Source organism: Oryzias latipes, chromosome 21 (genome assembly GCF_053564925.1).
Source record: "Oryzias latipes strain Hd-rR chromosome 21, Olatipes_Hd-rR_3.1".
Lineage (NCBI taxonomy): Eukaryota > Metazoa > Chordata > Actinopteri > Beloniformes > Adrianichthyidae > Oryzias > Oryzias latipes.
The window spans coordinates 4453399-4576620 of record NC_136257.1 but is presented as its reverse complement, the minus strand read 5'-3'; the positions used below and the strand labels follow the sequence as shown (position 1 = coordinate 4576620).

At 42.5% G+C, this 123222-nt stretch overlaps 1 protein-coding gene across 1 annotated transcript; it reads right to left on the bottom strand.

Moving 5' to 3' along the window:
• Positions 1-49265: 49265 nt before the first annotated feature.
• LOC111947469 (E3 SUMO-protein ligase KIAA1586-like) lies at positions 49266-116104 on the bottom strand. Its single transcript, XM_078939844.1, has 2 exons — positions 112366-116104; positions 49266-49524 (listed from the first exon to the last, which is right to left on the bottom strand). Exons 1-2 carry the CDS (start codon positions 114231-114233, stop codon positions 49266-49268), a joined length of 2127 nt encoding a protein of 708 aa, XP_078795970.1. The 5' UTR covers positions 114234-116104.
• Between the last annotated feature and the right edge of the window lie 7118 nt (positions 116105-123222).

Here is a 123222-nt window from a genome sequence, read left to right as displayed (position 1 = left end):
AAAAGGGAATAGATTATTGGGTTATTTCAATTTCAAACAAAGTAAATAACAAATAAACACAATTATAAAAATAATTAGCAACTTTAAAGTTAATATTTTAAAATAAATAGGTTGATCATGCTGGTTTATTGAAAAAGTTGCCAAGTAGGTGAATCTGATCAATTTGTTGTTGCCACTTCAATAAAACTTGAGTATAAAATAAAATGAAGACACAGTGAAAAGCTTATTTCATCACTGGATATGGTTTCCAGAGGCTTGAAGTGATGTTTGTCTGTTTGAAATCGAACAATGCTTTAACAGTATGGGGCCACACAGCTATCGTTCCGAGACTGTTTTGGGGAGTAAAAAGTGCAAATGAACAGTTCCAAACATCGTGCTGTTTGAAAACAGTAAGAGAGAGTCATTATCATCATCGTCACGCCGTTCTCTGCGGTGAAACGAGTTTTAAGCTGACATGAGCTGAAAGGTCACAAAGTCAAAAGAGTTGCAGCTCTTCAGCCTGACTGTGGTTTGCAGCAGAGCAGTTCATCCAAAAATAAGTGCTGAATCACAATAATGCTCTTTGGAGTAGAAATTGGACCATGAACACCATCCTAATGGGAAAGTATGGGGGTAGTGCCATCATAATGTGGACGTGCTTCACCAGAGCAGGACTCGAGTCCAACAAAGCAGACGGTCACGCAGAAAAGGAGAGATGGGTAAGGAAATCCTCCAGAAAACACACCAAACATTCAACATGTGTGTGGCAGCCATGGGGACATGAGGCACCACTGAAAGTCCTGGTCACATGTGCATGTGCAGAGGTTGATCGGGGGGGGGTTCCTGGTCCTATGGAGGGTCAGCATTTTAAGGGAGCACACAGCCACATGAAGGAACGCCAGGAAAATGGTACGTTCCAGTGTCGTGTGTGGTAAGTGTCTCCTGAAGGCTTTATTTATGACCAATGGGTGGGGCTGTTGTGAGGTACCTGCCCCTTACGAGTCGCATGTTAGTGCTGCACGCACGGGGTGTGCAAGTGATACGTAAGTACCCGTATGACGCATGCCAACACAAGTCACACCCTGATTGTCTAATTTCCTCATTTTCAACAGTCAACCTGCAAGAAAGGAGTGCTCACTTGTCACATGAACAGCACTAACAAGCCTCTTGTGCAGTGTGCTGGATTTAGGGGGGGTAATGTGCCTCAACTTACCTACTTCACCCTTGCGTGTTGTTAGAGAGCTCGCTACAGCCTGTTGCACGCAGGATGCCCGTAAAAATGACGTGCATGCACAGTTTGGCTCCGCGGGCTCATCGAGCGACCTACGACCTGAATGTTTCCTGAGGGCAACCTGCGTGCCTGTAAGGGCAGTTATGACTGAGGCTCAAATTGGGGTTTGGGGCTTGTGAACAATGTTCATTTGGTTACTCTTGTTGTTTAACTCCAGGAAGTCACTTTCAAGTCTAAAAGTAAAATCTTCATTTATTCTTTTGCATTAAGACTGCCGAAACATCACCTATTTAATTTTATGACTCTGAAAGTTAGTTAAGAGCAGTTCGTTGACAATTTGTGACGATGAAATGTTAATTTCAACAATTGGCTTTATGACTTGAGTCTTGACTTGAATTGCAGAGTCTTCAGACTTCAGGTGGATGGAGTTTTACAACTTTTAAGTTTTACCTCCACATTGGATGCAAAGTCAAGTGAGGCCAACCTGGACCCAAACTTTTTACCTTTTTCTCAAATTGTGCGTTAACATTTTTGGTCACTCATTAATTCCTTGTAAAAGTATAACTTTAATTTCTCCTAATATGAAGGATGTTTAGAAAAATAAAGGAGATATGTGCAATTTAACTCTAAAGATCTCTAATGATAGATTTTTCAGCAGTAATTCCCTCTCAATGCTCGGCTCCACAGAGCGCCGGTGGAAGAGACGTCGCTCCGGTCGGACACGGCTCACAGCGGGTGCAGCTTTTAGAAAAAGAGCAAATCTGTCGCAAAGAAGAAAGCAGACATGACAGAGAAAGAGAATGTTGCGCCATCATTCTCAAAGAGTTTCCAAAGGGTAATTGGCATCCTCAGTAGACCTGAAATGAGACACATCAATTTCATGCAGTGTCCTCCAGAAAGCCCAGCCTGACTGCACCATCAAATAGAAATTATGGATTTTGTCTGGAAGGGGTACGGGGTATAGAGCTACAAAGAAAATGAGGTCACAAGGGTGCAGGGAGCCAGCACACAGAGATGTGCATACGTAGTGTCTGCTCTACTCTCAGCTCTGTGTGCTATAATTTATAGCCTTGTGCTGATTTTACACTGGAATTGGTGCTAACCCACATTCAGGTGATGATAAAACACATTTCTTTGGTTCCATTTTACCTGGGCACACAGATGTTTGTGAAAGTGAGACAAAGGTAAAGTATTATTAGATGTTTATTAAGGGACAACGCAGGCATTTTGATATACGGATGCTCATTAAAGGAAAAACACAAAGGAGGTCATGGAACTTGCTCAGGCTCAGAGGAGTGGCTGCTATGACTTATTTGGGCCTAAATACAGTCTTTAGTTGTTGCTGGAGCTACGAAACTTTGTTCCCATGTGTCCAAGAAGCCCAGTTGCAGAACTCTTGTTTATTTTTCATTTTTCAAAGCTTATTTTGTTTTTAGGCAGAAGTTTCCATGGTGATCCAGACAGTTCAAGGTGTGGACACTATTAGAACCAATGTAAGTAAAAAAAAAACACCTTGTAACTTCATAATCATTGATGCGACTGAGTTTTAGGACCACTGTAGGTATCAAAAGTATTCGGCCTGCAATAACCGTTCGTGCTCCTGCGACTAATGATGACGTCACACTACGGTAACACCGCTTGGACAAACTACTACGTAGCGCCGACATCTGCTAGGGCTCTATGTTTTCATTTCATTTTGCAACCTAAAGTTGTTTTCCTCATAACTAAGAATGCCATTTTGAATTTGAAGGAGTGTCTGACACAATTGTTTGTTCCACCACATGTATAGACACATTGGCAATATAAACTTATTTTTCCAACGTCAGTAAAACTGTATGAGAAACAATATTAACTTATGGTGTGCAGTCTGGTTTAACCGGCCCAAATGTCAGTCACAAGTCATCCATGTTTCTCACGAAGAACAGTGAGAAAGTGAACGCCACGCAGCAGCAGACCAACTAAACTTAGTAGAACAGGTGAGCTAAATGTTTATTGATAAAGTTCCAAATGTTTGGAAGCTCATTTGTTTGATTTATGATTTAATTATGTTTTATTTATTGATGGGTTGCAGGATCTCTGCAGCCATTGATGAAGACGTCGGTGTCCCTGCAGATGTCCACTTAAATCCTGTCTTCCTTCATGAAACCAAGATCTCCAAGCCTGTGTGACGCTTCCGTCTGAGAAGGAGCTCTTTATGGCATTTTCAGCATTCAAGCTAATATAACAAACTATTTTCATTCATCTTTGTTATTTTATGTTGAAATGAGACGTTTCACCATTGTCCAATATTACAAAAACGTGGTTTACTGCATTGGGACAACATGGTCAAATATTCAAATCTCTGTCTCATAAACAAAATCCTTCGTGGCTTATCATCCCCTCCTCTTCACCAGTTTATTAACATCCGGACAGCAGTTCACAGCAGAACTGGGAGTGCAGTCAGAGGAGACTGTAACATTCCCTTCAGAAAAAGCGTTTTTGGTCAGACTGCTTTTTCTGTTAGAGCTGCTACTGAGTGGAACTTCTCACCTGTTATTGTCAGAAATCAAAACACATATCATTTATTCAAGACACAATTAAAGAAATGGCTCATTGACAATTCAATTCAATTCAATTCAATTCAATTTTATTTGTATAGCCCAAAATCACAACAACAGTCGTCTCGATGGGCTTCGAAGTAAAACATGAAATCAAAAGGATCACGAATACAAAGAGTTCAATAGGAAAATACTAAAATGAACTAACAAACTGACTAAGCTATACTGGCATCCCTGCCCTTAGACCCCCCTTCGCGGTAAGGAAAAACTCCCAAAAAAACCGGATTCCGGAAAAAACGAAGAAACCTCAGGGGTGCCCACATGAAGGAGGGATCCTCCCCCAGGACGGACAGGCGATTTACCAGAAATCTTAGAGAAGAATTAAACTTATCTAAATCTACAACTACATATATAAAAGTCCAGCAGACGAGCTTCATCCAGCCGTGGTTATCGGGACAGTCAAAGGCGCGAGTCGAGCCGGAGACAGGAACCACAGCCAGGTGTAGGAGCAGGAGCAGAGACGAGGTACTCGGTCAGGTACAGAGCAGAGACGAGCCAGAGATGAGCCAGAGGCAGGATCCACAGCCAGGTGTAGGAGCAGGAGCAAAGGCGAGGTAAACGGTCAGGAACTGGAGCACGGATGAGCCAACTGGAGTCTGGAAGCACTCCCACTCCCCAGGAGGGGAGAGGAAAAGAGGGACAATACATGAATCGCACTGCACCAAACAGAGGCATGGAGAATTAAATGATAAATTATGATCAAGAATAGAGGAGAGGAAGGGTAGAAGTAAAAAAAGGAAAGAGGACAGAACCCCAGTGTACCATAGTTACCCCAGCTTCAACTTCTAGCAGCCTTTTAAAAGAAATAGTTATTATTAAGTTTAATTTAAACAAACTAACATTAAGTTAAATAATCTCTGAATACTAACTAGTCTGACAATAAGCCTGTCCAAAGAGGAATGTTTTCAGTCTAGCTTTGAATGTAGAAACTGAGTCGGCCTCTCTTACATGAGCTGGGAGTTTATTCCATAAGACAGGGGCTTGGTGGCTAAACGCTCTACCTCCAACCGTACTTTTACCAATTCTAGGAACCACAAGCAGTCCTGCATTTTGCGAGCGAAGTGTTCTGATTGGTTGGTAAGGGACTATGAGGTCCTTAATATAGGACGGGGCCATTCCATGTAAGGCCTTATAGGTTAACAGGAGGATCTTGAACTTAATTCTAGAATCAACTGGGAGCCAATGGAGCGAAACTAACACAGGAGTGATGTGATCTCTTCTGCTGGTTCCAGCTAACAATCTAGCAGCTGCGTTCTGAACAAGCTGGAGACTTCTTAAGGAACTCTTAGGACACGCTGCTAACAAGGAGTTACAGTAATCCAGCCTCGACGTAACAAATGCATGGATGAGTTTTTCAGCATCACTCTTAGAAAGTATATTTCTGATCTTAGCAATATTCCGCAGGTGAAAAAAGGCAGTTCTACATGCCTGAGATATATGAGCCTTAAATGATAAATCCTGGTCAAGTAAAACCCCAAGGTTTCTAACTGTGGAATTGGGGGCTATACTTATACCATCCAGGGAGACTATCTGAGCAGACAGAGCATCTCTGAGGTTTTTAGGACCAAGTATAATGACCTCAGTTTTTTCTGGGTTCAAGAGGAGGTAATTAATTGTCATCCAGGTCTTGATGTCACTGATGCAGGCGTTCAGTTTCTCTATCTGGTCATTCTGGTCAGGCTTCATGGATAAATACAACTGCGTATCGTCGGCATAACAATGAAAATTAATGCTGTGTTTCCTGATTATGTTTCCTAGGGGTAACATATAAAGCGTAAACAGGATCGGTCCCAAGACTGAGCCCTGTGGGACTCCATAGTTGACTCGAGTGCACTGAGAGGAATGGCCATTTACATTAACGAACTGATACCTATCAGACAGATAGGATTTAAACCACTGGAGAGCAGATCCTCTGATCCCTATGTCCTGCTCTAGTCTATGGAGTAAAATACCGTGGTCGATAGTGTCAAAGGCAGCACTGAGGTCCAACAGGACCAGAATAGAAAGTAGTCCCTTTTCTGAGGCCAATAACAAGTCATTAGAGACTCTAACTAGTGCAGTTTCCGTACTGTGGTGAGGTCTAAACCCCGACTGAAAGTCTTCAAAGTGGCTGTTGTCCTGTAGGTGGCAGTAAAGCTGCTTAACTACAACTCTTTCTAGGATTTTAGAAATAAAGGGCAGGTTTGATATCGGTCTATAGTTGGCCAAGATGCTAGGATCCAAACTGGGCTTTTTCAGAAGAGGTTTAACAACTGCATATTTAAAAGACTGTGGCACGTAACCCGTTTCCAGAGAGGCATTTATCATTGTTAATATGGGATCATTAATTAGGGGAAAAGTTTCTTTAAAAAGTTTAGTGGGAATTGGGTCTAACAGACACGTTGAGGATTTGGAGGACGTAATAATTGATGTTATTTCCGCTTGATCCACAGCAGTGAAGCAGTCTAATGTTACAGAGGTTTCTATGGATGCCTCCATTTCTACCGCTTCAGCCTGTTCTGGGCTGATAGTAGGAATAACTTGATTTAACTTATGTCTAATATTTGAGATTTTACTATCGAAAAATGTAAGAAAATCATCAGAGCTGAGAGAAACAGGAACATGTGGTTCTACTGAGCTCTGACTGCGAGTTAATTTAGCTATAGTGCTAAAAAGAAATCTTGGATTGTTTCCATTCTCTGATATTAAGGTTGAATAGTACTGGCTTCTAGCTCTACGCAAAGCTTTTTTATAATTTAATAGGCTATGTTTCCAGATATCCAGAGACTGCTCTGAACCGGAGCGGCGCCATTCTCTTTCCAACTTACGGGTTTCTCGTTTAAGAGAACGAGTTTCAGCGTTAAACCACGGTGCTACTCGGTTTTGTCTGACGAACTTAGGTTTCAAGGGGGCAACAACATCGAGTGTACTCCTGAGGGCTTGTAAGGCATCATTAACAAAGTGGTCATTTATACTAAGACTGATACTATGGGAGCTGGTCTCAGAGTATTTTCTCAGAATATCACTAAGTACTGGCTGAACTGTGTGTTTAAACTCAGACACAGAACGGTCAGTTAAGATTCTTCAGTCAATCAGAACTGAGTAAATTTCCTCTCGCTGATCCTCGCTACTGTAATGTCTTTTATGTGCACGTATGTTCTTACATTTGTCTGATCTTGGATTGTTTTATCACTAATTTGTTTTTAAGTTTTTATCGCCTGTTATTTTTATTTTTTATCTATTTTATTTATTTTTAATTTTATTGAATGCATTGTTTAATATATGTATGTAATATTATGTAAATATGTAATTTTACTTTGATCTTTTAGGGTGATTTTAACATCTACCCAGGGACTGCAGATGAAAAATAGCCCTTTGGCTAACTATAGCATATTGACAGAAATGTTTATTAATATGCGCTGTCCCCTATATTAAAATAAATGAAAATAAAAAAATTCATCTGGAGGAGGGGACGTAACACTGTTCTCCTTCCACATTGGTGTTTATGACAGTTATATGGCGTAATGAGACAAATGGAGTTCTGGGTATGTGAATGATGACGGCAGAATAAAAGCAGTGGTCCTCTTCACCCAAACGTGTCTCTGAGCTCCTTATTTTACATCTGAAACTCAGCTTTACGGACACCGAACCCCTTGTATTTATTTCCAATGATTCCAAATTCCCACTCGAGTTGAGCACAAAGAATCCCCAGCATTGAAGTGCGCCGCCTCACCGCACTATGTCCATGACATTGATCAGCAGTGCATGAAATTGCAGTGCTTGTGTGCGCACACACACGTCACTTTGAGCAGCAAAGCCTGGCCACCGTGCCACTCTCACACACCGCATCAGGGTTTGTTTAGCTTTCAACTGGGCTGTTGTCATTCCATCAGCCACTGGGAGCTGCTCAAGATTCATCGATCCTCCCTGCATCCTCCACTTCCTCCTACACTTGGTTAAATAAAAAAATAAAAGAACAATTCACTGCCTGTGTAAATCTGTCACCTCCCTCCTTTTGCATGCACAGCTGTAGATAAAACAGGGCAAAACCCGTAGAAAAGATACATCTTAAACAGTTTCTTATTAACCGTGCTGCGCATCACACCCTTGATGTTTTTGATGAGCAGAAACGCGGAGAATCACTTTTGTGCTCAGAGAGAAAATGAGTGGCATGAAGCAGCATATTGATGTATTTACCCAACATTAACACACTAATATCCAGCCAAAGAGCATATTTACACTTTAGCCTTTGGTGAGCAAGATGTTGACTGAATATGCGAGATGGTTTTTGTCCAGGATTCATTTATTCCAGCACGTATGTCAGAGAAAAATCCCATTTTTTACCTTCTGGTTTTTTTTCTCTGTGCAGATTGCAGACCTGTCTTTCACCAAAGCCATCTGTTTGGTGCATAAAAACGACATTATCACTGATAATACCCAGCTATCCATTCAGTGAGCTCATGAATAGCTTCCAACCGGCGCACAGAATATAAAATTAGACCTATTATTACATTGTTAGCCGAAAGAATGAGCTAAAGTCATGAGTATGATGAAATTTATGAAAAGATTTAATCAGGCTTCATCCATCAGACACACTTAGCAGCAATATTGTTCCATGTTTGAAATTGAGTCAAACCGGAATTTTGCTTTTGCAATGTCCTGGTTAACGAGTTGAATCACCTGTGTTACTTTTAAACATACGTTATTACGTGTAAAAGCTTTGAATAGATTGTTCTCTGAATAGAAATACAGCTTAATTTTATTATTTTTTAATAACCTTTTGTGTCAAATTCACCCCTGAAAGTTAACCAGTAATAAAAAAATAAAAAAATCCATTAATGAATAACCGGCCTGAAAACATTGCTGTTGACAAGATGAAAAACTAAAATAAATGTACAAAACTGTGACATCCAAAGTGAAAAAAAACAAACAAAAAACTGATGATGAGTGTGTAGCACAAATAGAAATCGGGTCAAAGCGATTGACCGTATGAAAGAACTGGACTGAGAAAGACTTGTCACCGGTTCCAACCAAATTAAGTCAATTAACTCACCATTTTTTGGAGCCAGGCGCCGTCAATTAGCAGTGATTCGTCCGAATCTGTCTGAGTCAATGTTTCTATGGCAACCACTCTCTCCAGTCAGGACTGAGCTTGTTGGAAGTCCATAAGCCTACCACTGAAAGCGGGCTCAGGAGAATCCGTCAACCAAACCTTTCAAACCGTCGACATGAGACCACAGACTTCTATTGAGGCATCTGATTGGCCAGTTCACTTCTTAAAATAACTTGCATTAAAGAAAAAAAAGATGAAAAAAATGAGGATTATCACAAACATGTTAAAGACATATTAGAGCAAAAATGGTTATCCTGAAAAATATGATGACGGCGGGATAGATGTTTGACAACAATAGAATTCGATTGGATGTTGCCTTCTTTGAGGCACTTCCTGTTTGGAACACAAATGAGGAGTGGTCAGTCTGTCCAGTTCTCTCATACGGTCAACATTCACAGCAGTTAACTGCTTGAGTGCTGAGATATGCTTGGTCTAAATGAGCCATGGTAACCAAATCAGCTGCCCTGAGTTTGGGAGTGAGGTTTCTGCTGTACGGGAAAGTAAGGTTGTGATCAGACTGGAAAAGTTTGTTGGTCCGGATCAGGTCCTGAACCTTGCCCTTGGTCTGTATTCACACTGCCTTTGAGCAGACCATTCTGTTACAAACGAAAGCTTGGGGGAAAAAGAAATTGCCACATGACTAAATATCTCTACAGTCATTAGCCAGGAACTATGAGAGTGGGGCAAAGGAATGATGAATTATTAAATGAATTATTGATGACCTGCATTTTGCAATCCTCGTCAGGATAAACTGTATATTTCGCGGACTAATTTTGAACGTCAGGTACAACACTTTTTACTTGCTGCTTTGGTACGACGGAGGGGTGCTCCTCAACGGTTGCTGAGGAGACGACAGCTAAGAAGGTTTGCTGATACGTGTTTATGACATATAGATTGTCAGGAAAAGCAACGTGTATCACGTTAAAAGTTGTTTAAATGAGCCTGTATTCACCCGACCACACCCTACTGTGTCTCATTGTTGCTCCATTACTCTGTTTGCATCCCATAACGCCTGCCTACGATGGCGGTTTTGGTTAAGCTGTTCCGCTCCAAGCACAGAGTTTATTCAAACTGAGAAAAAACTCAGAACTCAGTTTGATTGGAAGTGAATGGAGACAACCTTGACGGACGGGTTCCAGAGGGGTTCCTGGTCCCAAACCAGGTTCAGCTTGGGTGTTTTCAGAATGAAAGTTTGTTCTGGATTATCGCGGGAAAGAAGAAGTCTTGTTCAGTTTAAGCGAACCAAATAGTCTGAATGCGGCCCCAGTAACCAGGTTCTCAAAAAGGCAGATCATAGGGGCAGTCAGTGATCCACGAATCATCATCGGTGCGAGCTCAGACAGGACAGGGGCTGGCTGTGGTGCAGATCGGAAGATCCTGCCCAAGTGCTGAAGTGTCTTTTGGCTAGACACTGAACCTCACATTGTGGTTGTATGTTGGTGCCGGTGTTTGGCAGCCGAATTAACGGAGTGTTAATATGTGTGTCTGTGTGTGTGCCTGGGTGAATGGGACAGTGACTACAAAGCCCGATATAAGGATACACTACTTTACCATTGAACGTGTGTTTAAATGAGTGCGAAAGTAAAATAGATGCTGTACGTCAAGCATCGTACCTGCAAAAAAAAGGACTTTGTGTAAAGAAAACAATGGATTTGAACCTAATCTGTCAACCTCCATCTAGTATATAACTGTCAGATTTAAAAAAAAACAAGGATTTTCCCCTCTGTAATTTGATAAATACAATTGTGACAGAATGCTCAAACACCCAGACATTTGATAAGAGATTTAAAAAAAGAAAACATAAAACAAATGTCTGCGTTTCTTTATCACTACGTCCAAAAGTTATGTCACTATTTTAACAGTTTTTGTGTCATCTTACAAATGAGATTATGAGCAGATTCCGTGAGGACTAACTTACAGGCCTGCTTATTCTCCGTTTCATGGCGTGGCGCACGCTTTGAAGTTCCATTTTGTTAGGCTGCAGGCCGTAACCACAGCAACGCTCAGCCAGTGAAACAGTCTTATGACGGGATTCAGAAGTTTCCCATGCAAGACCCATCGGGCCTTTTTAAAGAGCCGAATGTTTAAACACATGAGCCTTCTGTTGGCAGCCCAGGTTTAATATAGGCCTCCATCACACGCGCCAGCTTGTTTCTGTGTTGTTACAATAGACAAGTGGAAGCCAAGAATAGATTTTCAAGGTTTTATGGAGGAATTTTGACTCTTGGCCACTGTTGGGACCAAGGAGCAGTCTAACTGTGGCAACGCTGAAGCAGCTATTTCTGGAAACAAACTCCTGACCCTAAATTCACCAATGAGCTCTTGAATGAACGGTGCCTCGGACTTGATAAAGACATGGATGCTGGAATTTCTCTGTCAGGCCTCCTGTCAAACACAGTGACCTGTTCATTACAAGCACCATCAGGGGAAATTGGCGTTCCAGTTCTGGACACGCATGTCAAGCATGTTTAAATGAAGTGACCGGGTGTGCTGAATAGTTTTGGCAGGTTGGGAGATGTCGCCTGTTCATGAGTTCAGTCATTAGCTCTCTATAATAACACGCTGTTACTCTCAGACGATAATCTACGGCTTCAGCTTTACACCAACCGATCTGATTACTGGAAAACCTGATATTACCGTAAATCTGTGGCGGATAAAATACTAGGAGAGCTGTTGTTTGACCGTAGGTTCTGAGACCAGAACCATTTGCTGATCGACTCACATCTGACTGAAAATGTATTAAATTTTGATTTTTTTTAAACCCTTTTAAATGCAAAATCTAAATTTTGAACTTTTACGTGGATTATTTCTCACAAAATGAAACCCCAAAGCAGTATTTTGATCTCATCTCCCAATCCACAAAAAGACAAGCGGGACCGCCCCCAGGCTAACAGACACGCCCACTTTCTCTGTGGAGCCAGCAGGGTTTGGCAAAAATGTTTTCCTTTTCCATGCACAATACGCCAGCCCATCTTTGCAAAAGTTAGGATGCTGTTTGTTTTCGTGGGCGAGACGCAGACATGCATGCCGGCTCTAGACTGACATCATGAAAATGGGCGGCACCCGCAAGGAGAGAAAGGCGGAGCCTCATAGATCAGGTCATCTTACTTTCAGGTTGGAAAAGAACTCAGGAAAATAATATATAAAATTATATACCGGGGTATATAAGTAACATTTTTAAATAATATACTAATAGATAAATACTCAACTACTGCTGGTGAAAGTGATACAATTGTCATTTTTTATGTGAACAAATTATTCTGACCATTGAGTTTCTTCAATTGGAAGACATCAAAGCAATAAAACACTGGAGGCTGTTTCTGTTGATATAATGTGCTGCAGGCAGAATCAACATGAATCAAGTTTAACCCAGATAGTCATATTTTAAACATCTTCCACCTTTCACCCCCAAAATGCTGAATAATAATAATGATGCTATAATTGTGTTGCTGTGAGGATTCTGCAGTTTTTCCGTGTTTTTGGTCGTTCATCAGTCACTCCTGGTTCATGTCAATCATCCACAGCTGTCTATATTTCTGTTATTTCTCTTCAGTGAGTAGAAGTCTCTGGTTTCCAGTTCTACACTGTCAGGTCATCTGCTTTTTCTGTTTTTATTTTGTTTCTTCGCGGTTTTTGTCCTGTTTAAGTTTATTTATCAAATGTTTGTGTTTCTACCATCAAGCCCAGTTTCCTGCATTTTGGCTCCTGAGCCTTCAGTTCCTGACAGCTGGATCCAATGTGACTCTTTGGGATTCACAGATAAATTCTCTTCTTCATCTTATCCTCCAAACACAGAATTTCTTATACAAACAATGGTGAAAATGAATGAGCACTGGGGCACTTTCCACCCTTTTAAGACCAGAGATGTGACCGGTGACACTTGAACAGAACACACTGACATCCCGTGACTGTTTACTCGATCAACGTGAATCATCTGATTCTGACAGAGAACAGCGACTTTTCACAGCATCCGCTGATTTCATTTACGTTGATTGTGTAAGCACTTCGATACTGCACAGGGTTGCACATCAGCGCAGATTTTTTCTACTTCACAAAATTGTCACCAGTTGAAGAGTTAGGGTATTCAGAGAAATGTAAAGAGTTGAGCTAAAACTAAAAAGTTACACTTTTACTCCAAATAAAATCCAGGATGAGCACTAATTGGTAAGGAAGCACATTTGACAGCGCAGTGACATTTATTTTCAAAACGAACGTTAAATACTTTAAACTGCAGCTTTCTTTATTTTTTGGAGATGCTCTGGGAGCTAAATTGAAAATGTTAATGTTGCACTACTCCACTATTATATCAAGTTGATGCACAAACATTCAAGATGTCAAAACACAAAGGATAGTTTGAAATGAGGCCTTGCGATGAAGCCACTCCGATTAGTGGTGAAACATTTCAAGAACAAAGAGTTTAAGGAAAATGCCATGACTCAGCTTCACAATAATGTCACCTGAACGAATGACAACCTTCATCGACACATTCCCCTGTACCGATCATGTCTTTTTTATTGAGTCTGCTGCACGTTTTCTTTGTTAACTGTGTAAACTAGTTCCATTTGCACGCTCTCTTTGCTGTGATCTGCACCAAGTAATAAGAAAAACTGTTAACATGTTCGGTTTTATTGGAAGGTCTGATCCAATCATGTTTGAATAATCCTCAGTTCATCGGCACAAACTTTGTGCTTCTTTTGAGTGTCGTATTTTCTACGCCGATCATAGCTGTGAATTGTGGTCTAAACAATGTCATTTGAAGGACAGTTGGAAAAAAATCATGGCTCATCAGCAAACTAACAAGATGCCGGGCCTCCAAAATAAAAAGGAAAAAAGGGTCTGTCAAAGAGTCAGGAGAACGTCTTCTAAAGCAGCAGGGCACTAGGCCTTAACAGATGGTACGGCAGGAAATGGAGGGGCACAGAGGTGAATCCCGTGAGCATGAGGTGGATGTCAGAGCAGGACACTACTGAGGGGCTGTCAGTGCGGGAGGGGCACAATCAACATCCAAATCCAGGTCAAACCAAAGAGGCAACGATCTAAAGTGATGGTAGAAACTGATCAGGGGTTAAACAAACAAACAGACTTTAACTGCAAGGAAACTGAGACGGTCAAACAAACTAAATTGGTGCAGGATGTAAAAAACTCACAGGTGTGGCAGCAATGACCTAAACTAGAAGCAGCTGATGAGGAGCAGCAGTGAGTGAACCACAGAGCATGAAGGTGATTGTGTGAACTCAGCAAGGCAGTTTTGTGTTTGAGCGCCCCCAAGTTGTGTTTTACTGTAACTTCAGAAGCTCCAGACACGTGTGCAAAAGCGCCATTCTCATTGGTCGAATAGATTTCGACGCGATGCGTCGAAAAAAAAAAACGAACCCGAGGCGTTTGTTTTTTTTGACGCTTTGGCGCTTGGCGTTTTTTCGCCTCGGTGTGCACACTCACATTGGTGCCCTTTGCTTAGTCACGAGGCGTTAAACGTCGGCGAAAATCACCGGCGAAATTCGTCCCGGTGTGAATGGGCCTTTAAAGTAGCAAAAACGTATGTGACAGAACGAATGAAAAAACAGAAAAAGTGAAGCAAAAAAGCACCAGAGTGCGAGATTTCCCATCTGACACCTTTCTCAGCTTCCATGCAGAAAAATAAAGCCTCAGAGTGAAAGTTTTCAAAATTCAGACAGTTAGACTAACAAAAATACAAACTATTTCTCATTTCTAAATGCACATTTGTTTTTATCCATGTTAATATTAAGTTGTTGCAAAAATACTTTTTTTGGAACCCCGTGAAGCCTACTAAATCAAATAATTGGTGGAATTTGATTTTTTCTTTTAATTTTGATGTTTTTTTTAAACTTATTTTTTTATGAAATCCAGAAAACATTTTCATTTTTTGAAAGAGATATATAGTATTAGTTATGATACTTTGGGTGTTTTGGTAAGTTTTTTCTCACAACATGTTAGTTTAGGACGTAAAAATATTGACATAAATGTTCAGAAAAAAATCCACTGTCTCCAATTTGATACACATATTTTTATCATTATGTAACTGTATTATAAAAAATCTATTATCAACAGGTTTTTCAATACTCATAATAGCAATCCTGAATAACAATAGATAAGTTATTGGCAACATAAAGTTTTGAAAATTATCAAAACGTGTTTGAGATTTTATGGAAGCAACCGTTAAAAATGAGCAGGAAAAGCTCTTCTACTGCCCCTAGTGGAATGATGATGAACTACAGGAGAAAGAAAACAGAAAACATGGACCAAGTTACAAGGGGCTTTCAAGAAAAGTTTTGATAATTTTAATGAAATAGGTGTCTCAGAAATGCATCTATCAAATATGATATTAATGGTATTTTAAGGTTAAAAATACATTTTAAAGTCTTTCTCCACTTTTTGTGTCATGAAAAACTTTATTTTCTGCATGCTAATGTTTAATACTTTCATAATGGGCTATTAACCTGTACCAACACAAAAATAAATGTCTCAGACTTTTTAACTATCACATTTTTATTGCACTGTTCAATAAACTCCAATCATAAGAAGCAATGCTGGTTTCCTTTTTTCGAAACAAATAATTGGGAAGGATTTCTTTTTTCTTCTTTAGCGCTTTTACATAAGCGGGGCTGTGGTTCCACGGTGCTCCTCAGAAATGGCGACCTCTTGTAGCTTAAAGGTCTGGTTGCTGCAGATGACTGACTCCTCTGCTGGAGCCCTTGTTATTCCTCACATTAAAGCAGTCAGAGCAGCTTGTCAAAGGCAGGTGAGATTCATCGCTGCTCCCCCCGTTTCTGCAAGTGATGCGTGGCGATGAGCAATCATGAGCGGTGCTCATGAGCAGCGCTCGTAACACAACGCTTTAATTAACTTGTGCTGCTGCTGGTTAAGGTGCCCTCTACTTATCCACAAAAGCTGAGGTTTAGCAGCAGCTGCAACACTACGATCAGTTCTGTGCCATCCTAACCGGGCTAACTGGAAGTTCCAGTAAAGTCCAGTGCTCCTGTTTCACAGAAGGAATGGATTTTCTAGTTCTGCTTCTCAAATTTTCTTCATGAAGTAAAATATGTAGAGCTATAAAAACTAAAGAATACTGAGGGGTACGCAAGTGCTTTATGATAAAAAGAGCGATAAAAGAACACTTAAAATTGAGCAGACTAAGAAGAAAATAAAAAAATAAAACACAACGGTATGAATTTTTTTTTCTTTTTTATTTATCACTTAAAAAAAGTAAAGAAAAACAGAATATACAACAGGGCTGGGTGTGATGGATGGTTACCAAAAACCCACAAGGGGATTAACATGTGGCAACCCCCTTAGTAAGACTATAAGCTCCTGTTAAACAATACCGTAAAATCAATAAATATTGAATTCATGCAATTACATACTTACTAAAAGAGACATGCCATATGGAGAAATACAATTATTAAGAAGAAACCTTTCTAGAGTTATTTTAAACCAAGTTTGTGGAAGGATTTTGTAAGACAAAGGAAGACTGTTTTAAATTTAACATCCTCTCTATAAGACACTAAACTGTGACTGAGTTGTGCAAGAGAGAGGCAGCCCCCCCGAGTCGCGTGTTCATGAAATTCATTATTAAAATTGAATATGTTGGTGAAATGTTGAGGAAGAAGTTTTCCAATAGAATTGAAAACAAACTCACCAGTTTGAAGTTGGTTAATTTGATAAACACTCAGGACACTGGCATTATAAAAAGCAATAAAAAACAGCGAGGAATTCCATCAAATTAGTAAAAGAAAATAAGATGTTACCAACTATTGAGTACTAAACGCCCCAAACAGTTGGGGGTCCGACTCTCACTTGGAAACAAAACATAGAACAAAACTTGTGTCCAAAGTGAGAAGTGTTGAATCCTTATGGGCTCAGATGGATTTGACTTTATGGCTCCATACACACTCCAAGGATCAAATCTATTCAACCACGCACCGGTTATACCATAGTCTGGGTGAACTCTCAATTCTGATTGGCTGCTGGGTGTGCATTAAGAAGTGATAATGCACAGTCTAAAAAAGCCTAAAAAAGTAATTCTGTTACACGTTGACAATGACATGACAACGCGCCGCACCGGTTGAATATTTATTTCTTTTGTATGTGACCATGAGCGGGTTAATGGTCGACGAAGTGTGCATTATCAGAAATTAACTTCTGATAATGCACACTTTGTCAGCCATTAACACTAAAATAATATCTTTGGCCTGCATGTATATTCTACCACAAGGTGTTGGCTTTTCTGAGAAAAGCTGAAGAACTGCATCACTTGTGTTGTGCAGCTTGTGAAGCTATTTTGTGACCATCACTGACCTCCTAAATCGCTACTGACCAACCTCCCAGAATTTCTTCCGTCTCACTGAAACAAAACTGCTCCCATGTGAAAGTGAAACTTTGAACTTTTGTATTTGAGTTTTAAAGTTCTTCTTTCTGCATGTGTGTGTGTGTGTGTGTGTGTGTGTGCGCGATCAGGGCACGTTGGGCTGAAAAGCTTGAGTCTCGATGACTGGAAGGATGGTGCCGCCGCCGGTGGCTCGACAGATTCTCACCATACAGAAAAGGTTTGGGCTTTTTTGACATTCTGCTTTTTCTTCTCCTTTCATCTTCAAGTAAGCTGGCAGTTAACCAGAAACACGTTTGGCACCATGTCAGCAGCCAAGAAGAAGGTTTGAAACTACAAAGAGGTGAAGCTCTGAGCGGAGGCAGTTTGTGTAGGCCGGCCAAGGGAACTTCAAGCGCAGCTTTGTTGATGGCAGCGCAGCGCGGCTCTTTGTGTGCTTCAGGTGTTATAAAAACGGCATCAAAGGATGTAAGAACCAAAGCAGCATTCAGAAAATGCTCAACCTAAAACCGAAATGTTTCTATTATTTAGGTGCACCTTAAGTATTTGTAGAACTGTGTGCTTTCCTTTACAGAAAAGTCTAACTAACAAAACCTGTTAGGCGTGCGTTGAACTTTCTCTGACTTGCTAGAAGTGTTAAAAACAAAGTTTGTACTGAAATGGAATTATCATGGATCTCCATCTGGTTAACAGATAGCATGGGGGTTATAGATGGTCCCACTCCCTTTCAAGCAATTAATCAAAACTTATTTGACAGTTATTACATATAATGGGATCAATGTTTCACGTGACTATGTATAGGTGCAAATATGACCATTTTGGATTTCGGAGCAATCATAATGTCATTTTCTTTATTTTTTATTATAGAATCGATTCATCAATTAAGATCCTAAATATATTTAATATGTATTTTTTGTTTGAATTATCTTTTTCCTTACTTTTTATTGCTTAAACAAATCAATCATTACAAAAGGAAAACTCTGAGCTTTGAGCTCTATATAATCTCAATATTACAATATTTTCAATCCTTTTTTAATGGTTTGCTTAAAAGTCCCACTTATTGTAAACAGAACTCCTGTTTGATACCCCCATTCATGTATATTGTAACCCTTGTGCTATCCTAGGCACTTTAACATTGGGAGTTGGGTCATCTAGACCAGTGTTTTTCAACCTTTTTTGAGCCACGGCACACTTTAACCTTGACAAAAATCCCGCGGCACACCAGCATCCCAAAAAAAAAAAAAAAAAAGCAGAAACTCATAGTCTGTTTTGATCTACAGCCCCCCCCCGCCCCCCCCCCCGGCAATCTGACGTGCATTTTTGTGATAATTGTGGCAGAAAAAGCAGGAAGTTGCAGATGTTTTTTCTAAAAGATGTAATAAAAGTTAAGTTACATACAAACTGTATGTCCGTTGTGGTTTCAATCCGTGTAACAAGGACAACTCATGTACGCTGAGGCGCTGTCCCAATGCATCATGGGAGATGTAGTGTGAATACGGCTAGAAAACGGCAGAAAGACTTGCGTCTCTGAGCTTCATGGTTTTGTTCACTTGTTCCACGGTCTGATACCGGATTCTGTGGAAAGCTACACCGCTAAAGACGAGCTTTAGCTGGTGTTTTTGTGGGAAATGAGTGAGTTATGAGCTAAATTGGAACAAGGAAGTGAAGACTTTTAACACTTCTGATTGGTCAGACTGAGGACATGTGATTAAGCCTTCAAGAATGATTGGTGGAGTCGTGGAGACAGTAAAAGCTGCGGGACTTTTCAGAAAACAGTTATAGCTGCAGCTAAATCGCGCTGCCGTCATTCTTATCAAAATGTCTTTAATAGAATCAATTAAACACAAAGAAAAAAGTATTTTATGATCTTTTATATTCCTAACTACTCAGCGTTTTATCAGGACCTGTTTGGATGAACAAAAAGCTAATTTCCTGGAGATGGTTAATGCTTTTAGATCAGTGAATGAGGGCAATTTTCCACGGCACACTTGACCATCTTCCGCGGCACACTAGTGTGCCGCGGCACACTGGTTGAAAAACACTGATCTAGACCCACTAGACAGTGCGCTAAACCTTTTTTCTTCAATGATTTGTGATCTTCACTGGTGTCCACCTTTATCCACCTTTGTCATGGTAGGGAGAACACGTCAATGTAAGGGTGGGGTCATCTAAGATACACAAAGGTTAAAGACTTACACCAATGAAAAATGTGTTTTTGGCGTTTTTAACAAGTTCTTGTGGCATGGCATTGTAACATGTTCTGGGGAAACAGATGAGAGCTGAAGGCCTCTTGTGTTGGACATATTTTACTTTAACAACAGGGGTTATGAAACCAGAGGTATGTCTGAATAAACCCCTTTTGTAATCGAGACCAAACTTTATTCATTTTAATCGCATTTGAAGATTTTTTGTGTTGGACCGAACGGAAAAGGAAAGGAGGGAAGAAGAGAGAGGGATGTTAGAGAGAGGGGGGGGGGGTAGGAGAGTGATTATAGAAAGGGGGGGGGGGGTAAAACCATGAAGCAGCGTAAAGCAACAAGTTTCTGGATGCTTATACTCATTACAGTGAGGTTCAGATGTAATACAGGTCTATAAGGGCGGGGCCTGTCCACACTCAAACGTTATAAACGTACCTGTTGGCTCCAAAAATGTCCACATGTCAACATGTAAACAATACAACTAATGTTCACTGACGTATACTTATGCCTTCAAACCAACTAGTGTGAAATATTTCATTCAATCACGCAAAAAAATAGTGCAAAGGTGAGCTAACACTTCTAAAATGGATGATGAAACATAAAAAGAAGGAGACCCCCACCGCACCAGCAGCCAGAACCCCCCAATACCCGCACGGTAGCAGAAGATAATGACTGCCTGTATTTATCTTGCCATTTTTTCGATTGACTGTGATTGGGTTTGTATAATGGCAGGAAAAGGCATTTCTCTAAACAAAAAAAAAAAAAAAAACATTTCCTTTTACTTCTCTCTTTGAAAAATTATAAACTGCATCCACTGCTGCCTGGGATAAATTACCTGCATCTTTTATCGTTTGCATTAAATCAATGTTGCAGCAGCTTTAAACAAAGCAAAACGATCTTTTTACTTGTTCTGAGCAAATAAACCTTAATAAACAATCAAACCGGGAATCAAACTACCAACTAGTTTATTGGATACTTTATTTATCCCTCAATAGGGAAATTCTTTTCCGCATTTGACCCATCCCCTGGGGGAGCAGTAGCATTAAGGGTGTTGCCCAAGGACCCTCACTGAGTGATGTTGACTGCTCACCTTTGATATGGTAATTGCCCCCAATACCATTGTTTTTTCCCCTCTGGGAATCGAACCCTGGATTCCTGCATGGTAGCCTCTCACCTTACCAACCGAGCTACTCAGCCGCTTAGCATTGAGAAGATGGCTCAGAATGGCTTAGAATGTGAGCGTTAGACCATGTTCAAGGTAAACATGTTTGGCAAGCAGAAACTGAGACTCAATGAAACGTTATGATCAGAAATAACAGAGACCAAAAAGAGAACAAAGTCACTCGAAGTATAAAAAGCTATACGTAAATTCATCTGCAGTTGCCTTTCCTAGAATTTTAAGAGGGGTGGTATACCTACCATTTAGAAGTGGCTTAAGGGGTAAAAGCTTATCTTTTCATGCTACTATAGCTGCTTCATCTATGTTTACTCTCGTATGCCCGTTCTCCCATTTTCTGTCTATGGTGCTGATCCGGTGCTCTCTTCTTTTCTTTCTCTGTGAGAACATCTCTAACTCTTTAGCCTTTTTTACTGAGGACATCGCAGACGACACCCTGCTCCGTTCCCAAAACCCATTATCGACACTAATCTGCTCAAGTTCCTGGCCAACGATCTGGAGCTATTTTGAGTGCTCACATTGTCTTAATTAACAGAGCAGTTAATTTGAGCTGATGAGAGCTCGTGTTAAGCTAAAGGCCTCCACGCAACGAACAATCTGTCTTTGTTGGAGTCGGATTTGTCATCTGCCGTTTGTGTGTGACTTTCAGTGCAGTTGTGTATCTATCAGCCTTCAGGCCGCACATTCATTGAGCTCAAATTCCATATTCGTCACCAAGTATTTTGTTGCTGTCGTCGGCGGCTGATCTACCTGAAGGAGACTGGACCGTCGTCCCTGTACATGGAGCTGCGACGTCTCTGCTGGGAAAATCCCACGGATCCCTAAGATAAAGGCGATAAGACGCAGTTTCAGGAGAGCTTTGGGGAAAAGCCCACCGCCTGCGGAGCGCTGACTGCATCTCCTTATTGATGCTTAAGCAGGAGCATTGTCTTCGTCTTTTGTGTGTAATGCTACATAAAGGTAAAGAAACTTTCAGGTGGAAACTTTTTGAAAATGTTATCACCGTAAACGGTTTGCTGATGGTGAGGGGAATGGCATTTATCATGTTTACCCTAGAAACTTTTAAACCAAATGGTCAACCATGCATCTTTAATGCTCTCTGTGATAAATTTTAACTCGATAACTCAGCCTTTAGAGAATAGACTCCGTGTTCCACACAAAAAAAGGATGTAACCTTAATGTCAGGTAAAAATATGTGTTATACTCAATATCCAAGGCTTATCTGAGAAACATTCGCGCTCCGAGTAAACACATCTATCCAATTTGTCAGAGCTGCAGGCTTTGTTTAGCAGTTATCGATCTCACAGAGAGGACCAGAACTGATTTGTTGTATTTACATGGCTGAAAGGACTGAGAGGCATCTCAGGCGGGAGACAGATGAAGGTCTGCTGATGAACGTCTGGGAACGCCACATTCATCATCGGCATCGCTGTCGCTGTGCATCCACTGATCCAACTTTGCTCCATTCCACTTCTCTTTCTGTCTCGTCTTTTTCGCTTTGTGTTTTTCTTGACGTTTAAGTTGAACTGACAGACATCCCGCGCTGCAGTTTGGTTCTGCTTTTGCTTAGATAGAGGAACTCCTGCCAGACTGGTGGGTGGTTTTAAGTCAACACAGGTTTCATGTGGGTGTTCGTCTGGTTTAGTTCTCTGTGTGCACATATAAAAAAAATTATTATTTTCTGTCATTTGATTCCGATTTCTGTGTAAAAGTGTTTAATTTCTTTTTTTATTTGTCATCGTCATTAAAGCTTGAACAACGAAATTGCTTTTGGAGCATCGACAATCACCCTAATTATTTTAAAGTGAAAAAGACACTCAGATTCACCAAATAAATACCCAATAAATAAATAACCAAAGTGCCACATCACTACAAAAAATAAGATGTGTACCCAGGTGTTGTAGTTTCGGTTGAAGCTCTCGCGTTCCTGCATCACTACGTAAGTTTCTACGACTGTTTTCGGGTTCTAAGCACAAGATGCACATTCAATGGAGGCGCGTTTTATACATTAAGCCAGAGAGGGGAACATTGACCAACCAGAGACTGGTATTTGGTTGTGACGTTTGGATGGGATCCTTTGTTTGAAAATTAATCATGGAGGAGATATGAAAGATTGCGGTTTGTACCCGGCCGAAATCATATGACCACGTCTTTAATTATTGGAATAGAGCTGTGAAAGGAAAAGCCTGGAGCAAGATTCACCAGATTTGCACTGCTTCCACATTTGCCACCAAACCTCTTCCAACTGTAGGTTGTTCTAGTAAACAGTAGAAAAGAAGAAGACCCTCCCTGCTCGTCCAGTGTGAACACCACGGGCTCTCAAGAACCCCGGAAGGTGTCACGTGAACAGCAATCCATCAATCTTTTTATGAAACTGATAAACAAACACGGACACCTTTCGTGAGTCATTATTTTCCACGAATTGATGCAGACCCTTCATTAGTAACAACGGTGCGTTTCCATGTCAACTGGATTTAGAATCTTTAACTGATTTATGAAATCTTTTGATGAATTTTTCCTTCTGCCTGCCTCATAGCCTCAAGGCACAGTTTCAAATCCCAGCTGGGTTCTGTCTTTGTGCAGTTTGCTCTCCAGCTTTCCTCAAAAATCCGAAATTATGGGTCTTATTTTGATTAGAGCCTCTAAATTACCCCTTAGGCATGTGTGTGACCCTATAATGGAATTGTAATCTAACCAAAGACAACTTGTAAAGGCTTCCTTAACCTTCCTAAAGTCTGACTAGGGAAAAGTGGAGATAAATGATGGAAAAAAGAACTATGTTCCATTTGTTCTAGTATTGTTCTTTCGCATTTAGTTTTTAAAAATATTTTAAAAATATTTTTTATTTTGATATTGTACCCAAATCACAAAGTTCTGTATTTATTTAAGCTCAACACACACATTAAACTTGAAATGAAAATATAAAATCCATTTTGTATCAAGTCATGTAGAAACCGGGTTATCAAACCAAATCCCGATTGCAGTGAAACTTGAGTTTAACAGTCAGCGCCTGTTTAACCCTTGTGCTGTCCTAGGCACTTTAACGTTTGGAGTTGGGTCATCTAGACCCACTAGACAGCTCTCTGAACCTTTTTTCTTCAATGATTTGTGATCTTCACTGGTGTCCATGGATTACATGAAATCTTTCCACTTTTATCCACCTTTGTCATGGTAGGGAGAACACGTCAATGTAAGGGTGGGGTCATCTAAGATAGCACAAGGGTTAAAGTCTTGTTAAACTAAATTCTATGAAGGGTTTGAGGGCATCCATGTCACAGCTTGAAGGTTCTGAGTTTCACATTGAAATGTCCACCGGCCTGTAGACTCCTGTCCAAGAACAGTTTGTCAAATTTGTTGATTGTGATTGGCTAAATGACGTTATAAGCGGTTGTAAACCTGCGGCTACTTGACCTTCAGAGCCCTAAAGGCCAAATGAGACAAACAGATTTATTTGTTTCTATGATCAAAACCTCAGTGGTTTGTTCTTCTGAATAAGACAACTATTTGAATTTAGTTGCTTACAGTGAGAATGTCATTGTGAATAATATTTACCATTTCATATGAACCCAAATTTATGTTGACAAAACGTTTGTTGTCCAGACAGACTTTTTCTTTATTTTATTTCTGGTCTTCAAATCAGAAATTGACAGTGATGTAAAATGTATTTCTGTTTTATGAGAAAAAACGAGAAGTTTTACTTACAATAAAATGATCACTAAATAGTTCATTTGGATTTAATGTAATTATAAGAACGGTGACCCTCACGCGTTTTTCACTCACCCAATCTGGCCCTTCTGTAAAAATGTTTTCCAAGATATCTACCAAGGGGCGTTCAAACCAGGAAGCTGGTTTGTGTATCTGTGATCTTATCTGTTGGTTCAAACCGCTCATGGCATCGTGTCAGGGTAAAAACTCAGACTGACCAACGAACAGACAGCTCAGCTTTTTTACTTCCCCACAAATGAAAGCAGAGCAACGTCTGCAAAGTAGTACATGGTCTGCGGAAGCCTTGCCGCTGGATCTGTCAATCTCACTCTATTATTTTCTGGCTTGTGAACAGAATGGTCAGATAATTGAACTCCTTCACCCGGGGAAGTGCTTCTTGTGGCGTCTTTCCCAGCGCAAGACCAAAACTTTTAACTTGAAGGTGCTGATTTTCCTCCCGTCTGCTTCACGCTCAGCTGCAAAACACCTTGGCGAGAGCTAGTCAAGGTCTGAGAAAGCCATGAAACATCATCACATCTTCAAAAAGCAAAGCCTAAATTTCTATATATTTTTCGAAAAACGTAATTGTTTCCACGATTAGTAGATAATTTGACTCCTGAGCGAGCTGGGAAGGTTTTTGCTCTTCACAGGGTTTGCTTTGGAAGCATGAACTTGGTGATCAAAGACTAAGGCAGCTCACATCTCTATCTCCTATCTATTTGAATCGGTTGGTTCAAAAGGGGCCCAAGTCCACAACTTTTCAAAATAGAGATATTATAGGTTCTATCGTCTTCAAGGGAAAAGCTATCTGATTATGTGCAAAAAAGTCCCAAGTCCGTTGTAATGTATTGACTATGCTTGACATTGAAAATGCATTAACCCTTGTGCTATCATAGGCACTTTAACATTGGGAGTTGGGTCATCTAGACCCACTAGACAGTGCACTGAACCTTTTTTCTTTAATGATTTGTGATCTTCACTGGTGTCCATGGATTACATGAAATCCTCTCCACCTTTATCCACCTTTGTCATGGTAGGGGGAACACATCAATGTAAGGGGGGGGGGGTCATCTAAGATAGCACAAGGGTTAAGTGCAAAATTCCTGGACCTGGGCCTCTCTTGCATGGGTTTAGCTTTATCCCATAGGTGGCAGCACTAGTTATCCAATATGGCAGCGCCCCTGTTTAATTCAAGAAGGGCCCAAGTCCAGAGACTTTACTTTTCTAGTCCTCTGAAAGTGAGGTGCTTCATATGATAGCATTTGTAAGCTATGAACTGGTGCTAAATCTGGGTTAAGTATTAATCGTTTGGTGTAGCCTCCCTTCAAGCTATGCAATTAAAATCATTTCCTGGAAAAACAAACCTCTTGGACTTGGGGCCCTTTTGAGCTAACCAATTCATTTGCTTTACCAAGATTTGACCCATAAGATCCCATGGTGACATCAGTGTAACAGAAAAATATCAGAAATTGATTCTGTGGTCCACTTGGTTTGTGGTATGAAGTTGATGACAGATTCCTGGTGAGGAATTTGCCAAATTATAAAATAATTTCCCAATAAACTGGTGATTAAAAAGAAAAGCTTCCACTTTTACCAATCGTTTTGAGTAGAATGAGGAGTTTTAATGCACAGCAATGCAAATGCAGAACGAAGCAAACCAAATCTCTGTCCAAAAAACTTTTTCTTTTCTCACTGCACAAATCTGTCTTTGTTTTGCTAATGCCATCCCAGCTCATAATCTGGAGTCAGCATCAGTTTATTTCAATTCCCTGCATGCGCCATGTACTTTTTCAGATCATCACATTACAGCGTGTTCACTTCCTTCTCGAGCAGCAGATGGCCCCAGCCGAGGCGTCCTCATTTGTTTATGTAATAACAACTCAATTTAAAATTGCACCTCTTGCCAACGCAACTCGCTGGAGAATCGACACTTGTTGTCAGCTTCCATTATGACAGCGTAGGAGTTCGCTCCTGTCAGCAAACACACCTCACTTATATTCCAATCCATGGGAGATGATGGTGACCTTGTGGAGCTCCTGTTGGTGGAGAACAGATGAATGCAGCATGTGGATCCTTGCAAAGACACAGAAACACTTTGAATCAAATGTGCTGCTGCATATGCACAGCACATTATTTCAAAAGGAACTGTGATTTAATCATTTAGAAGAGTCATTTCAGGACGTTTTTGCATTGTTGACCCCCCTCTATGTGCAAATGGTCGACATCCACCAAACCACATTTAGAAAGCCTTTTTTAAATCCATGCAGCAATTATCTGTCATGAATTCAAACCAGTTTTGAAGGTTGTAAGGCATGGTGTAAACACAAAGGCAGTGTTTAGAATAAGAAAAATTTAACAAAAATGTTGTTGAATTTTTATTGAAAAATTACAATAGAATAATAATAGGTTTTTGCTGTTTTTGAGCCAAAAGAAGGAAAAGATCTTATCCATATCTGTTTTTAATTGCTTCTTTTAGAAGGACAAATAAAAAAAACTTTCATGTGAGTGGAGATCATTCAAAATATTCTTTAAATATTGCCATTTTCTTAATTTTGCTAAAACTTTGTGAGTATTGAACTCATTTGCCCTTTTGATCTACTTTTGGGAAGTCTTTTATTGTCATCTTAACTTTAATGTCATGATTTCACAAGGATGAGGAACCCAGATGCTGCAACCCAGAAGGAAGACAGGTAAGTGGAGGATGAGAATGGATTTATTGTTTGCTCCAGATGTGAAGATGGCTGGTTTGAGGAGTGTCCAGGTTAGACGTGGCTGTGGCGTGGCTGGAGGGTCTTGAAGCGGTTAGCGGCTGCCGAGAGTTTCCGTGCTCCTGAGGCGTAGAATGGAAGGTCCGTGCTGCCGTCACTCGTGAGCGGTAGGATCCTGAGACAGGGAGCAAAGAATTAGTTAGAGCCAGAGACTTGGAACAAAGCTGTAACGAGGCTAGAACCAGAGCAGTCACCATAAGGGGTAACAAACTGGCGTCGAGTAGTGGCGTTGATCTCCTTTTGAATCCACAGAAGATGATGAGGAGAGTGATGGCAGCTGGTGGCAATCAGGAACATTAGGGCAGAGCTGGAGGGGGGAGGAGACCGCCAGGCACCGTGACAGTACCCCCCCCTCAACGACCGCCTCCAGGCGGTCCGGGACGCCGATCCGTGTGGGCACGGAAAAAGTCAGCAAGGAGGGCACGGTCCAGGATCAGGGAACGGGAGACCCAAGAGCGTTCCTCCGGACCGTAACCCTCCCAATCCACGAGGAACTGGTGGCCGCGACCCCGGCGGCGGACATCCAAAATCCGACTGACCGTATAAGCCGGGGCACCATCGATGAGCCGGGCGGGTGGAGGGGAGGCGGATGGCGGGCAAAGCGCGCTGTCAACGACAGGCTTGACCTGAGAGACATGAAAGGTGGGATGGACTTTGAGAGCCGCTGGGAGGCGGAGGCGGACACAGGTGGGATTGATGACCTTTTCCACAGTATAGGGACCGATGAAGCGGGGGGCGAGCTTGCGGGAGGTGGCCTGAAGAGGAATATTACGGGATGACAACCAGACTTTCTGACCAGGGTGATATGTAGGACCCACCACACGATGACGGTTGGCCGTACGGCGATTGGTCTCCTTAGTCTGGAGCAGAGCAGCCTTGGTCTGATGCCAGATGCTCTGGCATCGGCGGAGATGGTCCTGAACAGAGGGGACAGCGAGGTCTAACTCGTGGGAAGGAAACAGCGGAGGCGGGAACCCCAGAGCAGCCTCGAACGGGGACAGGCCTGTGGCAGAAGAGGGGTGAGTGTTGTGCGCATATTCGGCCCAAACCAGATACCTGGACCAGTCAGAGGAGTTCCGGTCGGCGAGACAACGCAGTGATGTTTCGAGCTCCTGGTTAGCTCTTTCAGCTTGGCCGTTAGATTGGGGATGATAGCCTGAGGACAGGCTGACTGTGGCCCCCAAGGCCCCACAGAAAGCCTTCCAAACCTGGGAGACAAACTGGGGGCCCCGATCCGAGACAATGTCCACAGGAATACCATGGTGACGGAATACATGCTGGACCAGGATCTCCGTGGTTTCGGTGGCCGTGGGCAACTGTGGGAGCGGGATGAAAAGGACAAATTTAGAGAAGCGGTCTATGACGGTGAGGACGACCGTGTTTCCCTGAGAAGGAGGGAGACCGGTTACAAAGTCCAGGGCAATGTGGGACCAAGGACGCCCGGGAGTGGACAGCGGATGGAGGAGACCAGACGGTGGTGAGTTGGAGGTCTTGGAGCGGGCGCAGGTGGTACAGGCAGCCACATACTCCTTAACGTCCTTAGTCATGGAGGGCCAGAAAAAACGCCGACGGAGGAGGCAGAGAGTCCTGGTGACCCCGCCGTGACAGGCAAGACGTGAGGCGTGGGCCCACGTGATGACGTCGGACCTGAGAGATCGGGGTACATAAAGTGTTCCGTCAGGAGGTTCTGGGTGATTGGGTTCCTCACCTTGAGCTTGCATCACTTTATTCTCAATGTCCCAGGTAACGTTTCCAACGATGCAGGTGGAGGGAATGATGGGGTTCGTGGTGCCGTCCTGGTCATCAGAGGAGCAGTACTTCCTTGAGAGGGCGTCGGGCTTAATATTGCGGCTTCCTGGTCTGTAGGTTATGGTGAAATTGAAACGGTCAAAGAACAGGCACCAGCGGGGTTGACGGGAATTCAGTCTCTTGGCGGAGCGAAGATATGAAAGGTTCCTGTGATCAGTCCAGACAATAAATGGATGAACCGCACCCTCCAGCCAGTGTCGCCATTCTTCCAATGCTAATTTAATAGTGAGAAGTTCACGGTTGCCCACATCATAGTTGCGCTCAGCAGGGGTCAGTTTCTTAGAAAAGAAAGCGCAGGGCTTCAATTTGTTGGAGGACTCTTCCCGCTGAGATAATACTGCCCCGACGCCTGAGTCGGAGGCGTCAACCTCGACCACGAATTGTCTAGCTGGGTCGGGTTGTATTAGTATGGGGGCTGTAACGAAGAGGTTCTTGAGAGTGTCAAAAGCTTCTTGGGCATCCGAGTTCCATTGGTAGGCCCGAACAGTGGAAGTGAGTCGCGTGAGGGGAGCCGCGATGGAGCTGTAATTTCTAATAAACCGCCTATAGAAATTAGCGAACCCTAAAAATTGCTGAAGTTTCTTACGCGTGGTAGGGGGTTCCCACTTGGAGACAGCCTCGATTTTAGCGGGGTCGGGTCGAATGCTACCTGCCTCGAAGATGTACCCTAAGAAGGGGACGACGGTGGAATGAAACAGACATTTTTCGGCTTTGACAAAAAGCTGATTTTCAGACAATCGTTGGAGTACCTGACGAACGTGGTTTCTGTGCTGATCAGGATGTTTAGAGTAGATCAGTATGTCGTCAAGGTAGACAAAAACGAAGCGGTCGATAAAGTCCCGTAGAACGTCGTTTATGAGGCGCTGGAACACGGCAGGAGCGTTTGTTAACCCGAATGGCATGACGAGATACTCATAATGACCGAGAGGAGTTTTGAAAGCGGTTTTCCATTCATCACCCTCCTTGACCCGTACGAGATGATAAGCATTTCGTAGGTCAAGCTTGGAAAAGATACGGGCCTCCTGAATCGAGTCAAAGACAGAGCTGATGAGCGGAAGGGAATACTTGTCTTTTACCGTGATCTGATTTAGTTCTCGATAATCTACGCACGGTCGGAGGGTTTTGTCCTTCTTCTCGACAAAAAAAAACCCTGCACCGACAGGGGAGGAAGAAGGACGAATGTGCCCCGAGGAAAGTGCCTCTTGAATGTAAACCTCCATAGCGGCTTTCTCGGGGCCAGAGAGATTGAACAGCCTACTTTTAGGGAGAGGAGCGCCGTCCAATAAAGTGATTGAACAGTCGTAAGGCCGGTGGGGAGGTAAGGCACCAGCCTTAACTTTGCTGAAAACGGTGTGAAGATCGTGGTAGCAACTAGGCACGTTAGACAGATCGATCTCCTCAGGAGATTTAACGGAGGCAGAATTAGCGGGTGGAACAGCGGATTGCAAACAGTTAGCGAGGCAGAACTCGCTCCAACCAATAATACGACGATGGACCCAATCAAATTGCGGGTTGTGGTGACGAAGCCAAGAGTACCCCAGAATAATGGGGTTCTGGGGGGTTTGAGTTACGAAGAACCGGGCGAGTTCTCTATGATTACCAGAAGTAATTAATAACACCGGTTCCGTACGGTGAGTAATCACCGAAAGGTGTTGACCCCCCAACCCAGCGGCTCTAATAGGGGAAGGAAGGGACTCTGTAGGCAGGGACAGGCGAGTAACTAGGCTGTGATCTATAAGATTCTGTTCAGCGCCGGAGTCAATCAAAGCGTGGAGATCCAGAGTTTCAGAAACATGACTTAACTTGACAGGAATGCGGAGAAAATCTTTAGAAGATGACAAGACTTGACCCGCCCGCGGCCTGTCCTCTAGCGGGGGGTTTTGGAGTTTAAACGCAGGCTACATTGGTGTACCTGGTGTCCTGGTTTTCCGCAGTAAAAGCATGCCCCTTCGATCCGGCGTCGCTGCCTCTCCTCTGCGGAAAGCTTGGAGTGTCCAATCTGCATGGGCTCGTCGGTCTGACTGCGAGAGGTTTCAGACTGGGTTATAGGAGAAATGTGTGCCGCCGTACCTTGTGGTGGATTAGCAGGACTTCTGCGTGGAGGCTGAGGTCTTTCATGCTGTCGTTCACGTAAGCGGGTGTCCGAACGGAGAGCCGCCGTGACGAGCTCCTCAAAAGAGTGGGTTTCTGGTTGCGAACACAGGTGGTCCTTAATGACTTCATTTAAAGACTGATAGAAGACCCCTCTCAATGCTGGATCCGTCCAGCCGGCTTCCACCGCCAGGATTCTGAAGTCTATGACGTGGTCGCTCACTGAGCGACTTCGCTGCTTAAGAGCCAGAAGCTTTCGTGAGGCTTCCTCCCGCTTACGGGGTTGGTCAAAAACCAGCCTGAATTCACTAATGAAGTGCTCGTACGATAGGTGGGTGACAGGATTGGCGGCCAGGAAAGCCTGAGCCCACTGCAGCGCTTTATTGCGGAGTGAGTTTATGATCAGGGTAATCTTGCTGAGGTCGGAGTCATAATACCTCGGGGCTTGCTGGAACAGGAGACTACATTGCAGCAGGAACCCTCCACAAGCTTCGACGTCGCCGAAGAATGGTTCCGGCTGCAGTCGGTAGTTTTCAGGTGACGGACCGGAAGCGGAAACTGCGGCGATGCTGGAAGCGGGAGGTGATGGTGCGGGGGTAGCCCCCTGGACAGTTAAATTCATCAAAGTTTGCGTTAGACCATCCAGGCGCCGAAAAAGTTCCTGTTGGGCAGAGGATACTTGCGACAGAGCGTCGGCTTGGCGGCCCAGGGCGATGCCTTGCTGGCTGACGGCAAAACGAAGTCCCTCTGGATCAGCTGGGTCCGGAAGTTGGCCAGTTTGTTCTGTCATGATTTCACAAGGATGAGGAACCCAGATGCTGCAACCCAGAAGGAAGACAGGTAAGTGGAGGATGAGAATGGATTTATTGTTTGCTCCAGATGTGAAGATGGCTGGTTTGAGGAGTGTCCAGGTTAGACGTGGCTGTGGCGTGGCTGGAGGGTCTTGAAGCGGTTAGCGGCTGCCGAGAGTTTCCGTGCTCCTGAGGCGTAGAATGGAAGGTCCGTGCTGCCGTCACTCGTGAGCGGTAGGATCCTGAGACAGGGAGCAAAGAATTAGTTAGAGCCAGAGACTTGGAACAAAGCTGTAACGAGGCTAGAACCAGAGCAGTCACCATAAGGGGTAACAAACTGGCGTCGAGTAGTGGCGTTGATCTCCTTTTGAATCCACAGAAGATGATGAGGAGAGTGATGGCAGCTGGTGGCAATCAGGAACATTAGGGCAGAGCTGGAGGGGGGAGGAGACCGCCAGGCACCGTGACATTTAAATTTGTTTTAATTTTGCATGAACGTGCCTGTGATAAACGTCATTGCTTTAATAATAGGCAGAACACAAGCTTGTTATCTCAGTAAATTGTCACATGTCCCTCCAGCATTCATTTCCAGGTTAACAGTAACAACTTAGGCTATTTACGAGTCATTCATTTTTCATTTATGGCAGAGCTTTCCATCAAAATCAGAAGATTCACATGGAGATTGAAGGTTCAGACACTTGTCTTATTTATTTTTAATCATTTCATTAGGGAACAACATTTTGGAAAACCTATTTTCCCGTTTTTTCCACACTTTACGGATTATCCCTTGTGCTATCCTAGGCACTTTAATGTTGGGAGTTGGGTCATCTAGACCCACTAGACAGTGCTCTGAACCTTTTTCCTTCAATGATTTGTGATCTTCACTGGTGTCCATGGATTACATGAAATCTTTCCACCTTTATCCACCTTTGTCATGGTAGGGAGAACACGTCAATGGAAGGAGTGGGGTCATCTAAGATAGCACAAGGGTTATAAGACAATGGATGGTCTCGTTTCAAATGTATGTCCGATATCATGCGCACTGATCTATAAGGCAGAAGAGTGAGGGATAAGTCTATCAGTCAAACTTCATTAACTGTGTTCACAGTAACTCTACAACTTGTCTGCAACACGCTACACGTTAGCCATGTTAGAAGTATTAGCCGCGTTAGCATACTCATGATACTTGTTACTCCCAACCTTGTTTGCAACACGTGAAGGCAGACTGACACCACTTAAACAAGCGTTACCGTGACTAGTCTATAGCCCTGTACCCCCCAATTTTGTTAGTACCACAAAAAAAAAAAACATTGGCTACACGTTAGTCATACTAACATGTTCACATATTTGCAGCAGAATTAATCCATATAAGAGGCGCACAGACGAAATATGACAGAAAAAGAATTAAGGCTACCAAGTAAACCTAATGCTATGTTCACGCTGGGTATATGACGGGTGTTCAGAGTGGTTTTGGTCATCGCTGTAGCTACCCGATACTAACGCGTGGCCGCCACTACCGCGTGGTAGAGGGTTGGTGCGAAATGTCAAAGCTCTGCACATGTCGTGAATCTTGTTTCAGACTTTTTCGGTCACAGCTCTATTCCGATACATTAAAGACTTGGTATTATACAATATCAACTAGCCGCAAACCACAATTATTCATTTCTGCTCCCTGATCATTTTTCAAACGGTTGGCACTTCCGTGAATGAAAAGGGACGCCATCCGTAAGTCACTACCAAATCTGTGTCCCTGATTGGTCAAAGTTTGATCTGGTTTAACTTTCATTGCGTCTTCAATGGCCGTGTGTTTTGTAGGTGGGGTCGTAGAAACTTCCGTAGCGACACTTAAATGTGAAAGATTAGATCGCGGAAGCGTTGACATTTAATTGGAAGTGGGCGTAGCTTTATGGTGCGTAAAATACAGCAGTTGGAAATGTGCAGTGAAGGCCTTCAGTTCAGCTGCAAAAGTCGTTTTGCATTTTACATGCAAATAGTTTATGTAAAATACTTATTTCTTATTATTATTTTATTTTTTGCAATGTCCCTATAACTTTTCTTTCCCATTGTAACTTCATGTCAGTTTAGATTTGAACTTCTGTAGCATTTAGGTGCATTTATGTTGCTTCTCATTGTTTGATTGCAAGTCTCCGACCTCTGAAGCCCCTGATGAATGTGATGGACTGCCTGATGGATGCCTTCCAAGGTGGAGCATAGCTGAAGAGAATGCATGAATATTGCTGCTGTGTGGTGGCTCCTATCCACACTACACTCTCTTTTTTTTTTTACTCCACAACAGGCCTGGCAGCAGTATTTGCTGCTAATTTGCAATTCTACCTTAGCTATGAAAATGGTTTTAAAGTGCACTGCTAAAAGCAGTCCATGACATTTGGGTTTTTTCCCAAGTTATTTCAGCCACAGCCCAGTGTAAAAACAACCCTTCCTCATAGTGCACACCACACATTTTCAGCAATCAAGTGGTGATTTCAAAGCACCCTCACAAAGACCAAAACCCCAAAACACTGACACCCAGCTTCAGATTACATCTGTGGTGTCACGTCTCTTCAACTAACGGTGGAGGTAACCAGCACAAATAGAGACTTTTTATTTGTTTAGGTTTAGAATATGTGTAATAAAGGTAGAGAAAATGCTGTCACGAAATGGAGAAAACAAAGATCAAATATCAGGAAGCATTTGAAGAGGAACACAAGGGAATAAATCTCAGAATAAACAGAAATATATCTCTGTTTGGAACAGAAGTTATAAAGGAGACAAACGAGACCCGTGTTTTCAAGAAAGTGATTTGGAAAAAAGAAACCAAATATTTCAAAGTTGATTTTCAACAGCTTTTATTTATTTATTTGTAAAGATTTCATCTCAGATTTTGCAGTAAATTCAAAAGAAAAGACCAAATGGAACAACATAATGACATCATAAGCACAATCAGGAGAACTTGGGGTGTTTTTAACATGCTCTTGTTAAATTTTTCTCGTAATAGTTAAGCCTGAAACTGTGTCTGAGTATTTTTTTATTTAAATTTTTGCGAATTAGGAACAGATGATAAAAATGCCCTTTGAAAAGGTCTATAGCTGTGATGCAGCTTCTACAGTCAGTGGACCACAAGCCCCCTGCTTCGCTCCATTCCCAGGCATCCAATTGCAGACAAATAGATTCATGTACGTCTTTGTTTTCCTCAAAACTGTAGATAGCTCAGATTTTGCTAGCTACTTTTGTTGTACCTGTGATGATAGGTTGGGTTTGTGAGGGATCATGGGAAAAAAAGCACAAACTTAATCGCAAACTCCTGCGGCTCTGCAGAAACTATGTCGTTGAAAAGGACACAAAAGTGATTTAGTCATTATTAGAAGACCACTGGGAACACCAATGATCCTAGAAATGCTTATATAGTAAAGGTACATGTAAAAGGTGACAATTAAAGAAAAGGTATGGATTGAAAAGTAGGTTTTTCTTTGTTTTTTTTTAATCTTTTTTTTTCTCAGACTATTTTTTAAGCAAAAAGTAGAAAAGTTCTAGCAGATGAGCCTTTTCTTTTCCCTCCTGCATAAATTCCAATTGATTATTGTTATTATTTCTTTTTTTTCTTTCTGAATCATGTCTTCTGAAGCACAGTTATTATCCGCCTGTAGCACAGTGCACTGATGAATGCCTTTCAACCTTCTCTCCTATGTTTTCAGCCAGTCATTATCATAGCGCTGAATTAATCAGCTTTTTAACAGCAGGAGCTTTCATGGGGATGCCAAGCCTCATTTCCAATTTTTACTGTACCCCTGCTGTGTTTTCTTTTTTTTCAATAAAAAAAATCTCTTTTGTGTTTTTTTTCTTCTTTTTATTGTCAGTCTAAATATTTTTTGGACCAGTTTATGCAATTTATTGCTTGATGCAAAAAAAATTTCTAAGAAATGCTTGGATCTATAATATAATATAATATAATATAATATAATATAATATAATATAATATAATATAATATAATATAATATAATTATTTTTCCAGCTTTTTATGCTCTACAAAATTTTTAGAATAATTAATTAACAAAAGGAAAAAGATTACTTACTCTTTTGAAAGTGCAAACAATTAAACTATGGTGCAACATTAAAAAGTGTTATAAGAATGTTGTTTTTTTTAAATGATGAACCCCCCGATTGTTAATCTTTTTAAACACAAAACAAACCATTTTTCTTGGAAAATTTTTGGTCATTTGATTTTTTAGCACGTGTGAGAGTGTGGACTCCACACACCCGCGGTCAGTCTCCGTTTTGGAGTTAAGGAAAAAATAATAAAGGAAATTCCTCTTAAAGAACTGAGACTGGTTCTTTTGTTTACCCGTTCTGGAGGCTCTGAGGGTTCGAACGCGAAAGTGAACCCCGTTTTATTCGTGTTCTGCATCCAGCGGCTCGTCTTTGGCTATAGATGTCTGCACACGCAAAGGCAGCAGGGTGGGGGGGGGGGGGGGGGGGGATGATCAGAGCGAATAGCCGCCTGCAGGCTGTGCATTTGGGATGAAATGCATAACTGATGCTACCACAGTTTAGTAGCGTGGGGTGGTCACTGGAGTGGCTGTGCCACTGCTTCCACGAGTCTCAATCACGTGGCCAGGCTAAAAAAAAAAGAATGCAAAGAAGAAGAAAAGAAAAAGGGTCTCTCTCTGGTATCGTTCAGAGGGCCAGGTCAAATGGGTGGACGGGCCGGAGCCGGCCCCAGGGCCGTAGGTTGGGGTCCCCTGCCTCAAATCTATTGTTCATGTTATTCTTTGTCCTAATTTTATAATTGGATCAACTGTTTATGTAAGGTTTTGCTTATTGTTTTTTTAGTTTTATTTTAATGCACATTTTGAAGACTCCAAATTTGATAATTCTGTTCCAATGCCATAAATTCCTAAACCCATATTAGGCACCATAACTTGATTGCAAGAGACAAAAAAGGTCTATATTCAGCTTTGAAGGTAGGATATAATCTGCATTCATCTTTATTTCAAACAGATGGCTGTTTTCCCCACTTGGTTTTTGGAGACAACACAATCAAGCACACTGCAGAAATGAATCAATTCTGAACACCTGTGAATAAATACCTGTTTGTCTCAATGTATATGCAAAACAGTGCGTGTATGCGGCCCCTTTATCCTGAAGGAGTTCAACCTATAGAGCAACATCCTACCATATGTGCTCGGTGCACAATGAAACGTTTAATCCCAAATGAAATCCATCACAACCCCTTCGTCCAAAAAAAAAAAAAGCCTCCAGAGTCCAAGCAGTGAGGGAGCTTTAGAAAAATGAGTCAGAGTTCTCCCACCATATGTAAAGACATGCAGCTTAGCACAATCCCTGTACCCACTGAGATGATGGCACTAATAGAACTACCAGCGGTGGTTCTAGGCCACCAGCGGTTCTGGGACGTCTGTGCTACAGTCCGGCGTCCCAAATGTGAGGTGTCTACGGAAGCATTTCTGTTGCATAATTGAAAAATAAAAGTCAATACCAGAAATGCTTTCGTAAGTTTCCCTGATGAGAAACCTGAAAAGCAGTTAGAGGTTTTTTCGAGTTCAAACACGTTTTGTTCCACAACCAACCAGAAACACGGTAGCAAACCAAATGCTGAAACATAACATTCTTTTCTGGAACAGTCAAGTAGCTATAAAACATTTTGGTTCTTACTCTAAAGCTACGTACACACCGGGAATTTGACGCAAGTTCTTTAATACGCGTTCAGCCCATAGTTTTCACACTGGATGAGAAGGGAGGAGCTTCTTCTTCCTTTTATTTTGCTACTCTCTACTAACGGATGTCCCCCACCTACATACGGGAGACGATTGGTGGTAAATGTCGAAGCAGTGCAAATCTCACAATTCCTGCTCCGGGATTTTTCTTTGACTGTTCTATTCCAAAAACCCTTGTGCTATCCTAGGCACTTTAACATTGGGAGTTGGGTCATTTAGACCCACTAGACAGTGCGCTGAACCTTTTTTCTTTAATGATTTGTGATCTTCACTGGTGTCCATGGATTACATGAAATCTTTCCACCTTTATCCACCTTTGTCATGGTAGGGAGAACACGTAAATGTAAGGGGGGTTCATAGGATAGCACAAGGGTTAACAGGCTGAAACAGCCTAAAAAACTAGCTTAGTGACGCTTGAATGCAGGACTTTGGAATGCAGAAGCTCAAAACTCATCATATGCGCTTTTACGTAGACTTTCTATCAGAAGTGTCTGCTTGAGTGTGCATTGCAGAGGCTGCTATGAATGTAGAATTAGGTGGAAAAGCCTTTGGATCCTCTTTGATAACTTTTGTTTTGTTACGTTGAACATCGTATAAAGTATTTTGAACTCAACCAATGAGTTCTCAAAGTTTGATTCATTCTAATTTGTTAAACAGAGAGTCGGTCGGTTCTATATAAGATGATCTTGCGATTCAAGTTTCAAGGTTTTATTGCCGTTTGCACATACAGCACATCGGAATTTCTCTTTGGCATCTCTCAGGTCAGGGTGAATATAAAAAAAGAGGATAAAATTAGATAACAAAAGTACAAAGTATAAAATATAAATAAACATGAATGTTGCAGCGTCCCAACCTTTCAGAGGAATTATTGCACTTATGTGGAGTTTAATTGCTTATTGCACTTAGTGTCCCAGCTGGATGGCGTGTCGTGTTGCATGATTCAGTTCAGTCCAGTCTTCCCTCTCTGATGTCCTGTGCCAGCATTCTGATTGCTGCTGGGAAGAAGCTGTTGTGGAAGCGTGTGGTGTGTGCGTGAGGAGTCAAGATAAGTCTTACGCCAACTGGACATGAGTTGACACTTCCATGAATTAAAAAAGGACGCTACCCGTTTGTCACTACAAAATCTGAGTCTTCAAAATGACTTAAAAACTTGTGTAGTGATGCGTGAACAAGAGAGTTTTGAATGTGGAAGCCTGAAATGCATTTATATACTTTTCATTGGAAGAAGTCGCTTTGAACACGCGTTGCGGAGGCCGCTGTGAATGTAGTTTTATGGCTTTTTGAAACAGAAAAATAGTTTAGTGTTGTTTTGTTTGTGTTTCCCCACACCTCAACACAATATGGAAGGAAGAAGGAACAATATAAAGTGTACAGTGATGATTGATTTAAAAAATTTAATTATTTTATGTTTTTTCCAAATCATTTTTTTAATCATTGATCATAATTGTTTTATTGGTGTCGGTTGTTCTTTTTCCAAATACTATAAATTCATTGAGCATGTAAAAAAAAAAACAGCTAAAGGTGCTGTACATAAAGATAAACAAGAACACAAAAACAGCAATCTTGACACATGCAATAAAATAATAAAATAAGCTCTTCATAATAATATATACAAAAACAAACACAAGTAAAAGAGAAATGGTTAAAAGAAGCAAAAGTTAAAATATAAAAACCATGTGAAAATATCAGTTGAAATAAGTGAATGCATAAAACGTGGAAAAAAGTATAAAATGGCTAGAATATAAAATTATAAATTAGTTAATACCTAAAAAAGTACAACTTGACGAGCAAGCATTAAACAAATACAAATGTGATCAAATATAATATTAAACATAAGAGTAAAATTCTAGATCCCACTAGTTTTCTTTAAATTCAATGTTAGCCTAATCCGGTCAAACAATGACTTTTGTACAATGACACATTTTTTGCGCAATAAGTGCCATAAGCTCCCATTTCACCCTCTGAGAACACAGACATTTTGGAGTCAAGCCAAAAACGACTATGATCTCCATAAAATAGGAGCGAGTGTGTATCAGCATAGCTTCAAGGATGCTGAGCCACCAGCACAACCATTAGCACCACTCTGTTTGTTCATTCATTACTGTTACTCACGCCTTACACTGAGGGGCAAGTGGAGATCACCTCACCAGAGGATGTGCTTTGCCCTCAGCTTCCTGCCTGTCTGCATAGTGAAGCAGCTCTTCCTCCTGCAGTAATCATTAGACGTTGGCAAACTACCAAATCTAGCCCCAGTGATAAAAGGAACAACACCCAGACCTTATAAATATGGATGAGATGGCACACTTGATGCTACTTTGAGAAAACTTTATCCAAGCTCTGTTATTTACCCCACACTGATCCAGAGTGAGACACAGGGAAGCTGTTTTAATGCTTTCCTACCAATGTTTTTGGAGGTTGCCTCCTCTTTCCATTCATTTATCACAGAAACTCTGTAATGAAACACATGTTATTTTAAAAATGTCACCACATAGGATGTAATACAGCGGTCCCTCGATTTTCGCAGGAGTTTCAAACCAAAAATAATAGGCAAAATCTAGTCAACTTTCTTCTTTGTAATAAGTATATATGTTTTATCGTTGTAAAACTTGTCAATTGTCAACATTTAGCTCAGACATGCACAAACATTTTCTATTGTTTGAACTCACAAAATGTTCAAACCGTTGGTAAACTATAAGTCCAGTATTACAGATTGAAAACAAAGATCTGTTAAACAAAGTTATGTTAATTTGGCAAACAACACATTTTGTGGACAGCACAGAAGAGATTGACTGAAAATAGTCTGCAGCAATCAGGACGTGGAATCGGATGCGCTGTAAAAATCGGTGTCTGTGGAACGCCGATATACTGTAGCGAGGGATCAGTATGAGACAATGACGGTGTAACTTCAACCAATGTGATATTCGCTACAACATGTGACAGTATGATGGGATTTTTTATGAGACAAAAGAGTATCAGATGATATAAGTAATATAATAAAAACGGCATGATACAAAGGAACACGAATCTCAAAAAATGATTACATTTCTTATCATTAAGTCATCACTTCTGCGTAAACATAACTGAACAGGTCTAGTTTGGAAATTGACTCTTAAACTGACAGTTAATTGAATCTTGTTAAATTAAAAATGATCTTGTAAAATATTGGAAAAAAGATCTATTTGCTTAATAGTTCAATCCATGTAAGTGATAGTTATTTTTTAGAACAATATTTGTGGCATAGCCCTCATAGCTACTCACATTTTGTCATTTACTCTTTGACAATTATTTAAATTCAAATTCCAAACATGTCTGACCCACAATATGCTGCAGAATGAGTGGTAGAATGGGGGGTGCATTTGAATGCATTCTGTGATCATTGTTCAGCCTAGACAACAGCCTACAAGCCTAGAGTCTAATGTCAAAACTGAAAAAAATAACCACACAAATCCACGTTCGAAGTTGTTGTTATGCTATTGTTTAATAAAAACAATTAGTATGAGTCTATTGGGACGGTTCGTCCAACATGCAACTTTGAATTCATAAATGTCTTAGTAATGCAAGCAGGTGAGAGGTATAGAGAAGAAGCACAAACAAAGGTTCAAGAGTGTCACAACAGAACACATAAGTCAGAGAACAAGACAGGATAAATCACAAGCAGACACTGAAGATTCATTGGGAGTTCCTTAAATACAGTGTGGCTAAATACCAAAGTGTAGGCACCTGTGATCCACAGGAGAATGGGCGGAGTCACAGCCAGCCGGCACAGAAACCCAAAGAAATGAGAGCAAAAGAAAATAAATGTTCAGTGAATAATTGCATTCTTAACATTACTTTGTTACATTTCAGCATCTCTAAAATACTGGTTTGAAAAAGTTTTACAGATCCCAGTTTCTCTGGTCTTCCTCCAGTGGGTGGAAGCTGAAGTAACTTTAAGCGTGTTGGGGGAAAACAACACTGCTAAAGAACTGTTCAGCCATCTGATAAAAGGGAAAGGTGGTGAGTGCTTTTCTCAGGGGGCCACTCTGCAGCAGTGTTTGCTGCTGGGGTCTCAGCTGGCAGTAACTTGGACAATCTAAAACAAGCGTATCCCTTTTCAACTTCGACATGGCACCCTTGCAACCAGAATATGGAGCTAAAGCTAAATCCAGGTCAGCTTTCTAACTGCAGTGTAATACTGGTTGAATGAAGAAATGTCAAATATTGACGTGTCTGTAGCCGAAATGAACGCCATGTTCCTTTGTCCTGATCAGTCTAAGAGACATTAACATAAGACAGCTTAGATCATTTAGATGTAATTAATTCCAGCAGCTTAAAATGTGTAAGAATTAAGTTAGTGTGGAGAACACACAGATGTGATTTGGCTGTTTATGTGGGAATCAGACAGTCAGGATGTACGATCCAGTTAGAAAGAGCAGAAGAGCAAACAGACTGTGAAAGCACGTATAAACCCCAAAGTCCACATGATCCAACCATCCATCCTTCCATCAATCCATCCTTCCATCAATCCATCCATCCATCCATCCATCCATCCATCCATCCATCCATCCATCCATCCATCCATCCATCCATCCATCCATCCATCCATCCATCCCACTGTTTATCCGTCTGTCCATCCATCCATTCCACTGTTTATCCATCTATCCATCTGTCCATCCATCCATCCATCCATCCATCCATCCATCCATCCATCCATCCATCCCACTGTTTATCCGTCTGTCCATCCATCCATTCCACTGTTTATCCATCTATCCATCTGTCCATCCATCCATTCCACTGTTTATCCATCTATCCATCTGTCCATCCATCCATCCATCCATCCATCCATCCCACTGTTTATCCGTCTGTCCATCCATCCATTCCACTGTTTATCCATCTATCCATCTGTCCATCCATCCATCCATCCATCCATCCATTCCACTGTTTATCCATCCATCCATCCATCCATCCATCCATCCATCCATCCATCCATCCATCCATCCATCCATGCATAGACAATCCATTTAACTGTTGTGTCCCCTGTGTCTCCCTTCATCCCTCCTTTGACAGTTTTCCCCAATCCCATTCCTGCTTGTGTTTGAGATGTGCTTCTTTCTGCACAGTTCTCTCTTAATTGCATGTCATGACTAACACTGCCCCCATGCTGATGTGGGCCCACCGAATCACTGATGTTCATTTCCACTCTCCGGTGAGCACTTTAGCCTCTTTCAGCTAACTGACTTTAGAGTTGGAGTTGAGAGCAAGAGATTGACCTTTGATTTCAACTCAAGATCTGAGCTGGATGTAGAACTAGTGTTCTGTCTGTTGAAAACCAAGAACACACTCCTCAGATGAGCAAATTAGAAGCCCTGTGTCTTTTCAAATTTGTTCAGCAATCATAGAAGTTAAAGTCCCCGTTGGTTGTTACACACATAGGTGTGAAGTTTGTCCATCAAAAACCCTTTAGAACCAGTTTTTGCATCATATATATATATATATATATATATATATATATATATATATATATATATATATATATATATATATATATATATATATATATATATATATATATATTGCATATATTATATATAAATTATATATATATAAATTATATTTTTATATATATATGTGTACAATCCTTGGACACCCATATAGACCCCCAATGGCAATAAGTGAAATGATAGATAAAATAGGACAAACAGTTGGATAAACAGTAAAAGTTATTATTAAAAATAATTCCCATTCCCATCTATAATGTAAGAATACCTCAAGGGAGTGAATGGAACCACCTATTAGTGAGGCTAATAAAAATAAAAGGCTTCAGTCTGAGAGTGAGCATTAAGATTAGACTCTGGATCAATGTTAAAAGGTGAATTGGTCTGATGAGTTCAGATTCATGCTTTTTTCAACATGAAGGGTGCACCCATCATGTTTATGGCCTCTCCTGCTGCCTTTGGCCACCAGATGTTATCTGATCACATCTAGATCTGAAAATGTCACATGCCCCCACACAAAAAAAAGAACTTTGCTGACTCCCTAAATAAACCACATGGCTGCATTCTTTCTTTTCTGATGGCCCACAGTACTCCAGGATGACAACGCCAGGGTAAGGCAGCAAAAGAGCAAAGTTATGAACTGACAGCAGAATATTCTAGTAGAAAGTAGTGGACTTAGTGACTGCCGGGGGGCTCACTGGCTGCATTTAAACATTTATCGGGATGTCCATGTTTGAGCTTCCTCTGTACGGTGGCCCAGAAGGGTCACAACACAACACATTAACTTTACACACAACACATTAACTTTACACACAACACATTAACTTTACACACAACACATTAACTCACAACACAACACATTAACTCACAACACATTAACTCGCAACACAACACATTAACTCACAACACAACACATTAACTCACAACACAACACATTAACACACAACACATAAACTCACAACACAACACATCAACTCACAACACAACACAATAACTCACAACACAACACATTAACTCACAACACAACACAATAACTCAAAACACATTAACTCACAACACAACACATAAACTCACAACGGAAGTAAAGCTGCAATGGAAGTGCTTTTATTCTGAAATTTCCACTGGGCTGAGTGGCTAACTGCCTAACAGAAAGTAACGTCACAGTGAGCTGTGGAGGCAGCATGATTTTCTACAAGAGAAGCTAGCAGCAGCGTTGCCAGATTGGGCGGTTTTGGGTGTAAATTTGCGGTCAAAAATGCATAATTTGGGCGGTTTTAAGGTCGGTTCAGCGGGTTTTTCCCACTCATGAATATATAATAGCGGCCTACGTTAGGCCGTGTGGCTTTTGGAGTTCTACTGAAGCTCCGTGAACGGCAGAGCTTAATGGACCGGGCTCTGTCCTCTAACCTGTTGTTGGGGGAGTGCAACGCCCCGCCTCTTAGAAATTGTGTTCATTAAAGCCTGACAGTGCGATCTCTCCACATTTGTCGTGTCAAGTGTTGGGGACCGCGTGCGTGTGTGAGAGGAAGACGAAGAGGGAGCGGAAGAAAGGAGAGGAGCGCGTGCAGGGACTGGGAGGGTGTGTGTGTGGGTGGGGGGTGTTGGGGACCGAGTGAGTGTGAGAGGAGGGGGCTGAAGAACGGAGAGGAGCGGAGCACGTGCATAGACAGAGAGGGGTGTGAGTGCAGCGCGACAGGAGTGTGCGTTAACATTGTGTAGCTTCTCTTGTAGAAGAAACGTGCTCCCTCCACAGCTCACTGTGACGTTACTTTCTGTTAGGCAGTTAGCCACTCAGCCCAGTGGAAATTTCAGAATAAAAGCACTTCCATTGCAGCTTTACTTCCGTTGTGAGTTAATGTGTTGTGTTGTGAGTTAATGTGTTGTGAGTTATTGTGTTGTGTTGTGAGTTATTGTGTTGTGTTGTGAGTTAATGTGTTGTGTTGTGAGTTATTGTGTTGTGTTGTGAGTTAATGTGTTGTGTTGTGAGTTAATGTGTTGTGTTGTGAGTTAATGTGTTGTGTTGTGTTGCGAGTTAATGTGTTGTGTTGTGAGTTAATGTGTTGTGTGTAAAGTTAATGTCTTGTGTGTAAAGTTAATGTGTTGTGTGTTAAGTTAATGTGTTGTGTGTTAAGTTAATGTGTTGTGTTGTGAGTTAATGTGTTGTGTTGTGTTGCGAGTTAATGTGTTGTGTTGTGAGTTAATGTGTTGTGAGTTAATGTGTTGTGTGTAATGTTAATGTGTTGTGTGTAAAGTTAATGTGTTGTGTGTAAAGTTAATGTATTGTGTTGTGACCCTTCTGGGCCACCGTACCTCTGTGAGCTGGTGCATCGGTGTGAATTTAAATAGTCAAGGGATACAATTAAAAAAAGAAAAGAAGTAAAGCTATTTGTGTTTTTGAAGAATGCAGCTCATTCAGACAATGACGTTGTCATCTTTTTATTTTCTTCCACATTAAATAAAAAAAAAACAGGTTTTCAAAAAATCAGGAGATGACCAAACGTGTGTTTTAAAGAGATTCATTCTCATCTTTTAATGTGTTATTTATAGTTTCAACATTCAAGATGACTGGCAACACTTATCAAGCTGCTGGATGTTACCAGATGTAACCTTGGGGCTTAAGACTTGGACTTGAGTCACACTTAGCCCTTGCGTGAAGAGACTCGAGACTTTACTTGAAACTGAAGCTCAAGACTTGAGCTTTTGGACTTAACGGCTGGGTAGCTCGGTTGGTAAGGTGGGAAGCTACCATGCAGGAAACCAGGGTTCGATTCCCGGAGGGGAATGAGCAATGGTACTGGGGGCAATTACCATATCAATGGCGAGCAGTTAACATCACCCAGTGAGGGTCCTTAGGCAAGACCCTTAACGCTACTGCCTCCCGATCGCGGTTTCGGCTGCAGCTCACCGCTCCCCAAGGGGATGGGTCAAATGCGGAGAAAGAATTTCCCTTCGTGGGATAAAATACAGTGTATATATGTTATATGTAATATAATGATGTTTCTTTGTTTATTCTTATTTTTATCTGCAGAACATGGCTGTGAGATCTAAAAATAAAAGCTCACAAAGTTGCTTGCAGCTCCAAACCATTGATTGTATGGGTCAATGGTTTACTTCTGGTTTCTAAATCAGTCATTTATTTGAATAGGGGGGACAGCGCATATTAATAAACATTTCTGTCAATATGCCAGAGTTAGCCAAAGGGCTATTTTTCATCTGCAGTCCCTGGGAAGATGTTAAAAATCACCCTAAAAGATCAAAGTAAAATTACATATTTACATAACATTACATATATATATTAAACAATGCATTCAATAAAATAAGCAGTTAACCTAAAATCAAATTAATGATAAAACAATACAAAAACAGAAAAATGTAAGAACATACGTGCACATAAAAGACATGACAGTAATGAGGATCAGTGAGAGGAAATGTACTCAGTGTTGACAGCTCTGATTGTCAATGAGCCATTTCTTTAATTGTGTCTTGAATAAATGATATGTGTTTTGATTTCTGATACTAACAGGTGTGAAGTTCCACTCAGTAGCAGCTCTAACAGAAAAAGCGGTCTGACCAAAAGCGCTTTTTCTGAAGGGAATGATACAGTCTCCTCTGACTGCACTCCGAGTTCTGCTGTGATCTGCTGTCCGGATGTTAACAAACTGGTGAAGAGGAGGGGATGATAAGCCATGAAGGATTTTGTACATGAGACAGAGATTTGAAAATTTGACCATGTTGTCCCAATGCAGTAAACCATGTTTTTGTAATATTGGACAATGGTGAAATATGTTGGGTTTTTTATCCAAGGTTTTAACAGTTTGTTTGTATAATGTTTGGACAGGTTTTAAAGATGTATTGCAAGCCTGTGACCAGACAGGCAAACAGTAAGTGATATGAGAGAGGATCATAGAGTGCATGTACATTTTTGCTGACTGTGTGGACATCTGGTGGCGAATGTGTCTAAAATTACTGAGGTTGAATTTGATTCTGTTGCAGACTCTTTTTATGTGTGATTTGAAAGACAGCTTTGAATCCAAAATGACACCCAGATATTTATATTCTGATACAATCTGTAGCCTTTCTCCTGAAACAAAAACATCTGGTTCAGCAGTGAGATTATTATTGGACTTGGTGAAAAACATTGCAACAGTTTTAGATGTGTTTAGCTGCAAACAAGAATATTTCAACCAAGCTGTGATGTTAACCATGGCATTGGTGAGCTTCTCAGACACCTGAGAGGAATTACTGCCATGAGCATATATTACAGTGTCATCAGCATACATCTGCACAGAAACATCAGGACAACTGGATGGAAGGTCATTAATGTACAATGAAAATAGCAAAGGTCCCAAAATTGATCCTTGTGGAATACCAGTTGGCAGACTGAGAGCTGCAGATTTAAATGACTGGACTTTGACAAGTTGGGAGCGGTCAGTGAGGTAGGAGTCAATCCATTGCAGTGCATCAGAAGAAAAGTTAAAATTGCATAATTTTGACAGTAAGATTTTGTGATTAACAGTGTCAAAAGCCTTCCTGAGATCCAGGAAAACAGCACCTACAACCCCCCCTCGGTCCAGCAAAATCCTGATATTTTCAGTGAAAAAACAGGTAGCGGTCTCCGTGGAGTAATTGGCTCTAAAGCCAAACTGCATAGGATGGAGAGAATAGAGTGTGGTGTCGAGGTGGTTTATAATTTGTTTAGCTACCAGTTTTTCTGCAATTTTTGACACTGTCGGAAGAATGCTAATGGGTCTGTAGTTGGACATGGAATGAAGGTCTCCACTCTTAAAAATGGGAGAGACAATGGCTGGTTTCCAAGTGCTCGGGAATGTTTTTTGTGAGAGGGATAGATTGATAATTTTGGTAATGGGGCGTGTCAGTGATGAACAGAGGTCCTTGAGCATCACTGTGTCCAAGCCAAAAATGTCTTTACATCGGGATGGTTTGAGTAATTTGATGGTCTGTGATACATCGGATTCTGTGATGTTTGTGAAACTAAATGTCGGTTGGCTTGCGTCTATTGAAAGGTTGTAGGTTTCCACAGGTGTGAAACAGCTCGCTATGTTGGCCACAGAATCAATGAAATAATGGTTAAAGGCCTCTGCTATGACTTGAGCATTGTTTGTTGGTTGTCTGTTTATTTTAATTTCTAGAATGTTTTGTTCTTTAGGGCGATCACCTGTCATTTTTCTTATCTGGTTCCATATTATTTTAGAGTTTCCATGTGATTTTTCAATTATTGTGAGGAAGAAATCTGCTTTTGCTTTCCTTAATGATCTTACCACCTTATTTCTCAGTATGGCAAAAAGACCTCTGTCATGGGTTGATTTAGTTTTATTTGCTTTTTTTAAGGCTTGGTCTCGTTCTTTCATGAGTTTTATGATGTCAGAGTTCATCCATGGAACAGTGTTTTTGTATGGTTTCTGCTTGATTTTTTGTGTGAATTCAGTAATTGTTCTCTCAAGTGTTTTAAGGAATAGTTTGCCATCATTTTCAGTGTCAACTGATGGTAAAATGTTGTCCCACTGAATTTGATTGGCTTCATCTACAAAGTTTTGATATTTATTTTTAGGTATTGTAATAATTTCTTTGACTCCAGCACAAGAATGGAAACGCTTTTTTGTGAGTTTTCTAGAGAGGAGAGTTAAATTATGGTCTGATAAACCGGTTAACATGTTAAATGATTTTGCAATTCTTTCTGGTCTGTTGGTAAATATGAGATCAATTTGCGTCATGGTAGATTTAGTTATTCTTGTTGGGCCACGGATGACTTGTGTTAAATTAAACCTGTCAGTGATTTGCTTGAGTTTTTTCCTTGAGGATTTGTCCTCCCAGTCAATGTTGAAATCACCCATGATAATAATTTCTTTGTCACAGTTGCTTTCTTTTAACAACTTCTCAAAGTGTTCATAAAATCTGTTATCTGCAGATGGAGGTCTGTAGATAACAACAAGGATAAATGACATTTGTGGTGAAAGGGAGATTGTGAGCCCCAAACATTCCAACTGAACATGGTTTGACCATTGAATTTTGTGGCACTGCAATGTGCTTTTTATGTAAATCAAGACTCCGCCCCCCTTTTTAGATCCCTCCCTGTCTTTTCTGTAGATGTTATAACCAGGAATATTCAGAGCTGCTGATGGGGAATTCTGATTGAGCCAGGATTCAGATAAACAGAGAAAGTCCAGGTTTGAGTCCAGTAACAGATGCTGTATTTGCTCACCTTTAGAAAGGAAGCTTCTTATGTTCAGGTGTCCCCCTAGAATCCCCTTTGGTTTAGCTTTAGGGTCCCACACTGTCCGCGAATGATTGACAGTTTGAAACACCGCCCACTTCTTGTTCTTTGCGATCCCTGGGTTCAGCCGTTTTCTGTTTACATTCTGCGTCACTGTGGAGGTGCTGGAAGCGTGCTCCTTTAGCGTGGTGGTAGAAGTCTGGGGCTCCGTTGATCTTGCATACACCCCAGTCCCCGCCGAAACTCCGGGTCCAGTCGATGGTCGATGGAAGACGCCGCTCCGCCGGCTTGATCGAGGGCATCCAGCTAGGGCGCACCGCACACCCGCTCCGTCATGCGCACCCAGCGTGTACGGATCCACCACGGTACCAGCAAGGCTCCCCAGCGCCCAATCTGCAGCAACACCAGGTAGTAGGGCCGTAGTTGCGCGCTTCTCCGCGGGGCCTTCCCTCGGTGTGACGTGGCGCGGTCCCGGGCATGGATGTATGTCTCCAGATAATGTCAAACAGATCGTGATGACAAGAGCATTAGTCCATTGTAGACGTGAAGTTGTCTTGATGTTTTTTCGTTTCTTATGGTAGATGGGTGGATAAACAAGAGTCATAGCTAGCAGATGCTTCCCATAGCCAATGCTTGGCTTGACATAGTTGTTTGTGTCTTCTTTTTCCATTCTACTGAAATGCATCTTTCCATGAATGGAAAGTTGTAGCTGAATCTTGTCGTAAGCATTTTTGAGGTCTAGATCGCCGGTAGATGGTATAAACTCAATAAGCAAGGTGTAAAGAAGGAGAGCTGTGACCACACCTGCAACACCTGCGGCCATCTTTTTGAAGCATAGCTTCTGGTTTCTGGCTCCAACGAAGCCACCATGTTGGAGCCAGATGATATGAGAATGCAGTTATTGGTCCAAGTCAACGTTTCTGTGGCAACTTGTCTCACCAATCAGAAGTGAGCTTGTTGGAAGGCCACACCCCTTCCTACTATATATATATATATACTAGAGAAAAAAAAGAAGAAAAATAAATCAGGATTAAGGGCCGCATGGTGGTGCAGTAGTTAGCGCTTTCACGTCACAGCAAAAAGGCGCTGGTTCAAATCCCAGCTAGTGTTTGCATCCTCTCCTGCATGCGTGGGTCCAAAACCATGCTTCATAGGTTGATCCATTGCTCTTAATTGTTCCTAGATGTGACTAAGAGTGGGATTGTGTCGCCCTGCAATGCACTGGCGACCTGTGCTGGATGTGCCCTGCCGTCGCCCAATAGTAGCCCCGTAGGGTCTGGTAGCCCGCGGTCCAAACTACCACATTTAACAGATAGGCCAGAAATAATCTGCTAGTGACTACATCACAGTCCAGGTCACCTGCTTGTCACAGCCAGTCTGTGGATGAAGCAGCTGCCATCCAATGGAACTTGTCCAACGGTCTGTAATGTTTACAAAAACAGTTTTTTACATGAAAAAAAAGGCTTTCAAACTATAACAGTTCACCTCATCGTCAAATATTGTTCAATAGAAAATATTGACTTTCTTTCCTGTTTGCTTGAATGACTTGAACAGCTTGAGTTGCTCTACAGAAATGAAAATCGGGTCATTAGCTGCTCCTTTAACATGTCTACCATGAACCTACTGGGCAAATAAAGATTTTAAAGACAGACTGAAGACAGACAGCCTCTAATGGAGCAGGAGTCACGCTTTTTGAATGGTCCTACTGGGGGAAAATCACACAGTTCAAACTTCATTGAAGTGTCTTAGCTTTTGGATGTAAAACGTAACTTGAAAAAAAAAGACATCTGCTTGCTTCTGTAAAGTAAAAAAGGGACGCTGTGTTTTAATCCTAGTCCTCTGGCCCCCGACGTGCGCTCCAGCTGTGAGCTGCCTGACTGTGCTAAGCAGGAAGCTTCACGTCTGAGCTGCTCGGCATCAATTCTTGCCCCCCCCCCCCCCCGTGATGTCTCGCGTTTAACACGTTCAGATCTTTCGCTCCGACCTGGCCCAAACATTTGATGCGGGTGTGTTTATTTGTAGGAATGCCAGGCGGTGGCCTCTGATGATTGATCCCCAAGGCCAAGTCAGCAAGTGGATAAAAAGCGTGGAGAAAGCCAATAACCTTCATCTCATCGAACTGAGTGATGCTGACTTTGTGCGCACGCATGAGAGCCGGATCCCGTTTGGTACCTCGGGTTAGTGTTTGATGTTTCTGCCGTCGATGCTCAAAACGCCCTGATGAGGGCACTCTTTACCACTGCAGCACAACCCCTGCTGCAGTTTTTTTTTTCTTTTTTACCGTTCTGCAGTGGAAAAATTCAGACAAACAATATTATTGAGTGAGGTGTTCCATTTAGCTTCTGGCCTTTTGCTCCACAGCAATGACCCGACCTGCTGTGTTTTGAATAAAAGCTGAGGAGAAATAAGCTCCATCTTTTCAGCACTTATGTTTTGGGCCCTGATTGAAAATCACAGAAGCACATGTTGCTTTTTTTTTCTTAAAGCATCCTGTTTAATCCACAGTGAAGTCTTGAAGTGGAACACCTTTCTATCCCTTCTTCTGCCACATATGGATATCACCTCCCTCTTTACAAAAGCAGCCCTGGCAAAAATATCTGACTTCCTATCTTCTGTGGAGGGGGGCAGAGAGGACATCAAGTAAAGAAGTTGAATTTAGAAAGCTCTACACCATTAAAAAGACATCTAAATAATGACCTGACTCGGCCAGAGATTGGGTCTTTGCTTACCAGCAAATTGCAGAGCTAACACTTTAGAGAGTTTCCTGTCATTGTAGGTTGCAAAAAACACTCCCTAGAGGGGAAACTTTCTTCTCTCATAGTCTGTTTTCTTATTTTACAGTTCAAAACTTAATGGATGTTTGTGCTGCAGCCTATTAACCAGCTGATGTTCTTTTCTTCATTCGAGCTGATGTTTCTTTTCAAAAATCTACCAGGCCTGGGCCTCTGCGTGCGGGCCACTGCAGGGTAGGGTCGCTGCGCTGCAGCATTTGCAACGATAATATGTGTTTACTCGGTCGCAGTCCGGAGAGATTTAACCCAATTTTAGAAACAATCGCGGGGAATGGTTGTCGGCAGCCATCATTTCTGGCAGCTGTCTAATAACCAAGCTATCACCTGAAGGCACAATGTCAATTATGGATGTGCAAACGTTCGTAACAAGAGAACAGCATTATCATACTTAATGTGGAATCACATTAGCGCTCATGGTATTGGGGTAGTGCAAGTGTTTTTTCCTGCGGAGTTATCCACGGCTGACTGGGTTTGAGGTCTGTAACATGTTTGTGTTCTGAAGCTGGTTTGGGGGCAACAGAAGGTCAGGATTGTGTTCGAACATTGAAATAAAGAGAGGGGCTCGCTTCTGCTGGAGCTGTGCTTTTCAAAAAGAAAAGCCTTTTCTCAGTCGGATTCTTGTTGTTGTTGCAAGGCTCAAAAATGGCGTAGCGGTTTGGCAAAATCTTATTATCCTTTTGTTTGTTTAAATCATGTTTAGATGGTGTTTAATGAAGAGAGAAATACCCTTTCCTCACTGCAGAGCCAAGCCTTAAGTTTCTTTTAGTAGATACTTTTATCATTGTGTGACGGGGCATGGATCATATGTGTTCACTGATCGGGAGGGGTGAAGAGTGGGTTGGGTTTTTTTCTAATATTGTGTATGATTTTCGTTTTAAATGTTAAAGTGCTTCAATTTGCTCAAGTTAATCTGGGTCAGGCTGGCATAAGATCATCAGAGGAGAGACAGGATGGTCAGGATCCAGGCCAGAGTCAGAAACCGGGTCAGGAGAAAGAAGTTCAGGTCCAAATGCACCGCTCTGTAAGGAAGGCAGAGTACCAAAAACAATACTTCACACTGACTGAAACTCAGTGCAGAGCTAGAGTAGACTGTGGTTGATGAATAAATGGGAGTCAGGTGTGCGGCATCCAGGACGTGTGCGCTGGGGGTTGCTGGGAACTGTAGTGTGGTTAGAATTCTGGGGACGGCTCCCACCGGTGACCAGAGGGGGAGACAGAAGTCTGACACTTGACAAGATTGTGTTTAGATCATATTTAGATTTTGTTTAGATCATATTTAGATCACGCATAGACCATTTTTATACCGCTTTTAGATTGTGTTTAGATCGTGTTGAATTGTGTTGAGATATTTTTTGGTGTTATTTGTTGTTTTTTTATATTGTATTTACTGTTAAAATTTACAAAAAAATGACATAAAAGGAAAAACACCAACCCTTTTTTAATGCAGCATGTGTCAAAGACAAGACAGGTTCTGCCGCCCAAGATATCGGATAGATGCTGCAGGAGCAGCTTTAATTATTATAAATAGTTAAATATATCCAAAAGCTAGACTTTGTGAATCTTTTGGTAAAGTACTTAACCTTAAACGGCAGAGTATTTAGCAGATGATCCATAGTTCCTTTGAAGGTCATCGTGATGATCATGTTTTGGGACAAAAACAGAAAATGTTCCCCGTATTTTCTCTCTTTGAAAGTCAGCTGTTTGGACAGAATCCAGGGATTTAATTTTCTGTCAGTCCTGCTGAAGAACGTATGCGACAGCTGAGCCTCCGGTCTTTGAAAAGAGTCTTAATCCGTGTTCATGACCTGCATGACTCCCCCACCAATAAAGGAAAAATAAAGAAATCACCAGTACTTTATCCACAGTGTGGGCCTAGACAAGCATCTTCGAGCACCTAACTGTGTATTTTGATACACTATTTCATGTCCTTTCTTTAAAAACATTGAGTTATTGAGCGCCGCAGCTTCCTTCCACATAAACTTTCAGGCCCACACAGAACAGGGATAAAAGCCCAGCGCTGACAGCAGCCACACACGGCTGTAGTGTCAGCGCTGTGACAGAGGCTTTTGCAGCCCCTCCATTTCTTCTTTTCCCACCTTTTCTGAGCAGGCTGACACCCTTCACTCCTGCAGCAGCCACGAAAACACCTGCTTTCCACAACAAAGCTTCCACCAACACAAAAGCTGAGAACACATTATAAATGCTAACAGGAACCCAACTTGACACGTGCATTCCTCTTCATTCAAAATGTCCAATTGAACGCAGCAAATAGCAGCAAACGCTTTAATAAATTGATCCATCTCAGGACTACATTTTATCATTCGTCTTAAAATGCAGAGAGGACTTCAGTTTCTTTTATTTTTCGTTGACGCTGGAGGCGGTTTTGACGATGAAAAATGTATTAGTTTAAGTTCAGGCAGTAAAAATATGTCACTGTTCTCACACACACAGTCTCTTTCTGTCATTAGATTTCTTCAACTGGCATCATGTTACTGGAATGGGAGCCCCTCCATTCAGTAAATCACTGACTCATTCGCTCACACACACACACACGCACACACCCTCCTCAAATTAAAAAAATGGAAAAAAGGATTTCAAGAAAGAAAAAAAAGGGGGCATCAGAGAAAATCGCATTAGAAAGAGGCAGGAGGGTTGGGAAGCATTATCAAAGATTACATTGCAGGCAAGTTTTTTCTGGGCCTGGGCTCTTGATAGCCAGTTATTAGATTGATTCTGCTCATTTTTCACTACTATCTCAGTCCTTCATTTGTATCTTTTTTTTTTCTTTTTCCATTTTTGCCTAATTCTTTTTTCCTATAATGCAGAACACCCGTTATTGCCATTTAACCCTATTTGTAACGCAATAGCTCCAAATACGTGAATGGGAGCAACTAGAAAATCCTCTCTTAAGATGCATGAGAGATGAAGGGAAGAGGAGAACTGAGTGCACGCTATGTGTGAAAAGGACAAATTGGAGATTTATGTGAGCTCGGAGTCTTTACCACCAGCGGAGTGGGTCTCACTGCATCAATAGAAATGAAATTAAGCAGCGGAGAAGTGCTCTCGTTCATTAGGGCAGAGACCAGATAGCAGATAAAGGCTTTTAACCTCTGGGAAAGTGCAAAGCAGGTTGACGACACCTGAATAGTGCGAGACAATCCTTATCTTCAAGCTGCAGGAACTTTTTGCACAAAGCAAAAAAAAAAAAGGGAAATGCTCCATAAATGTTTTTTGATGTATTTTTTATGAAGAAGAAAAAAGTAGCCGCATAAATCGAGGTACTTCTCAACTAACAGCCTGTTTGACATTAGCTTTCAAAACGGCAAAAATTGGGAATTACCTAAATAATTTGCAACAAACAAACCATAAATCCATCTTCTTAACCCTGTTTGGAGCAACAGGGATGTTATATGTCACACGCCGCAGACCTCGAACAATGAAACATGTTTTTGGAATGTGGGAGAAGGCCAGAGTTAGTGGAGAAAACCAAAACATGCACAGTGAGAACATGCCATCTCCACGCAGAAAGGACGCCAGTTGGGATTTGAACAGTTGCTTCTTCGCTGCGAGGCCAGAGTCCTAACGACTGCTCCACTGTGCAGCCCACAAGCAGAGAAAAGCCTTTTAACCCTTGTGCTATCCTAGGCACTTTAACATTAGGAGTTGTGTCATCTAGACCCACTGGACAGAGCTCTGAACCTTTTTTCTTCAATGATTTGTGATCTTCACTGGTGTCCATGGATTACATGAAATCTTTCCGCCGGTTCCGGGTTACGGGCAGGGCGCGTGGCGTGCCTCTCTGCGAATACAACTATCTTCAAATTACTTAAAAGGTTGATTTTCCCCAAAAAAGAGAGCTGACCATGCCCCCGAAGAAACCCCAGGAATACGAAGACCTCAAAAAGACTCTTGACATTATTCAAGATATGCTGAAAAGTTTTATGGAACAAGTGTCGGCTAAGCTAACGGCACTTTGGGAGATGATGGAAGAGTTCCGAAGATTTCGGGCTCAAAACGAGCAGCGAGAAAACCGGGTCGAGATTCTGGAGAAAAGACTGGACGATGTGGAACAGCAAGTAAGGATGAATAATGTCATTCTCACTGGAGTGCCAATCAAGCCTCGAGCGAAACTGACAGCAGGAGCAAGCACTGCTAATGCTAGCGCTAGCGTAGCTAGCAGTGCTAATACGGTGATCAGGGCAGAGTCTTTGGAGCAGCAAATACTTTCATTTCTCACATCTAAAGGGATTTCCCTGGATCTCAATACCATCGAGACCTGCCACCTGCTCCCCAGGAGAAAGGAGACGGATAAACCAGCGATCCTCATCAGGTTTGTGAATCACAAACACAAGCTAACTTTGATGAATCATAGGAAGAATCTGATGGGATCTGCTGCTTATCTGAACGACCATCTGACCAGAAGGAATGCTGAAATCGCCAAACATGCCAGGCTTCTCAGGAAGCGTAAGCAGATTGAGAACACTTGGGTTAAAGGCTGCAGGATTTATGTCAAACCGCTCGGTCCAGAGGACCGATCCAAGGTTCTGGTTGTGAGCACCATGAAGGACTTTGAGAAGTGTTTGACCACGGTCGTCTGAAACAACATGGAGTAATAAACCAAAGAGCCAAATAATTTCAAGAAATATGACACGTGGATTCATCACTTTAACGTAACCTGAATAACGGCAGAGTTCTGACCTGCAGACAACTTGACCTCAACTTTCACCGTCGCTGATATCAGCTGAAGAAGGATATGGACCTGAATCTAATGTCTGCAGACACAACATCGAAGAGAACTATAAACTCTGTTTAAACCCAGAAGTACGGCTGTTATCAGTAAAAGAAGAAATGCCAACCTTGGACAATCGACAGTTATGGACCCTTTTTACTCTTCCCCTACAGCAGGGGTCGGGAACCTTTTTGGCCAAGAGAGCCATAAATGCCACATATTTTGAAATGTAATTTCGAAAGAGCCATACAATAATGTAGTGTCCCTTCCCCACACTGAGGCACGGAGACTTAACCTCTTTTAAAGTTATTTATTCCGATTACTGCAGACCGCAACAAACGCCGTTCAATTAATTCAGCAACTCCTGAATCTCTCCCGCCGAGACGAGAGCGCTTCTCCCAACTTTATATTCCCCTGCTCCCGCGTCAGCCCTCCCATTTCCCTTATTCGGCCCATAGCTGAACCCCATTGGTCCAAACTACCTAACAACAGGCTGAGCGACAGAACTGAGGGCCAATCAGATCTCTGCTTTTTTTTTTTTTTTTTTTTTTTTTTTTTTAACTTGTCCTGTCCAACAGCTAGGCAAACAGATGAGAGCTGAGGGCCTCTTGTGTTGGACATATTTTATTTTAACAAGAGGGGTTATTCATCTTCAGACAAACCAAAGGTATGTCTGAATAAACCCCTTTTGTAATTGAGGCCAAAATTTATTAATTTCAATCATGTTTGAAAATCTTTGGTGTTGGACCGGACGGAAAAGGAAAGAGGGGAAGAAGAGAGAGGGACGTTAGAGAGAGGGGGGGGTAGGAGGGTGATAATAGGAGGGGAAGGGGGGTAAGACCATGAAGCAGCATAGAGCAGACAGGTTTACTGGTTGTTTATCGTTACGGTACGGTTCAAATGTAGTACAAAAAGGGCGGGGCCTGTTCACACACACTCAAATATTATCAACACACCTGCTAGCCGCAAAAATGTCCACATGTCAACATGCACACAAAACAGATAGTGTTCACGAACGCATACCTATGCCTTTAAACCAACTAGTGTGAAATCTTTCATTCATTCAATCATGCAAACTATTAGTGCAAACGTGAGCTAACACCTGTGCTCAGGTGAGTGTTTATGTTCTTCTAAAATGGATGGTGGAATGTGAAAAGAAGGAGGAGGAGCGCCCAGCCACCCCCACACCCATACCCCCCGCCGCAGCAGCAGCGGCAGCCGGAATTCCCCCAACGCCACACGGGAACAGGCAGGGAACAACCGCCCCCCGGGCGACCAAGACCGCCACCCAGGCCAGGGTCAGCCGGACCGCCGCGAGGCCCCCAGAGCCAGAGAGCAGGGAGGCGCAGAGGGAAAGAGAGCGCCGCCCCAGCCCAGCCAGGAAAGCAGCCCCCCGCCGCGTCGGAAGAGCCCAACGCAGGGCCCCACCGGAGAGGGACGCCCACAGCCCCAGACGAGCACCCCACCACCACCCAGGAGTTCCGGGCATCCCCCCGCCCCGACCCCAGGTACGAGCCAGGACCCCCCAAGGGAGACCCGCTCCGCACTCCAGGCAGCCACCCACCCGGCCCACGGTTGGTCCAGGTAGGAGCAAGGCAGGGGCCCGCCGCCCCCGCCCAGGAGGGGGGAACCCCGGGGAAAAAAGGGCGGCCCACAAGAGATGTTATAAATATGGCCCGACCAGGCTCGGCCATGTTGGAAGTTTGGCGGGGCCCAGCGCCCAGGGGCAAGGACCAGGACCCACCCCCCAGGGACACGAACACCCCCGGCTCAGGTGTAATATGAACCCCCCCACCGTGCGGAGAGAGCACCGCCGGGCCCAGGGAGCCGGCACCCAAGGGACACGGCCGCCATCGCCAAGGGGCCCGCACCCCCCACCAGGGAAGGGGTAGGGGACAGATGGACCCAGGTCCCACCTTCCTTGTAAAATGTGTGTGCGTGTATGGGTGTTTGAGAGGGTGTTTGTGTGCATGTGTGTGTGTTTATGTTTGAATGTATATATTGAAGGGGGAGGGGTGTGTGTACTAAGGGGGGTGCAGTTAAAATTGGCGAGTAGGGCACTAAGGGGACATCTCCTGATTACTCACAGTGATGTCCCCTCACCCTCCACACCAAGGGGCCCTAAATGTCTAAGGTGCGGTTAAAATTGGCGGGTAGGGTGCCAGGAGGACATCTGCTGCTTGCTTGCAGTGATGTCCAAGCACCCCCCCTACCAAGGACCCTACATGTCTAAGGTGCAAATAAAACCGAAAGAGGGGGGGCCCACTCCATACGGCAACCATAGGAGGGGGGCCACTCCCAAGTAGCCCCCCCCCAAGGCGCATCGCAGGCTAGACCCCCCATCCCCTCACCCTAATATGAGGTTATATAAGGAAGGGGGTAAGTTGGGGACAGCTGGTAGACTGTCCCCCGGTGGTCAAACAGCCGTCCCCCAGCCCACCCCCAGCAAAGGGGCCAGGGCCACCCAGCCCAGGGGCCCACCCCCGGAGGCGCCGACACCCCAGGCCCGGCACCACAAAAAAAAAAAAAAGTAAAACAAATGATTAATCACTTATTGAAAATTGTTAATTTGATTGACTTTTAATGATATTACTTCACTTTCTCCAAAAATTGATAAATTGATTCAAAAATCTTTCCTTGACTTCCACTTTCGGCTTCTCCCATCAGGGGTCGCCACAGCGAACGAGTCGCATGGTAAATTTTGGCAAATGTTTTACGCCGGATGCCCTTCCTGACGCAACCTTCTCAAACCGGGCTTGGAACCGGCAGAGGTAGAGAAGGGAATTTAAAAATCTTTCCTAATGTAGCATAATTTTGCACATGTTTTTAACTTTTGATACTTGATGAAATTTTGCTATGAAAATTCCTGAAAGTGTTGTGTCTACTTTACTGATATGGTATTATGTTTTATTCATATGAATGGCTTTTATAAGTAACATAATTTGCATATATTTCAGATGACTGATCTGCATTTGCCATGTTGATTTCTAAAATAGTTATTTTTGACGTAATACTTAAGTAATTCATCTTTGTCATGTGCTTTATCGATATCTTATGATTTTTAATTCTGTCTGATAAAAACTGGGAACCGGATATTGATAAATCATGTAATAAAATGGTTACAGTATAACGGGGTGGGATTATATAAGTTCGCTTCCTTCCACTCCCTTTCAAGCAATGTATAACTGATGATTATATTGCTGTTGTGTATTATTTGTACTTAATTGCTTGAAATAAACCAACCTTTATCCACCTTTGTCATGGTAGGGAGAACACAGTCAGTGTAAGGGTGGGGTCATCTAAGATAGCACAAGGGTTAAATCAAAATGTCCTCCAAAAGTTGTTTGGAAATGGTGTTAGTGTTCATGTTCAGCTAAACTCCCCTGAGAGAGACACAAATCCATATTTTCTGGAGCATAATCTTTACAGTAATCTGTGGGCCTTTGGACGTTTTTTTCAGTGTCCTTTTGCAGTTGCATGAAAAATGTTGAAGTGGGTTAGTCACACGCATTGATTGTTTAAGCATAGAAAGATGGATGGTCAGTCTTGGGATGGCAGAGGTTGAGCCAGTGAGTAAAGGAGCCGTTACAGTGTGTGGTTTGAAAAATAACACAACATAAATGAAATCTGGGAAGTAGCTAGCTTTATTATTTTACTATTATGATAGACACTTTAAAGTTGTAAATAGTTTTTTTTTGTTTTTGTTTTTTCTAAAGTAAATTTATAACAAATTCAAAAATACCGTTCTCTCATTGGATGTTGTGTGTAGAATGTTGAGGACATCAACAAATGTTATCCATTTTGGAACGAGGATGTAACCAAAAAAAAAAAAAGTGGAAGAAGTGAAGCGCTATGAATACTTTCCAGATGCACGGATAAAAAAAATATATTCAATTTGGCACAAAAACAATTGCAGCTGAAAGAGGCGGCGTTGCTCTTCGTGTTTCAGATTGTGTAGCCTTCAGAGTGTTTTTTCTCTAATAGTAAGCTTTATTTAGGTTAGCATGGTTCACTTGACCCAAACAAGCAAACTGAATACAAGGATCCAAGGGTCTAGGTGGAGGTCATGGCTTTTCCACCAAAGAGTGGGTAAATATGAAAGTGAGCCCAAGATAAGAGTAGTAGGTCACTTGCGACTATAGCTGGGCTTTCTTTCTTTATTTTTGCACCAGTTTTTGAAAAAGTAGCTTGTGCAGGCTAACTTTGGGATGTTTCCAGCTGATTTGATTTGCAGTGTGAAGGCAAACCAAACCAAAGAAAGATGGGATTTCTTTTATCTGAATTTTCCCTCCAATCAAAGCAGGTCTTCTAGGTCTAAATGCGCCCCGACAAAGTCTACCTGTAAATCAAAAAGCTTCATCCCGATAGGTCAAAATGTATTCTAACCTTAAGCCACGGCCAGTGACATCCTTCAGGTAGCAGAGGGTTTGTTTTGGTAGGGGCTCTTAAATCTGTTCCATGTCTAGAGGTAATTAAACACACTTGGTGTCAAATACACTCAAATACTTTTTATATGCCGACGACACACATGATAAAACTAAACTTGCCAAAATCAAAGCCGTTTTGGGGAAATACTCTCACAAATCACGTCTACTAATATATCCATCAATTATACTACCATATTTACAGTACAGTGTAGAAGTTTAGGGAAATATTTATAAAGCAAATTTACAGTGTTACAAAATATAAGCCATTAAAATAGTTCATGGTTTGAATTTTGGGACACATTTAAATGCAATGTTTTCAAAGTCAGGTTCATTGAAATTATGGGAACTAGTGAAACTTAAAACAGCACTCATCATTTATGAAGCCAGAATTAACTTGCTTCTAAAAAACATACAGCGAATGTTCAAGGACAGAGATGAGAGTTACGAGTTAAGAAATCAGCTGAATTTGAGAAAGCAGAGCATTCATACTACAAAAAAAGAAAATGTGCTTATCGAGTTGTGTTGTGGATTTATGGAAACAGTTGGATGAAGGTTTAAAGCAAACCAAAAGTTTACATGCATTCAAGAAAACCTAAAAGATGTCACTGATGGAACCGTACAAGGCAAGAAATGATCAATAAAAACCAAAATGTCACTTTTGTATAGGTGCAATGAGTAGAAAGTAATGTAAATGTTTTCAGAAAAGAAAAAAAACTGTAAAGAGAAATATGCACAATATAAGGTATTGTGAAAAAGGGGTGGGATCATACAAGATTTTCAAGCACACTATCGTGTTCCATCTGTCTGTTTTAAACTCCTGTATTTATTAGGGCCCGAGCACGGAGTGCAAGGACCCTATTGTAATTCGAATGTTTATTATTATTAGGGCCCGAGCACGGAGTGCAAGGACCCTATTGTATCTGTTAGGTTTATTAGGGCCCGAGCACGGAGTGCAAGGACCCTATTGTATCTGTAAGAGTTATTATTATTAGGGCCCGAGCACGGAGTGCAAGGACCCTATTGTATCTGTTAGGTTTATTATTAGGGCCCGAGCACGGAGTGCAAGGACCCTATTGTATCTGTAAGAGTTATTATTAGGGCCCGAGCACGGAGTGCAAGGACCCTATTGTATCTGTAAGAGTTATTATTATTATTATTATTATTATTATTAGGGCCCGAGCACGGAGTGCAAGGACCCTATTGTAATTCGAATGTTTATTAGGGCCCGAGCACGGAGTGCAAGGACCCTATTGTAATTCGAATGTTTATTATTATTATTAGGGCCCGAGCACGGAGTGCAAGGACCCTATTGTATCTGTTAGGTTTATTATTAGGGCCCGAGCACGGAGTGCAAGGACCCTATTGTATCTGTTAGGTTTATTATTATTATTATTATTATTATTATTATTATTCTTCCGACTTTTCCGTCGCCTTTTTGAGGCCTTTAACATACCCCAAAACTCACCAAATTTTGTATACACATCAGGAGTCGCGAAAAATTTCATATTTTATAGGAGAACGGCATAGGTAAACAAAAATGGCTCGATAGCGCCACCTGCAAAATTTGTTTTCGCGAGCACCTCCATATGCTTTATAGTACAAACCTGATTTTAACAGGGCATGTTCATCGGATAGAAACCTACAAAAAAGTCTCTTGGGACCAAGCTGTCAGTCGCACAGGAAGTCTGATATTTTGATGACAATATGTCATTTTTGCTGTATTTTGGTCATTTGCAGGCCTCGCTCTAGAACGAACTCCTCCTAGAGATTTGAGAGTAATGACTCCAAACTTTGGTTTTGTAAACTAGACACATGTCCGATGTTAAATTGCAAAGCTTTTAAGTTTTTATGGATGTTTGTGACCATGGCGGCGCGTCAAAATTGGAGGTCGTTTCGAAAACACGCCATGAAAAGAAAAATGGCCATTACTCAGCCATGCATAATCCAATCTGATCCAAAATTGATGTGCATGATTGTAGTCTGACTCTGAACACATCTGCAGTGAAAAAATCTGGAAAAAGTGTAGCGCCACCTGCTGGCAAGATGAAATGACATGTTTTACTTAGAGCATCACTGCTCCGAGTAGGATGAGCCGACACACCTGAAAATGACGTCCACCTGTTGAAAAGCCATTGAAGTTTACTCTGACAAAAAACCATAACTTTCAATGCGGGGGTGTGGTCGTGACAGAGCGGCAAAGTTGGGCATCTCGCTATGCACACAAAAGTTGCTCTCACGTGCACATTCCTTGTCCAATCTCACTGAAATTCAATGGATATGATGAAGCTTCTATTCTGAACCCATGGATATGACAATCTTGGACGAGCTCTATAGCGCCACCTAGTTATTGCATTGGGCACATTCTGCCCTGTATTTTCTCTTTGCTTTGTCCGATGTGCATGAAATTAAAACTGGAGATACTCAGAAGGGTCCTCTCTCATCATGTAAAGTTTCATGGGTGTACACCTGACGGTGCCTGCGTAACAGGAAGTGGTCGATTATGTGCACCCAAATAATAGAAATTTATTATAAATCAGCCGTTTGTCTCAGGAAGCTGAGATTTCAGAATTAGATGCCTTTAATAACCTCCAGCTTTGATATGTAACACTATAGGGTCTACGAGAAACTTCATCACTTGATTTTTTTAATGAAATTTTGGACTGAACAAAGATTTTTAGCATAAATTCTGTTTAGGTTATCAGCACCAAGAATTCAACTTTCATAGGCATTTATGTGCTACTGCTTCCTAAAAAAATTCAGAATTATTGAAGTTACAGGTGAACTTTTAGACATCATTTCATCCAAAAAGGTCCGAAAACGTCTTTTTAGGCAAAACTGCAAACTCCTATTTTTTTGCATAACTTATCTTTCAAATATCAGCACAAAAAAATTAAAAACGGTAGGGATCTGTGTTTGCTGCCTTCCATATTTTTTTCAGACTTAAAAGTGTAACAGATGATTTATAAAAAATCCTTTTTCATCCAAAAACCTGTGTTAAATCTGTCTAGACTCCAAACAAACATTTTTTTATGGTAACTTATGTTTCAACAATCGACACCAATTTTCACAGACCTATAGCTAAACATGTCCCATAGCTACCTGAATATTTTCATAGATATAAAATGAACTGGTCATTCTAACATCTGGCATTCTAACATCTAACATCTTACATGTCAAAGCCTCTCTCAGCCTGGCTCTGCTGAAGGAGTCGTGTTACAACCCCGCCCCCTCCTGCTGGGACCCCTGCTATGTAAATTAGCAAGCAGTGAACAGAGAGATGAGAAGTAAGAATGGCCATTACTCAGGCATGCATAATCCAAAGACAGCCAGTTAAACACTGAAAGACATATTTTTTCGGTATGTCTTTCATACATCTTTAGTATTAAAAACTCTCCAAGATGAATGTGCCTGACTCCACCTGCAGGTGGATCACAGACTTCCTGACGGACAGACAGCAGTATGTGAGGCTGGGGAAGCTCGTCTCAGATACTCGGACCACAAGCACCGGATCCCCCCAGGGCTGTGTCCTTTCACCCCTGTTACTCTCCCTGTACACAAACAGCTGCACAGCTGGTCACCTGTCTGTCAAACTCCTGAAGTTTGCTGACGACACCACACTCATCGGCCTCATCTCTGACGTAGATGAGTCGGCCTACAGGAGTTAAATAGCCAGGCTGGTGTCATAGTGCAGCGCTAACAACCTGGAGCTTAATGCTCTGAAGACAGTGGAGATGACAGTGGACTTCAGGAAGGCCCCAGCCCCCCTCCCACCTGTCATCCTCTGTGACTCCCCGGTGACCTCTGTGGAGTCCTTCTGCTTCCTGGGAACCATCATCAGCCAGGACCTCAAGTGGGAGCAGAACATCAGCTCCATCACTAAGAAGGTCCAGCAGAGGATGTACTTCCTGAGGCAGCTGAAGAAGTTTCACCTCCCTGAAAAGATGCTGGTAGACTTTTACACCGCCATCATCGAATCCACCCTCACGTCCTCCATCACAGTCTGGTTCGCTGCGGCCACGGCCAGAGACAAGGCCAAGCTGCAACGCGTCATCCACTCAGCAGAGAAGGTGATCGGCTGCCACCTCCCGTCTCTCCAGGAGCTGCACATCTCCAGGACCTGGAGGCGGGCAGCCAGGATTGTAGCCAACCCCTCTCATCCAGGACATAATCTCTTTCGGCCCCTCCCTTCTGGCAAGAGGCTCCGGTCCATCAGGACCAGGACCTCGCGCCACAAGAACAGCTTCTTCCCCACTGCAGCCAGCCTGCTGAACAGAACCCCAACTCCCCCAGGTGACCCCCCCTCCACCCCCCGCCCACCAAAGGACTGTCGGTGCCACTTAAAGGCCCCACCATCCCAGCCCATCTGTGCTCCCACTTTAATTCACCTTACTCTACTGTATATAGTGTGTTGTTGTTGTTAACTTAATTTTTAACTTATTCTTAATTGCACTATACACCAAGTCAAATTCCTCGTTTTGTAAAGTGCGCTCTACTGAACCTGGCAATAAAACTTTTTCTGATTCTGATTCTGATTCTGATTCTATTAATCATTGTTTTTTATTCATTCAAAATGCAATTAAATCAATATTTTATCTTTTTTCTTTTCCTTTTTCTTTTTTTTTTTATCTCTTATATCCTTTTTTATAATCAATGTTTGAACTTCTTTTCCTTTCTATTGTCATGGTTTCAGTTTGTTGTCTTTTTTTTCGCTTTAGTTCTTGTTCTGTCTTGTTTGGTTCTGTTTCCTGTTTTATTTTGAAAGGTTTCCTGTCTTGTCATGTTTCTTGAGTTTTACTTCCTTTGGTCCCCATCTGCCCTAATCGTGTTCACCTGTGTCTTGTCTGCCCTGTCTGTATATAAGTCTTGTCTCTGCCTTCCTCCTGTGCTGGTCCATTAACTTCTGCTCATGTTGATCACGTCTTCTTGTCTGGCGTCCATGTCCCTTGCCATGCCACAGTAAGTTTTTGTTTTTAGTTTTGTCATCCTGCTCTGCAGCGCTTTTTGTTAGTTAAATAAACCCACTTGCCCTGAACCCGTTTGCCTCCCGTCTCTGCGCCTGGGTCCTACCTGCTCTCGAGCCTCCCCCCCACACGACATCTATACATCCAATGAAATTAAACTACAAATCAACAAACACAACTGATAACAAATGTCTCTAAAAAATGATGTGTATATTTGCAGAACCTTAAAAACACCAAACAAATAACAAATGCTTCCCAATTAAAGCACAAAAAATGGAACACAAAATGTAAAACCCAAGTTAGAAATTGCAATTTGAAAAAGATACTTTTTTCAGCAGCTTTTCAAAATCAATCACCAATTCTACTCTTCTGTGGATGAAACAAAGAACTCCAGAACAATGAAGCCATTTCTCTAAGTCTCTCTCACCTTCAGTTTTAAACAAGGTCTGTGAAAATCCACCATACATTGGTCACATGAACTCAGAGACCTGCTAAAAGTGCACAATTGTAAAAGCTCTTTTGTATAGACAACTGTTTGTTTGCTTAGAGCTCTAAATATAAAAAAAAATGCTTTTCTATCACCTAGACACAGATGGAGAACCATATCAACTGGATTAATAACAGGGTGGCATGTTTAGACAACATGAAGCTGTCCATCACATTTTTGACCTAAACATGTAAACACATCCTTGGCTCTGCGGTTAGGAAATGGTATTTGGGAATCTCTTTATACCAGGAGCCAGCCTGGCCATTGGAACATCGCCACAGTGCCCATCCAGACTGGGACAGCAACGGGGTCCACTTCAGAGCCGTGAGCTGCTGTGTTTAACTCCAGCTGTCCCAGCAAGGTAGACAACTGCAACAACATCCACTGACCAAGCTGACAAGCCCTGGCAGAAAAGATCCCCACAAGAAAAACACTGGCTCAGGCAGGCTGGTCAAAAAAAATAGTTTTGCCATTGTCTTGCAGCTCGCAGATCAAGTGGTTTAGTTTTCCAGTAATGTCAGTCAAGAATGCAAATTCAGATTCACAATGTTCATATTCACCATATTCAACAGACATCTCCTCCAATAGCACCTTAAAAATCCTGTGCTGTTTTGCTTTGCAGCTGAGGTTGTTTACGATTTTCAGAATAAGAGTCATTATATGTCCAGAGCCAATCACTTCTGCACATAAGGCCTGCTGGTGAATGACGCAGCAGTAATGCAGACATTTTGGAAAGTCTGGGTCAGCTTTACAGTGAGTGATGAAACCTGTTTGTCTATTGATCATAGCAGGAGTCCCATCTGCAGTCACTGCTACCAGCTTTTCTAATTGTACCTTTTTCTGCACAAAAACTCCTTCACCGTGTTATACATTTCAACTCCTCTTGTAGTTGTCTGTTAGGGCAGATGTGTCAGGAGTTCTTCTCTTGTGGAAACCAAAAGCTATGCTGTACTGTTGCCGTCCACAGACTCATCACACTGGACGTTAACCACCTGCACTTTGCAAGATCCCGGTCCAGCTAATTGGCCAAGTTATCAGACATAGCTGACACTCATCTAGACATTGTAGTGGAAATTGAATGAGTTCTATTGTTCTCATCCTTAGGGACAGTGATAGCAATTATCATCATTGCTTGAATGATGATAATCACCGCTCGTGCCATGCGGTCGCACGTGCTCGGGCCCACTAAATGCTACTTGTAGCTTTAATTATTATTATTATTATTCTTCCGACTTTTCCGTCGCCTTTTTGAGGCCTTTAACATACCCCAAAACTCACCAAATTTTGTATACACATCAGGAGTCGCGAAAAATTTCATATTTTATAGGAGAACGGCATAGGTAAACAAAAATGGCTCGATAGCGCCACCTGCAAAATTTGTTTTCGCGAGCACCTCCATATGCTTTATAGTACAAACCTGATTTTAACAGGGCATGTTCATCGGATAGAAACCTACAAAAAAGTCTCTTGGGACCAAGCTGTCAGTCGCACAGGAAGTCTGATATTTTGATGACAATATGTCATTTTTGCTGTATTTTGGTCATTTGCAGGCCTCGCTCTAGAACGAACTCCTCCTAGAGATTTGAGAGTAATGACTCCAAACTTTGGTTTTGTAAACTAGACACATGTCCGATGTTAAATTGCAAAGCTTTTAAGTTTTTATGGATGTTTGTGTCCATGGCGGCGCGTCAAAATTGGAGGTCGTTTCGAAAACACGCCATGAAAAGAAAAATGGCCATTACTCAGCCATGCATAATCCAATCTGATCCAAAATTGTTGTGCATGATTGTAGTCTGACTCTGAACACATCTGCAGTGAAAAAATCTGGAAAAAGTGTAGCGCCACCTGCTGGCAAGATGAAATGACATGTTTTACTTGGAGCATCACTGCTCTGAGTAGGATGAGCCGACACACCTGAAAATGACGTCCACCTGTTGAAAAGCCATTGAAGTTTACTCTGACAAAAAACCATAACTTTCAATGCGGGGGTGTGGTCGTGACAGAGCGGCAAAGTTGGGCATCTCGCTATGCACACAAAAGTTGCTCTCACGTGCACATTCCTTGTCCAATCTCACTGAAATTCAATGGATATGATGAAGCTTCTATTCTGAACCCATGGATATGACAATCTTGGACGAGCTCTATAGCGCCACCTAGTTATTGCATTGGGCACATTCTGCCCTGTATTTTCTCTTTGCTTTGTCCGAGGTGCATGAAATTAAAACTGGAGATACTCAGAAGGGTCCTCTCTCATCATGTAAAGTTTCATGGGTGTACACCTGACGGTGCCTGTGTAACAGGAAGTGGTCGATTATGTGCACCCAAATAATAGAAATTTATTATAAATCAGCCGTTTGTCTCAGGAAGCTGAGATTTCAGAATTAGATGCCCTTAATAACCTCCAGCTTTGATATGTAACACTATAGGGTCTACGAGAAACTTCATCACTTGATTTTTTTAATGAAATTTTGGACTGAACAAAGATTTTTAGCATAAATTCTGTTTAGGTTATCAGCACCAAGAATTTAACTTTCATAGGCATTTATGTGCTACTGCTTCCTAAAAAAATTCAGAATGATTGAAGTTACAGGTGAACTTTTATTCAACATTTCATCCAAAAAGGTCCGAAAACGTCTTTTTAGGCAAAACTACAAACACCTATTTTTTTTCATAACTTAATCATCATATATCAACACCATTTATTTTTTTAAATGTAGGGATCTGTGTTTGCTGCCTTCCATATTTTTTTCAGAAGTCCAGGTGAAACAGATGATTTTAAAAAAATCCTGATTCATCCCAAAACCTGTGCTTTTTCCGTCTGGACTCCAAACAAGTGTGTTTTAAAATTACTTATGCTTCAAATATCCACACCAAGTTTCACACGCATATAGCTGAACATGTCTAAATGCTTCTTGAATATTCTTTACAGATATAAAATGAACTGGTCAACTGTAGGATGTCATTTCCTCTTACATGCCTTAGTCTTTTCCTCATGCTGCAGCCTGCTCCTCAATCCGCCCTGTTGCTGGAGTCAAATTTCACCCCCCCCCCACACACACACACACACACACCAGCTGCCTGTTTATATGCTAACTAACCCAGAAGTGAGGTGACAATAGTTTAGACACAAGAGGGAGGGCAGACTGCTTTTTCATTTGTTTTGTATGTCTTTCATAGATTTTTATGAATAATCATTGCTTTTCTAGTCATGTAAAATGCAATTAACTTAATATTTTATCTTTTTTTTTTTACAAACAAAACATATGAATGTGCTCCAAAACAAAACCCAACTCTCAGTACAGTTCTACAGATGTAACATAAGACTTAGACAGTAAATGTCTCTTTTATCCTTTTTTAATCAATGCTGCAACTTCTTTTCCTTAATATAAATCCAATGAAATTAAACTACAAAACCAAAAAACACAACCTATAGCAAATTTCTCTAAATAAATTATGTGTATATACAATATGTAGCACTTTTAAACAAAATAATAACAAATCCTTCCAATACAAGCACAGAAAAATGGAACACAAAATTTAAAACCCAAATTTGAAATGGCAATTTTAAAAAGATAATTTTTTCAGCCTGCTAAAAGTGCACATTTGTAAAAGCTCTTTTATATAGACAACTGTTTGGTTGCTTAGAGCTCTAAATATAAAAACAATGCCTTTATGGACGTGGCACGGATGGCACGGATGTTCAGCAGGGTAAACCCCAGGAAAGCGGCGGGACCTGATGGAGTTCCCGGAAAGGTTCTGCGGGCCTGCGCCGATCAACTCTCCCAGGTCTTCACAAAAATCTTCAACCTGTCGCTAGCTCAGGCTTTCATCCCTGCTTGCCTGAAGTCATCCACTATCATCCCGATACCCAAAAAGTCCTCATCCGCAGCCTTCCTCACGGACTTCCGCCCAGTTGCACTCACTGCTGTCATCACAAAGTGTCTGGAGCGGCTGCTCCTGGGACACATCAAAGACTCCCTCCCTCCAATCTTCGTCCCCCACCAGTTTGCTTACAAAGCAAACAGATCAACGGATGATGCCATTTCCATCACCCTCCACACTGCGCTGAGCCACCTGGAACACAGAGACACCTACGCCAGGATGCTCTTTGTGGACTATAGCTCAGCCTTTAACACAATCATTCCTGACATTCTGGTCAACAAACTGTCTGAACTAGGACTCCACCCACTCACCTGCACGTGGATCAAGGACTTCCTGACAAACAGACCACAGACAGTCAAACTTGACCCCCACCTCTCCTCCACCCGGACGCTGAGCACAGGCTCCACACAGGGATGTGTGCTGAGTCCTCTGCTGTACACACTGTACACAGCAGACTGCAGACCAGCCCACACCAGCAACACCGTGGTGAAGTTTGCAGACGACACTACTGTGGTGGGGCTGATCTCTGGGGACGGCGAGACGGCCTACAGAGACGAAGTCCTGAAACTCTCAAGGTGGTGTCAGGCTAATAACCTCATCCTGAACACCACCAAGACCAAGGAGATCATCCTGGACTTCAGAAAAAACAGAACAGATCCACCCCCACTCTACATCGATGGAAACTGTGTGGAGAGGGTCCACAGCTTCACCCTCCTGGGCACCACCATCTCTGCTGACCTCACATGGTCTAACAACACCATGACTGTCATCAGGAAGGCCCAGCAACGCCTGCACTTCCTGAGAAAACTTAGGAGGAACGACGTCAGCCAGGAGCTGCTGGTAACGTTCTACCGCTCAACCATTGAGAGCATTCTGTCCTATGGCATCACAGTGTGGTTTTCCCACTGCACTGAAGCAGAACGGCAGAGTCTCCAGAGAGTGGTAAAGACAGCGCAGAGGATCATCGGCTGCCCCCTCCCCTCACTGAAGGACATTTACCAGTCTCGCTGCATCAGCAGAGTGACTAGCATCACCACTAACTCCACCCATTCTGCTTTCCCTCTGTTTGAACTGCTGCCCTCTGGAAGGAGGTACAGGTCCATCAGAACCAGGACAAACAGACTAAGAAACAGCTTTTTTCCATAGGCAATTATCATACGGAATGCACATACGTCCACCAACCACACCTCACTCTAATTTTACTACAATGCGTGCAATATCCTGACTGTCTAACCGGGTCACTGTGCAATAACTTGATATTTATTAAGCTGTGCTCACAGCAACTCATGTAATTCCTTTCTATTTTATTCACAAATATTTAATATTTAACAGTTTCTGTCCATATTGTTCATTTTTTGTTAAGAGTTGTAAATACAGTATTTCTTTTTCTATTCTATTTTTATTTTTATTTTATGTAACTCCTTCACTCCAAGGCTGCTGCAATTTCATTGTATCCCCATGTACAATGACAATAAACGATTCTGATTCTGATTATATCACTTAGACACAGATGGAGAACCATATCAACTGGATTGGTAACAGCAACAACCACCGACCAAGCCGGCAAGCCCTGGCAGAAAAGATCCCCACAAGAAACCCTGCAGGCTGTTCCATAAAAAATATAGTTTTACCATTGCCTTGCAGATCACAGTTGAAGTGGTTTAGTTTTCCTAAAAAAATTCAGAATGATTGAAGTTACAGGTGAACTTTTAGGATTTTTAGGACTTTTAGGACCAAAAAGGTCCGAAAACGTCTTTTTAGGCAAAACTGCAAACACCTATTTTTTTGCATAACTTATCTTTCAAATATCAGCACAAAAAAATTAAAAACGGTAGCGATCTGTGTTTGCTGCCTTCCATATTTTTTTCAGACTTAAAAGTGTAACAGATGATTTATAAAAAATCCTTTTTCATCCAAAAACCTGTGTTAAATCTGTCTAGACTCCAAACAAACATTTTTTTATGGTAACTTATGTTTCAACAATCGACACCAATTTTCACAGACCTATAGCTAAACATGTCCCATAGCTACCTGAATATTTTCATAGATATAAAATGAACTGGTCATTCTAACATCTGGCATTCTAACATCTAACATCTTACATGTCAAAGCCTCTCTCAGCCTGGCTCTGCTGAAGGAGTCGTGTTACAACCCCGCCCCCTCCTGCTGGGACCCCTGCTATGTAAATTAGCAAGCAGTGAACAGAGAGATGAGGAGTAAGAATGACCATTATTCAGGCATGCATAATCCAAAGACAGCCAGTTAAACACTGAAAGACATATTTTTTCGGTATGTCTTTCATACATCTTTAGTATTAAAAACTCTCCAAGATGAATGTGCCTGACTCCACCTGCAGGTGGATCACAGACTTCCTGACGGACAGACAGCAGTATGTGAGGCTGGGGAAGCTTGTCTCAGATACTCGGACCACAAGCACCGGATCCCCCCAGGGCTGTGTCCTTTCACCCCTGTTACTCTCCCTGTACACAAACAGCTGCACAGCTGGTCACCTGTCTGTCAAACTCCTGAAGTTTGCTGACGACACCACACTCATCGGCCTCATCTCTGACGGAGATGAGTCGGCCTAAAGGGGTGAAATAGCCAGGCTGGTGTCATAGTGCAGCGCTAACAACCTGGAGCTTAATGCTCTGAAGACAGTGGAGATGACAGTGGACTTCAGGAAGGCCCCAGCCCCCCTCCCCCCTGTCATCCTCTGTGACTCCCCGGTGACCTCTGTGGAGTCCTTCTGCTTCCTGGGAACCATCATCAGCCAGGACCTCAAGTGGGAGCAGAACATCAGCTCCATCACTAAGAAGGTCCAGCAGAGGATGTACTTCCTGAGGCAGCTGAAGAAGTTTCACCTCCCTGAAAAGATGCTGGTAGACTTTTACACCGCCATCATCGAATCCACCCTCACGTCCTCCATCACAGTCTGGTTCGCTGCGGCCACGGCCAGAGACAAGGCCAAGCTGCAACGCGTCATCCACTCAGCAGAGAAGGTGATCGGCTGCCACCTCCCGTCTCTCCAGGAGCTGCACATCTCCAGGACCTGGAGGCGGGCAGCCAGGATTGTAGCCAACCCCTCTCATCCAGGACATAATCTCTTTCGGCCCCTCCCTTCTGGCAAGAGGCTCCGGTCCGTCAGGACCAGGACCTCGCGCCACAAGAACAGCTTCTTCCCCACTGCAGTCAGCCTGCTGAACAGTACCCCAACTCCCCCAGGTGACCCCCCCCCCCCCCCCGCCCACCAAAGGACTGTCGGTGACACTTACAGGCCCCACCATCCCAGCCCATCTGTGCTCCCACTTTAATTCACCTTACTCTACTGTATATAGTGTGTTGTTGTTGTTAACTTAATTTTTAACTTATTCTTAATTGCACTATACACCAAGTCAAATTCCTCGTTTTGTAAAGTGCGCTCTACTGAACCTGGCAATAAAACTTTTTCTGATTTCTGATTCTGATTCTGATTCTATTAATCATTGTTTTTTATTCATTCAAAATGCAATTAAATCAATATTTTATCTTTTTTCTTTTCCTTTTTCTTTTTTTTTTATCTCTTATATCCTTTTTTATAATCAATGTTTGAACTTCTTTTCCTTTCTATTGTCATGGTTTCAGTTTGTTGTCTTGTTTTTCGCTTTAGTTCTTGTTCTGCCTTGTTTGGTTCTGTTTCCTGTTTTATTTTGAAAGGTTTCCTGTCTTGTTTCTTGAGTTTTACTTCCTTTGGTCCCCATCTGCCCTAATCGTGTTCACCTGTGTCTTGTCTGCCCTGTCTGTATATAAGTCTTGTGTCTGCCTTCCTCCTGTGCTGGTCCATTAACTTCTGCTCATGTTGATCACGTCTTCTTGTCTGGCGTCCATGTCCCTTGCCATGCCACAGTAAGTTTTTGTTTTTAGTTTTGTCATCCTGCTCTGCAGCGCTTTTTGTTAGTTAAATAAACCCACTTGCCCTGAACCCGTTTGCCTCCCGTCTCTGCGCCTGGGTCCTACCTGCTCTCGAGCCTCCCCCCCACACGACATCTATACACAGTGGCGGTTTTTGATATGGGCGATGTGGGCGGTCGCCCAGGGCGGCACTTCATAGGGGGCGGCATTTGCCGTGCCTGAGACGTTACACCTAATGTGCTACATACTATATTCAAAGAGGAAGCTTGGAGCTTTTAATTTGAAATTGCTTCAGCAGCCGACACTTAATGCTTTCAGTTTAACACATCAGACTCTTAAGAATGTCTTCCTCCTATTTGCTCTTCACACTTATGGTGCAAAAAAAAAAAAAAAAAAAAAAAAATACCTCAGAGTGAAACAACGTAAAACAGGCACATGAAAAGGAATTAGGCAGAACAAACACCCGTGCTCAACCCAATTTCGAAAAAAGCAGGCAATGGAGATTATTTCCCACAATTCTTTGCTCCGACACAGCAGACCCGATGCGCACAAGACCACCGCCCTCTGCTGCAAGACGCTTGCGGCCACACCTCTTTGCGGTAGTCTTTGGAACATAAGTCAAAAAACTCGAGAGGGGAGCGCAACTCGCCGGTGGCTGGCTGAATCACACTAACAGGTGATTGGGAGTCTTTTTCTATCTGACAATCAACTCTGGGCCGCAGCTGCGCCTCCCGTCATAGAGACGGAGCCGCGTGTGTCAGAGGGAAGGGGAGGGGGAGGGGGATGAGATCAGACCATTTTTTATGGATTGAGGTTTTTTGGAGGATTTCTGCTGTTGGTGTTGCACAAATTTAGGGAAATGCCAAATATCTTTGGAGTAATCCCACTGATGGGTTCTAAGATATAGTCTTTAATGTTTTATAAGACCTAAACATATTAATCACAATAAATTTTATTTTTTAGATCTAATCCCTCTGATATGTTTCACAAAGACACACACAGGACGTCACACATTAAGAAATTATTGCTAAAAATGAAGCAAGAGTCCAGCTCTAAAAAGAAATTCTCTAAAAAATGATGAAAGAGCAAAAAAATGGAATTATTTGATATAATTTCTTATTAATATTTCCAGGCTTTCTTTGCTTTTTGTCCTGCAGCATGTTCATATTTGTATAATTTTGACAGAATATATTTATATGGAGAACAAAATATTACAACTTATTTAAGGTTTAACTTGTGTTCCTGTTTTTATTCATATTTATGTTCAAAAAGTTCAGTTTAAAAGGTTCAAAAGTTTAGCTTTAGTGTCTTCAGTAAACATTTATCTTCTTCGGCCCAAAACCTTAAGCGTGTTTTTAACTTAGGCCCCTGTGTGACTGAGTTTGACCCCCCTGTAATACGAGTCTAGAAAATTCATGCATTTTTTTTGTAAAATGGCTAAATAGAAGATAGGGAACACAGCAGGATGTTGTCAAATTTTGTATGCGTGTGTGTGTGGGGGGGGGGGGGGGGGGGGGGGGGCGCTGGTGGGGTTACTCGCCCAGGGAGTAAGTTAGTGTAGAACCGCCACTGTCTATACATCCAATGAAATTAAACTACAAATCAACAAACACAACTGATAACAAATGTCTCTAAAAAATGATGTGTATATTTGCAGAACCTTAAAAACACCAAACAAATAACAAATGCTTCCCAATTAAAGCACAAAAAATGGAACACAAAATGTAAAACCCAAGTTAGAAATTGCAATTTGAAAAAGATACTTTTTTCAGCAGCTTTTCAAAATCAATCACCAATTCTACTCTTCTGTGGATGAAACAAAGAACTCCAGAACAATGAAGCCATTTCTCTAAGTCTCTCTCACCTTCAGTTTTAAACAAGGTCCTTGAAAATCCACCATACATTGGTCACATGAACTCAGAGACCTGCTAAAAGTGCACAATTGTAAAAGCTCTTTTATATAGACAACTGTTTGTTTGCTTAGAGCTCTAAATATTAAAAAAAATGCTTTTCTATCACCTAGACACAGATGGAGAACCATATCAACTGGATTAATAACAGGGTGGCATGTTTAGGTTTAAACTTACATCAATAGACAACATGAAGCTGTCCATCACATTTTTGACCTAAACATGTAAACACATCCTTGGTTCTGCGGTTAGGAAATGGTATTTGGGAATCTCTTTATACCAGGAGCCAGCCTGGCCATTGGAACATCACCACAGTGCCCATCCAGACTGGGACAGCAACGGGGTCCACTTCAGAGCCGTGAGCTGCTGTGTTTAACTCCAGCTGTCCCAGCAAGGGAGACAACTGCAGCAACATCCACTGACCAAGCTGACAAGCCCTGGCAGAAAAGATCCCCACAAGAAAAACACTGGCTCAGGCAGGCTGGTCAAAAAAAAAAAAAGTTTTGCCATTGTCTTGCAGCTCGCAGATCAAGTGGTTTAGTTGTCCAGTAATGTCAGTCAAGAATGCAAGTTCAGATTCACAATGTTCATATTCACCATATTCAACAGACATCTCCTCCAATAGCACCTTAAAAATCCTGTGCTGTTTTGCTTTGCAGCTGAGGTTGTTTACGATTTTCAGAATAAGAGTCATTATATGTCCAGAGCCAATCACTTCTGCACATAAGGCCTGCTGGTGAATGACGCAGCAGTAATGCAGACATTTTGGAAAGTCTGGGTCAGCTTTACAGTGAGTGATGAAACCTGTTTGTCTATTGATCATAGCAGGAGTCCCTTCTGCAGTCACTGCTACCAGCTTTTCTAATGGTACCTTTTTCTGCACAAAAACTCCTTCACCGTGTTATACATTTCAACTCCTCTTGTAGTTGTCTGTTAGGGCAGATGTGTCAGGAGTTCTTCTCTTGTGGAAACCAAAAGCTATGCTGTACTGTTGCCGTCCACAGACTCATCACACTGGACGTTAACCACCTGCACTTTGCAAGATCCCGGTCCAGCTAATTGGCCAAGTTATCAGACATAGCTGACACTCATCTAAACATTGTAGTGGAAATTGAATGAGTTCTATTGTTCTCATCCTTAGGGACAGTGATAGCAATTATCATCATTGCTTGAATTTTTTTCATGCTATATGCAAAAGTCTTTGTCCCTTAAGGCAACAGATTACAGCCCCCCCCCCCCCCCCCCCCCCCCCCCCCCCCACAGGCTGCTGTCATATTAACATTATCTTGGAGCTCCAGAATGGACAAGAAAAAACGACGAGAATGGCTCGAGCAGGGCGTTGCTCACGGGGCGGTCGCTCATGCCATGCGGTCGCACGTGCTCGGGCCCGCTAAATGCTACTTGTAGCTTTAATTATTATTATTATTATTATTATTCTACCGGAAGAGTCGCCTTTTTGAGGCCTTTAACATACCCCAAAACTCACCAAATTTGGCACACACATCAGGAGTCGCGAAAAATTTCGTATTTTATAGGAGATTGGCATGGGCGCAGAAAAACGGCTCGATAGCGCCACCTACAGTGACTTTTGTCCTGACGCCCCGCATACGCTTTAACGTACAAGCTTGATTTTTACAGGGCATGTTCTTCAGATGGAGACCTACAAAAAAGTCTGAAAGGACCCACCTGTCACTCGCACAGGAAGTCTGATATATTGAGGTCAATATGTCATTTTTGCTTCATTTTGGACATTTGCAGGCCTCACTCTAGAGCGAACTCCTCCTAGAGATTTGTGAATATTGACTCCAAACTTTGGTTTTGTGAACTAAGCACATGTCCGATCTTAAATTGCGAAGATTTTAAGTTTTTAAGGATGTTTGTGACCGTGGCGGCGCGTCGAAAATGGAGGTCATTTTGAAAACACGCCATGAAAAGAAAAATGGCCATTACTCAGCCATGCAAAATCCAATCTGATCCAAAGTTGATATGCATGATTGTAGTCTGACTTTGAACACATCTGCAGTGGAAAAATCTGGAATAGGTGTAGCGCCACCTGCTGGTAAAAGGAAATGACATGTTTTACTTGGAGCATCACTGCTCCAAGTAGGATGAGCCGACACACCTCAAAATGATGTCCACCTGTTGAAAAGCCATTGATGTTTACTCTGATAAAAAGCCATAACTTTCAATGCGGGGGTGTGGTCGTGACAGAGCGGCGAAGTTGGGCGTCTCGCCATGCACACAAAAGTTGCTCTCACGTGCACATTCCTTGTCCAATCTCACTGAAATTCAATAGAGGTGATGAGGCTTCCATTCTGAACCAATGGATATGACAATCTTGGACGAGCTCCATAGCGCCACCTAGATATTGACAAATACATTTTATGTCACATTCTGACCTATCTTTTCTCTGTGCTTTGTCCGACATTCATAAAATTACAACAGGAGATACTCATAAGGGTCTTCTCTCATCGTCTAAAGTTTCATGGGTGTACACCTGACGGTGCCTGCGCAAGCCACCACCAAACAGGAAGTGGTTGATTGCGTTGCAGTCAGATAATTAAAAATTCATAAAAAATCAGCCGTTTGTATCACGAGGCTGAGATTTCAGAATGAGATGCCTCTTACATATCTCCAACTTAGATACACAGCACTTGCATGGGTGAACAAAAAACGGCTCAATAGCGCCACCTACCATGTTTGTTTTTGAGAGCCCCGCCATGTTCTTTAACATACAAGCTTGATATTTACAGGACATGTTCATCAGATGGAAACCTACAAAAAAGTCTCTTGGGACCAAGCTGTCAGTCGCACAGGAAGTCTGCTATATTGATGTCAATATGTCAGTTTTGCTCTATTTTGGTCCTTTGCAGGCCTCGTTCTAGAACGAACTCCTCCTAGAGATTTTTGAACAATGACTCCAAACTTTGGTTTTGTAAACTAAACACATGTCCGATCTTAAATTGCGAAGCTTTTAAGTTTTTACGGTTGTTTGTGACCGTGGCGGCGCGTCAAAATTTGAGGTCGTTTCGAAATCACGCCATGAAAAGAAAAATGGCCATTACTCAGCCATAAATAATCTAATCTGATCCAAATTTGTTGTGCATGATTGTAGTCTGACTTTGAACACATCTGCAGTGGAAAAATCCGAAACAGGTGTAGCGCCACCTGTTGGCAACAGGAAATGACATGTTTTACTTGGAGCATCACTGCTCCAAGTAGGATGAGCAAACACACCTCAAAATGACGTCCACCTGTTGAAAAACCATTGAAGTTTACTCTGATGAAAAACAAATCTTTCAACGCGGGGGTGTGGTCGTGACAGAGCGGCGAAGTTGGGTATCTCGCCATGCACAAATGTTGCTCTCACGTTCACATTCCTTGTCTGATCTCACTGAAATTAAATAGATTTGATGAAACTTCCATTCTGAACCCATGGATATGACAATTTTGGACGAGCTATATATGTTCATAAATGATCATGAAGCATGATCATATAATCAAGCTTCATAGGAAATCAGCCGTTTGTCTCAGGAAGCTGAGATTTCAGAATTAGATGCGTCCTACAAAGCTCCACGTTTGAAAAGCAGCACTATACGTAGGAGAAACATTTAACCACCTTAATCGCCCTATTGTGCTGAAAGCAAATTTTTGGACATTTTGACTCAAGCAAATATTTTTATCATAACTTCTGTTTAGTTTATCAGCACCAAAATAAAAAATATTTACATTTATAAAATGAACTGGTCAACTCTAGGATTTTATTTATTCAATCTTACATCCTCAAGCTTTTCATCAGTCTCCCCTGCTGCAGGAGTGGAGTTAGCCCCCCCCCCCCCCCCCGGCTGTGTGCTCACATGTAAATTAGCCAGGAGTGGCAGACAGAAAGTAGAACAGTTAGAAAGCCTAGTTCAACACTAAAATACAGCAATTTCCTTTGTTTTGTTTGTCTTTTATACATCCTTAGCACTAATCATTGCTTTTTTATTCATCCAAAATACAATTAACTTTATATTTTATCTTTTTTTTTTTTTTACAAACAAAATATATGAATGTACTCTAAAACAAAACCCAGTCTCAGTACACTCCTACAGATGTAACATCAGACAGTAAATGTCTCTTTTATGCTTTTTTAATCAATGCTGCAACTTCTTTTCATTTCCTTTCAATACATCCAAAGAAATGAAACTACAACGACAACAAACACAACATATAGCAAATGTCTCTAAGAAGATTGCATATATACAATATGTACCACCTTTAAACACCAAATAAATAACAAATCTTTCTAATAAAATCACAAAAAATGGAACACAAAATGTAAAACCCAAATTAGAAATGCAATTTTAAAAAGATACATTTTTCAGCAGCTTTTCAAAATCAATCACATATTTTACTATTCTGTGGATGAAACAAAGAAGTCCAGAGCAATGTAGCCACTTCTCCAAAGTCTCTGTCACCTTCAGTTTTACACAAAGTCTGTGAAAATCCACCATACATTGGTCACATGTATTCAGAGACCTGCTAAAAGTCCACAATTGTAAAAGCTCTTATATAGACAACTGTTTGTTTGCTTGGAGCTCTAAATATAAAAAAAATGCTTTTCTATCACCTAAACACAGATGGAGAACCATATCAACTGGATTAGTAACAGGGAAACATGTTTAGGTTTAAACTTACATCAATAGACAACATGAAGCTGTTCATCACATTTTTGACCTAAACATGTAAACACATCCTTGGCTCTGCGGTTAGGAAATGGTACTTGGGAATCTCTTCATACCAGGAGCCAGCCTGAACATTGGAACATCACCACAGTGCCCATCCAGACTGGGACAGCAACGGGGTCCACTTCACAGCCGTGAGGCTGCTGTGTTTAACTCCAGCTGTCCCAGCAAGGGAGACAACTGCAGCAACATCCACTGACCAAGCTGGCAAGCCCTGGCAGAAAAGATCCCCACAAGAAAAACACTGGCTCAGGCAGGCTGGTCAATAAAAAAATATAGTTTTACCAATGTCTTGCAGCTCGCAGATCAAGTGGTTTAGTTTTCCAGTAATGTCAGTCAAGAATACAAGTTCAGATTCACCATATTCAGCAGATATCTCCACCAATAGCACCTTAAAAATCCTGTTCTGTTTTGCTTTGCAGCTGAGGTTTTTTATGATTTTCACAATAGGAGTCATTATATGTCCAGAGCTAATCACTTCTGCACATAAGGCCTACTGGTGAAAGAAGCAGCAGTAATGCAGACATTTTGGAAAGTCTTGGTCAGCTTTACAGTGAGTGATGAAACCTGTTTGTCGGTCAATCATAGCAGGAGCCCCGTCTGCAGGTATGGCTACCAGCTTTTCTAATGGTACCTTTTTCTGCACAAAAACTCCTTCACCGTGTTATACATTTCAACTCCTCTTGTAGTTGTCTGTTAGGGCAGATGTGTCAGGAATTCTTCTCTTGTGGAAACCAAAAGCTATGCTGAACTGTTGCCGTCCACAGACTCATCACACTGGACGTTAACCACCTGCACTTTGCAAGATCCCGGTCCAGCTAATTGGCCAAGTTATCAGACATAGCTTACACTCATCTAGACATTGTAGTGAAAATTGAATGAGTTCTATTGTTCTCATTCTTAGGAACAGTGATAGCAATTATCATCATTGCTTGTTTCTTAATCTGATAAAAACCTTCTTCTACTTGATGAGAAAATGAGCAGGTCTAAACGAGGCTTAGATTTAAGAATTTTTTTCATGCTATAGGCAAAAGTCTTTGTCCTTTAAGGCAACAGATTATAGTCCCCCCCCCCACAGGCTGCTGTCATATTAACATTAGCTTGGAGCTCCAGAATGGACAAGAAAAAACGACGAGAATGGCTCGAGCAGGGCGTTGCTCACGGGGCGGTCGCTCATGCCAGGCGGTGGCACGTGCTCGGGCCCGCTAAATGCTACTTGTAGCTTTAATTATTATTATTCTTTTTCTTCCGACGGAAGAATCGCCTTTTTGAGGCCTTTAACATACCCCAAAACTCACCAAATTTGGCACACACCTCAGGAGTCGCGAAAAATTTCGTATTTTACAGGAGATTGGCATGGGCGCACAAAAATGGCTCGACAGCGCCACCTACAGTGACATTTGTCCCGAGCCCCCGCATATGCTTTAACATACAAGCTTGATTTTTTCAGGACATGTTCATCGGATGGAAACCTACAAAAAAGTCTCTTGGTACCAAGCTGTCAGTCGCACAGGAAGTCTGCTATATTGGTGTCAATATGTCATTTTTGCTCTATTTTGGACATTTGTAGGCCTCCTTCTAGAACGAACTCCTCCTAGAGATTTGTGAATAATTACTCCAAACTTTGGTTTTGTAAACTAAACACATGTCCGATCTTAAATTGCAAAGCTTTTAAGTTTTTATGGATGTTTGTGACCATGGCGGCGCGTCAAAATTGGAGGTCGTTTCGAAAACACGCCATGAAAAGAAAAATGGCCATTACTCAGCCATGAATAATCCAATCTGATCCAAAATTGATATGCATGATTGTAGTCTGACTCCACAGCGCCACCTAAATATTGACAAATACATTTTATGTCACATTCTGACCTATCTTTTCTCTGCGCTTCGTCCGACGTGCATGAAATTAAAACTGGAGATACTCAGAAAGGTCCTCTCTCATCATCTAAAATTTCATGGGTGTACATCTGACTGTGCCTTCATAAGGCCCCCCCAAACAGGAAGTGGTCAATTGCACTTACTCATAAAACAAAGCTTCATAGCAAAGCAGCCGTTTGTCTCAGGAAGCTGAGATTTCAGAGTTAGATGCCTCTTACAAATCTCCAACTTTGATAGATAGCACTATAGGGTCTACGAGAAACTTCATACCTGTGTTTTTCCTATGCAATTTTGGACTGAACAAAGATTTTTAGCATAAATTCTGTTAAGGTTATCAGCACCAAAGACTACACTTTAATAGGCATTTATGTGCTACTGCTTCCTAAAAAAATTCAGAATGATTGAAGTTACAGGTGAACTTTTAGACACCATTTCATCCAAAAAGGTCCGAAAACGTCTTTTTAGGCAAAACTGCAAACACCTATTTTTTTGCATAACTTATCTTTCAAATATCAACACAAAAAAATTAAAAACGGTAGGGATCTGTGTTTGCTGCCTTCCATATTTTTTTCAGACTTAAAAGTGTAACAGATGATTTAAAAAAAATCCTTTTTCATCCAAAAACCTGTGTTAAATCTGTCTAGACTCCAAACAAACATTTTTTTATGGTAACTTATGTTTCAACAATCGACACCAATTTTCACAAACCTATAGCTGAACATGTCCCATAGCTCCCTGAATATTTTCATAGACATAAAATGAACTGGTCATTCTAACATCTAGCATTCTAACATCTAACATCTTACATGTCAAAGCCTCTCTCAGCCTGGCTCTGCTGAAGGAGTCGTGTTACAACCCCGCCCCCTCCTGCTGGGACCCCATCTCCTATGTAAATTAGCAAGCAGTGAACAGAGAGATGAGGAGTAAGAATGGCCATTATTCAGGCATGCATAATCCAAAGACAGCCAGTTAAACACTGAAAGACATATTTTTTCGGTATGTCTTTCATACATCTTTAGTATTAAAAACTCTCCAAGATGAATGTGCCTGACTCCACCTGCAGGTGGATCACAGACTTCCTGACGGACAGACAGCAGTATGTGAGGCTGGGGAAGCTCGTCTCAGATACTCGGACCACAAGCACCGGATCCCCCCAGGGCTGTGTCCTTTCACCCCTGTTACTCTCCCTGTACACAAACAGCTGCACAGCTGGTCACCTGTCTGTCAAACTCCTGAAGTTTGCTGACGACACCACACTCATCGGCCTCATCTCTGACGCAGATGAGTCGGCCTACAGGAGTTAAATAGCCAGGCTGGTGTCATAGTGCAGCGCTAACAACCTAGAGCTTAATGCTCTGAAGACAGTGGAGATGACAGTGGACTTCAGGAAGGCCCCAGCCCCCCTCCCCCCTGTCATCCTCTGTGACTCCCCGGTGACCTCTGTGGAGTCCTTCTGCTTCCTGGGAACCATCATCAGCCAGGACCTCAAGTGGGAGCAGAACATCAGCTCCATCACTAAGAAGGTCCAGCAGAGGATGTACTTCCTGAGGCATCTGAAGAAGTTTCACCTCCCTGAAAAGATGCTGGTAGACTTCTACACTGCCATCATTGAATCCACCCTCACGTCCTCCATCACAGTCTGGTTCGCTGCGGCCACGGCCAGAGACAAGGCCAAGCTGCAACGCGTCATCCACTCAGCAGAGAAGGTGATCGGCTGCCACCTCCCGTCTCTCCAGGAGCTGCACATCTCCAGGACCTGGAGGCGGGCAGCCAGGATTGTAGCCAACCCCTCTCATCCAGGACATAATCTCTTTCGGCCCCTCCCTTCTGGCAAGAGGCTCCGGTCCATCAAGACCTCGCGCCACAAGAACAGCTTCTTCCCCACTGCAGTCAGCCTGCTGAACAGTACCCCAACTCCCCCAGGTGACCCCCCCTCCCCCCCCGCCCACCAAAGGACTGTCGGTGCCACTTACAGGCCCCACCATCCCAGCCCATCTGTGCTCCCACTTTAATTCACCTTACTCTACTGTATATAGTGTGTTGTTGTTGTTAACTTAATTTTTAACTTATTCTTAATTGCACTATACACCAAGTCAAATTCCTCGTTTTGTAAAGTGCGCTCTACTGAACCTGGCAATAAAACTTTTTCTGATTTCTGATTCTGATTCTATTAATCATTGTTTTTTATTCATTCAAAATGCAATTAAATCAATATTTTATCTTTTTTCTTTTCCTTTTTCTTTTTTTTTTATCTCTTATATCCTTTTTTATAATCAATGTTTGAACTTCTTTTCCTTTCTATTGTCATGGTTTCAGTTTGTTGTCTTGTTTTTCGCTTTAGTTCTTGTTCTGTCTTGTTTGGTTCTGTTTCCTGTTTTATTTTGAAAGGTTTCCTGTCTTGTCATGTTTCTTGAGTTTTACTTCCTTTGGTCCCCATCTGCCCTAATCGTGTTCACCTGTGTCTTGTCTGCCCTGTCTGTATATAAGTCTTGTCTCTGCCTTCCTCCTGTGCTGGTCCATTAACTTCTGCTCATGTTGATCACGTCTTCTTGTCTGGCGTCCATGTCCCTTGCCATGCCACAGTAAGTTTTTGTTTTTAATTTTGTCATCCTGCTCTGCAGCGCTTTTTGTTAGTTAAATAAACCCACTTGCCCTGAACCCGTTTGCCTCCCGTCTCTGCGCCTGGGTCCTACCTGCTCTCGAGCCTCCCCCCCACACGACATCTATACATCCAATGAAATTAAACTACAAATCAACAAACACAACTGATAACAAATATATAGATAACAAATACCATATCAACTGGATTAATAACAGGGTGGCATGTTTAGACAACATGAAGCTGTCCATCACATTTTTGACCTAAACATGTAAACACATCCTTGGCTCTGCGGTTAGGAAATGGTATTTGGGAATCTCTTTATACCAGGAGCCAGCCTGGCCATTGGAACATCGCCACAGTGCCCATCCAGACTGGGACAGCAACGGAGTCCACTTCAGAGCCGTGAGCTGCTGTGTTTAACTCCAGCTGTCCCAGCAAGGGAGACAACTGCAGCAACATCCACTGACCAAGCTGACAAGCCCTGGCAGAAAAGATCCCCACAAGAAAAACACTGGCTCAGGCAGGCTGGTCAAAAAAAAAATAGTTTTGCCATTGTCTTGCAGCTCGCAGATCAAGTGGTTTAGTTTTCCAGTAATATCAGTCAAGAATGCAAGTTCAGATTCACAATGTTCATATTCACCATATTCAACAGACATCTCCTCCAATAGCACCTTAAAAAGCCTGTGCTGTTTTGCTTTGCAGGTGAGGTTGTTTACGATTTTCAGAATAAGAGTCATTATATGTCCAGAGCCAATCACTTCTGCACATAAGGCCTGCTGGTGAATGACGCAGCAGTAATGCAGACATTTTGGAAAGTCTGGGTCAGCTTTACAGTGAGTGATGAAACCTGTTTGTCTATTGATCATAGCAGGAGTCCCATCTGCAGTCACTGCTACCAGCTTTTCTAATTGTACCTTTTTCTGCACAAAAACTCCTTCACCGTGTTATACATTTCAACTCCTCTTGTAGTTGTCTGTTAGGGCAGATTTTTCAGGAGTTCTTCTCTTGTGGAAACCAAAAGCTATGCTGTACTGTTGCCGTCCACAGACTCATCACACTGGACATTAACCACCTGCACTTTGCAAGATCCCGGTCCAGCTAATCGGCCAAGTTATCAGACATAGCTGACACTCATCTAGACATTGTAGTGGAAATTGAATGAGTTCTATTGTTCTCATCCTTAGGGACAGTGATAGCAATTATCATCATTGCTTGAATTTTTTTCATGCTATATGCAAAAGTCTTTGTCCCTTAAGGCAACAGATTACAGCCCCCCCCCCCCCCCCCCCCCCCCCCCCCCCCCAGGCTGCTGTCGTATTAACATTAGCTTGGAGCTCCAGAATGGACAAGAAAAAACGACGAGAATGGCTCGAGCAGGGCGTTGCTCACGGGGCGGTCGCTCGTGCCATGCGGTCGCACGTGCTCGGGCCCGCTAAATGCTACTTGTAGCTTTAATTATTATTAGGGCCCGAGCACGGAGTGCAAGGACCCTATTGTATCTGTTAGGTTTATTATTATTAGGGCCCGAGCACGGAGTGCAAGGACCCTATTGTATCTGTTAGGTTTATTATTAGGGCCCGAGCACGGAGTGCAAGGACCCTATTGTATCTGTTAGGTTTATTATTAGGGCCCGAGCACGGAGTGCAAGGACCCTATTGTATCTGTAAGAGTTATTATTATTATTCTTTTTCTTCCGACGGAAGAGTCGCCTTTTTGAGGCCTTTAACATACCCCAAAACTCACCAAATTTGGCACACACATCAGGAGTCGCGAAAAATTTCGTATTTTACAGGAGATTGGCATGGGCGCACAAAAACGGCTCGACAGCGCCACCTACAGTGACATTTGTCCCGAGCCCCCGCATATGCTTTGACATACAAGCTTGATTTTTTCAGGACATGTTCATCAGATGGAAACCTACAAAAAAGTCTCTTGGGACCAAGCTGTCAGTCGCACAGGAAGTCTGCTATATTGGTGTCAATATGTCATTTTTGCTCTATTTTGGACATTTGTAGGCCTCGTTCTAGAACGAACTCCTCCTAGAGATTTATGAATAATGACTCCAAACTTTGGTTTTGTAAACTAAACACATGTCCGATGTTAAATTGCGAAGCTTTAAAGGTATTACGGATGTTTGTGACCGTGGCGGCGCGTCGAACTTGGAGGTCATTTTGAAAACACGCCATGAAAAGAAAAATGGCCATTACTCAGCCATGCAAAATCCAATCTGATCCAAAGTTGATATGCATGATTGTAGTCTGACTTTGAACACATCTGCAGTGGAAGAATCTGGAACAAGTGTAGCGCCACCTGCTGGCAGCAGGAAATGACATGTTTGACTTGGAGCATCACTGCTCCAAGTAGGATGAGCCGACACACCTCAAAATGACGTCCACCTGTTGAAAAGCCATTGAAGTTTACTCTGATAAAAAGCCATAACTTTCAACGCAGGGGTGTGGTCGTGACAGAGCGGCGAAGTTGGGCGTCTCGCCGTGCACACAAAAGTTGCTCTCACGTGCACATTCCTTGTCCAATCTCACTGAAATTCAATGGAGGTAATGAGGCTTCCATTCTGAACCCATGGATATGACAATCTTGGACGAGCTCTATAGCGCCACCTAGTTATTGCATTGGGCACATTCTGCCCTGTATTTTCTCTTTGCTTTGTCCGATGTGCATGAAATTAAAACTGGAGATACTCAGAAGGGTCCTCTCTTATCATGTAAAGTTTCATGGGTGTACACCTGACGGTGCCTGCGTAACAGGAAGTGGTCGATTATGTGCACCCAAATAATAGAAATTTATTATAAATCAGCCGTTTGTCTCAGGAAGCTGAGATTTCAGAATTAGATGCCTTTAATAACCTCCAGCTTTGATATGTAACACTATAGGGTCTACGAGAAACTTCATCACTTGATTTTTTTAATGAAATTTTGGACTGAACAAAGATTTTTAGCATAAATTCTGTTTAGGTTATCAGCACCAAGAATTCAACTTTCATAGGCATTTATGTGCTACTGCTTCCTAAAAAAATTCAGAATGATTGAAGTTACAGGTGAACTTTTAGCCAGCATTTCATCCAAAAAGGTCCGAAAACGTCTTTTTAGGCAAAACTGCAAACACCTATTTTTTTGCATAACTTATCTTTCAAATATCAGCACAAAAAAATTAAAAACGGTAGGGATCTGTGTTTGCTGCCTTCCATATTTTTTTCAGACTTAAAAGTGTAACAGATGATTTATAAAAAATCCTTTTTCATCCAAAAACCTGTGTTAAATCTGTCTAGACTCCAAACAAACATTTTTTTATGGTAACTTATGTTTCAACAATCGACACCAATTTTCACAGACCTTTAGCTGAAGATGTCCCATAGCTCCCTGAATATTTTCATAGATATAAAATGAACTGGTCATTCTAACATCTAGCATTCTAACATCTAACATCTTACATGTCAAAGCCTCTCTCAGCCTGGCTCTGCTGAAGGAGTCGTGTTACAACCCCGCCCCCTCCTGCTGGGACCCCTGCTATGTAAATTAGCAAGCAGTGAACAGAGAGATGAGGGGTAAGAATGGCCATTACTCAGGCATGCATAATCCAAAGACAGCCAGTCAAACACTGAAAGACATATTTTTTCGGTATGTCTTTCATACATCTTTAGTATTAAAAACTCTCCAAGATGAATGTGCCTGACTCCACCTGCAGGTGGATCACAGACTTCCTGACGGACAGACAGCAGTATGTGAGGCTGGGGAAGCTCGTCTCAGATACTCGGACCACAAGCACCGGATCCCCCCAGGGCTGTGTCCTTTCACCCCTGTTACTCTCCCTGTACACAAACAGCTGCACAGCTGGTCACCTGTCTGTCAAACTCCTGAAGTTTGCTGACGACACCACACTCATCGGCCTCATCTCTGACGGAGATGAGTCGGCCTACAGGAGTGAAATAGCCAGGCTGGTGTCATAGTGCAGCGCTAACAACCTGGAGCTTAATGCTCTGAAGACAGTGGAGATGACAGTGGACTTCAGGAAGGCCCCAGCCCCCCTCCCCCCTGTCATCCTCTGTGACTCCCCGGTGACCTCTGTGGAGTCCTTCTGCTTCCTGGGAACCATCATCAGCCAGGACCTCAAGTGGGAGCAGAACATCAGCTCCATCACTAAGAAGGTCCAGCAGAGGATGTACTTCCTGAGGCAGCTAAAGAAGTTTCACCTCCCTGAAAAGATGCTGGTAGACTTTTACACCGCCATCATCGAATCCACCCTCACGTCCTCCATCACAGTCTGGTTCGCTGCGGCCACGGCCAGAGACAAGGCCAAGCTGCAACGCGTCATCCACTCAGCAGAGAAGGTGATCGGCTGCCACCTCCCGTCTCTCCAGGAGCTGCACATCTCCAGGACCTGGAGGCGGGCAGCCAGGATTGTAGCCAACCCCTCTCATCCAGGACATAATCTCTTTCGGCCCCTCCCTTCTGGCAAGAGGCTCCGGTCCATCAGGACCAGGACCTCGCGCCACAAGAACAGCTTCTTCCCCACTGCAGTCAGCCTGCTGAACAGTACCCCAACTCCCCCAGGTGACCCCCCCCCCCCCCTGCCCACCAAAGGACTGTCGGTGCCACTTACAGGCCCCACCATCCCAGCCCATCTGTGCTCCCACTTTAATTCACCTTACTCTACTGTATATAGTGTGTTGTTGTTGTTAACTTAATTTTTAACTTATTCTTAATTGCACTATACACCAAGTCAAATTCCTCGTTTTGTAAAGTGCGCTCTACTGAACCTGGCAATAAAACTTTTTCTGATTTCTGATTCTGATTCTGATTCTATTAATCATTGTTTTTTATTCATTCAAAATGCAATTAAATCAATATTTTATCTTTTTTCTTTTCCTTTTTCTTTTTTTTTTATCTCTTATATCCTTTTTTATAATCAATGTTTGAACTTCTTTTCCTTTCTATTGTCATGGTTTCAGTTTGTTGTCTTTTTTTTCGCTTTAGTTCTTGTTCTGTCTTGTTTGGTTCTGTTTCCTGTTTTATTTTGAAAGGTTTCCTGTCTTGTCATGTTTCTTGAGTTTTACTTCCTTTGGTCCCTATCTGCCCTAATCGTGTTCACCTGTGTCTTGTCTGCCCTGTCTGTATATAAGTCTTGTCTCTGCCTTCCTCCTGTGCTGGTCCATTAACTTCTGCTCATGTTGATCACGTCTTCTTGTCTGGCGTCCATGTCCCTTGCCATGCCACAGTAAGTTTTTGTTTTTAGTTTTTTCATCCTGCTCTGCAGCGCTTTTTGTTAGTTAAATAAACCCACTTGCCCTGAACCCGTTTGCCTCCCGTCTCTGCGCCTGGGTCCTACCTGCTCTCGAGCCTCCCCCCCACACGACATCTATACATCCAATGAAATTAAACTACAAATCAACAAACACAACTGATAACAAATGTCTCTAAAAAATGATGTGTATATTTGCAGAACCTTAAAAACACCAAACAAATAACAAATGCTTCCCAATTAAAGCACAAAAAATGGAACACAAAATGTAAAACCCAAGTTAGAAATTGCAATTTGAAAAAGATACTTTTTTCAGCAGCTTTTCAAAATCAATCACCAATTCTACTCTTCTGTGGATGAAACAAAGAACTCCAGAACAATGAAGCCATTTCTTTAAGTCTCTCTCACCTTCAGTTTTAAACAAGGTTTGTGAAAATCCACCATACATTGGTCACATGAACTCAGAGACCTGCTAAAAGTGCACAATTGTAAAAGCTCTTTTATATAGACAACTGTTTGTTTGCTTAGAGCTCTAAATATAAAAAAAAATGCTTTTCTATCACCTAGACACAGATGGAGAACCATATCAACTGGATTAATAACAGGGTGGCATGTTTAGACAACATGAAGCTGTCCATCACATTTTTGACCTAAACATGTAAACACATCCTTGGCTCTGCGGTTAGGAAATGGTATTTGGGAATCTCTTTATACCAGGAGCCAGCCTGGCCATTGGAACATCGCCACAGTGCCCATCCAGACTGGGACAGCAACGGGGTCCACTTCAGAGCCGTGAGCTGCTGTGTTTAACTCCAGCTGTCCCAGCAAGGGAGACAACTGCAGCAACATCCACTGACCAAGCTGACAAGCCCTGGCAGAAAAGATCCCCACAAGAAAAACACTGGCTCAGGCAGGCTGGTCAAAAAAAAAATAGTTTTGCCATTGTCTTGCAGCTCGCAGATCAAGTGGTTTAGTTTTCCAGTAATGTCAGTCAAGAATGCAAGTTCAGATTCACAATGTTCATATTCACCATATTCAACAGACATCTCCTCCAATAGCACCTTAAAAATCCTGTGCTGTTTTGCTTTGCAGCTGAGGTTGTTTACGATTTTCAGAATAAGAGTCATTATATGTCCAGAGCCAATCACTTCTGCACATAAGGCCTGCTGGTGAATGACGCAGCAGTAATGCAGACATTTTGGAAAGTCTGGGTCAGCTTTACAGTGAGTGATGAAACCTGTTTGTCTATTGATCATAGCAGGAGTCCCATCTGCAGTCACTGCTACCAGCTTTTCTAATTGTACCTTTTTCTGCACAAAAACTCCTTCACCGTGTTATACATTTCAACTCCTCTTGTAGTTGTCTGTTAGGGCAGATGTGTCAGGAGTTCTTCTCTTGTGGAAACCAAAAGCTATGCTGTACTGTTGCCGTCCACAGACTCATCACACTGGACGTTAACCACCTGCACTTTGCAAGATCCCGGTCCAGCTAATTGGCCAAGTTATCAGACATAGCTGACACTCATCTAGACATTGTAGTGGAAATTGAATGAGTTCTATTGTTCTCATCCTTAGGGACAGTGATAGCAATTATCATCATTGCTTGAATTTTTTTCATGCTATATGCAAAAGTCTTTGTCCCTTAAGGCAACAGATTACAGCCCCCCCCCCCCCCCCCCCCCAGGCTGCTGTCGTATTAACATTAGCTTGGAGCTCCAGAATGGACAAGAAAAAACGACGAGAATGGCTCGAGCAGGGCGTTGCTCACGGGGCGGTCGCTCGTGCCATGCGGTCGCACGTGCTCGGGCCCGCTAAATGCTACTTGTAGCTTTAATTATTATTATTATTATTCTTCCGACTTTTCCGTCGCCTTTTTGAGGCCTTTAACATACCCCAAAACTCACCAAATTTTGTATACACATCAGGAGTCGCGAAAAATTTCATATTTTATAGGAGAACGGCATAGGTAAACAAAAATGGCTCGATAGCGCCACCTGCAAAATTTGTTTTCGCGAGCACCTCCATATGCTTTATAGTACAAACCTGATTTTAACAGGGCATGTTCATCGGATAGAAACCTACAAAAAAGTCTCTTGGGACCAAGCTGTCAGTCGCACAGGAAGTCTGATATTTTGATGACAATATGTCATTTTTGCTGTATTTTGGTCATTTGCAGGCCTCGCTCTAGAACGAACTCCTCCTAGAGATTTGAGAGTAATGACTCCAAACTTTGGTTTTGTAAACTAGACACATGTCCGATGTTAAATTGCAAAGCTTTTAAGTTTTTATGGATGTTTGTGACCATGGCGGCGCGTCAAAATTGGAGGTCGTTTCGAAAACACGCCATGAAAAGAAAAATGGCCATTACTCAGCCATGCATAATCCAATCTGATCCAAAATTGTTGTGCATGATTGTAGTCTGACTCTGAACACATCTGCAGTGAAAAAATCTGGAAAAAGTGTAGCGCCACCTGCTGGCAAGATGAAATGACATGTTTTACTTGGAGCATCACTGCTCTGAGTAGGATGAGCCGACACACCTGAAAATGACGTCCACCTGTTGAAAAGCCATTGAAGTTTACTCTGACAAAAAACCATAACTTTCAATGCGGGGGTGTGGTCGTGACAGAGCGGCAAAGTTGGGCATCTCGCTATGCACACAAACGTTGCTCTCACGTGCACATTCCTTGTCCAATCTCACTGAAATTCAATGGATATGATGAAGCTTCTATTCTGAACCCATGGATATGACAATCTTGGACGAGCTCTATAGCGCCACCTAGTTATTGCATTGGGCACATTCTGCCCTGTATTTTCTCTTTGCTTTGTCCGATGTGCATGAAATTAAAACTGGAGATACTCAGAAGGGTCCTCTCTCATCATGTAAAGTTTCATGGGTGTACACCTGACGGTGCCTGCGTAACAGGAAGTGGTCGATTATGTGCACCCAAATAATAGAAATTTATTATAAATCAGCCGTTTGTCTCAGGAAGCTGAGATTTCAGAATTAGATGCCTTTAATAACCTCCAGCTTTGATATGTAACACTATAGGGTCTACGAGAAACTTCATCACTTGATTTTTTTAATGAAATTTTGGACTGAACAAAGATTTTTAGCATAAATTCTGTTTAGGTTATCAGCACCAAGAATTCAACTTTCATAGGCATTTATGTGCTACTGCTTCCTAAAAAAATTCAGAATGATTGAAGTTACAGGTGAACTTTTATTCAACATTTCATCCAAAAAGGTCCGAAAACGTCTTTTTAGGCAAAACTACAAACACCTATTTTTTTTCATAACTTAATCATCATATATCAACACCATTTATTTTTTTAAATGTAGGGATCTGTGTTTGCTGCCTTCCATATTTTTTTCAGAAGTCCAGGTGAAACAGATGATTTTAAAAAAATCCTGATTCATCCCAAAACCTGTGCTTTTTCCGTCTGGACTCCAAACAAGTGTGTTTTAAAATTACTTATGCTTCAAATATCCACACCAAGTTTCACACGCATATAGCTGAACATGTCTAAATGCTTCTTGAATATTCTTTACAGATATAAAATGAACTGGTCAACTGTAGGATGTCATTTCCTCTTACATGCCTTAGTCTTTTCCTCATGCTGCAGCCTGCTCCTCAATCCGCCCTGTTGCTGGAGTCAAATTTCCCCCCCCCCCCCCCCCCACACACACACCAGCTGCCTGTTTATATGCTAACTAACCCAGAAGTGAGGTGACAATAGTTTAGACACAAGAGGGAGGGCAGACTGCTTTTTCATTTGTTTTGTATGTCTTTCATAGATTTTTATGAATAATCATTGCTTTTCTAGTCATGTAAAATGCAATTAACTTAATATTTTATCTTTTTTTTTTTTACAAACAAAACATATGAATGTGCTCCAAAACAAAACCCAACTCTCAGTACAGTTCTACAGATGTAACATAAGACTTAGACAGTAAATGTCTCTTTTATCCTTTTTTAATCAATGCTGCAACTTCTTTTCCTTAATATAAATCCAATGAAATTAAACTACAAAACCAAAAAACACAACCTATAGCAAATTTCTCTAAATAAATTATGTGTATATACAATATGTAGCACTTTTAAACAAAATAATAACAAATCCTTCCAATACAAGCACAGAAAAATGGAACACAAAATTTAAAACCCAAATTTGAAATGGCAATTTTAAAAAGATAATTTTTTCAGCCTGCTAAAAGTGCACAATTGTAAAAGCTCTTTTATATAGACAACTGTTTGGTTGCTTAGAGCTCTAAATATAAAAACAATGCCTTTATGGACGTGGCACGGATGGCACGGATGTTCAGCAGGGTAAACCCCAGGAAAGCGGCGGGACCTGATGGAGTTCCCGGAAAGGTTCTGCGGGCCTGCGCCGATCAACTCTCCCAGGTCTTCACAAAAATCTTCAACCTGTCGCTAGCTCAGGCTTTCATCCCTGCTTGCCTGAAGTCATCCACTATCATCCCGATACCCAAAAAGTCCTCATCCGCAGCCTTCCTCACGGACTTCCGCCCAGTTGCACTCACTGCTGTCATCACAAAGTGTCTGGAGCGGCTGCTCCTGGGACACATCAAAGACTCCCTCCCTCCAATCTTCGTCCCCCACCAGTTTGCTTACAAAGCAAACAGATCAACGGATGATGCCATTTCCATCACCCTCCACACTGCGCTGAGCCACCTGGAACACAGAGACACCTACGCCAGGATGCTCTTTGTGGACTATAGCTCAGCCTTTAACACAATCATTCCTGACATTCTGGTCAACAAACTGTCTGAACTAGGACTCCACCCATTCACCTGCACGTGGATCAAGGACTTCCTGACAAACAGACCACAGACAGTCAAACTTGACCCCCACCTCTCCTCCACCCGGACGCTGAGCACAGGCTCCACACAGGGATGTGTGCTGAGTCCTCTGCTGTACACACTGTACACAGCAGACTGCAGACCAGCCCACACCAGCAACACCGTGGTGAAGTTTGCAGACGACACTACTGTGGTGGGGCTGATCTCTGGGGACGACGAGACGGCCTACAGAGACGAAGTCCTGAAACTCTCAAGGTGGTGTCAGGCTAATAACCTCATCCTGAACACCACCAAGACCAAGGAGATCATCCTGGACTTCAGAAAAAACAGAACAGATCCACCCCCACTCTACATCGATGGAAACTGTGTGGAGAGGGTCCACAGCTTCACCCTCCTGGGCACCACCATCTCTGCTGACCTCACATGGTCTAACAACACCATGACTGTCATCAGGAAGGCCCAGCAACGCCTGCACTTCCTGAGAAAACTTAGGAGGAACGACGTCAGCCAGGAGCTGCTGGTAACGTTCTACCGCTCAACCATTGAGAGCATTCTGTCCTATGGCATCACAGTGTGGTTTTCCCACTGCACTGAAGCAGAACGGCAGAGTCTCCAGAGAGTGGTAAAGACAGCGCAGAGGATCATCGGCTGCCCCCTCCCCTCACTGAAGGACATTTACCAGTCTCGCTGCCTCAGCAGAGTGACTAGCATCACCACTAACTCCACCCATTCTGCTTTCCCTCTGTTTGAACTGCTGCCCTCTGGAAGGAGGTACAGGTCCATCAGAACCAGGACAAACAGACTAAGAAACAGCTTTTTTCCATAGGCAATTATCATACGGAATGCACATACGTCCACCAACCACACCTCACTCTAATTTTACTACAATGCGTGCAATATCCTGACTGTCTAACCGGGTCACTGTGCAATAACTTGATATTTATTAAGCTGTGCTCACAGCAACTCATGTAATTCCTTTCTATTTTATTCACAAATATTTAATATTTAACAGTTTCTGTCCATATTGTTCATTTTTTGTTAAGAGTTGTAAATACAGTATTTCTTTTTCTATTCTATTTTTATTTTTATTTTATGTAACTCCTTCACTCCAAGGCTGCTGCAATTTCATTGTATCCCCATGTACAATGACAATAAACAATTCTGATTCTGATTATATCACTTAGACACAGATGGAGAACCATATCAACTGGATTGGTAACAGCAACAACCACCGACCAAGCCGGCAAGCCCTGGCAGAAAAGATCCCCACAAGAAACCCTGCAGGCTGTTCCATAAAAAATATAGTTTTACCATTGCCTTGCAGATCACAGTTGAAGTGGTTTAGTTTTCCTAAAAAAATTCAGAATGATTGAAGTTACAGGTGAACTTTTAGACAACATTTGATCCAAAAAGGTCCGAAAACGTCTTTTTAGGCAAAACTGCAAACACCTATTTTTTTGCATAACTTATCTTTCAAATATCAGCACAAAAAAATTAAAAACGGTAGCGATCTGTGTTTGCTGCCTTCCATATTTTTTTCAGACTTAAAAGTGTAACAGATGATTTATAAAAAATCCTTTTTCATCCAAAAACCTGTGTTAAATCTGTCTAGACTCCAAACAAACATTTTTTTATGGTAACTTATGTTTCAACAATCGACACCAATTTTCACACACCTATAGCTGAACATGTCCCATAGCTCCCTGAATATTTTCATAGATATAAAATGAACTGGTCATTCTAACATCTAGCATTCTAACATCTAACATCTTACATGTCAAAGCCTCTCTCAGCCTGGCTCTGCTGAAGGAGTCGTGTTACAACCCCGCCCCCTCCTGCTGGGACCCCTGCTTCTATGTAAATTAGCAAGCAGTGAACAGAGAGATGAGGAGTAAGAATGGCCATTACTCAGGCATGCATAATCCAAAGACAGCCAGTTAAACACTGAAAGACATATTTTTTCGGTATGTCTTTCATACATCTTTAGTATTAAAAACTCTCCAAGATGAATGTGCCTGACTCCACCTGCAGGTGGATCACAGACTTCCTGACGGACAGACAGCAGTATGTGAGGCTGGGGAAGCTTGTCTCAGATACTCGGACCACAAGCACCGGATCCCCCCAGGGCTGTGTCCTTTCACCCCTGTTACTCTCCCTGTACACAAACAGCTGCACAGCTGGTCACCTGTCTGTCAAACTCCTGAAGTTTGCTGACGACACCACACTCATCGGCCTCATCTCTGACGGAGATGAGTCGGCCTAAAGGGGTGAAATAGCCAGGCTGGTGTCATAGTGCAGCGCTAACAACCTGGAGCTTAATGCTCTGAAGACAGTGGAGATGACAGTGGACTTCAGGAAGGCCCCAGCCCCCCTCCCCCCTGTCATCCTCTGTGACTCCCCGGTGACCTCTGTGGAGTCCTTCTGCTTCCTGGGAACCATCATCAGCCAGGACCTCAAGTGGGAGCAGAACATCAGCTCCATCACTAAGAAGGTCCAGCAGAGGATGTACTTCCTGAGGCAGCTGAAGAAGTTTCACCTCCCTGAAAAGATGCTGGTAGACTTTTACACCGCCATCATCGAATCCACCCTCACGTCCTCCATCACAGTCTGGTTCGCTGCGGCCACGGCCAGAGACAAGGCCAAGCTGCAACGCGTCATCCACTCAGCAGAGAAGGTGATCGGCTGCCACCTCCCGTCTCTCCAGGAGCTGCACATCTCCAGGACCTGGAGGCGGGCAGCCAGGATTGTAGCCAACCCCTCTCATCCAGGACATAATCTCTTTCGGCCCCTCCCTTCTGGCAAGAGGCTCCGGTCCATCAGGACCAGGACCTCGCGCCACAAGAACAGCTTCTTCCCCACTGCAGCCAGCCTGCTGAACAGAACCCCAACTCCCCCAGGTGACCCCCCTCCCCCCCCCGCCCACCAAAGGACTGTCGGTGCCACTTACAGGCCCCACCATCCCAGCCCATCTGTGCTCCCACTTTAATTCACCTTACTCTACTGTATATAGTGTGTTGTTGTTGTTAGCTTAATTTTTAACTTATTCTTAATTGCACTATACACCAAGTCAAATTCCTCGTTTTGTAAAGTGCGCTCTACTGAACCTGGCAATAAAACTTTTTCTGATTCCTGATTCTGATTCTGATTCTATTAATCATTGTTTTTTATTCATTCAAAATGCAATTAAATCAATATTTTATTTTTTTTCTTTTTATTTTTTTTTATCTCTTATATCCTTTTTTATAATCAATGTTTGAACTTCTTTTCCTTTCTATTGTCATGGTTTCAGTTTGTTGTCTTTTTTTTCGCTTTAGTTCTTGTTCTGTCTTGTTTGGTTCTGTTTCCTGTTTTATTTTGAAAGGTTTCCTGTCTTGTCATGTTTCTTGAGTTTTACTTCCTTTGGTCCCCATCTGCCCTAATCGTGTTCACCTGTGTCTTGTCTGCCCTGTCTGTATATAAGTCTTGTCTCTGCCTTCCTCCTGTGCTGGTCCATTAACTTCTGCTCATGTTGATCACGTCTTCTTGTCTGGCGTCCATGTCCCTTGCCATGCCACAGTAAGTTTTTGTTTTTAGTTTTGTCATCCTGCTCTGCAGCGCTTTTTGTTAGTTAAATAAACCCACTTGCCCTGAACCCGTTTGCCTCCCGTCTCTGCGCCTGGGTCCTACCTGCTCTCGAGCCTCCCCCCCACACGACATCTATACATCCAATGAAATTAAACTACAAATCAACAAACACAACTGATAACAAATGTCTCTAGAAAATGATGTGTATATTTGCAGAACCTTAAAAACACCAAACAAATAACAAATGCTTCCCAATTAAAGCACAAAAAATGGAACACAAAATGTAAAACCCAAGTTAGAAATTGCAATTTGAAAAAGATACTTTTTTCAGCAGCTTTTCAAAATCAATCACCAATTCTACTCTTCTGTGGATGAAACAAAGTACTCCAGAACAATGAAGCCATTTCTCTAAGTCTCTCTCACCTTCAGTTTTAAACAAGGTCTGTGAAAATCCACCATACATTGGTCACATGAACTCAGAGACCTGCTAAAAGTGCACAATTGTAAAAGCTCTTTTATATAGACAACTGTTTGTTTGCTTAGAGCTCTAAATATAAAAAAAAATGCTTTTCTATCACCTAGACACAGATGGAGAACCATATCAACTGGATTAATAACAGGGTGGCATGTTTAGACAACATGAAGCTGTCCATCACATTTTTGACCTAAACATGTAAACACATCCTTGGCTCTGCGGTTAGGAAATGGTATTTGGGAATCTCTTTATACCAGGAGCCAGCCTGGCCATTGGAACATCGCCACAGTGCCCATCCAGACTGGGACAGCAACGGGGTCCACTTCAGAGCCGTGAGCTGCTGTGTTTAACTCCAGCTGTCCCAGCAAGGGAGACAACTGCAGCAACATCCACTGACCAAGCTGACAAGCCCTGGCAGAAAAGATCCCCACAAGAAAAACACTGGCTCAGGCAGGCTGGTCAAAAAAAAATAGTTTTGCCATTGTCTTGCAGCTCGCAGATCAAGTGGTTTAGTTTTCCAGTAATGTCAGTCAAGAATGCAAGTTCAGATTCACAATGTTCATATTCACCATATTCAACAGACATCTCCTCCAATAGCACCTTAAAAAGCCTGTGCTGTTTTGCTTTGCAGCTGAGGTTGTTTACGATTTTCAGAATAAGAGTCATTATATGTCCAGAGCCAATCACTTCTGCACATAAGGCCTGCTGGTGAATGACGCAGCAGTAATGCAGACATTTTGGAAAGTCTGGGTCAGCTTTACAGTGAGTGATGAAACCTGTTTGTCTATTGATCATAGCAGGAGTCCCATCTGCAGTCACTGCTACCAGCTTTTCTAATTGTACCTTTTTCTGCACAAAAACTCCTTCACCGTGTTATACATTTCAACTCCTCTTGTAGTTGTCTGTTAGGGCAGATGTGTCAGGAGTTCTTCTCTTGTGGAAACCAAAAGCTATGCTGTACTGTTGCCGTCCACAGACTCATCACACTGGACGTTAACCACCTGCACTTTGCAAGATCCCGGTCCAGCTAATTGGCCAAGTTATCAGACATAGCTGACACTCATCTAGACATTGTAGTGGAAATTGAATGAGTTCTATTGTTCTCATCCTTAGGGACAGTGATAGCAATTATCATCATTGCTTGAATTTTTTTCATGCTATATGCAAAAGTCTTTGTCCCTTAAGGCAACAGATTACAGCCCCCCCCCCCCCCCCCCCCCCCCCCCAGGCTGCTGTCGTATTAACAATAGCTTGGAGCTCCAGAATGGACAAGAAAAAACGACGAGAATGGCTCGAGCAGGGCGTTGCTCACGGGGTGGTCGTCTAACATACCCCAAAACTCACCAAATTTTGTATACACATCAGGAGTCGCGAAAAATTTCATATTTTATAGGAGAACGGCATAGGTAAACAAAAATGGCTCGATAGCGCCACCTGCAAAATTTGTTTTCGCGAGCACCTCCATATGCTTTATAGTACAAACCTGATTTTAACAGGGCATGTTCATCGGATAGAAACCTACAAAAAAGTCTCTTGGGACCAAGCTGTCAGTCGCACAGGAAGTCTGACATTTTGATGACAATATGTCATTTTTGCTGTATTTTGGTCATTTGCAGGCCTCGCTCTAGAACGAACTCCTCCTAGAGATTTGAGAGTAATGACTCCAAACTTTGGTTTTGTAAACTAGACACATGTCCGATGTTAAATTGCAAAGCTTTTAAGTTTTTATGGATGTTTGTGACCATGGCGGCGCGTCAAAATTGGAGGTCGTTTCGAAAACACGCCATGAAAAGAAAAATGGCCATTACTCAGCCATGCATAATCCAATCTGATCCAAAATTGTTGTGCATGATTGTAGTCTGACTCTGAACACATCTGCAGTGAAAAAATCTGGAAAAAGTGTAGCGCCACCTGCTGGCAAGAGGAAATGACATGTTTTACTTGTAGCATCACTACTCCGAGTAGGATGAGCCGACACACCTGAAAATGACGTCCACCTGTTGAAAAGCCATTGAAGTTTACTCTGACAAAAAACCATAACTTTCAATGCGGGGGTGTGGTCGTGACAGAGCGGCAAAGTTGGGCATCTCGCTATGCACACAAAAGTTGCTCTCACGTGCACATTCCTTGTCCAATCTCACTGAAATTCAATGGATATGATGAAGCTTCTATTCTGAACCCATGGATATGACAATCTTGGACGAGCTCTATAGCGCCACCTAGTTATTGCATTGGGCACATTCTGCCCTGTATTTTCTCTTTGCTTTGTCCGATGTGCATGAAATTAAAACTGGAGATACTCAGAAGGGTCCTCTCTCATCATGTAAAGTTTCATGGGTGTACACCTGACGGTGCCTGCGTAACAGGAAGTGGTCGATTATGTGCACCCAAATAATAGAAATTTATTATAAATCAGCCGTTTGTCTCAGGAAGCTGAGATTTCAGAATTAGATGCCTTTAATAACCTCCAGCTTTGATATGTAACACTATAGGGTCTACGAGAAACTTCATCACTTGATTTTTTTAATGAAATTTTGGACTGAACAAAGATTTTTAGCATAAATTCTGTTTAGGTTATCAGCACCAAGAATTCAACTTTCATAGGCATTTATGTGCTACTGCTTCCTAAAAAAATTCAGAATGATTGAAGTTACAGGTGAACTTTTAGACAACATTTCATCCAAAAAGGTCCGAAAACGTCTTTTTAGGCAAAACTACAAACACCTATTTTTTTTCATAACTTAATCATCATATATCAACACCATTTATTTTTTTAAATGTAGGGATCTGTGTTTGCTGCCTTCCATATTTTTTTCAGAAGTCCAGGTGAAACAGATGATTTTAAAAAAATCCTGATTCATCCCAAAACCTGTGCTTTTTCCGTCTGGACTCCAAACAAGTGTGTTTTAAAATTACTTATGCTTCAAATATCCACACCAAGTTTCACACGCATATAGCTGAACATGTCTAAATGTTTCTTGAATATTCATTACAGATATTAAATGAACTGGTCAACTGTAGGATGTCATTTCCTCTTACATGCTTCAGTCTTTTCCTCATGCTGCAGCCTGCTCCTCAATCCGCCCTGTTGCTGGAGTCAAATTTCACCCCCCCCCCCCACACACACACACACACCAGCTGCCTGTTCATATGCTAACTAACCCAGAAGTGAGGTGACAATAGTTTAGACACGAGAGGGAGGGCAGACTGCTTTTTCATTTGTTTTGTATGTCTTTCATAGATTTTTATGAATAATCATTGCTTTTCTAGTCATGTAAAATGCAATTAACTTAATATTTTATCTTTTTTTTTTACAAACAAAACATATGAATGTGCTCCAAAACAAAACCCAACTCTCAGTACAGTTCTACAGATGTAACATAAGACTTAGACAGTAAATGTCTCTTTTATCCTTTTTTAATCAATGCTGCAACTTCTTTTCCTTAATATAAATCCAATGAAATTAAACTACAAAACCAAGAAACACAACCTATAGCAAATTTCTCTAAATAAATTATGTGTATATACAATATGTAGCACTTTTAAACAAAATAATAACAAATCCTTCCAATACAAGCACAGAAAAATGGAACACAAAATTTAAAACCCAAATTTGAAATGGCAATTTTAAAAAGATAATTTTTTCAGCCTGCTAAAAGTGCACAATTGTAAAAGCTCTTTTATATAGACAACTGTTTGGTTGCTTAGAGCTCTAAATATAAAAACAATGCCTTTATGGACGTGGCACGGATGGCACGGATGTTCAGCAGGGTAAACCCCAGGAAAGCGGCGGGACCTGATGGAGTTCCCGGAAAGGTTCTGCGGGCCTGCGCCGATCAACTCTCCCAGGTCTTCACAAAAATCTTCAACCTGTCGCTAGCTCAGGCTTTCATCCCTGCTTGCCTGAAGTCATCCACTATCATCCCGATACCCAAAAAGTCCTCATCCACAGCCTTCCTCACGGACTTCCGCCCAGTTGCACTCACTGCTGTCATCACAAAGTGTCTGGAGCGGCTGCTCCTGGGACACATCAAAGACTCCCTCCCTCCAATCTTCGTCCCCCACCAGTTTGCTTACAAAGCAAACAGATCAACGGATGATGCCATTTCCATCACCCTCCACACTGCGCTGAGCCACCTGGAACACAGAGACACCTACGCCAGGATGCTCTTTGTGGACTATAGCTCAGCCTTTAACACAATCATTCCTGACATTCTGGTCAACAAACTGTCTGAACTAGGACTCCACCCATTCACCTGCACGTGGATCAAGGACTTCCTGACAAACAGACCACAGACAGTCAAACTTGACCCCCACCTCTCCTCCACCCGGACGCTGAGCACAGGCTCCACACAGGGATGTGTGCTGAGTCCTCTGCTGTACACACTGTACACAGCAGACTGCAGACCAGCCCACACCAGCAACACCGTGGTGAAGTTTGCAGACGACACTACTGTGGTGGGGCTGATCTCTGGGGACGACGAGACGGCCTACAGAGACGAAGTCCTGAAACTCTCAAGGTGGTGTCAGGCTAATAACCTCATCCTGAACACCACCAAGACCAAGGAGATCATCCTGGACTTCAGAAAAAACAGAACAGATCCACCCCCACTCTACATCGATGGAAACTGTGTGGAGAGGGTCCACAGCTTCACCCTCCTGGGCACCACCATCTCTGCTGACCTCACATGGTCTAACAACACCATGACTGTCATCAGGAAGGCCCAGCAACGCCTGCACTTCCTGAGAAAACTTAGGAGGAACGACGTCAGCCAGGAGCTGCTGGTAACGTTCTACCGCTCAACCATTGAGAGCATTCTGTCCTATGGCATCACAGTGTGGTTTTCCCACTGCACTGAAGCAGAACGGCAGAGTCTCCAGAGAGTGGTAAAGACAGCGCAGAGGATCATCGGCTGCCCCCTCCCCTCACTGAAGGACATTTACCAGTCTCGCTGCATCAGCAGAGTGACTAGCATCACCACTAACTCCACCCATTCTGCTTTCCCTCTGTTTGAACTGCTGCCCTCTGGAAGGAGGTACAGGTCCATCAGAACCAGGACAAACAGACTAAGAAACAGCTTTTTTCCATAGGCAATTATCATACGGAATGCACATACGTCCACCAACCACACCTCACTCTAATTTTACTACAATGCGTGCAATATCCTGACTGTCTAACCGGGTCACTGTGCAATAACTTGATATTTATTAAGCTGTGCTCACAGCAACTCATGTAATTCCTTTCTATTTTATTCACAAATATTTAATATTTAACAGTTTCTGTCCATATTGTTCATTTTTTGTTAAGAGTTGTAAATACAGTATTTCTTTTTCTATTCTATTTTTATTTTTATTTTATGTAACTCCTTCACTCCAAGGCTGCTGCAATTTCATTGTATCCCCATGTACAATGACAATAAACGATTCTGATTCTGATTATATCACTTAGACACAGATGGAGAACCATATCAACTGGATTGGTAACAGCAACAACCACCGACCAAAACGGCAAGCCCTGGCAGAAAAGATCCCCACAAGAAACCCTGCAGGCTGTTCCATAAAAAATATAGTTTTACCATTGCCTTGCAGATCACAGTTGAAGTGGTTTAGTTTTCCTAAAAAAATTCAGAATGATTGAAGTTACAGGTGAACTTTTAGACAACATTTGATCCAAAAAGGTCCGAAAACGTCTTTTTAGGCAAAACTGCAAACACCTATTTTTTTGCATAACTTATCTTTCAAATATCAGCACAAAAGAATTAAAAACGGTATGGATCTGTGTTTGCTGCCTTCCATATTTTTTTCAGACTTAAAAGTGTAACAGATGATTTATAAAAAATCCTTTTTCATCCAAAAACCTGTGTTAAATCTGTCTAGACTCCAAACAAACATTTTTTTATGGTAACTTATGTTTCAACAATCGACACCAATTTTCACACACCTATAGCTGAACATGTCCCATAGCTCCCTGAATATTTTCATAGATATAAAATGAACTGGTCATTCTAACATCTAACATCTTACATGTCAAAGCCTCTCTCAGCCTGGCTCTGCTGAAGGAGTCGTGTTACAACCCCGCCCCCTCCTGCTGGGACCCCTGCTATGTAAATTAGCAAGCAGTGAACAGAGAGATGAGTAAGAATGGCCATTACTCAGGCATGCATAATCCAAAGACAGCCAGTTAAACACTGAAAGACATATTTTTCCGGTATGTCTTTCATACATCTTTAGTATTAAAAACTCTCCAAGATGAATGTGCCTGACTCCACCTGCAGGTGGATCACAGACTTCCTGACGGACAGACAGCAGTATGTGAGGCTGGGGAAGCTCGTCTCAGATACTCGGACCACAAGCACCGGATCCCCCCAGGGCTGTGTCCTTTCACCCCTGTTACTCTCCCTGTACACAAACAGCTGCACAGCTGGTCACCTGTCTGTCAAACTCCTGAAGTTTGCTGACGACACCACACTCATCGGCCTCATCTCTGACGGAGATGAGTCGGCCTACAGGAGTGAAATAGCCAGGCTGGTGTCATAGTGCAGCGCTAACAACCTGGAGCTTAATGCTCTGAAGACAGTGGAGATGACAGTGGACTTCAGGAAGGCCCCAGCCCCCCTCCCCCCTGTCATCCTCTGTGACTCCCCGGTGACCTCTGTGGAGTCCTTCTGCTTCCTGGGATCCATCATCAGCCAGGACCTCAAGTGGGAGCAGAACATCAGCTCCATCACTAAGAAGGTCCAGCAGAGGATGTACTTCCTGAGGCAGCTGAAGAAGTTTCACCTCCCTGAAAAGATGCTGGTAGACTTTTACACCGCCATCATCGAATCCACCCTCACGTCCTCCATCACAGTCTGGTTCGCTGCGGCCACGGCCAGAGACAAGGCCAAGCTGCAACGCGTCATCCACTCAGCAGAGAAGGTGATCGGCTGCCACCTCCCGTCTCTCCAGGAGCTGCACATCTCCAGGACCTGGAGGCGGGCAGCCAGGATTGTAGCCAACCCCTCTCATCCAGGACATAATCTCTTTCGGCCCCTCCCTTCTGGCAAGAGGCTCCGGTCCATCAAGACCTCGCGCCACAAGAACAGCTTCTTCCCCACTGCAGTCAGCCTGCTGAACAGAACCCCAACTCCCCCAGGTGACCCTCCCCCCGCCCACCAAAGGACTGTCGGTGCCACTTACAGGCCCCACCATCCCATCTTTTTTCTTTTCCTTTTTCTTTTTTTTAATATTTTATATCCTTTTTTATAATCAATGTTTGAACTTCTTTTCCTTTCTATTGTCATGGTTTCAGTTTGTTGTCTTCTTTTTCGCTTTAGTTCTTGTTCTGTCTTGTTTGGTTCTGTTTCCTGTTTTATTTTGAAAGGTTTCCTGTCTTGTCATGTTTTTTGAGTTTTACTTCCTTTGGTCCCCATCTGCCCTAATCGTGTTCACCTGTGTCTTGTCTGCCCTGCCTGTATATAAGTCTTGTCTCTGCCTTCCTCCTGTGCTGGTCCATTAACTTCTGCTCATGTTGATCACGTCTTCTTGTCTGGCGTCCATGTCCCTTGCCATGCCACAGTAAGTTTTTGTTTTTAGTTTTGTCATCCTGCTCTGCAGCGCTTTTTGTTAGTTAAATAAACCCACTTGCCCTGAACCCGTTTGCCTCCCGTCTCTGCGCCTGGGTCCTACCTGCTCTCGAGCCTCCCCCCCACACGACATCTATACATCCAATGAAATTAAACTACACATCAACAAACACAACTGATAACAAATGTCACTAAAAAAGAATGTGTATATTTGCAGAACCTTAAAAACACCAAACAAATAACAAATGCTTCCCAAATAAAGCACAAAAAATGGAACACAAAATGTAAAACCCAAGTTAGAAATTGCAATTTGAAAAAGATACTTTTTTCAGCAGCTTTTCAAAATCAATCACCAATTCTACTCTTCTGTGGATGAAACAAAGAACTCCAGAACAATGAAGCCATTTCTCTAAGTCTCTCTCACCTTCAGTTTTAAACAAGGTCTGTGAAAATCCACCATACATTGGTCACATGAACTCAGAGACCTGCTAAAAGTGCACAATTGTAAAAGCTCTTTTATATAGACAACTGTTTGTTTGCTTAGAGCTCTAAATATAAAAAAAAATGCTTTTCTATCACCTAGACACAGATGGAGAACCATATCAACTGGATTAATAACAGGGTGGCATGTTTAGGTTTAAACTTACATCAATAGACAACATGAAGCTGTCCATCACATTTTTGACCTAAACATGTAAACACATCCTTGGCTCTGCGGTTAGGAAATGGTATTTGGGAATCTCTTTATACCAGGAGCCAGCCTGGCCATTGGAACATCGCCACAGTGCCCATCCAGACTGGGACAGCAACGGGGTCCACTTCAGAGCCGTGAGCTGCTGTGTTTAACTCCAGCTGTCCCAGCAAGGGAGACAACTGCAGCAACATCCACTGACCAAGCTGACAAGCCCTGGCAGAAAAGATCCCCACAAGAAAAACACTGGCTAAGGCAGGCTGGTCAAAAAAAAATAGTTTTGCCATTGTCTTGCAGCTCACAGATCAAGTGGTTTAGTTTTCCAGTAATGTCAGTCAAGAATGCAAGTTCAGATTCACAATGTTCATATTCACCAAATTCAACAGACATCTCCTCCAATAGCACCTTAAAAATCCTGTGCTGTTTTGCTTTGCAGCTGAGGTTGTTTACGATTTTCAGAATAAGAGTCATTATATGTCCAGAGCCAATCACTTCTGCACATAAGGCCTGCTGGTGAATGACGCAGCAGTAATGCAGACATTTTGGAAAGTCTGGGTCAGCTTTACAGTGAGTGATGAAACCTGTTTGTCTATTGATCATAGCAGGAGTCCCATCTGCAGTCACTGCTACCAGCTTTTCTAATTGTACCTTTTTCTGCACAAAAACTCCTTCTCCGTGTTATACATTTCAACTCCTCTTGTAGTTGTCTGTTAGGGCAGATGTGTCAGGAGTTCTTCTCTTGTGGAAACCAAAAGCTATCCTGTACTATCGCCGTCCACAGACTCATCACACTGGACGTTAACCACCTGCACTTTGCAAGATCCCGGTCCAGCTAATTGGCCAAGTTATCAGACATAGCTGACACTCATCTAGACATTGTAGTGGAAATTGAATGAGTTCTATTGTTCTCATCCTTAGGGACAGTGATAGCAAATATCATCATTGCTTGAATTTTTTTCATGCTATATGCAAAAGTCTTTGTCCCTTAAGGCAACAGATTACAGCCCCCCCCCCCCCCCCCCCCAGGCTGCTGTCGTATTAACATTAGCTTGGAGCTCCAGAATGGACAAGAAAAAACGACGAGAATGGCTCGAGCAGGGCGTTGCTCACGGGGCGGTCGCTCGTGCCATGCGGTCGCACGTGCTCGGGCCCGCTAAATGCTACTTGTAGCTTTAATTATTATTATTATTATTCTTTTTCTTCCGACGGAAGAGTCGCCTTTTTGAGGCCTTTAACATACCCCAAAACTCACCAAATTTGGCACACACATCAGGAGTCGCGAAAAATTTCGTATTTTACAGGAGATTGGCATGGGCGCACAAAAACGGCTCGACAGCGCCATCTACAGTGACATTTGTCCCGAGCCCCCGCATATGCTTTGACATACAAGCTTGATTTTTTCAGGACATGTTCATCAGATGGAAACCTACAAAAAAGTCTCTTGGTACCAAGCTGTCAGTCGCACAGGAAGTCTGCTATATTGGTGTCAATATGTCATTTTTGCTCTATTTTGGACATTTGTAGGCCTCCTTCTAGAACGAACTCCTCCTAGAGATTTATGAATAATGACTCCAAACTTTGGTTTTGTAAACTAAACCCATGTCCGATGTTAAATTGCGAAGCTTTAAAGGTATTACGGATGTTTGTGACCGTGGCGGCGCGTCGAACTTGGAGGTCATTTTGAAAACACGCCATGAAAAGAAAAATGGCCATTACTCAGCCATGCAAAATCCAATCTGATCCAAAGTTGATATGCATGATTGTAGTCTGACTCTGAACACATCTGCAGTGGAAGAATCTGGAACAAGTGTAGCGCCACCTGCTGGCAGCAGGAAATGACATGTTTGACTTGGAGCATCACTGCTCCAAGTAGGATGAGCCGACACACCTCAAAATGATGTCCACGTGTTGAAAAGCCATTGAAGTTTACTCTGATAAAAAGCCATAACTTTCAACGCAGGGGTGTGGTCGTGACAGAGCGGCGAAGTTGGGCGTCTCGCCGTGCACACAAAAGTTGCTCTCACGTGCACATTCCTTGTCCAATCTCACTGAAATTCAATGGAGGTAATGAGGCTTCCATTCTGAACCAATGGATATGGCAATCTTGGACGAACTCCACAGCGCCACCTAGATATTGACAAATACATTTTATGTCACATTCTGACCTATCTTTTCTCTGCGCTTCGTCCGACGTGCATGAAATTAAAACTGGAGATACTCAGAAAGGTCCTCTCTCATCATCTAAAATTTCATGGGTGTACATCTGACTGTGCCTTCATAAGGCCCCCCCAAACAGGAAGTGGTCAATTGCACTTACTCATAAAACAAAGCTTCATAGCAAATCAGCCGTTTGTCTCAGGAAGCTGAGATTTCAGAGTTATATGCCTCTTACAAATCTCCAACTTTGATAGATAGCACTATAGGGTCTACGAGAAACTTCATACCGCTGTTTTTCCTATGCAATTTTGGACTGAACAAAGATTTTTAGCATAAATTCTGTTTAGGTTATCAGCACCAAGAATTCAACTTTCATAGGCATTTATGTGCTACTGCTTCCTAAAAAAATTCAGAATGATTGAAGTTACAGGTGAACTTTTAGACAGCATTTCATCCAAAAAGGTCCGAAAACGTCTTTTTAGGCAAAACTGCAAACACCTATTTTTTTGCATAACTTATCTTTCAAATATCAACACAAAAAAATTAAAAACGGTAGGGATCTGTGTTTGCTGCCTTCCATATTTTTTTCAGACTTAAAAGTGTAACAGATGATTTATAAAAAATCCTTTTTCATCCAAAAACCTGTGTTAAATCTGTCTAGACTCCAAACAAACATTTTTTTATGGTAACTTATGTTTCAACAATCGACACCAATTTTCACACACCTATAGCTGAACATGTCCCATAGCTCCCTGAATTTTTTCATAGATATAAAATGAACTGGTCATTCTAACATCTAGCATTCTAACATCTAACATCTTACATGTCAAAGCCTCTCTCAGCCTGGCTCTGCTGAAGGAGTCGTGTTACAACCCCGCCCCCTCCTGCTGGGACCCCTGCTATGTAAATTAGCAAGCAGTGAACAGAGAGATGAGGAGTAAGAATGGCCATTACTCAGGCATGCATAATCCAAAGACAGCCAGTTAAACACTGAAAGACATATTTTTTCGGTATGTCTTTCATACATCTTTAGTATTAAAAACTCTCCCAGATGAATGTGCCTGACTCCACCTGCAGGTGGATCACAGACTTCCTGACGGACAGACAGCAGTATGTGAGGCTGGGGAAGCTTGTCTCAGATACTCGGACCACAAGCACCGGATCCCCCCAGGGCTGTGTCCTTTCACCCCTGTTACTCTCCCTGTACACAAACAGCTGCACAGCTGGTCACCTGTCTGTCAAACTCCTGAAGTTTGCTGACGACACCACACTCATCGGCCTCATCTCTGACGGAGATGAGTCGGCCTACAGGAGTGAAATAGCCAGGCTGGTGTCATAGTGCAGCGCTAACAACCTGGAGCTTAATGCTCTGAAGACAGTGGAGATGACAGTGGACTTGAGGAAGGCCCCAGCCCCCCTCCCCCCTGTCATCCTCTGTGACTCCCCGGTGACCTCTGTGGAGTCCTTCTGCTTCCTGGGAACCATCATCAGCCAGGACCTCAAGTGGGAGAAGAACATCAGCTCCATCACTAAGAAGGTCCAGCAGAGGATGTACTTCCTGAGGCAGCTGAAGAAGTTTCACCTCCCTGAAAAGATGCTGGTAGACTTCTACGATGCCATCATCGAATCCACCCTCACGTCCTCCATCACAGTCTGGTTCGCTGCGGCCACGGCCAGAGACAAGGCCAAGCTGCAACGCGTCATCCACTCAGGAGAGAAGGTGATCGGCTGCCACCTCCCGTCCAGGGGTGAAAGTAGAATTTTTCTTTTGCCGGTACTATGACAAATTATTTCCAAATATATATTTTTAAAGCAGTTAAAGGAAATAAATGCACTTGATATCAAATTTTATACATAAATAACGTGTGTAGACAAGGTGTTTTTGTGAAAACAATCTTTAATTGAACATTGTGAATTTTTCAGAACATGAAAAATGTGAACATCCGAATTGATCAGAACTTGAGTCATCCTTAATTAGCTGAACTAAGTCATAATGTCCCAAAGAGGCTGGTAATATTCCTCATCAGTTTTAGGGGATCTGCGGGCCATGCCACTTGTTGTGTGCGCTGGTTTCCTGCCTTTTCCTAGCCAGGTTTTGACGTATGGCATTGGATCCCACTTCATAAAGGGAGGTCCAAATGAGCTGATGAACAGGAGGTTTGAGACATTTTTTGTCGTCATGGTGCCTCTGAGGTCAGTCATTATGTTATTTATGGTACTAAACCCTCTTTCACAATCTGCATTACTGGCTGAGAGTGTGTCTACTGCCAGAAGTAATTTTTTTAATGGAGGAGGAATGCTTCTCCCTCCACTAGCCTTGAACTCAACGTACCCAAGATGGGCCTCTTGCTCATTGATGTTGAGACGTTCACACAAAGTTCTGACTTCCTCTTCTCCAAATCGAGGATTGTCTTGATCCCAGTTTTCTGGGTGAAGGACTGCCATCTGATTGATAAGGCTGTTGTAAGCCTCCTTGCGGTCAGCTGTCACGCTACTTTGTGCTTTGTTGGCTGTTGTTGTAAACAGTCTTTCCTTCATGCTCTCCACCACTGCAGTTATGAAGAGAGCAGAGTCAATGGTGGGAGACCTGCCCACCTTTAACTGATGTCCATTAAATTCCATCTTCTGCTCGGCCTGCTCTGCTTCAACAGTGTGTTTTCCTGGGTATGTTTTCAGGCTCTCAATGCACTTCAGGTAGTTGGTCATGAGCTCACGGGCCTTTGGAATAGTAGTTTTTCTGTTCTGGAGAATTTCAGACAAGTTTTTTAGTTCAGTGAGAACATCCACCATCAGTGCCAGACTTTTGAGAAAATGAACAGTGCACAACTTAGATAGCAGACCACTGAACTTGGCTCTCTCTCTGCTGTCTCTGCTGTTGTCCTCTGATGCTTTCTGGAAATGTTGTGCCAAGGCTGAATATGACTGCCACACTGCATTGACTGCCCTCCAGGATGAAGCCACCCAGCGAACGCTGAATACTCTACCAATCCTTTTAAGGGTGATGTGCAGATTGTGCGCACACTCACTGAGCTCTCTCGTGTTCTTGGGTGATTGGCTGTAAAGTGAATAAAGGGAGTCAAGGAAGGCCTGGAAATCTTTTGTCCCCCCTGTTTTATCAAGTGCCTGGTCTACAGCAAGCTCCAGTCTGTGATTCAAACAGTGCCAGAGAACAATAGATGGAAAGTTGTCTTTCAGCAACTTTCCAACTCCTGACTTCACCCCTAACGTCACGCTGGCCCCATCACTGCAAAATCCTATCAGTAGTTCTTGCAGCAACTGCATGGTAAAACCATTTTTTAACAGGCAGTTTATGAGTTTTTCTTTGATGTGGGCAGCACATAGGCTGTCCAGGTCCACAAGGTCCAAGGGAAAAGCAATAGGTTCCATAGCTCCATCTACACTTGCTTTCACAAAAACAATGAGCGTTGATTTGTTACCAACATTAGTTGATTCATCAGCCAATACTGTTATCTTGCTCCTATTTTGTATAATTTTTGTCATAATTTCTTTCTTCATTTGTGAAGCCACGTGATCCACAATATCAACACACACAGTTTTGCTGTGTAAAACTCTCCCCATGTTGATTGAGTTGGTCTCCTGTAGATCAATCAAACTTTCAAAGTCAGTGAATGGTTTATTGTACTTGGCCACGTAATAGGCTGTCCTGAAGACCCTGGCAGTTGTCTCAAAGGCAAAATCTTGACTCTTGGTATTCATGTTTACAAGAGTGTCTTTTTTCGCTGTCTCTAAAATTTTCACAACTTCTTTGTGAGCTGCTGAGTTTTTGTGCTCATGTATTTTTTTTCTCAATGACGACAGCTGAACATCTCTTGTGTGTCCAGATGGGCATATCTTTCCTGCTACCCAGTTAGGTGCAATATTTACCCCCCGAGATGAAGCAACACCGAGATCTTTTACAGTGTGGCATTTTTGGCAGCCGAGCATTCCGTTTTTGGCAAATATCCATTCATTTTTCTCTTTACACTGTTCATACTGTTCTTTTGTCCAGATTGAAGGATACTCTGGCAATACAAAAGGGTCACCTGAGCTTGATGGCCCTGGTGTCTCAGTGGGTTCTTCAATGCAATTTGCATTTCGACTTTTCACTTTTTCATCCTCTCCTTCAGAAGTGTTCGTCTGCACATCTTCATCCTCACTTTGGAATTTCCTCTTAAATATCTGATTTATTTTTCTCTGCATGCTCTTCTTTTTTTGCTTTTTCTTTTAAATAACGTGTTGCGTTATTTTTCCATATCAAGATTTCCTTTGTCTATCGTGAACTAAATTTATGTTGAATTTAAACTGACCAATCACATTAGTGACGTGAAGTTTGATTCATTTATTGTTTTTCGCGTCCCGTTGCTCCTCCGTGTGGCATAAACATTAATGCTCAGTTGGCTGATCGAATTGAATGTCCCCCAACAAAAAATCAAACGTACCACGTTTCCACGCATGCGCATTAGGCTTGTTTACGGAAGCGAGAGCGAAAGCTACGAGGCAGACCGGGAAAAGGATTCCAGAGCATTTTATCGGTCGATACGCCAAATAAAAAAATGCTTCTGTCATGTGTTATGAAGTGAAAACAGGAACACAGCGGATCTCCTCCCAACTAGAACGGCGTTCCGTCTCGAAATCTTTTAACGGAACGCCGCTCCGGACCGTTCCGGCTTACTTTCACCTCTGCTCCCGTCTCTCCAGGAGCTGGAGGCGGGCAGCCAGGATTGTAGCGGACCCATCTCATCCAGGACATAATCTCTTTCGGCCCCTCCCTTCTGGCAAGAGGCTCCGGTCCATCAGGACCAGGACCTCGCGCCACAAGAACAGCTTCTTCCCCACTGCAGTCAGCCTGCTGAACAGTACCCCAACTCCCCCAGCTGAACCTCCCCCCGCCCACCAAAGGACTGTCGGTGACACTTACAGGCCCCACCATCCCAGCCCACCTGTGCTCCCACTTTACTTCACCTTACTCTACTGTATATAGTGTGTTGTTGTTGTTAACTTAATTTTTAACTTATTCTTAATTGCACTATACACCAAGTCAAAGAGTTGGGCGTCTCGCCATGCATAAATGTTGCTCTCACGTGCACATTCCTTGTCCAATCTCACTGAAATTCAATGGACATGATGAAGCTTCCATTCTGAACCCATGGATATGACAACTTTGGACGAGCTCTATAGCGCCACCTAGTTATTGCATGGGGCACATTATGCCCTGTTTTTTCTCTGTGCTTTGTCCGATGTTCATAAAATTCCAACAGGAGATACTCAGAAGGGTCTTCTCTCATCGTTTAGAGTTTCATGGGTATACACCTGACGGTGCCTGCGCAAGCCACCGCCAAACAGGAAGTGGTTGATTGCGTTGTAGTCAGATAATTAAAAATTCATAAAAAATCAGCCGTTTGTATCACGAGGCTGAGATTTCAGAATGAGATGCCTCCTACATATCTCCAACTTAGTGTCCAGAGCCAATCACTTTTACACTTAAGGCCTACTGGTGAATGAAGCAGCAGTAATGCAGACATTTTGGAAAGTCTGGGTCAGCTTTACAGTGAGTGATGAAACCTGTTTGTCTATTGATCATAGCAGGAGCCCCGTCTGCAGTCACTGCTACCAGCTTTTCTAATGGTACCTTTTTCTGCACAAAAACTTCTTTACCGTGTAATACATTTCAACTCCTCCTATATTTGTTTGTAAGGGCAGTTCTGTCAAGAGTTCTTCTCTTGATGTAAAGAAAAACAAAAAAAACAAACAAACACACAGCTGCGCTGCACTGCTGCTGTCTAGAGATTCTTCAAACTGGATGCAAAACAACATGCGCTTTGCAAGATCCCGGTCCACCTGATCGGCCAAGTTATCAAACATAGCTGACACATGTCTAGACATTGTAGTGGAAATTAGATCACTTCTATTTTTCACATCTTTAGGTACAGTGTTAATGATTATCATCATTGCTTGATTGACAACTTTTTAATCTGAAAAGGCCTTCTGGATGAGAAAATGAGCAGGACTAAACAAAGCTTTGTTTGAATTTTTTTTTTCACAATATATGCAAAAATATCAGTCCTTAAAGGAAACAGATTACAGCCCCCCCCACCTTTCGCCGACAGGCTGCTGTCATGTTAAATGTGGCTTGCAGGTCCAGAATGCAGAAGGAAAAACGACACAAAACGGCTCGAGCAGGGCATTGCTCATTCACTCACTCGTTCATGCTATATGCAAAAGTCTTTGTCCCTTAAGGCAACAGATTACAGTACCCCCCCCCCCCCCACACCCCCCACAGGCTGCTTTCCTATTGACATTAGCTTGGAGCTCCAGAATGGACAAGAAAAAACGACGAGAATGGCTCAAGCAGGGCGTTGCTCACGGGGCGGTCGCTCGTGCCAGGCGGTCGCACGTGCTCGGGCCCGCTAAATGCTACTTGTAGCTTTAATTATTATTTTTCTTCCGCCGGAAGAATCGCATTTTTGAGGCCTTTAACATACCCCAAAACTCACCAAATTTGGCACACACATCAGGGGTCGCGAAAAATTTCGTATTTTATGAGAAATTGGCATGGGTGCGCAAAAAAGGCTCGACAGCGCCACCTACACTGACTTTTGTCCCGACGCCCCGCATACGCTTTAACGTACAAGCTTGATTTTTTCAGGGCATGTTCATCAGATGGAAACCTACAAAAAAGTCTGTAGGTACCAAGCTGTCAGTCGCACAGGAAGTCTGCTATATTGATGTCAATATGTCATTTTTGCTCTATTTTGGACATTTGCAGGCCTCCTTCTAGAACGAACTCCTCCTAGAGATTTGTGAATAATGACTCCAAACTTTGGTTTTGTAAACTAGACACATGTCCGATGTTAAATTGCAAAGCTTTTAAGTTTTTACAGAAGTTTGTGACCGTGGCGGCGCGTAGAAATTCGACCTTGTTTCGAAAACACGCCATGAAAAGAAAAATGGCCATCACTCAGCCATGCATAATCCAATCTGATCAAAAATTGATATGCATGATTGTAGTCTGACTCTGAACACATCTGCAGTGAAAGAATCTGGAAAAAAGGTAGCGCCACCTGCTGGCAAGAGAAAATGACATGTTTGACTTGGAGCATCACTGCTCCGAGTAAGATGAGCCGACACACCTGAAAATGACGTCCACCTGTTGAAAAGCCATTGAAGTTTACCCTGACAAAAAACCATAACTTTCAATGCAGGGGTGTGGTCGTGACAGAGCGGCAAAGTTGGGCGTCTCGCCATACACACAAAAGTTGCTCTCACGTGCACATTCCTTGTCCAATCTCACTGAAATTCAATGGATATGATGAGGCTTCCATTCTGAACCCATGGATATGACAATTTTGGACGAGCGCCATAGGGCCACCTAGTTATTGAAAAAAACAGTTTTTGTCGCATTCTTCCCTATCTTTTCTCTGCGCTTCGTCCGACGTGCATGAAATTAAAACTGGAGATACTCAGAAAGGTCCTCTCTCATCATCTAAAATTTCATGGGTGTACATCTGACGGTGCCTTCATAAGGCCCCCCCAAACAGGAAGTGGTCAATTGCACTTACTCATAAAACAAAGCTTCATAGCAAATCAGCCGTTTGTCTCAGGAAGCTGAGATTTCAGAGTTAGATGCCTCTTACAAATCTCCAACTTTGATAGATAGCACTATAGGGTCTACGAGAAACTTCATACCGGTGTTTTTCCTATGCAATTTTGGACTGAACAAAGATTTTTAGCATAAATTCTGTTAAGGTTATCAGCACCAAAGACTACACTTTAATAGGCATTTATGTGCTACTGCTTCCTAAAAAAATTCAGAATGATTGAAGTTACAGGTGAACTTTTAGACAGCATTTCATCCAAAAAGGTCCGAAAACGTCTTTTTAGGCAAAACTGCAAACACCTATTTTTTTGCATAACTTATCTTTCAAATATCAACACAAAAAAATTAAAAACGGTAGGGATCTGTGTTTGCTGCCTTCCATATTTTTTTCAGACTTAAAAGTGTAACAGATGATTTAAAAAAAATCCTTTTTCATCCAAAAACCTGTGTTAAATCTGTCTAGACTCCAAACAAACATTTTTTTATGGTAACTTATGTTTCAACAATCGACACCAATTTTCACAAACCTATAGCTGAACATGTCCCATAGCTCCCTGAATATTTTCATAGACATAAAATGAACTGGTCATTGTAACATCTAGCATTCTAACATCTAACATCTTACATGTCAAAGCCTCTCTCAGCCTGGCTCTGTTGAAGGAGTCGTGTTACAACCCCGCCCCCTCCTGCTGGGACCCCATCTCCTATGTAAATTAGCAAGCAGTGAACAGAGAGATGAGGAGTAAGAATGGCCATTATTCAGGCATGCATAATCCAAAGACAGCCAGTTAAACACTGAAAGACATATTTTTTCGGTATGTCTTTCATACATCTTTAGTATTAAAAACTCTCCCAGATGAATGTGCCTGACTCCACCTGCAGGTGGATCACAGACTTCCTGACGGACAGACAGCAGTATGTGAGGCTGGGGAAGCTCGTCTCAGATACTCGGACCACAAGCACCGGATCCCCCCAGGGCTGTGTCCTTTCACCCCTGTTACTCTCCCTGTACACAAACAGCTGCACAAATGGTCACCTGTCTGTCAAACTCCTGAAGTTTGCTGACGACACCACACTCATCGGCCTCATCTCTGACGGAGATGAGTCGGCCTACAGGAGTGAAATAGCCAGGCTGGTGTCATAGTGCAGCGCTAACAACCTAGAGCTTAATGCTCTGAAGACAGTGGAGATGACAGTGGACTTCAGGAAGGCCCCAGCCCCCCTCCCCCCTGTCATCCTCTGTGACTCCCCGGTGACCTCTGTGGAGTCCTTCTGCTTCCTGGGAACCATCATCAGCCAGGACCTCAAGTGGGAGCAGAACATCAGCTCCATCACTAAGAAGGTCCAGCAGAGGATGTACTTCCTGAGGCAGCTGAAGAAGTTTCACCTCCCTGAAAAGATGCTGGTAGACTTCTACACTGCCATCATTGAATCCACCCTCACGTCCTCCATCACAGTCTGGTTCGCTGCGGCCACGGCCAGAGACAAGGCCAAGCTGCAACGCGTCATCCACTCAGCAGAGAAGGTGATCGGCTGCCACCTCCCGTCTCTCCAGGAGCTGCACATCTCCAGGACCTGGAGGCGGGCAGCCAGGATTGTAGCCAACCCCTCTCATCCAAGACATAATCTCTTTCGGCCCCTCCCTTCTGGCAAGAGGCTCCGGTCCATCAGGACCAGGACCTCGCGCCACAAGAACAGCTTCTTCCCCACTGCAGTCAGCCTGCTGAACAGTACCCCAACTCCCCCAGGTGACCCCCCCTCCCCCCCTGCCCACCAAAGGACTGTCGGTGCCACTTACAGGCCCCACCATCCCAGCCCATCTGTGCTCCCACTTTAATTCACCTTACTCTACTGTATATAGTGTGTTGTTGTTGTTAACTTAATTTTTAACTTATTCTTAATTGCACTATACACCAAGTCAAATTCCTCGTTTTGTAAAGTGCGCTCTACTGAACCTGGCAATAAAACTTTTTCTGATTTCTGATTCTATTAATCATTGTTTTTTATTCATTCAAAATGCAATTAAATCAATATTTTATCTTTTTTCTTTTCCTTTTTCTTTTTTTTTTTATCTCTTATATCCTTTTTTATAATCAATGTTTGAACTTCTTTTCCTTTCTATTGTCATGGTTTCAGTTTGTTGTCTTGTTTTTCGCTTTAGTTCTTGTTCTGTCTTGTTTGGTTCTGTTTCCTGTTTTATTTTGAAAGGTTTCCTGTCTTGTCATGTTTCTTGAGTTTTACTTCCTTTGGTCCCCATCTGCCCTAATCGTGTTCACCTGTGTCTTGTCTGCCCTGTCTGTATATAAGTCTTGTCTCTGCCTTCCTCCTGTGCTGGTCCATTAACTTCTGCTCATGTTGATCACGTCTTCTTGTCTGGCGTCCATGTCCCTTGCCATGCCACAGTAAGTTTTTGTTTTTAGTTTTGTCATCCTGCTCTGCAGCGCTTTTTGTTAGTTAAATAAACCCACTTGCCCTGAATCCGTTTGCCTCCCGTCTCTGCGCCTGGGTCCTACCTGCTCTCGAGCCTCCCCCCCACACGACATCTATACATCCAATGAAATTAAACTACAAATCAACAAACACAACTGATAACAAATGTCTCTAAAAAATGATGTGTATATTTGCAGAACCTTAAAAACACCAAACAAATAACAAATGCTTCCCAAATAAAGCACAAAAAATGGAACACAAAATGTAAAACCCAAGTTAGAAATTGCAATTTGAAAAAGATACTTTTTTCAGCAGCTTTTCAAAATCAATCACCAATTCTACTCTTCTGTGGATGAAACAAAGAACTCCAGAACAATGAAGCCATTTCTCTAAGTCTCTCTCACCTTCAGTTTTAAACAAGGTCTGTGAAAATCCACCATACATTGGTCACATGAACTCAGAGACCTGCTAAAAGTGCACAATTGTAAAAGCTCTTTTATATAGACAACTGTTTGTTTGCTTAGAGCTCTAAATATATAAAAAAAATGCTTTTCTATCACCTAGACACAGATGGAGAACCATATCAACTGGATTAATAACAGGGTGGCATGTTTAGACAACATGAAGCTGTCCATCACATTTTTGACCTAAACATGTAAACACATCCTTGGCTCTGCGGTTAGGAAATGGTATTTGGGAATCTCTTTATACCAGGAGCCAGCCTGGCCATTGGAACATCGCCACAGTGCCCATCCAGACTGGGACAGCAACGGAGTCCACTTCAGAGCCGTGAGCTGCTGTGTTTAACTCCAGCTGTCCCAGCAAGGGAGACAACTGCAGCAACATCCACTGACCAAGCTGACAAGCCCTGGCAGAAAAGATCCCCACAAGAAAAACACTGGCTCAGGCAGGCTGGTCAAAAAAAAATAGTTTTGCCATTGTCTTGCAGCTCGCAGATCAAGTGGTTTAGTTTTCCAGTAATGTCAGTCAAGAATGCAAGTTCAGATTCACAATGTTCATATTCACCATATTCAACAGACATCTCCTCCAATAGCACCTTAAAAATCCTGTGCTGTTTTGCTTTGCAGCTGAGGTTGTTTACGATTTTCAGAATAAGAGTCATTATATGTCCAGAGCCAATCACTTCTGCACATAAGCCCTGCTGGTGAATGACGCAGCAGTAATGCAGACATTTTGGAAAGTCTGGGTCAGCTTTACAGTGAGTGATGAAACCTGTTTGTCTATTGATCATAGCAGGAGTCCCATCTGCAGTCACTGCTACCAGCTTTTCTAATTGTACCTTTTTCTGCACAAAAACTCCTTCACCGTGTTATACATTTCAACTCCTCTTGTAGTTGTCTGTTAGGGCAGATGTGTCAGGAGTTCTTCTCTTGTGGAAACCAAAAGCTATGCTGTACTGTTGCCGTCCACAGACTCATCACACTGGACGTTAACCACCTGCACTTTGCAAGATCCCGGTCCAGCTAATCGGCCAAGTTATCAGACATAGCTGACACTCATCTAGACATTGTAGTGGAAATTGAATGAGTTCTATTGTTCTCATCCTTAGGGACAGTGATAGCAATTATCATCATTGCTTGAATTTTTTTCATGCTATATGCAAAAGTCTTTGTCCCTTAAGGCAACAGATTACAGCCCCCCCCCCCCCCCCCCCCCAGGCTGCTGTCGTATTAACAATAGCTTGGAGCTCCAGAATGGACAAGAAAAAACGACGAGAATGGCTCGAGCAGGGCGTTGCTCACGGGGCGGTCGCTCGTGCCATGCGGTCGCACGTGCTCGGGCCCGCTAAATGCTACTTGTAGCTTTAATTATTATTATTATTATTATTAGGGCCCGAGCACGGAGTGCAAGGACCCTATTGTAATTCGAATGTTTATTAGGGCCCGAGCACGGAGTGCAAGGACCCTATTGTATCTGTTAGGTTTATTATTATTAGGGCCCGAGCACGGAGTGCAAGGACCCTATTGTATCTGTTAGGTTTATTAGGGCCCGAGCACGGAGTGCAAGGACCCTATTGTAATTCGAATGTTTATTATTATTAGGGCCCGAGCACGGAGTGCAAGGACCCTATTGTAATTCGAATGTTTATTATTATTATTATTAGGGCCCGAGCACGGAGTGCAAGGACCCTATTGTATCTGTTAGGTTTATTATTATTATTATTATTTTTCTTCTGCCGGAAGAATCGCATTTTTGAGGCCTTTAACATACCCCAAAACTCACCAAATTTGGCACACACATCAGGGGTCGCGAAAAATTTCGTATTTTATGAGAAATTGGCATGGGTGCGCAAAAATGGCTCGACAGCGCCACCTACACTGACTTTTGTCCCGACGCCCCGCATACGCTTTAACGTACAAGCTTGATTTTTTCAGGGCATGTTCATCAGATGGAAACCTACAAAAAAGTCTGTAGGTACCAAGCTGTCAGTCGCACAGGAAGTCTGCTATATTGATGTCAATATGTCATTTTTGCTCTATTTTGGACATTTGCAGGCCTCCTTCTAGAACGAACTCCTCCTAGAGATTTGTAAATAATGACTCCAAACTTTGGTTTTGTAAACTAGACACATGTCCGATGTTAAATTGCAAAGCTTTTAAGTTTTTACAGAAGTTTGTGACCGTGGCGGCGCGTAGAAATTCGACGTTGTTTCGAAAACACGCCATGAAAAGAAAAATGGCCATTACTCAGCCATGCATAATCCAATCTGATCAAAAATTGATATGCATGATTGCAGTCTGAGTCTGAACACATCTGCAGTGAAAGAATCTGGAAAAAGTGTAGCGCCACCTGCTGGCAACAGGAAATGACATGTTTGACTTGGAGCATCACTGCTCCGAGTAGGATGAGCCGACACACCTGAAAATGACGTCCACCTGTTGAAAAGCCATTGAAGTTTACTCTGACAAAAAACCATAACTTTCAATGCGGGGGTGTGGTCGTGACAGAGCGGCAAAGTTGGGCGTCTCGCCATGCACACAAAAGTTGCTCTCACGTGCACATTCCTTGTCCAATCTCACTGAAATTCAATGGATATGATGAGGCTTCCATTCTGAACCCATGGATATGACAATTCTGGACGAGCTCCATAGCGCCACCTAGTTATTGAAAAAAACAGTTTTTGTCGCATTCTTCCTATCT

Excerpts from the sequence above, each read along its gene's own strand:
- LOC111947469 (XM_078939844.1), bottom strand. The coding sequence starts at position 114,233 with ATGCAGAGAAAAATAAATCAGATATTTAAGAGGAAATTCCAAAGTGAG. Across the intron at positions 49,525-112,365 it reads GAGCAAGAGGCCCATCTTGG|CTGGATGCCCTCGATCAAGC; the intron begins GTACGTTGAGTT and ends GGTGCGCCCTAG.